The sequence below is a fragment of the Corythoichthys intestinalis genome, chromosome 16, assembly GCF_030265065.1.
Source record: "Corythoichthys intestinalis isolate RoL2023-P3 chromosome 16, ASM3026506v1, whole genome shotgun sequence".
NCBI classification, from domain to species: Eukaryota; Metazoa; Chordata; class Actinopteri; order Syngnathiformes; family Syngnathidae; genus Corythoichthys; species Corythoichthys intestinalis.
The window spans coordinates 6,651,920-6,796,098 of NC_080410.1; the positions used below are offsets into that span (position 1 = coordinate 6,651,920).

The window sequence follows — 144,179 nt, forward strand, 5'->3', positions numbered from 1 at the left end:
TTGTTAAAAAAGTTTAAATTATCCAATAAATTTTGTTCCACTTCACGATTGTGTCCCACTTGTTGTTGATTCTTGACAAAAAATTAAAATTTTATATCTCTATGTTTGAAGCCTGAAATGTGGCGAAAGATTGCAAGGTTCAAGGGGGCCGAATACTTTTGCAAGGCACTGTATCTATCTATCTATCTATCTATCTATCTATCTATCTATCTATCTATCTATCTATCTATCTATCTATCTATCTATCTATCTATCTATCTATCTATCTATCTATCTATCTATCTATCTATCTATCTATCTATCTATCTATCTATCTATCTATCTATCTATCTATCTATCTATCTATCTATCTATCTATCTATCTATCTATCTAAAATATTAAGTTTGGGAAAGTTAACTCTGTTAACTCACAAATTTTTTAATGCAGTTAATTATTTTAATTATCCATTAACATCTTCTGTAGGCAGCACTCAATAGTGTGTTACTTATAAATACTACTACTGGCTCTGATACTATATACAGTATGCTGACTAGCTATAAGTAGCGTTACAAGCTCATTACTACCCAATTTACTGAGTGGATACCAGGTAGGGACCGGATACACCTAATAATTGATAGAACAAGAAAAGGGTCAAGGCAGATTTGGGTATGACTTTTGTTGCTATAATACACAGTGGTACCTTTTCTTATTAACTTCTCTATATACAGAATTTTCCTGAATGTAACATACTTATAGCTGCTCTGTCATTGGCTATAGACCCTACTCACATGATGTCACGACCACGCCTCCGCGCCATATTGTCCGTCAGCTCGTCGTGTTGACGCATTACTGCTACGTAAATTCCTCCTATTATGGCGTGTTTTTCTGCTCGTTAACATTAATAATCAAAATGGTGAAGGCGTGTGTGGCGGTTGGTTGCAATAACCGAGAAGATAGACGGAGAGACTTGAAGTTCTACCGTATTCCGAGAGACCCGGAGAGGAGAGCGAGATGGACTGCTGCAATTCGACGAGAAAACTGGGCTCCAAACGATTACCACAGATTATGTAGTAGTCATTTTATATCTGGTAAGATGCATTTAATATATATTCAGAGGGTTTTGGGCTGACAACCACAATTAAGATCATTGCGAGGCTAATCGCCGACAACATACAGTTTCAAATTCAAGATGCTTATTTCTTCCACCATCATTACATTTTGAATAATATTTAGCTGGTACCAAGTGAAAGAAGCTGGCCTCGTCTACGGATCATCAGTTAAACAGGTGTGTCCAAACCTTTTGCAAAGGGGGCCAATATTTGGTGTGGTAAAAATGCGGGGGGCTACCTTGGCTGATTTACATAAAACAATATGTTTAAACAAATTTTAGCAAGCCCTTCTGTGTGTCACATTTTCTTTATTATTTTTTTTTTTCATTTGTAATTTCAACAATCTTGCCTTTGTGGCGTTCTCTTTCAACACTCAGGCTCTTGCGAAATACTGCTGCTGTGAAATTAAACTAGCTTCAAGTTGCTATAATTTCTTGCTGCGTATCTTCCCTGTAATGTTGTCGTACATGTCAGCGTGTCTTGTTCGGTAATATCATTATCGCGTCACATCGAACTCTTTGAAAACAGCGACTGTCTCTTTGCAAATGAGGCAGACACAGTTGTTGCGTGTTTTATTGAAGAAATAGTCCAATATCCACCTATCTTTGAAGCGTCGTCCATTGCAGTCAACTTTTTTTTTTTTTATTGATTGTCGCCATTTTAGAAAATTGGAAGTAAAGGGTCACAAGGGGTAATGTTGCTTAGAGTGCTGCTCTTAAAGTTTTTCAAACTTTCGTGAGAATAGGCTGATTTTGTGTGGACAAGATAGTTGTAGATATCAGGGTAGCAGATGTCAGGCAGAGAGGGCGAAGACAGCGGGTCGAAAAATATTGATTTAGGCATCAAATATGGATCTGGCGAATGGATAGACTGAAGCTTTTCCACATAACGCCTTTTATGCAACACATCCAATGAGTTTACAGCGTCTGAAAGCACCGGGGCTTCCATGAATTGCACTATAATTTGCACGACAAATTGAAACCATCGAGAATACGGATAAACAATGACGGACAATATGGCGGCCGGATACAACGACTCCACGACGATTCCAACGACGGAATCCAATTGGCTAAGAGAGACCTCTACTGTATGTGCATGTGAGTATCCCAGCGTCCTCTTCATTTGCCCCTTGTGTTCCGACAGCTCTACATAAGTGTATTAACATTTATTCTTCACTCTCTTCTTGTTTTTTTCCCCCCATTATTCACAACTCTGAGTTTATGTTTATTGTGCAATAATGTAATTGTAACACATCAAGGACTGCGGGAATTTTGATGTTTTCTTCAGACAGTCATCTTTGTAAATCTCACCAGAAGAGCACCAAACCAAAGTTCCAGCATCCTCCCCTCGTCAAGAGTCAAGAATCTGCATTGGAAAAGGTGTCAAGAGTCAAAAATATGCATTGGACAAGGTGATGATGCTGGAACTTTGGTTTGGTGCTGTTCCAGTGATATTTACAAAGATGACTGCCTGAAGAAAACATCAAAATTGCCTCAGTCCTTGATGATATGGGGCAGCATGTCAGGCAAAGACACTGGGGAGATGGCTGTGGTTAAATCTTCAATAAATGCACAAGTTTACATTGAAATTTTAGACAGCTTTCGTATCCCTTGAACTGAAAATATGTTTGTCATTTTTCAAGATGACAATGCATCATGCCACAGAGCTAAAACTGTTAAAGCATTCCTTGGAGAAAGGCCCATCCAGTCAATGTCATGGCCTGCAAATAGCCCAGATGTTAACCCTATTGAAAACCTGTAGTGGAAATTGAAAAAAAAAAGGTCCACAGCAAGGCTCTGACCTGCAATGATGATCTGGCAACTGCAATCAAAGAGAGTTGGCACCAAATTGATGAAGAATACTCATCAAGTCCATGCCTCAGTGACTGCAAGCTGTCATAAAAGCCAGAGGTGGTGCTATTAAATACTAGAGATGTGTTTTGATAGTTATTTCCTTGTTTGTTTCTCATGATTCCATATTTTTTTGCTCAGAATGGAGTGATTCCATATATATTTCCCTGCACTTGCGCTATAAAAGTAACATTTACTGACCACCACAATGTTTTTAATCATTTCGTTTAGTGTTTCTCAATGCTAAAGAGTTGCACTTTTGAACTACCGGTAATTCATTATTTTTTCAAGCTTTTTATCTGAGTTTGTTCTACAATGATAAAATGTCTGAGTGAGTGCTCGTCCGAGACTGGTGATTCCATACTTTTTGCTAGGGGTTGTATGAAACGGTGGCAGACTCAGGGACGAGTTTTGAAACTGTGTTGCTGTCCGTGGTGCTGAATGCTGATACTCTGAATGGGGCGACATGCAAACGCTGTTGACATATTTAAGGCAGATAAAACAAAATTTAAAAAAATACTAAAAAAACAAAAAAAAAACAAACAAAAAAAAAACTACACACTCAAAGTATTAGTGTCTTGAATTCTGTGTAAAATTTATATTTCATGTTCTGTACATTTTTGAATGTATTTTTACTTGAATCAGTCCAGTGTTGAGTGTTGAATAAAATTGTCATAATTTTCAATGCATTTTCCCTCATACAGTTTTTAGCGTTTGATGTGCACACGTGAGCGGGTTGGCACGTCATGCAAAAACCCCTCAAGTAGGCTGGACGCGTATCACGTGAGCTAATAGGATGCGTCCCAGAATGCAACCTTCCGGTTTTTTTCAGCCAATCAGCGATGAGTGCGCTGCGCTTTATAAAGCCGTCTGCTGTCAAGCCTGGCTGCTCACGTCCCCCTGTCCTATGAACCTTCTCCGACTACCACCGCATCACTGATCACCTCAAACCGTGAAGATGGCGGCCCGGGTAAGAAAAACTCACATTATATTGCTATACGTGTGCCGAATTTAGCCGAGCGTCCGCTTCCTTGATTCAGTCTGGGAAATTAAAAGGGGGAGCAAAATGTCGGACTATAGCTAGCTCGCTACGTCTATACTGGATGCATCCAAGCGAATGTCATTGCGAATGTTACCTGATTTTATGTGTTTCGTTTGACTCAATGCTGCAGCCTCACTCGCGTGGTTACAATGTGCGACACATATTCGCCAGTCAAAACGAGCCCCTTCAAAATAGGTTGTATGGCTGCTTAATCCTGAGAGCTGCTTGCCCTTGAACCGACGCTGCTGCGTAAAAAGCGCTCACTGATAATAAGCACCTTCCACTGGCGGGCCATCGAACATAACGGTGTGCATTATTATACTACGTGTAACACGACAACGTCATGCATTGTGTTGTGAGCCCAGCCCATTAAGGAGTGATCATATATGCTGAGTTTTGCTCACACAATTGCCTATTCATTCTGCAGGCTTTTTTTTTTTTTTAAGGTACACGGGAAACGTGTTCGAGCGGTGGCACACATGCACAAACAATACACAATAGTTTTGCATAGACCTGCGTCAGTGTCTGTAATAACTTTATGTCATGGCTAAAATGTTGGGAGATCTTCGGTCAAATTGGGGGGGAAAAGAGACATTTGTTGTGTTTTTTTCCCCGCCTCCTTAATACATTTCTGAAGTATCAGACCTGGTCTCGGTATTGGCAGATCCTCAAAATCAGGTGACTCAGACAAAATTATGTCTTCAGGAAATCCCTAGCAGGACCCAGGGACAAGAGACCATAGGGAACCCCCACCGCACCCCATCACGACAACATACGTAGTACTTTTAACGCTTTGCAAGCAATGACAGTGTAAATTTTGAAATTATTTAATTTGAGATGGACAGTTAAATTTAACAGACCGTAATGTAATGTGACACAATATGAACAAACAATTTCCATCTGTTGTCCCATGTAGGCTACAGTATAATACAACCGAGAGTGCTATGTCTGCCTGCTAAGCAACAAAACAGTATTACTAAACATTCTGTGCATGCCCCTCCACATCCCTGGGGTTATCAAGCCCTCATACAGTGATGCGCCTAGATTTTTTTGACAGCAAAGTTATTTATAACATCAGTAAAATCCAGTTTTTGAGCAAGCTCATGCTCAATGGAGAGCATGGCTAGGTTGTTAACCTAAGATAAATCCAGCCGCGGGACCCGAGTCTGTTCACCCTCGCGCACCTTCTCCCCATAGACTAACATATATCCCTGATTCGCCCATCACCTTCACTCTCCTCGGCTCAACGCGAGCAGCATCTCTTGTCATACCATAGCTCAATAGGCTACAAGCGGCCGGTGACAGACTTGAATCGGGCTTTGGTCACGGTGATCGCGAATGTAAACGTTTAGTGTTAGCGGCCATTGTTCACTTACCAACATCACCGTCCACAGCCAGCTTTAGCCCTAATTCTCGGGCTTCTTGTACCCCTTTTAAAAACTTCATCATTTTTTCTCGTTCACCTCTATTATCTTCATCTCTTTTTTGTTTTTCTTTTCTTTTCTGTGCACCCGATTCATGGCGACTCGCCATGTTTAGAGTTTATAACAATGACAGATTTTAATTTCCCGCTTCAGGGCACGTACGTAGTGTAGCCTTGAGTGCGCCAGAGCGAGGTCAAACCATTCTCTGCAAAGACAGAGGGGGGGGCTTTGTGTGAAAAAAAGGAAAAAATATATATTTGAAATATTTAATGTTTAAAGAGCATACGACACCAGAAAAAAAGTCTTAAATGGCATTATTATGTGAATTAGAATCATATTTTGAGACGATTCGACCATATACAACAATTTAGCAAAGCGCAGATGACGAGAAATTAGTCTTTTAATCTGCCGGTTAGCCACGCCTACAATTATAGGGCTTTAGCGTCCCCAACAGGTGGATGACGTCAGCGGTAGACTAGGCTCATCGGTTTTACTATTCAGCCCATTGAGGGGGAATTTTTCAGAACGAGGAAAATGAGACGAAGAGAGCTGCAAAATGTCATTGTTTCAGTCTCTCTACTCCCAATATTTTTACAGGATATTCTTTTTATCCAAGTATTTTCCCCAATAGCTATATAAATGGCTTGAGAAGGACCAGTCAGCCCGTCGAGGGGGAACTATTCACAATGAGGAAAACGCGACGAAGAGAGCGGCAAAATGTCATTGTTTCTGTCTCTTTACTTCAATATTTTTACAGGATATTCTTTTTATCCAAGTATTTTTCCCCAATAGCTATATAAATGGCTTGAGAAGGACCAGTCAGCCCGTCGAGGGGGAACTATTCACAATGAGGAAAACGCAACGAAGAGAGCGGCAAAATGTCATTGTTTCTGTCTCTTTACTTCAATATTTTTACAGGATATTCTTTTTACCCAAGTACTTTCCCCAATTGCTAAATAAATGGCATGGTCATGACAAATAACTTGTGCTAAATGGAATATAAAATAATAAAAATCCATTTATTCAAGACGACATGGCAAAATTACTCCATAATGGTCAAAACAGTCGACTTTACCTTTACTGTCACACCTGCCGAACGATATTTTATGACACCTAAATCGGACATATGTCATTTCCCTTCCCCGGCTTCGGAGAATGTAAACAGACCAGAAGGAGTGACAGCTAGCCGACATGCTAACCCGAACCGAGGGATGTTTCAAAGTCTTCGAAGTGGAAAATCACACATAACTAGCCTGGATTATTTGACATGACGACCCGGTTGTCGAGTTTCTTTGCGGATCGGCAAACCGCCCGGCGGAGAGCAATTTACAGTTCGTTCCCTGGAGGAGGGTGGCTGGAATTGTTGTGTAGCTAACGCGCTAACAGCTAACTGCTAATGAGCGTGAGGATAGCTTTTTACATGCCTATCAATGATCAAACGTAAGTAGTCCTTTATTTAAAGGAATTTTATAGTGTTTACTTTGTAATCACTGTATTCGTATTTGACATAATACAAAACAAGATGTTTACTCACTTCCTTGTAAGTCCAATGGTCCCACAGTAAATATCCACGGTGAATGGGAACCTTTTGAAACTCCAAAAAGGCGCATACGCCTCTCCCGCATACAGAATGATTTTTCTGCAGCCGTTTGGCTGGCGTGATGCAAAAAATAAAAGTATTAATCCGCAAAATCAGCTGAATCCTTCGTCCTCATACACAACAGTACACTGTAGCGTGAAGAGGACGTCTTCTACCGTACACGTCACAGCGCCCTCCTCCTCAATGCGAGACCGAAGCCGGAAGTCACTCATTTTCCTGGCGCGGGATTCAAAAAACTAAATAAATATAGCGATCGCTTCCACACACATCCAAGCGGTCCATATCATTCAGGAGCATAAAATACCACGTGTATTATGAAATAAACATGCTTTTTCGTGTCACAAGCACTTTAAATTAAAAAGTATAATGTTAAACATTATATATCGAGTAGAACACAATATTTAATCAGACAGTGATTTAAATAAAAAAGAAATATGTGGATGTGAAGTAAAATAAATTAAGGGTCATTTAGGAGCCCTTATGGCCCTGAGGCTCAGGACAACATATCCGGTTGCCCGGTATAATGGATGCCCAACTTCTTTCATAGTACTGTAATCCATCATTTCATGATTTCCCACTAGTGGCAAAAGGCATAAAACGTGACATTTTTCACAGATATTCTTTTAAAGTGCCTGAGACACCATAAAAAAAAAAAAAATCTTGAATAGCATTATTATTGGAAGGAAAATCATATTCTGAGACGATTCGACTATATAAAACAATTTGGCAAAACCAGATATGGAGAAATGAGTCTTTTAACCCATTTCAACCCGCCGGTCACAATAGTGACCAGAAAACAATAATATTTTTTTAAATTATTTTTTTCTTTATTATTGATTACTGAAAGGGGCAACCCAGTTTGGTAGTTTGCATGTCTGGGGAAAATTCGGGATAAAATGGGTTAATCTACCGTTTAGCCCCGCCTGTCATTATTAACCCTGTGCCTCCATCTGGGCGATGACGTCGGCGTAGTCGCGATTTCAGAATTCAGTCCAATGGAGGAGGAAGCGTTTTTCAGCGATTCTGGTTCAAGTGTGGAGCTTTCAGGTGATATTGTCGATCCAGAAGAAGCCTGTGGCATACAGCCATATACTGTATGTTTGAGTCGTATTTGGAGGGGAAGGAAGATTCAGAACGACGACAAACAAGAGGCTGATGACTAGACCATCCTGTAAAATGTCATCATTGTTTTTTCTCTCTACTCCATTATTTTTACAGGATATTCTTTGTATCTAAGTATTTTATTCCGATTGCTGAATAAATTGTATGGTCATGACAAATAACAGTCTTGTGCTAAATGGAATATGAAATATTAAAAATGCATTTATTCAGTGCGACAGGGCTAAATTACTGCATAATGGTCAAAACTGCTGACTTCTTATCGGCCAGCGACCACAAGGTGCGACAAGCCGCCGGTCGTCAGCCAAGGGAGACGGCCACTCCCGCCTTTTCGGTGGACAGGGAGCATTGTCACCCACAAAATGACTTATTAAAATGTGTGCCATGATCCTAGTATTTCACATAATATAAAACACGTACCTTACCCACTTCCTCGTCCGTCCAATGGTCTCACAGCTGTCAGACTTGTTTTGCCCCTTCTTGGTGGTGAACAGGATCTTTTTGAAACCCAACAAGGCTCACACGCCTCTCCCTGGTGCAGCAACAAAAGCCTGCAGCACATTGGGCTGGCGTGATGCGAAAAATAAAAATTAATAAAAATAATAAAAAAATAATAAAATTAATCTGCAAAATCAGATGATTAGTCCGCTGATGTCACATTCGCCTTCTTCCTCAATCCAGACTCGGGCCGGAACTCTCGGAATTTTCATGGCGTGGGATTAAAAATTTTGAATAAATATATCGATCGCTTCCACACACATCTAAGCGGTCCATTTCATTCAGGAGCATAAAATGCAGCGTGAAATATGAAATAAACACGCTTTTTGCTGTCATAGGCACCTTAAGGTCCCATCTGAGACTGCACACCTACAATACAGTTGTACCTCCACTTACGAACATCTCTCGTTGGGGTGGCGTGGCTCAGTGGTGGAGTAGTTGTCCCCCAACCCAGAGGTTGTGGGTTCAATTCTCCACCCTGATGAACTCGTCCAAGTGTCCTTGAGCAAGACACTGAACCCCACATTGCTCCTGGTGCTGCGTCACCAGTAGGTGGATGGCGAGATAGTGTAAAGCGCTTTGAGCGCCGTGAAAGGTGGAAAAGCGCTGTATAAGTATAACACCATTTACCATCTACGTATAGAATTTTCAGGTTAAGACAAGCCTCGACGGAAAAATATTGTTTTTTCTTACGAAAGAAATTTCAGGAATCAAAAGGCAAAAATACAGTATGGCTGGTACTTCACGTGACATACTTATAGCTGCTCTGCCATTGGCTATTGCTTAGCATTCCTGGCATCCAACTGGCTAAGAGGGACCACTACTGCATGTTTATGTGTGTGTAACCCAGTGTACTCTTCATTCGCCCCTCGTGTTCAGACAGCTTTACATGATTTTTGTTTTTTTGCATTATGCACAACTCTGATTTTATGTTTATTGTGCAATAATCTAATTGTAACATTTTTTTGATACATGTTTTGGTGCATTTTTATGCATTATGAAGTTTTAATAAATTTATGTCTGAATTTTGGGGGGCTTGGAACAGATTAGGGAATTTACATGGAACACGCGTCTCTACTTACAGAATCTTCAAGTTACGAAACTACTTCCAGAACCAATAATTTTGTAAGTAGAGGTACCACTGTATAGTTTAAGTGAATTTTTATTGGATAGTTTTCCGCAAAAACTTTTATTATGGTAAGTTGCTTTGCTATGATACTTGAACTTTAACTTGACAAAACCTTCAGCAGTTGTGATCTTAACACAGGTTTATTTTTAGTGGCTACAGTCAAGTCACTAGCCATGTTGTTGTAGTTGTTTTTGGTGTGAACACTGTCATTTTTTAATCTATTCCTCTGGTTTTTTGGGACAAATCACAATGAAATCTTGTAGGTACAGTGGGGAGAACAAGTATTTGATACACAGTCAATGGGAAAACCCATTGGCAGTGTATCAAATACTTGTTCTCCCCACTGTATATTCTAGGCATGCATATGCATCGATCTTTTGAGCCTGATTTTTCTCTTTTTTTCTTCGGGCTGATTAATTCATTGCGGATTTGTTGTTGCTGGTAGGTCCTTGTTGCCTGTAGGGAGTTGGCCAGTAAAGGGTATGCGCGTTCTTCAGGTATGATTACATGCAAATTGGTTACTGCCTTCAGCCTGCAGTAGCAGTAGTATCAGTAGTTATCTTCAAATGTTGACTTTTTTTCCAATAACATTTGAAGACAACTTCTTAACATATACTTATTACACATTTGTGGAACTGGACGTCGGCTTACATTTTTCAGTATGGAAAATATGTTTGTGGAAAGAGATGATGGTCATCCAGTGTGAGTCAAAACGGCTTCCAGCCAATGCTGACACGCTGAAGCATGCGCACAAGCACACGCTTGCATCCTTCACTCTTACTTGCCCTTGTGCTGTTGCTGGGCATACTGTGGCTGGTCAGTCTTTTGCATAAAATATATCACAGTCAGGGTGTGACAATATGTCAATAAAGTGATAAATTGCAATACTTTGGATCCCAGTAGGTTATTGATATGCTCCAGCCAAGAATCAATATATCTTTCTATAAAGCTGTCGAAAGGTTGCGACCAAAACTTTACACTCGACCAAAATTTGACATGAGAATAGTGTCAAATCAGATTTCTTTGCCCAGATGTGACACATATCTTATATTTCCATTCAGTATGAAAACTCCTATCCCAATTCAGATTTCTTTGCCCAGATGTGACACATATCTTATATTTCCATTCAGTATGAAAACTCCTATTCCTATCGTTTCACATCTGATGTATCCATTGTCTCTGGACTAGGACTGTTCATAAACATTAATGCATTCATTTTTCAGAGGGACAAGGTACATTAATACACAAAGTAAATTAATAACTGATTTAGCAAAAAGGCTACAGTGACACAGTCCCTGACAAAAGTCTGGTCGCTTATCCATTTTGTGGAAACAATTGCTAATAACCTGACTTTTAATTATTCAGTTGGTTTCAGAAAGGGCTCATATGAAAGCTAAGACCCTCCCAAATGATGTTAAATGTACAAAAACATATTTGTTTCACTGAAAAAAAGATTTATCATTTAATGAAGACATAAAGGTAAAATTTTGGCAAGACAAAAGTTTTGTCGCCTGCAGAAAGTAGTGTGAAAATTGAACAAAAAATGTACTTCAAATACAAAAATATGTTACATAACATAAGCAAATTAAGTAGTGGTGCTGTGAGATCCAAATTTAATATTTTGTATGATTTCCATGGGCTTGAAGGACTGCATCCATGCAGTTCAGCAAGGATTCATACAATTTATTGATGAAGTCATCAGGAACATCAAAGAAAGCAGTCTTGCATGCCTCCCAGAGTTCATCAACATTCTTGGGTTTTGTCTTCCATGCTTCCTCTTTCATCCTACCCCAGACATGCTCAATGATGTTCATGTCTGGTGACTGGGCTGGCCAGTCCTGGAGGCATGCAAGACTGCTTTCTTTGATGTTCCTGATGACTTGACCACCGCTGTGGGTCCTGGTTTTTGTTCATACCGATCAAACACAGACCTTTTAACCAATGTGGTTTCAACTAAAACAAGTAGCACCTGACTGCAATCAACTGATTACACTTATAAAACATCAGATTGGTGAAAAGGTGTGGTCTTGTTTTGTTGGAGTTAAATCCTGCACCCACTGCGGCCCTATGTGGAATAGTTTGGAGACCACTGATCTAAGTAGAACAAAAGAACAATTGGCTAACTTACATTGCAAACGTCTGCTAGTTTAAATGCTATAAAATGATAAGTTTTTTTTCCGCAATGCTCTTAACAAATCGTTCAAACACATATTCCCACAAAAAACTGCTAAATATACCTATACATTAAATTACGAATGCTAAAAAAACAACAACATAATTGCCTCAAACAAAAACTTACCTAATGTTGGTCTTAACAGGGAGAAGCTGGATTCAGCCATGTTAAATGCAAACACTTTCAAACAAACCATTATAATGCTACTTTAATCAAACGAATCCTTGAAGCAGAAACAATTGATCAGAAGCTTTTTTTCTAATCAAATTACTCGAGTTAATCAATCGTTGCAGCACTATTCAAAAAATTATTTGAAAGCAATTTTTTCTTGATTTAGGTAAAAAATGACTTTTAGAGATGGTTTTAATGAGAGCAAAAAGTAATATTTATGTAAAGTAAGTGGAATAATCTGACGACTTTAACACTCAAAACAAGATGAAAATTATTGACATTTAAGAAAAATGTGGTTAACACGTTATAAATTTGCAGTGTGAACATAGCATTTGTTGGTCACAAGTAGATGTGCAATCCATTTGAATATAAGGGTCTGCAGCTCATTCATTAGCTGACTGGCAGCTGCCAACCCCCCCCAGTTCAAATGGATTGCATTCGGTGAGTTAAACACAAGTCAATACTTAATTTTTCCATTCCCGGGATATACTCTACGTGTCTGCAGATCTCACATGGATGAAGTAATGCAGGTGTTTCTGGGTGGTTGTCCAGTTATAAAGACACTGTGGTGCAAAATATTTTGTCATTACACTGATTTTGGGGTTGACCGATAAGCTAGAATGAATGAAAAAAACCCTGCAGGTTCAATATGTGGACCCTCAGCCAGCAGTGAAGGCTTTGTTAAGTAGATCACGAGTGCTTGTCTGCTGTTGCTTGCACAGCTTGTTGCCCAGAGACTGGATGTAGGCTAGTGTTGGGAAGTGATAACAGTAAAAATTAATTCAGCCTAACCAGCCTCCTGTCAACCGATCCCAGTTTGGGCTATATTTATAGGGAATTTTGATCTGGTGGTATCAAGGACAAACTACATTAAATGTAATAAATGAAATAATTATGTCCAAATTTTGTGTTGCGGCAAATACAGTATGTGGGATATAATTCTCAATTGTCTTCCTTGGCTCTGGTGTTGACTTGCCACCCACTCAGTCTATTTTATGGCCAGGAGAGAAATGGTGGAGGCTAGGGACTTTGAAGATGCTCCTGTTGCTGATGTGTACAGTAACAAGTAGAGCTGGGAATCTTTGGGCACCTAACGATTCGATTACGATTACGATTCAGAGGCTCCGATTCGATTATAAAACGATTATTGATGCACCTCCCTCCTTTTTTTTTTCTCTTTTTTTTTTTTTTTTAAATGTTTTGTACATGAGTTCCAAAATTGTTCAAAAATACTCTCAGGCTAAACCACACTACTATTTCAGTATCAAGTTAACATATAGCAGTAAACAAATATACAAAAATAACATTAAATAAAAAAACACCCAGTCCCCATTCTGTATCAGCAGCTTTAAACTACATTCAATTAATTTAATGTTGTGAATCAACCGTTAAATTTGTTAAAATTGCTCCCGTTATTCCATAATTTCCCTCTTGTCTACTTTCGACATGTGAAAGTTTTAAAACTATTTTAAAGATAGATTCAAGTCAATATTTTACCGATTTAGGAGTATTTTAGATAAAAAGTTAATTAGGTTTGCTTGGAAGGTTCGCTACAACAGCCTTGCAGGGAAGTGTACTGCTTTAAGATGGCGGCCATTTATAACGCTCGCATCTAGCTTTTTGTAGATGTGCTGCTAACACTACCAAATCTAAATTGCATCTAGTCCTATATAAATGATATCCACTGTAACGTTGTAATGGATGTACTTTGTACAGCTTTTCGGCAGCTTTTCGGCAGCATTCAGGTATGTTGTTGTGTTTTTTGTCTCGTTGCATGAGTTGAGCTAGAGCCGTGAGTTGAGCATTGGCATTACCCGAGGGGCCGGGTAATGGGAAGCATGATGTTTAGCTACTCTCGCTCCGTTCCGTCCCGAAGACAGCGCGGCGCGCTGAGTGTTGTGTACTTCCGCTTTACGTCGCATATTTCAATAATCGGAATTTGGATGTTTGTGAATCGTTCTCGAATCTTCCATGGCCGAATCGCGAATAATCTAAGAATCGGAAATTTTGCACACCTCTAGTAACAAGCACATTTTCAACCTCAGGCAACTGAGACACTTTTAAAATGCTGCACTCGTTACATCCTTGCACTAACAGACATCTACTTCAACACATTGGCTACCATTGACAGACCGGAGGTAGACGTCCGATCCATTTGTATCATAAGGGTTGCAGCGAATGAACTTCATTTTCTGCCACCTTCCAAGTTCAAATGGATAGGAATTCTACTAGTGATAAATTCGTTTAGAGTTTTAATTTATTTTTGAAAGCCACATGATTGAACAAGAAGGCCTGGCCGTCTCATCAGACTATAGGACATGGTTCCAGTAATCCATGTGCTTTGTTGACATGTCTTCAGCAAACTGTTTGTGGGCTTTCTTGTGTACCGTCTTCAGAAGAGGCTTCCTCCCGGAGTGACAGCCATGCACACCAATTTGATGTAGAGTGCGGCATATGGTCTGAGCACTAACAGGCTGACCCCCCCACCTCTTCAATCTCTACACTAATGCTGACAGCACTCATGTAACGAGTCACATGACGTTTTGAAGGGAAAATGACAAGCAGTACTCAATTTGGACATTTAGGGATGTACGTAGTTTCTAAGGGGTGTACTCAATTTTGTTGCCAGGGATTTAGACATTAATGGCTATATTTTGAGTTATTTTGAGGGAAAATAAATTAACTCTATTATATAAGCTCCACACAGACTACTTTTCATTGTGTCAAAGTGTTATTTTGTCAGTGTTGTCCCATGAAAAGATATACTTAAAATTCTGCAGAAATGCGAGGGGTGTACTCACTTTTGTGATACACTGTAGAAAGTCAAGTCACGTCTTCTTCATCATGAATTCATTTTAAGTAGATTATCTTAAATTAAATTTAAACTGACCCGTTTTCAAGTTTGGGTATGCAAAAATCAATGGTACTTTTTACATACCTTGAAAATGGGTCAATCCTGACCTCAAAACAATTTACTGCAAAGGTTCAGTATTTTCGGGCTGAGTTAAATCGCATATCAAATTTGAGCCGGTAGCAAAAATGTGTGCAGATTTCAACACGATACAAGGGTTTTCTAAAAATCAATCAGGAAGCTGCAACTAATCCAGAATTCAATACAAATACAATGCAAAGATAACCAGAGCCTTTCGTTTTTACTAGTTTTTAATTCTCCTAAATGGAGAGATGACAACACACAATTCATAACAAATTTAAAGAAGAATTACGAACAAAACGTGGAACAAAGTTCCGTATTTTAGGCACTATAAGGCGCCCCTTCAATGAATGGCCTATTTTAAAACCGTTTTCATGTATAGGGCACACTGCATTTTAAGATGCAGTAGTAGTAATAGTAGTAGGATTTGGCATTTATATATCTACTAGATCAGTGGTTTCCAACCCGGTCCTCAAAGGCCCGCTGTGAGTGCAGGATTTCATTCCAACCAGAAAAATGACAACACCTTTTCACCAATCTGGTGTTTTACAAGTGCAATCATTTGATTGCAGTTAGGTGCTGCTCGTTTTAGCAGAAACCTAATCGGTTCAACTATCTGTGCTGGATCGGCAGGAACAAAAACCACGACCCACAGCGGGTCTTTGAGGACCGGGTTGGAGACCACTGAACTAGATGCTGCTGCGCTATAGGGAATGTCATGCCATGATTAACCAATATTGGTCCATATATAAGGTGCATCGGATTTGAAGGTGCACTGTCTGCTTTTAAGAAAATTGAAGGCTTTTCGGTGCGCCTTTTCGTGTGGAAAATACAGTAATCATTTTAGAAAGTCCTATTGTAAACTTCGCCCCCGTCAGTGATGGAATAAGAGAAAAAGGCTTCTCTGGGGGACGGCCTCAAACGCCAAGCGGAGCAGAGTTTCTATTTCCTCTGCAAATGAGCAGGCTGAAACATGGAATTATACCTCTGTAAAGTTGGCCCCCTATCAAACTCAGATTTATAGGAAATTTAAATCATTCATTTGTGCTAGGTTAGTGCTGAAAATTTTTTCGTTTGTGCTGCTATCGTTTTTGGGATATTAACAATTCTTTTATAGGTCAATCTAAGGTCAACCAGGCCCCCATTTGATCAAAAATGGCTAAAAATGGTGTCAATCGGTTTGTGCTACATTTGTTCTGTAAAAATTTTCGTTTGTGCTGCTATCATTTTTGAGATATTGACATATTAAATTCAAATGATGAATGTCACGCAGCGCCCCATTTGTTGCAAAATGGACCCGAAATGTTGCCATTCATTTATGCTACGTTTGTGCTGTTATTGTTTTATAGATATTGAGATATTATTTCGAGTGATTGCGTCACTCACAACTTTTCCTTCTCCTAACCTCTAGCGGCTGATGGAGCGTACCAACTTAATAGCATTTTTGTCACAACAACTAGCTTGAACGTAGCACAAACGAATGGCACCCCTTCGAGTCCATTTTGCAGTAAATGGCGGGCTTGGGGTATTAATTTAGCTCGTTTGTGAAAAATTTCGTCAGTCACGACTTTACGTCTCATAACTCTTGCGGCTGACAGAGCGTACCAAATCAACAACAGGGGTGTTACAACAACTAGCTTATAAATAGCACAAATGAATGTCACACCTTTGGGTCCATTTTGCAGTAAATGGGAGGGGGGGGGGGTTGAGATATTAATTTCGCTCGTTTGTGCTGTAAAAATTTTCATTTTAGCTGCTATCTTTTTTTAGATATTGAGATATTAATTTCGAGTGATTACGTCACTTGCAGCCCTTCTGTTTCCTAACTCCAGCGGCTGATTGAGCGTACCCAACTCTCCCAATAACAGAGCACAAACGTAGCATAAACGAATGGCACCATTTTAGGTCCATTTTGCAATAAATTGGGTGCTGCGTGACGTCATCACTCAAAATTAATATCTCAATATCTCAAAAATGATAGCAGCACAAACGAAAATTTTTACAGCACGTGCGAGCACAAACGTAGCACAAACGACTGATTCCATTTATAAACATTTTTATTCCAAATGGGGGACTGGTTGACCTCAGATTGACATATAAAAGAGTTGTTAATATCTCAAAAATGATAGCACAAACGAAATTTTTTTAGCACAAACGAATTACATAATTTTTCTATAAATTTGCATCTGGAGACCCAACTTCAAGGAGGTTGGAATCATACTCGGTTGAAAAATGCAAAGGTGTAAACAATGCATTCCTATGTCCCCCTTCTTTGAGGAGGAGAGTTCAAATCTTCACAGAAAGGAGAATAGGCACTTTGTGAACAAGCCTGGATACAGTAAGAGAACAGCAATTAATTAATATATATATTTATACATGATTATATATCCTATCTTTGGAAAACAGACCATATTACACAGGTCATGCAATTATGACAGTATCCTATTCAGGAAACATGAAGAAAAATTCTTTCAAGCAAGAAAAAAAAATGCTTAGCACTATAATTAGATAAATTTGCTATCAAGTTTTCAAGTTGTTATCATGTTTTCCCTCACTAACAATAACACATCAAAAAATAGACACATGGAAATAACAGAATGGAGACCGATACAAACAACCACAGGTACGCAGTTGTGTTTCTGCATGTTTGGGTAAAAGCTGTGGCTGTTTTTGTCTCAAAAATACAATCTAAACCAGAAGAAATACATAAAGCTTTCAGGTCTGTACTGTAAAGGAATGATATTTTTGAAGTAGTTGCGGATTATTTCGGCAAATTTAGCAGAGAACGATGAATGGGGAGTGGGAATAAATATCGATAATTTAATATATTGCATTGCTATCTGTCACGGTACAGTATTGATACGTCAGCATTCAATATTGATTTGTTGCTGTCTAATGTCCAAATTTATGCCATTTTGCACTTAACAACTTCATGATGCATGACGATACACTAACTTCAAGAGGTGGTAATAGTTATCATTCACCCCTTGATGCCTGGATTTACATTTAACAAATATACTTAAAAAAAGCATCAGGGGAATACATAAATGAGTTAAAATAATAATAATAATTAATAAAACGAATATATATATATAGTAGGGCTGGGCGATATGGCCTTAAGCACGTATCACGATAAATTGAGCAGATTTACCTCGATAACGATAAATGACGATAAATTCACCCAAGCAGACTGTTATATAATTTGAAAATCTGAATCAATGCATGAAATACAGATTAACCGTTTCTTGTAAATTTATTTACCAGCTTTCAATTTAATATATTTAACAATTGTACATGCAGTCTAAACATTGAGTATACAAAGATTTATTGTAAACAATAAGAATTCAAGTATGAGCATGTAAAACAGCTTGTATGGCTTGAACAATGTACATTGTCAAAATCAATATGCCTGTGCAAACATGTCATTGTAACACAAATTACTTACAGTTTGAACAGTACACTTCAAAAAGACAACTTATTGTTAATGGCTGCTGTGACATAATTACTCAACACAAGTGTTTACTGCAAGGTTTCAGGTTTTTTTTTCCCAGTGCATTTTTTAATACATATACAGTACACACACACATTAAAGCTGCATTGATCTAATGACACAGAACTAAACACATACAGAAAAATAGCTGGGGCCATTGAACAGTTATATTATAATTTTCACTGTTAGATTGTACTTTATGCTGAATGCTTTACCATCACAAAAGCTATCAGAGAAATCACACACAGACAAGAGATAAACAATAACGTGATAAACTAATGCTGCATTCCAGAGAAGTGGGAAGTCGAATTTATCCCACTCGGACGGTACCAGTTCCGACCTCAAAGCGTTCCAAGCAAATGTAAACAACAAAGATGGCTGATCGCGATTAGGTGTTTTTTATTTTGGCCATCCAAAGACATTTTGACCTCCAGCGAACCTGCCTTCCTATAAGCGACCAAATAGTAGAGGAAAAACGACGGCTGCGTTATAGCCCACACTGTAAAATGCCTTTTTTTAGTTACATCCTTTGCTGATCGTCAATATAAAAACATAGCACAACAAAGATAATTCACTGTATGAGAAAAAAAATACATGGCGTCTCAAATAAACTTGATTTACTTCATTATTGTGTTATCATTCAATACGTTTTCATGAGCGCCATTTTGTCCAGTGACGTCAGATTGAAACAACTTGGAAGTCGGGGTAGTTATTTTTTCTCCGACTTCGCGACTTGGACCTCCCAGTCCGAGTGGCATTCCACAGTGACGGGATCTGTCGTTCACTTGAGTAAACGAATCCATTCCGGTTCGTTCAGTAAAAAGATTCGTTCAAACAAATCGTTCAACGAATCGTTCGCCCCCCTCACCTCCCTCCCCGCCCAAATGAATCGTTCGGTTAGTGAACGGGAAGTGACGTTGCCGAACGAATCACCAAAGACCGCTTCGCAGTATAACTGAACGGGAAGTGACATTGCTTGGTCCCTCCCTCTCTTGCACACAGGCTCCTCATTGACCACTCGTCGTAGTTTCAGAAATGAGTGACAGGCGATATCATTCTGCTTTCATAGACAGCCTCGTCTCCCTCCCGCTGCTGCAAAAGCGAGGGAGAACTTCCGCGTCGTCTGTCCTAGTTCAGTGGGATCAAAGTCATGGCTCGTGCGTGCATTTCGATTTAGGACACGGTTAAACATTTTCCTTTTGTGGGGGGAGTGGGGGTTTGGGGTCGGAGGTGCACAGACTTTCTTTAGCGTGATCTTGACCACATATACAGTACAATGCTGCTTCTACCAGCCAACGCGGCATGCTTCCTGTCACGAAAATAAAAATAAATCGAAAGTTTAATTTCTAAATATGGAACGACCAACACACCATATTTACCTCTCGCTCTGTTGTATTTTAGTTTTTATGCTCATCACTATTATTTTAGGTCACTATTGTTAAAACTAAAGTGTAAATAGCTAGTTGTCAAATGTGCTGCTCTGAAATAAAAACAATACTACATTTTGATATTCGACAGTTTAATTGCAAATCAGTATTAAGATGATCGTATTGAATTTTTGCACTGGTATTAACAAATAAAATAATCCGGTCAGCTCCCCTGTCGTCCCCTCATCTCAGATCGTCAAATGCTGACGAGAAATAATTGTTTGCTCTTTACGATGTTGCCTTTCTACTCTCATTAGTCTGTTAAGAAAAATGTAGACATATTGCGACATCTCCCGTGTCCGCGTGTGTTGTTTTTGGGCGCTTGAGTAGCACATGATGGACGGATGGACATAATTTGTCAAACCAACCAACACCCGACACGCTCTGACACGAAAAAAATAAATAAAACAGTCGGGAAAAAATTGACATGTATATACAGTTTCATTGCAAATCAGTATTTTGGTGATCATACTAAGTATTCTTTTTTTCTGTGCACATATGAGGTAAATATCGCATCCATGAAGCCTCCATATAGTGACAGTTCTCTGCCCCCTTCACTGCCGTCACGCGACCGCAGCTCACTTTTGCTTGCCTCGTAGCTACCCGTGTTTTTTTTTTTTTTTTAGCTACCCATGTTTTAAACTACTGTAAATTTGATAGTATGTTGTCAGTCATAGGTAGTCCCGAGTCTGTTGAGAAAAGTAGTACACTAAACCATGCTCGCTAGATTTGTGTGGTGTTTTTGTCTGTTTGAGCAGCATTTGATAGGCTCCACATTAACAAATATGTGACAGTCATTTCCTTCCATTTTTTGACTCGTTCACCGCATTACTGGAAAGTCAAGTTAGCAGCAAGCTAGGTCAGGAACCGGAGGACCGAGTCACTGAACGGGAAGTGACATAACTCAGTCTTGCCCCCTTGCGTGCACGCTGGCTGCTTATTGGCTACACGTGGAAGTGAGTGACAGACGCCCTGATTCTGTTTCCGCTCCCTCCCCTGCCCGCGATGAGGCTGGCGTCTGATTGGTCGTGTGCGATGTCAGAAGACGCTGCCGCTTGCTCAACGCCCTCCCATGCAGCGAACAAGCCCTAACTTCATAGAACGAATCAGTGCAGATGGTGATTAGTTCGGTCTCGTTCACCCAAACAATTCGTTCAAAAAGAACGAATCGTTCGCGACCGATACAACACTAGCGTTCCAATGATATTTTCCTACTTCGGAAAAATCAGACATCCCACTTTTCTGGAACGCAGCTTAATTGCTAGATGCAGTCCGAGACCAATCCACCCATTAAGTTCAGCTGTTTCGACAAGTTTAGAGCCACTAACCGACTCCATCACTTTCATTTGTAGCGTTAACCGCTAGCGTTAGCCACTAGCGTTAGCCTGTGGCTTGGCTACCAGTAGAAAGCATTGAAAGCATCCTCTTTGGAAATCGTGAGAACAAGGGAGGACAGCGGGTGAAGGCCCGTCTGGGTGCTGCCAAGAGTCTATTTAATGTCGGGTGAAAGTCTGGCGAACCTCCCTTAAGCAACACTCCATCACGTTTGCTTGTAGCGTTAGCCGCTAGCGTTAGCTTACCGGGCTCGTTTTTTGGCTTCCTGATAACCACGTGACTCCATACGTAAGCACACTGTCTGCTTTCTTAAAGGGGAATAAACATAGCCGAACAACACAGAGTCAAAGCGGGATGAAAAGACTATACTTTCTTGTTTTATTAAATTACCGACTTTACCGTCATGGTCAAAATGACGTCGGTCATCGTAAAGAATTTCGGTACCGGTAAATTTTCGGTTTACCGCCCTGCTCTAATATGTAGGGAAAACTAAATTTGACCAATACAACTGAAAAATAGTAAATCCTAAATTTAAAAAAAATCAAAACCAAAAAAACATTTATTTAAAATAAAAATATATTCAAAAAACCAAAGGAAAAATTTTTTTTGAACATATGAAAAAATAAATAATTCATTTTACCTGTATTTTTCCAATTTCATTTTCAATTTATTTATCTATTTATTTTAATTAATTATTTATTTATTATTTTTATATATGTATTCCTTAAATGTTTGATGTATATCTGTTAAATATAAATTCAGGCATCAAGGGGTTAATGTCTATAACACTATAGCCCCTTTCACAAACATATCCCGGTAAATTCCTGTGTAAGGTGACGCAGTATTTACTCATTGCTTTCATGCATTTAGATATATCCCGGGAATGACGCGGGTTGGACACTTTCACAGACTGTGTTGTCCACTGGCGCTCTCTGTGCGGGGAGAGCTGCTGGCACGATTGTATAATCCGGGCATTACGTCATTTGTGGTCGAGATCGGCTGTCACAGTGTTGGTCAAATGGTGTTTTTTACAGAGCCGTTTGTGGGAGCGTTACCGACAACGTAACTGCAGGCAATTCAAGCTCAGCGGGACTGTATTTAAGCCCAGGCAATCCAAAAGAAAGGGTGCCGAGATATGAACTTGCTGGGCGCCACTCGACACCTCTGTCGCCCTTGTTTTGAAACCCCTATGTTGTGCTGGTATTTGAAAGTACAACCTTTTTTCTGCAGTTTTGGACCATAACATTGGCAACAAAATATACCACACATTTCCAAAGATGGACGATAGACTCTTCCTCAGCTCTACGATCCAGTAGCAATTTAATTTTGTTATATTTTCAGTTTAATTTAGCTATTTCCAACTTGCTATGTTGATAATTTCAATGTTTGTTTACCGCCTTTCGTTTTACTGCGAAGAAAGAGGAAGTGACAATCGGCCCACCATGATATTTACGTCATCAGCCATCATGCTGTGACCCGGGAATTTAACGCTTCCTTTCACATACGCCTCGTCCCGGGACTTTCCTGGACATTATACAAAGACGCGACCCGTGAAATGTCCGCGTAATCTCTGTGTCAGTCGACCCGGGAAATTGCTTTCACATACAAGGGCTGCCCGTTTAAATCCCGGGATTTTAACGGTGTTTTGGCCAATGTGAAAGGGGCTTATGCAAGCCTTTGCTGTAAATTTCAAATTTGAACAGTAATACAGTGGTATGGAAAAGTATCTGAAACTTTTGGAATTTCTCACATTTCTGCATAAAATCACCATCAAATGTGATCTGATCTTTGTCAAAAACAAAGATGAAAAAATAGTGTCTGCTTTAAGTAAAACCACCCAAACATTTATAATTTTTCATATTTTAATGAGGATAGTATGCAAACAATGACAGAAGGGGGAGCATCCATCCTCTTTTTAGCTTCAACTGTCTGACGGACGACCTCAGGTTTACCTGCAAAACATCCTAATAAACTTTTGAGTTCAGTCTTCCATTAATGATTGCAAGTTGTCCAGGCCCTGAGGCAGCAAAACAGCCCCAAATCATGATGCTCCCTCCACCATGCTTCACCGTGGGGACGAGGTGTTGATGTTGGTGAGCTTTTTCATTTTCCCCCCACAAATGAGATTGTGTGTTACTCCCTAACAATTCAAATTTGGTTTCATCAGTCCACAAAATATTTTGCCAACATTTCTGTGGAGTGTTTATTAAACGAGCAACAATGTTTTTTTTAGACAGCAGTGGCTTCCTCCGTGGAGTCCTCCCATGAACACCATTCTTAGCGATAGTTTTACATATAGTTGATGTGTGCACAGAGATATTGGACTGTGCCAGTGATTTCTGTAAGTCTTTAGCAGACACTTTAGGGTTCTTTTTTTTCTTTACCTCCCTGAGTATTCTGCGCGAAACTCTTGGTGTCATCTTTAGTGGACGGCCACTCTTTGGGAGAGAAGCAACGGAGCCAAACTCTCTCCATTTGTAGACAACTTCTCTAACTGTCTATTGATGAACATCCAGACTCTTGGAGATGGTTTTGTAACCTTTCCCAGTTTTATTCAAATCAAGAATCCTCGATCGCAGACAGCTCTTTTGACCGAGCCATGATGCACATCAGACAATACTTCTCATCAAGACATTTCTTACCAGGTTTATGTTTTATAGTGGGCAGGGCAGCTTTAAACTACTTGTCAGTGATTGGGCACACAACCATACCTGTCAACCCGAGGCCATTGGCAATTTTACAAATAGTGACGTATGCCCTTACAAATTGGTGACTCATCTTACGTTTTATATTGCGTGCAATATGAAACAAAAATAACTCAATTTTCAAAATAATATGAATTTATTGGTAATATTTTCACATGTAACCTGGTGCAATCAAAGAACAATCAATATCTTCAGCTACATTATGATTACTAAAATTTAACAGTGACTTTTGTTATAATTGTATGTAGCACTTTTGGCAATTTCTATCATGTCTTTTAATGGCTGCCCTTCATGGCACTTCATCTCGCATTTCAGTTTGGCTTGAAGGTAGTTCGTTAGTGTGTCCGATTATAAATTAAAAAGGTCAATTGATAAAATGAACTTACCGATGCAATCTTTGAGTCAGGGTACTTTTTTTTTTTTGCTAATTCTGAGACGTGATCAGCAATAGGCAAATTGTGTTCGGCAACAAATTGGCTAAATAAAATCTCTGCTTTCGTCACTTTTCATTCTGCAGACTGCATCTTTATGACCAGTGTTAGTTACAGTTACAAATTACTTCTCCCAAAAAGTAATTGAGTTAGTAATTCAGTTACCTGAATGAAAGAGTAATTAGTTACTTGACAAAGCAACTGGTGTTACCTTTCATTTTTTTTTTTTTTTCCCATTCCCCCCCAAAAAAACATAGCAACTTTTGCTATGTTTGGAAGTCATTTAATGTTGTGAATCAACCGTTAAAGTTGTTAAAATTGCTCCCGTTTTTGCATTAGTTCCCTTCTGTCTACTTTCGACATGTGAAAGTTTTAAAACTGTTTCATCATTTAAAGATAGATTCAAGTCAAGATTTTGCTGATTTAGGAGTATTTTAGATAAAAAGTTTTTTAGGTTCGCTGGGAAGGTTCACTACAACAGAGCCTTTCTTAGAAGTCTACTGCTTTAAGATGGCGGCTGTTTACTAACGCTGCCGAGTCTGTCATTTCAAATCTAGTTCTATATGCATGCGATATCTAGCATAGCATCAAGTGGGCGTACATTGTAGGCTGTCGGCTACTGTCAGGAGATATTGGAGCCACCTAGCCTAGCATCGCGTTTGCAAGAGCGTCACAACACTCTTCCCTCCTTTCCACTCCTGCCCTTGTCTCTTCGTGTCTCTGACTTTTCTCGCGTCATTCAACCAACGTAGTACATACCTGTCAAGTTGTATGGTTTCGGTGACTTAAATTGTTTGGTAAAAATAGGTTTCAATTGCTTGTTATGCCTCCTTAGGCAGAGGGTTCACTAACTTATTTTTCCCCTTTCTGTCATTGTTCGCATGCTATCCTCATTAAAACATGAAAACCTATAAATGTTTGGGTGGTTTTAGTTAAAGCAGACGCTGTTCTTTCATCCGTGTGATTTTGACAAAGATCAGATCACATTTGATGTTGATTTTATGCAGAAATGTGAGAAATTTCAATAGGTTGAGATTAGAGATGTCGTCCGATCACGTCATTTTCAAAGTATCGGAATCGGCAAAAAAATATCGGCCATGCCTTTTTTTTAATGTATATATATATATATATATATATATTTTTTTTTTAAATTAAATCGTTTTCTAATTGTATTTCACGTTACAAACATAATATGTTACACTCATCCAGAGTCTTTAGTTTAGGCTTAAGGTAGGGTTATTAAATTCATCCCTATAACGGTAATTAATTTTTAAAAAAATGTATCACGTTAAAATATTTGACGCAATTAATGCATGCGCTGCACGACCCACTCACGCATTGTTGCGCTCAATCTTCAATGGCGCCGTTTTACTTATATAGAGAGATATAAGGCAGTGTATAATGAGTAGATTGAATTTTGGGAGCCTTTGGAGCCTTTTTTCATGGCTAAAGCCTTACAATCCCTCTCCCTACGATTAGCAATATCATGGGAAGCAATGTGGGGAAGCAAGGTAGCAATTGATCTTTTTTCTAACACCTTGTTATTTCCCAATGCAGAGAAGATATATCAATTGGTAGCACTACGCACAGTCATGGTTCCACTTCCCATTAGAGCAGGGCGGTAAACCGAAAATTTACCGTCACCGAAATTCTTAACGATGACCGACGTAATTTTGACCATGTCGGTAAATTCGGTAAATTAATTAAACAAGAAAATAGTCTTTTCATCCCGCTTTGATTCTGTGTTGTTCGTCTATGTTCATTCCCCTTTAAGAAAGCAGTGAATGTGCTTACGTAGTGAGTCACGTGATCATCAGGAAGCCAATCAAACAAAAGCCCGGTAAGCTAACGCTAGCAGCTAACGCTACAAGCAAAACGTGATGGAGTGTGGCTTAAGGGAGGTTCACCAAACTTTCAACCGACATTTAGTAGACTCTTGGTGGCATCCAGACGGGCTTTCACCCGCTGTCCTCTTTTGTTCTCACGATTTCCGGAGATGGTGCTTTCAGTGCTTTCTACTGGTAGCCAGGCTAACGCTAGCTAGCGGCTAACGCTACAAATGAACGTTATGGAGTCTGATAGAGGCTCTAACCTTGTCGAAACGGATGAACTTAATGAGTGGATTGGGCACGGACTGCATCTAGCAATTACTATGTGGCGTTATTTTGTATCTGTCTGTGTGTGTGATTCCTCTGATAGCTTTTGTGATGGTAAAGAATTCTGCATAAAGTACAATCCAACGGCGAAACTTATAATGACCGAGAAATGGCCCCAGCTATTTTTATTGTGCGTGCATTTATGAAAAAATGCGCTGGGGGGGAAAAAACCCTTAAACCATAAAGTAAACACTTGTATTTAATAATTATATCACAGCAGCCATTAACAATAAGTTGTCTTTTTGAAGTGTACTGTTCAAGCTGCAAGTCATTTGTGTTACAATTACATGTTTGCACAGGAATATTGATTTTGACAATGTACATTGTTCAAGTCATACACGCTGTTATAAATGTTCATACTTGAATTCTTATTGCTTACAATACATTTTTATTAGGGCTGTCAAACGATTAAAATTTTTAATCGAGTTAATTACAGCTTAAAAATTAATTAATCGTAATTAATCGCAATTCAAACCATCTATATAATATGCCATATTTTTCTCTAAATTATTGTTGGAATGGAAAGATAAGACGCAAGATGGATATATATTTTCAACATGCGGTACATAAGGACTGTATTTGTTTATTATAACAATAAATCAGTTCTAAATCAGTTATAGAAATTTTATATTAAAACCCCTCTTAATGTTTTCGTTTTAATAAAATTTGTTAAATTTTCAATCAAAAAATAAACTAGTAGCCCGCCATTGTTGATGGCAATAATTACTTACACTATAAAATCAGTCGCACCCAAACGCCAGCAGAGGGCAGCAAAACTCCGCAAAACACAATTAACAGGTGGGCCTTTCACTCTAGTGACATTTAAATATGTCTGAGCTGGGCAAGTGCGTTAATTGCGTCAAATATTTTAACGTGATTAATTAAAAAAAATAACGCCAGTTAACGCGATAATTTTGAAAGCCCTAATTTTTATAAATTTAATGTTTAGACTGCATGTACAATTGTTAAATACAGTATATCAAATTGAATGCTGGTAAATAAATCAAGAAATAGTTAATCTGTATTTCATGCATTGATTCAGATTTTCAAATTATATAACAGTCCGCTTGGGCGAATTTATCGTCATTTATCGTTATCGAGATAAATCTGCTCAATTTATCGTGATACATGTTTAAGGCCATATCGCCCAGCCCTACTTCCCATCATGCATTTGGGCATGGCTACAGTATCATTTACTGAAAGCTCAACAAATACACTAGATGGCAATATTTAGTCACAATATACAAAGTCACAAGTCTTTCTATCCGTGGATCCCTCTCACAGAAAGAATGTTAATAATGTAAATGCCATCTTGAGGATTTATTGTCATAATAAACAAATACAGTACTTATGTACTGTATGTTGAATGTATATATTCGTCCGAGTTTTATTCATTTTTTTCTTAATGCATTGCCAAAATGTATATGATCGGGAAAAACTATCGGGAATGATTGGAATTGAATCGGGGGCAAAAAAAAGCAATCGGATCGGGAAATATAGGGATCGGCAGATACTCAAACTAAAACGATCGGATCGGGAGAAAAAAAACATGATCGGAACAACCGTAGTTGAGATACTTTTTCATACCACTGTATACTGTAATTCAAATGAACAGTGTAAAATACTGTCATATAAATACAGCAAAATGTTTCAAAAAATAGTCATCTGCTGTATCACTGCTGCCAGTATAATACTTTAATTACAGATAAGAAAGTATGGCACTTTAAAAAAAAAAATGCAGTAAATAGCTAGATCACTGCTGCTAGTGTAATACTGTATTTTATACAGTGAAAGGTTTTACAGTGCATTTCATGAGTAATGTGCAGCAAGAAGCCTTTTCATGATATAATGATTTGTGATATTATGGTGCACACAGATTATTTGAATAACAGAGCTTTCCAATATACATAAATAATACATAAGACATGATCCGGTATATAACCCAGGTAATATTCGCTCAGATACTAATGCAATTAATTTGCATGTGGTTTGGCTCCTTAATCATACTGTACATTTGAGCAGTCCCTGAATCTTATTTGTCGGGCTCAAACTTGAATAATACAACAATTCCCATCCAATGCACCACGGAATATTGAGCTATTAAAAGCCACTGTGCTCCACCCAGATCCTGCAGCATTGATTGCTGGTGCAGACATGGAGCTGGACGCTCCTGCCCTGCCCTCCCCCAGGAACAGCATTATGAATAATTCAGTCGGATGCTTGGCATCTTTGGAACCAGTTTACAGGTCATTATGTACTGTATGTGTAATATGACTATGAGGGGTGTAACGGTACACAAAAATCTCGGTTCGGTACGTACCTCGGTTTTGAGGTCACGGTTCGGTTCATTTTCAGTACAGTAAGAAAACAAAATGCAAAATATAAATGTGCTAGTTGTTTATTACACACCTTTGTGCTTTCAACAATAGGAACATTAGCCTATACAAAGCTAGAATTCTGCTCAAAAAGTAGTGGGTATTTAAAGATAATCCAGCAACAATTTGCCTTTCAGACCCCGCGTATTGGTCAGCTTTCTTTCTGAAAGAAAGAAGAAAAAAGAAGTCCTGTGCTGAAGGGAAAAGCAATCCCAAAGACAAAGATTTTAACATGTAGTTTACAAATGAAATGCCTCAATGAATCATTTTTTTTCCTTATGAACGGTTTTCAAAAGCTTTATTGGTGGATTTTCTCAAGTAAAAGCGCCACACAGAAATTAATAAATTTAATTGTGTAAGCAGGATGTGTGTATTATTCTTATTATTAAATTACAGGTGTTTTAGCTCATTTCAATTTTATTTAAATGGGCTATTATTTATTTTGTTATGTGTTTATATTTTACAAATGTGATGTAGTATTCATTTATATTGTATATTTTATGTTGTATAACTTTAGTTCCTATGTGAATATTAGTTCCTACTTGTTTTGTTGTGGTAAGAGGGTTTTGTATTGAACGTGGGGCCGTGTTGGTTATTATTATAGCAGAGAAAACAGCAGTAAATCAACAAAGACAAGTCAACTGTGCCCTGATCTACCACTCAAGAGATCTGATGGACTCAAAAAGTGGATTACGATTGGATATTGGTTTGAAAATCGACCAGATCCACTGTATTTTTACACGAGTGACTTCCAGTCTGCCCGATTCTAGCTACCGGTAGTAGTATTGACGCAGGAGGGTCGCGTCTCGCGTCAAATAATAAACTCTGCCGTTCTTTTCGCGTGCGTCGTGTTGAGCCGCTTCTCGGACGCGTCTAACACGCGGCCGCACTGCGACTGGTGTGCATGGCTGATTGACTTTAACGCCCGCTTTTCACTGCGTTCTCTCGGCGGCCACGTTGTCGCGCCGTTGACGTTTCTGGGTTATACTGTCGTACCGTGTTGGTCCTCATTATAGTAGAGAAGACGGAGTAAATATAATCTACACAAAGAAACTGTAACCCGATCGACTCACAGCCTTGAAAAGTAAGGGTTACATTACGTCAGAAACTCGTTCGGTACGCCTCAGTTTCGAACCGAGCACCACGTACCGAAACGGTTCAATACAAATACATGTACTGTTAAGACCCTTAATGACTATACAATCCAGTGATAGATGTCAAATCATGTGGCATCCAATCATCCTTCGGCTGTGATATTCAGAGTTTATCTATCACCGTCAATGGCAGCCAGTGCCAGCCACTGGGTTAAAGGTGTACTTGACTCCTTTTTTTGACATGATTTTTCATAGTATGGATTAAGCCTGTCGCAATATGCAATAATTCCATTTATCACACGATAAATAAAAATGAAGGTGGTCATTTTTCCGCTGCGATTTATCGCCTCGCGTGCACGTGCGCGCGTGCGGCAGACATGCTGTTAAAAGTTTGGATTCCTTGTTAGCAACTGCGCAAAATGCATCTTCGTTCCAGGTCCGGCAAAAAATAGCGCCGGAGCCAATCATTCCCATTATATCCTATTGTTCAACGTATACCGGCCGCGTCAGTGCTCCAGATTGACTGCGGACCATCTCTGGCGTGCCGGTGTTGTTGATGTGTGGGCTCTCCCGTCAGGGGGGACATTAAGGTGGAAAAGCGCTATATAACACCATTTACATTCACGCGGGGCGGCTATTTTTCGGCACAACACCGGATATTTGAGTGGCAAATTAAGAGCGCTGTGCATCAAACTCGTCCTGTTTATGAAAGTCGATTGTCATATGCTGGTGTTGTGCAGTAATGAGCAGATGTGACTTCTGTGTCGTTTGCTAACTTTTTTAATGCGCGCACACACTAGATATCATGAAATAGCAAACTAGATGTGCTACGGCCCATGCCATTGGCTACGTGAGCCCAGAGTGATTATGGGACACGTAGTCCATATACTACATCGATGAATTATAAACCGCCATGACTGAATGGAAGTTAAGAAGGCCAAATCAATCCATACCAGTTACTATAAATAATGCTGCAAATATTATTAATTCAGTACATGACACAGATGGATTCGGACCACAAATAGGATGTCTTGCTCATGTAGTAAACCTAGCTGCTAAGAGAGCTGTAGCAATCAACAGTGTGCCACGCCTCACTTTACAAACAGTAAAGATTGTTCTCAGCACTTTTATACTAAATTTCTTCAGATCAGTAAGAAGTAAGCACATAGATATTATGCACTAAAATGCATGTTTATATGATGGCAATTTAATTTTTGCTCGTTTGCAAAAAAAGAAGAAAAAAGAAAAAAATACAGTTGTTATTTTTTTTTTCAGAGCATTAAATGTATTGCATCGGATCGAAACTCGTGTCCCCCGTATCGAAAATCGTACCGAACCGTGACTTAACTGTATCGTTGCATAGCAAGCTTTGAGGGGAAAAGTTTTCATTTGCCTAAATGCTTAAGTTATTAACTGCAATTGTATTTTTTTTTTCTTGAAAAACACATTTTATTTATTCTGTGTTTCTGTGCGGTATTAATATTGTTGTCGTTTACTTAAGAGTAGGGGTGTGACAATATATCGAAATGGTGATGTATCGTGATACTTTGTATCCCAAAAGGTTATCGATATGCTCCTGCCAAGAATCGAAATATCGTTTTAAAAAGGTGTCGATGTAAAAAAAAATAAATAAAATGAACCAACAATTTGCTACCAAAATCTCTAAGCTAAACTCTAAGGCTGCATTGACGGTGCTTAACGCCCAATCCATTTAGACTGGGAACGTTCGTTCATTCAAAACCAGAGCGTTCAGTCATTCTGTCCGATTTTCAGGGCATTTACAGGTCATTTCCTGATGAGTTTGAGTCACTGCCTATTCATTTGGGCGATTCCCAGGTAACTTCCTGTTCTGTAACTCAAAATAAACAGGAAGTGACCCATAAAATACCCCAAAATCAACAGGAAGTGACTGAAAATCAACAGGTAAATGAACTTAAATGGCCCAAAATGACCTCATTGCCTGGCATTGGCTGCCACTGACGGCCATAGATGTTCAATCCGTTTGAAGTGGGAGGGATAGCAGCGAATGAACGAACGTTCATTCTCTGCCACCCTCCCAATTCAAATGGATTGGACGTCTACTAGTAATAAACTTATTCCAATTCACAGCAGAAGCTTGTTTTTCTGTTTATTAGTTGTTTGTAGAATATCCTAGAATGATTTACTGACCAATGTATCGATAATCGTTGTATCGCCATATCGTCAGATCATCGTTATCGTGAGCTTTGTATCGCCTATGGCAATAATTTATTAGATAAATTGTTATCGCGACAGGCCTAGTATGGATACCATTTTACCAGGTTTGCACGACAACATGCATTGAAGGTTCCATCATTTTCTAAGCAATTTTGGTTGGTCTTTTTCTGGCTCCTCTTTGCTCTGGCCGCCGGTGAAGTAGGTGTGTCGGTCGGAAGCTCATTGGCTTTGACAATGCGTGTGGTGACTTTCACAGCATAGAGATGCGAAATAGAATTTTCTAAATAATGACACCAAGCCCGACTGTTTGAAAATTGTAACAAAATTTTCAATTGAAGTTACAAATTCCTTTCTACTCAGATTAAACATTCTTTTTTTTGATGCCAACACACTTACACGGTGCATGGAATTCACAATCGTCTTGCAAGTGTCGGGTGATAACGCACTGGAGATAGGGAGCCGATCAGACGAGGAAGCCGACTTTTGGCAGCGAATAAGCCGGCGGAAGTGCCTCTTGGCTGGCGAGATGTTGAAGAGTGTTGCGGAGAAAAACCGTCGCGAGAATCTTAAGAGGAGACCGACTTTTAGCTGCAAACAAGCTGGCAGTGGTTCCTCTCCTCTGGTAAATGGCGGAGACTGTAGCAAAATGGAAGGGCGGTTAAAGTCGATTGCGGACAAGATGAGGAGGATGACCTTTGGTGGCGAACAAGCCGGCAATGGTGTCTTGCACGTTGTTTGTTGGAGGTCGTGAGCGGGGGAAAGTGACAAAGACAGAAACTAGTCGTGCGACGAGAGTAATACACTAAACCACAGCAATTGCCCGTGTATAGATTTAAATAATGTATTATTTGTATACAGTATCCAGGAAGTGTCAGCTTCCAAATGGCTCAGCCCTCCTGATATTAGTGGGTGAGAAAGATGAACGAAGAGGGAGGGTATTTGCAGATATTTCTGAAATGTGAGAAAGGACTTCAGACAATTTTAAATGCTCCTGCAGATGCAAGGATTTAACTTCCAAATGTGATTGCAATCTTGCAATAAACACTCACACACACTTTAACTAAGGGCACACTTCCATTTCGACCTACAGTGGGGAGAGCAAGTATTTGATACACTGCCGATTTTGCTGGTTTTCCCACTTGCAAGCCATGTAGAGGTCTGTAATTTGTATCTTAAGTTCTCTTCAACTGTGAAGGACGGAATCAAATACAAAAATCCAGAAAATCACATTGTACAATTTTTAAATAATAAATTTCTATTTAACTGCATGAAATAAGTATTTGATACATTACCAACTAGTACATATTTCGGCTCTTAGTTCTTTTTTAAGAACCCCTCCTGTTCTCCACTCATTACCGGAAGTACCTGAACCTGTTTGAACTTGTTACCTGTATAAAAGACACCTGTTCACATGCTCAAACAAACAAACTCCAACCTCTCCACAATGGCCAAGACCAAAGAGCTGTGTAAGGACATCAGGTATAAAATAATAGACCTGCACAAGGCTGGGATGGGCTACAGGAAAATAAGCAAGCAGCTTGGTGAGAAGGTAACAACTGTTGAAGCGATTATTAGAAAATGGAAGAAGTTCAAGTTGACGGTCAATCTGCCTCTTTCTGGGGCTCCATGCAAGATCTCACCTCGTGGGGCATCACTGATCATGAGGAAGGTGAGGGCTCAGCCCAGAACTACACCGCAGGACCTGGTCAATGACCTGAAGAGAGCTGGAACCACAGTCTCGAAGAAAACCATCGGAAACACATTACGTCGTCATGGATTAAAATCATACAGCGCACGCAAGGTTCCGCTGCTGAAGCCAGTGCAAGTCCCGACACGTCTGAAGTTGCCACTGACCATCTGGATGATCCAGAGGAGCAATGGGAAAAGGTCATGTGGTCGGATGAGACCAAAATGGAACTTTTTGGTCTAAACTCGGCTCGTCGTGTTTGGAGGAAAAAGAAGGATGAGTACAACCTCAGGAACACCATCCCAACCGTGAAACATGGAAGAGGAAACATCAATTTTTTGGGCTGCTTCTCTGCCAAGGGTACAGGACGACTGCACCGTATTGAGGGGAGGATGGATGGGGCTATGTATCGCCAGATCTTGGCTGACAACCTCCTTCCTTCAGTGAGAGCCCTGAAGGTGAGTCGTGGCTGGGTCTTCCAGCATGACAACGACCCAAAGCACACAGCCAAAGCAACTAAAGAGTGGCTCCGTAAGAAGCATCTTAAGGTCCTGGAGTGGCCTAGCCAGTCACCAGATCTGAACCTGATAGAAAATCTATGGAGGGAGCTGAAAGTCCGCGTTGCCCGGCAGCAGCCCCGAAACCTGAAGGCTCTGGAGAAGATCTGCATGGAGGAGTGGGCCAAAATCCCTGCTGCAGTGTGTGCAAACCTTGTCAAGGACTACAGGAAACATTTGGTATCTGTAATAGCAAACAAAGGTTTCTGTACCAAATATTAAGTTCGACTTTTGTGATGTATCAAATACTTATTTCATGCAGTTAAATGCAAATTTATTATTTAAAAATCATACAACGTGATTTTCTGTTTTTTTTTGTAGTAGATTCCGTCACTCACAGTTGAAGAGAACTTATGATACAAATTACAGACCTCTACATGCTTTGCAAGTGGGAAAACCAGCAAAATCGACAGTGTATCAAATACTTGTTTTCCCCACTGTATGTTCAAAATATTGGAAACTAAGTATAGAGTGCCTCTTTAACAATTACTGGCCTACTGCTTGTGAAAAAGTAAGAAGAGGCAAAATATGAGTATGCATGATTAAAGGTTATAATGGTGCTCCAGAAAAATGCATGATGCTAACAAACGAGGTAATCTGAAAAATGGCTATGGTGAGAACTGTGAAACATCAAGTGATTGCTGCTACACAAAGTTGATCGTCGGGCTTTAAAAAAAAACATATAAAGTCAGAGCATCAATCCTACAGATTACGGATTCCAGAGTTCCTCTTTGTACAAAAAGTATTGATATTTCAAAATTTAGCTATTTAAGACAACTCTGGTATCCAATAACAGTGAGCAATAAATAATTTCTCATGATCTGTCACAAGTAAGATCATACTAACACCTGCATGGTGCTTTGCATATGGATCTTCTCTTACCGTACCAAATTTGGGGTAAACCGGTCATCATATTTTAATTTGGCAGTTAAAAAAACTCCATCGATGAATCCATTCTAAGATTGAAGTACCCTCATCTCTGGTTTTCATGCAAATGAATACCCTTGTTCCATGTCCAGTATGTATGCATGTATGTAATTAAATTGGCATGCATGTGAGTGAATCCACGCTTGTGACTGTTATCTGACCTTTGTCACCATGGCTTTACAAGTCCACTTTAAGTCCCACTCAGTCTCAAAAACTGTCTTCTGTCCTTCCTCTCTGCTTGCCAATGCTGGCGCCACAAGGTGGTAATATTTTTCAAGGTATGTATTGAAACACAACTGTTAAATCGATCAAAACGGGGTGATATCGTCTTTCTCCGATCTCTTTTGGAGAGTATTTGGTCTTCCCGTCTGGGGAATATGTCATTTTTCTGGGAGAGCTGCTTGCGGAGAAGAAGTGCGCCACCGCGGTATTCTTGGATCCCTGAGATTGGGCGAAGACAACAACCTTCTGTAATGTTTTGGTCCCATTGCAGCACAGCCTTTCAGTGTTTTGAGCAAACTGGAAATGGAAATCCTCTGTCATTAGCATTCGTTAATTTATACCCCTGGGTGTTCTTCACTATGTGCATCATTATTTGTCCCTAAGGAAATTGGATTTACTGCTTTATGTGATTGCTATTTTAATTAAAGTGACAATCCGAGCATATTGCTTGAAATGAAATGAGAAATTGGCGTTATTTTGAACTTTCCTCTCCTGACCTGAAGGAGATGGCTGCAAAACCTTCCGTCTATGCAGGCCACATACTGTGCATCAAGGGTATCGATTTGTTCGGCCTGTGAAAGTAAATCACGTGCATTGACTTCATGTTTTTGGGGTAAAATTTATGTAAAAGTTTCATAGTCCAAGAATCTGAGGATGTTTATAGTCCCCCCACCCCTTTATTTTTTATGAAATCAATAAAAATGGAAAAACAATGAAGAAAATATGTTATATATATTAGGGGTGTGACAAAATATCGAAATGGTGATATATCTTGATGCTTTGTATCCCAAAAGGTTATCGATATGCTCCTGCCAAGAATCGAGATGTCGTTTTAAAAAGGTATCAATGACTAAAAAAAATGAAATAAAAAGTTCATCAATATGCTCCTGCCAAGAATCGAGATGTCGTTTTAAAAAGGTATCAATAACTAAAAAAAATAAAATAAAAAGTTCATCGATATGCTCCTGCCAAGAATCGAGAAGTCGTTTTAAAAAGGTATCAATGTCTAAAAAAAAATAAAATAAAAAGGAACCAACAAGTTGCTACCAAAATCTTCTACTGTAATACCCAGATAGCAGACCGACATTGAATAAATGTTGATTTTCCATCAAAATCATCAGTATGGTTGACATCAAAATTTTCGACGTCAAGTGACGTTGAAACAACGTTGTTCTAGATTATGTCAGGCGATGGTTGGGTTAACATTGTTTTATATTCTTGATGAACTAATGTTGGCAAATAGTTGATTTATGATTGACCGGGAAATATGATTGAAAAGTCATTGAATTATGGATGAGCGGGCGTTTTGGTCAAAAACATAACAACAGCTAATTGATTAGTCAATTGATTGTGGCAGCCTGGGACAGCGCAAGACATCCAATTCATTTTGACAGGGAGTGGCGGATGAATTTGTTTATTCGCCCCTCCCGATCAAAAGCCCTCCCAATTCAATACATTGGATGCAGAAGTGGGTTGTAACTAAGGATTCAATTCAATTCAGTTCAATTTTATTTGTATAGCCCTAGATCACAAAAATGTTGTCTCAAAGGGCTTTGCAGAGGCAATATGATACACAATCAGAAACAGCAAACGAAGCAACAAAGATGACTAAATAAATTCAAGTCCTGGGTATCCCCCATCCGATGCAACAATTCTCGGTTTTATATTGAACCGTCCAATACGCCCTCTTCGATTCAATACGCCAAAATATTCGATGCAAATGAAAAGCTCCCAAAATGTATTTTCCGAATATTTTCTTGCGTGCGCTTGCTAATATGCCCAGGGTGCATCGAAAACTGAGGGCTGTGCCTTGAAAAACTCTGAGCTCCTCCCCGTGAGCAGCACTCCTCCTCTCCTCCCCCAAACTGCGTGGAGGGCGGAGTGAAGCACACTGCATTTGTTTGTGGCTGAGGTAACAATAATGGCTAGCGAGGAAAGACAGAAGTTTGAGGAGGCGGCTTTAGCATCATACAGATCAGCTGTGTAGCAGCATTTTGGGTTTGCTGATACGCTATCCCCTCACGTACATATTTCACAAAGACTGTCTTCCTGGATATTTACAACGAAGTCCGGCAAAATATTGTTTCCGACCTGATAGGGTTGCCACCTTTCAGAAATTAGAAATATGGGCAGTGGCGCCTCCAGAAATGTTTTATAGGGGTGGCCAGATGGGGCCACTTAAAATCTTGGGGTGGCCAAAACTAAAAGCCATAATTTCAGGTTTTCATCATATTATTGCAATAAAAAGGTCAGGGGAAAACTATCGGAAAGACTTACGGACACGGCTACTGATATACTTTGGTGTATTGTGAAATATTTGATGTTACTAATGATTTAATAATAACTGTCCAGTCAACATTTTGAGTTCCACAACAATTCTGTTTTATTGTGTTATGTACAGTGCCTTGCAAAAGTATTCGGCCCCCTTGAATCTTGCAACCTTTTGCCACATTTCAGGCTTCAAACATAAAGATATGAAATTTAATTTTTTTGTCAAGAATCAACAACAAGTGGGACACAATCGTGAAGTGGAACAACATTTATTTATTTTTTAACAAATAAAAAACAAAAGTGGGGCGTGCAATATTATTCGGCCCCTTTACTTTCAGTGCAGCAAACTCACTCCAGAAGTTCAGTGAGGATCTCTGAATGATCCAATGTTGTCCTAAATGACCGATGATGATAAATAAAATCCAAATGTGTGTAATCAAGTCTCCGTATAAATGCACCTGCTTTGTGATAGTCTCGGGGTTCTGTTTAAAGTGCAGAGAGCATTATGAAAACCAAGGAACACACCAGGCAGGTCCGAGATAATGTTGTGGAGAAGTTTAAAGCCGGATTTGGATACAAAAAGATTTCCCAAGCTTTAAACATCTCAAGGAGCACTGTGCAAGCCATCATATTGAAATGGAAGGAGCATCAGACCACTGCAAATCTACCAAGACCCGGCCGTCCTTCCAAACTTTCTTCTCAAACAAGGAGAAAACTGATCAGAGATGCAGCCAAGAGGCCCATGATCACTCTGGATGAACTGCAGAGATCTACAGCTGAGGTGGGAGAGTCTGTCCATAGGACAACAATCAGTCGTACACTGCACAAATCTGGCCTTTATGGAAGAGTGGCAAGAAGAAAGCCATTTCTCAAAGATATCCATAAACAGTCTCGTTTAAAGTTTGCCACAAGCCACCTGGGAGACACACCAAACATGTGGAAGAAGGTGCTCTGGTCAGATGAAACCAAAATTGAACTTTTTGGCCACAATGCAAAACGATATGTTTGGCGTAAAAGCAACACAGCTCATCACCCTGAACACACCATCCCCACTGTCAAACATGGTGGTGGCAGCATCATGGTTTGGGCCTGCTTTTCTTCAGCAGGGACAGGGAAGATGGTTAAAATTGACGGGAAGATGGATGCAGCCAAATACAGGAACATTCTGGAAGAAAACCTGCTGGTATCTGCACAAGACCTGAGACTGGGACGGAGATTTATCTTCCAACAGGACAATGATCCAAAACATAAAGCCAAATCTACAATGGAATGGTTCAAAAATAAACGTATCCAGGTGTTAGAATGGCCAAGTCAAAGTGCAGACCTGAATCCAATCGAGAATCTGTGGAAAGAGCTGAAGACTGCTGTTCACAAACACTCTCCATCCAACCTCACTGAGCTCGAGCTGTTTTGCAAGGAAGGGAAGATTGGGCAAGAATGTCAGTCTCTCGATGTGCAAAACTGATAGAAACATACCCCAAGCGACTTGCAGCTGTAATTGGAGCAAAAGGTGGCGATACAAAGTATTAACGCAAGGGGGCCGAATAATATTGCACGCCCCACTTTTCAGTTTTTTATTTGTTAAAAAAGTTTAAATTATCCAATAAATTTTGTTCCACTTCACGATTGTGTCCCACTTGTTGTTGATTTTTGACAAAAAATTAAAATTTTATATCTTTACGTTTGAAGCCTGAAATGTGGCGAAAGGTTGCAAGGTCCAAGGGGTCCGAATACTTTTGCAAGGCACTGTATATATTAGGCATAAGGTGTACATTTAACTAGGGCTGTCAAACGATTAAAATTTTTAATCGAGTTAATAACGGCTTAAAATTTAATTAATTGTAATTAATCGCAATTCAAACCATCTTTTTTTCTGTAAATTATTGTTGGAATGGAAAGATGAGACAAGACGGATACATACATTCAACATACTGTACATAAGTACTGTATTTGTTTATTATAACAATAAATCCACAAGATGGCATTAACTTTATTAACATTCTTTCTGTGAAAGGGATCCACGGACAGAAAGACTTGTAATTCTTAAAGGATAAATGTGAGTTTGTATATTGTGACTAAATATTGCCATCTAGTGTATTTGTTGAGCTTTCAGTAAATGATACTGTAGCGACTTAACTGTTCTGCCCAAATGCATGATGGGAAGTGGTGCAACCATGACTGTGTGTGGTTGCTGCAAATGCTATATCTTCTCTGCGTTGGGTACACTACAGGGTCATAAGAAAAAGATCAACTCCTGTCATTCTTCCCCACGTCGCTTCCCGCAATATTTATAGTGGCTGTGGGAGAGATGACAAAGCTTTTGCCAATTAAAAGCACGGCCCCAATGAATGCTTGTATCTAATCCACTCGGCCTCTTATCTCTGTATACAAGTAAAACGGCGCCATTGTAGGCTGTTTGCGGCAATGGGTGAATGAGTCGTACCGCGAATGCGTTAATTGCGATAAATATTTTCACGTGATTAATTTTTAAAAAAAATAATTACCACCCGTTTATGTGATAAATTTGACAGCCCTACATTTAACAAAACAAAATAAATGCATTCATTTGGGAAGAAATGCATAACTGATGATACAACAATCTTAACGATATACTGGCAAGCGGGGTGGCCAGTGGGGTGGCCAACCAATGGCCACCCTCTGTTGGCGCCACTGAATATGGGACGCCCCCCTCGCGCCCAAAGCTGTACAGGCAGAGAAAAAAAGAGACATCCCCAAAACTCCTAAAATGCATAGAAATGTATCTATTCATTTATATTCCGTATTAGTTCAATACGGAACGCAGCATTTAATTCCCAATTTCGGATCGTTTCTTATTTTAAGGGACAGGTGGCAACCCTACCGACTTGGCTGCTACGAACAACCTGACTTTGACAACAGACAGTTGGATGGACATGATGAACAATGAGTGGCAAATTAAGAGCGCTGTGCTTCAAACTCGTCCTGTTTATGAAAGTCGATTGTCATATGCTGGTGTTGTCCAGTAATGAGCAGACGTGACTTCTGTGGTGTTTGTTAACTTTTTTAATGCTCGCTTGGACAACACTCGCGCGCACACACTAGTGATGTGTCGTTCGCGAACGAACCGGCTCTTAGAGTGAACGACGGGAGCCGGCTCCTAATTGGGAGCTGCTCCTAATAGGAGCCGACTTTTTTTTTCTCCTGCTTTTTCCCCCCCCTTCGGTTAAAGCTGCATGTGATTTGTCAAGATCCGTGGTAGAAGAGGGAGGGGAGGGTTACACACACTCGCTGCAGTGAGTAGAAGGGCGAGGGGTTATAGACACACACAGCAGCACACTGTGAGCAGCACACGAACAGGAGAGACAGGGAGACGAGAGAGAGCTCGATAGCGCTGCAGAGAAAAAAACAACACGGTGGAAAGTGGAAAGGTGAGAAAATGGAAATGAAACGTAGTGAAATTTGGACTCATTTCAACTTAATTGATAGTTCAAAGGCAGAGTGTAGACTGTGCATTGTTTTACAAATTTTAATTTATAATTTGTTGCGTGGTAATCAAAGTTTACATATTTTGTTTTACTGTAAAAAGTTAAAAGCTTATAAATATACACTATCAGAGATTGGAACTTTTTGTTGACCTTGTTTTGAGATGGGTCAGTAAAAAGTAAGCACATAAATATTATGCACTAAAATGCATGTTTATATGATGGCAATGTTATTTTTGCTTGTTCGCAAAATAAAAAAAACATCGAATTAAAAAAATACAAGTGTTATTTTTCTTTTCAGAGCATTAAATGTATTGAATCGAATCGAAAATCGTGTCCCCAGTATCGAGAAATCGTACCGAACTGTGACTCCTCCCTAGTAGTAACGCTGTACTCCGTTACATTTACTTGAGTAACTTTTTGTGAAATATGTACTTTAAAGAGTAGTTTTACTAAACTATCCTTTCTTACTTTTACTTGAGTAGATTTGTGAAGAAAAAAATGCTACTCTTATTCCGCTACTTTGGCCTACACAAGAGTCGTTACATTTTTCCTCTTTATTCTACATATTTGATTTATCATTTTTTGGCCAGCGATGGCAAGAGGAGAGACGTACCTGGTGTACTCCAGTGTACCAATCAGACGCAAACATGCCGTTCTATCTTCACGCCAGCCTGTTTAATCATGTGGTGTCTTGAAAGCACCTCTTTCCCAGTTTTTATTTGGCTTCGATTGACCTCGGAAAACCGGAGATATGATCCTTTTAATTTCAAAATGGTAATTATGAAGGAACTCTTCACTATTCAAACTCGGGACTATTTTCTACACCAGAGGGCAGTCATGCTCTTTGGACGAATAATGCTTCATTTATGTAATACTTTTTTCTCTCGTCAGAATTCAACAATTTTTTTTTTTTTTTTTTGTATTTCTTTGGCTCAATGTGGTTATGTAATTGGTTATTGTACAGTATAGTTATAACAATAGTCCATATAGATGACTTTGTGCACAGAAAAAAATGACCATTGTTTAAAAAAAAAAAAAACGACAAAAATATAAGCAGTTACTCACAATGTTACTCATTACTTGAGTATTCTTTTCACCAAATACTTTTTTTTTTACTTGTACTTGAGTACATTTTTTGGATGACTAATTTTACTTTTACTTGAGTAATATTATTTAGAAGTAACGCTACTCTTACTTGAGTACATTTTTTGGCTACTCCACCCACCTCTGATTGGATGTCTTGCGCCGTCTAACTCTTCTCTTTGTACTCTCCTTGAGACCTGCTGCTTTCAGTGTAACTTCATAGTGCGTTCGGCCCAATGAGAATAAATGAATTCTGATTTTTATTCTGTTATGATGCCTGCAAAGTGATTCTATTTTCCGTTGGTCAGTTCATAATCAATCTCCACAAACTATCCTACTTTGGACTACACCATTATACTATTCCAAAGAGTTTTCCTGCCACTGGGCCTCCTAATCTATCCAGATGGTCTACTACAGAGATACACCATTGGGACTATTGTGATGAATTAGTGTAAACAATCTTTCTTTGTTTCTGCCGTTAGGACTTCAATCATGTAACGACAGGAAAGTGATTCTATTTTTCTGCTGTTCTGGTCCACACCTGAAAGAAAAGTCAACTTTCATGAGTCAAAGCAGACAGGAGCGACAATATGAGGCAATGTTTGTTCAATTCCCTGCCAGTCCGATAGTGAAATATCATAACAAGAGTTCCCACGAATGGGAATGTTTGCGATGAATGTTTGTGAATCACCTGAAACAATATTAGATAAGGCATGTTAGACAATAGCCACGTTTACATGCTGACTTTTATTCATACGGATTCAAATCATTCCAAATGGAAATTTCACATCAGCTGTTTACATGTCACTTCATCTATTCCGATCCAGCGTTTACATGTGTCTGCCTTTATTCCGAAAGGACGTTTGACAACTGCCGTCTGACATGCGCAGATTAATCAAAACAAAGCGTCACATTGCAAAACATGGAGATCGATCGTCAGATCAGCTGCTGTTTTAACTTTTCGAGTGGAAACAAAACTTCAGAATGACACGCCGTTCATTTAAAAAGTTGTGTGGGTCCGCTGTGCTTGTGCTTGGAAGCCATGTTGCAAGTGACGTTACTTACGTCACCAAGTGACGTCCCCACGTCAGTAAGGAGCATGTGCAGAAAGAACGCAACCAGACACCATTCCGCTTCCCTGTTTACATGATATAATTTTACTTCTAATCGGTTTGGGAAAAGGAATATTCCACCCCTGTGAATCGGAATGAAATTCCATTCGGTTTGGGCCTGTTCATTCCGAATGAGGTGTTTATATGGAACACATTTATTCGGTTTGTACAAATATTCCGATTGTAATTGGAATATTTGGCTCCATGTAAACGTGGCAAATGATAAGTTTGTTGCGTGTACATGGATTGGATTTGCTGCATATGTATGGATTTTTTAACAAACCTAAAAGTCTTCAGCAGGGTTGTCAAAAGAAAATTATGGAAGTATCCAAATCAATGTACCCTCTAACTACGCTTGTGCGCAATCATACACTGCTTGAAGATGCTCTGGGCACAAGAATATCTATGTAGCGCACAATACAGTGGGGCAAATAAGTATTTAGTCAACCACTAGTTGTGCAAGTTCTCCCACTTGAAAATATTAGAGAGGCCTGTACTTGTCAACATGGGTAAACCTCACCCATGAGAGACAGAATGTGGGGAAAAAAACTGAAAATCACATTGTTTGATTTTTAAAGAATTTATTTGAAAATCATGGTGGAAAAGAAGTATTTGGTCAATACCAAAACTTCATCTCAATATTTTGTTATGTACCCTTTGTTGGCAATAACGGAGGCCAAACGTTTTCTGTAACTCTTCACAAGCGTTTCACACACTGTTGCTGGTATTTTGGCCCATTCCTCCATGCAGATCTCCTCTAGAGCAGTGATGTTTTGGGGCTGCCGTTGGGCAACACAGACTTTCAACTCCCTCCACAGATTTTCTATGGGGTTGAGATCTGGAGACTGGCTATGCCACTCCAGGACCTTGAAATGCTTCTTACGAAGCCACTCCTTTGTTGCCCTGGCTGTGTGTTTGGGATCATTGTCATGCTGAAAGACCCAGCCACGTCTCATCTTCAATGGCCTTGATGATGGAAGGAGATTTTCACTCAAAATCTCTCGATACATGGCCTCATTCATTCTTTCCTTTACACAGATCAGTCGTCCTGGTCCCTTTGCAGAAAAACAGCCCCGAAGCATGATGTTTCCACCCCAGTGCTTCACAGTGGGTATGGTGTTCTTCGAATGCAATTCAGTATTCTTTCTCCTCCAAACACGAGAACCTGTGTTTTTACCAAAAAGTTCTATTTTGGTTTCATCTGACCATAACACATTGTCCCAGTCCTCTTCTGGATCATCCAAATGTTCTCTAGTGAACCGCAGACGGGCCTGGACGTATACTTTCTTCAGCAGGGGGACACGTCTGGCAGTGCAACATTTGAGTCCCTGGCGGCGCATTGTGTTACTGTGGTCCCAGCTCTCTGTAGGTCATTCACTAGGTCCCCCCGTGTGGTTCTGGGATTTTTGCTCACCGTTCTTGTTATCATTTTGACGCCTCGGGGTGAGATCTTGCATGGAGCCCCAGATCGAGTGAGATTATCAGTGGTCTTGTATGTCTTCCATTTTCTAAAAATTGCCCCCAATGTTGATTTCTTTACACCAAGCGTTTTACCGATGGCAGATTCAGTCTTCCCAGCCTAGTGCAGGTCTACAATTTCGTCTCTGGTGTCCTTCAACAGCTCTTTGGTCTTGGTCATAGTGGAGTTTGGAGTGTGACTGACTGAGGTTGTGGACATGTGTCTTTTATACCGATGAGTTAAAACAGGTGCCATTAATACAGGTAACAACTGGAGCCTCGTTAGACCTTGTTAGAAGCGGTTAGACCTCTTTGACAGCCAGAAATCTTGCTTTTTTTGTTGGTGGCCAAATACTTATTTTCCACTCTAATTTGGAAATAAATTCTTTAAAAATCAAACAATGTGATATTCTGTTTTTTTCCACATCCTGTCTCTCATGGTTGAGGTTTACCCATGTTGACAATTACGGGCCTCTCTAATCTTTTCAAGTAGGAGAACTTGCAAAATTGGTGGTTGACTAAATACTTATTTGCCCCACTGTATATTAAAAGTAAACTAATGAAAATTGCTGCTGTGGTTTCATTCTTATAATAAGCCATGTAACTTGCTATGATCCAGGGTTTTGAAAAGGCATGATACTGATGTGTGGTCCAAGGGTACACATCTCATGTTGCTCACAGTGGTCCGCAGTATGCTCAGGAAGCTTGTGTGTCTGCTCAGACACATGAAAAATTAGAGGGAACATTGATCCAAATACATCTGAAATGGGAGGGCTTGCAGCCTCTTCTCATTGAAATTGATTGCACGTCTATTTCCGTCAATGGCAGCCATTAACCTAATACAGTATAGATTATTTCATGAATATGGTAGTACAGTGGTACCTCGACATACGACTGGCCATTTGTTTCTACATCCGACGACATGCTCGAAATATGACGATTTATGTCAGCGCCGCAGTTTCTTTGTTCTTCCGGAAGACGGACGCACTTTCTTGTGAGAGAAATCAACATTGGCTCCAAGAAGGTTAGTGCAGGTGGGGAAAAAAAGAAAAGGTGACGCTTTCCATTTAAATTAAGACATAAATGAAATATATGAGCATGGTGTGTGAACTGGGTCGACAATACGGCCGTAGAATGTCGATCTCCTCCGACGACCTCCGTTCGCCAGTCTTTATAAGGTGACAGTTCTTATTGTGGTAACATCGCCAAAGAAATCGCCAGCTTCGTCAGGTTTCTAATCATTTATTCCATCAACTTGTGCAACACAACACACCTAGTGTCCGCTGCAGTTGACGCCAGCATCAAAACTTTAAAAGAGGAAGTTAAATAGAAACGCTCTCAATCTCACTGTCTCGTCAGCTCCGCGGTGTGGTTAGGTGCAACAAAAAACATTCGCTACATTAGAACCCGATTCGTTACATTATTACAGGTATTATTATTACTACTATTATATCATTATTCCGATTTTATTCATAATTTATTTGTTTTGCTCTTTGTAATTGCTACTTGTATTTATTAAGGTTTTAGTGTAGGTTTTTGAGCTGTGGAACAAATTAATGGAATTATAATGTATTCTTATTGGAAAATCCTGCTCGACATACGACCATTTCGACTTACAAACAAGGTCCTGAAAACGAATTAACTTCGTATGTAGCAATACCACTGTACATTTAAAATAAGTGTGATAATTCCTACTTTATAATTCATTATTATACAGAATGTGATTAATCACAATTAAAATTAGTGACCATTGCCCAGCCCTAAACACATACAGACATATAGTATCATTGTGGCTCAAAATTTTATCCACATATATATATGACAGAACTACACAGCTACGATGTTGGAAGCATTTGTACTGAACCAGAACATATTGTAGATCAAATAGGATAAAAAAAACACTGATGTGGAACCAGTCGGATGAACTTTTTTAATGGTTCACTGAAACAAGTGGCAACAAGCATTTGCTGCATCTGATGGATCTGCCAGAACTACACCTGATTTATTGTCTACGGCACTGGTGATTTGCTTAATGCAGTTGCCGTGGTTACCAAGTCTTGTGCTCAGACTGCAGCAATGTGGATATGAAATTCTCAAGCTGCTCAAGCTTGCTACGGAGTCGTTTGTGCTGCAAAAGTCTTTTCAAGGTTGAAAACCTACAACAGAAAATGATGTAATCTCACTGATTAAAATATTACTTATCCTATTCAAAGTTAACATCTGATGGCACAGAATCATGACAAAATACACTGTAGCTGTAAAACCATCTGTCAGTGACTGTCCTGAAAGTGTCAGACTGCATTTGGTGTTATCTCTTTGGTGATGCTCAAATGTTGTCAGTTATGCCTTCCCCGATTTGGGGTTTGATGTAGTATCTTTTTTTTTTTTTTTTTTGCCATGTACAGGTCCTTCTAAAAAATGTGCATATTGTGATAAAGTTCATTATTTTCTGTAATGTACTGATAAACATTAGACTTTCATATATTTTATATTCATTACACACAATTGAATTAGGTCAAGCCTTTTATTGTTTTAATATTGATGTTTTTGGCAAAAAAGTCAAGAAATACCAAAAATCCCTATCTCAAAAATTAGCATATTTCATCCGACCAATACAAAAAAGTGGTTTTTAATACAAAAAAAAAGTCAACCTTCAATGAATTACAGTATATATGCTATGCACTCAGTACTTGGTCGGGAATCCTTTTGCAGAAATGACTGCTTCAATGCGGCATGGCATGGAGGCAATCAGCCTTTGGCACTGCAGAGGTGTTATGGAGGCCCAGGATTCTTCGATAGCGGCCTTAAGCTAATCCACAGTGTTGGGTCTGCTGTCCCTCAACTTCCTCTTCACAATATCCTACAGATTCTCTATGGGGTTCAAGTCAGGAGAGTTGGCAGGCCAATTGAGCACAATAATGCCACGGTCAGTAAACCATTTACCAGTGGTTTTGGCACTGTGGGCAGGTGCCAGGTCGTGCTGAAAAATGAAATCTTCATCTCCATAAAGCTTTTCAGCAGATGGAAGCATGAAGTGCTCCAAAATCTCCTGATAGCTGGCTGCATTGACCCTGCCCTTGATAAAACACAGTAGACCAACAACAGCAGCTGTCATGGCACCCCAGACCATCACTGACTGTGGGTACTTGACACTGGAATTCAGGCATTTTGGCATTTCCTTCTCCCCAATCTTCCTCCAAACTCTGGCACCTTGATTTCCGAATGGCATGCAAAATTTGCTTTCATCTGAAAAAAGTACTTTGGACCTCTGAGCAACAGTCCAGTGCTGCTTCTCTGTAGCCCAGGTCAGGTGCTTCTGCCGCTGTTTCAGGTTCAAAAGTGGCTTGACCTGGGGAATGTGGCATCTGTAGCCCATTTCCAGCACACGCCTGTGCACGGTGGCTCTGGATGTTTCTACTCCAGAGGCAGTCCACTGTTTCTGCAGGTCCCCCAAGGTCTGGAATCGGCCGTTCTCCACAATCTGTCTCAGGGTGCGGTCACCTCTTCTGCTTGTGCAGCGTTTCCCGCCGCACTTTTTCCTTCCCACAGGCTTCTCACTGAGGTGCTTTGATACAGCACTCTTGGAACAGCCTATTCCCTCAGAAATTTCTTTCTGGGTCTTAGCCTCTTGCTTGAGGGTGTCAATGATGGCCTTCTGGACAGCAGTCAAGTTGGCTTTCCCATGATTGCGGTTTTGTGTAATGAACCAGGCTGGGAGTTTTTAAAAGCCTCAGGAATTTGCGTTAATTCGTTAATTAAGATGATTATGTTAGTAGCTTCTTTAGAGTACCTTTTCATGATATGCTTATTTTTTGAGATAGGGATTTTTGGTTTTTCTTGACTTTTTTTTTTGCCAAAATCATCAATATTAAAACAATAAAAGGCTTGATCTACTTCAGTTGTGTGTAATGAATCTAAAATATATGAAAGTCTAATGTTTATCAGTACATTACAGAAAATAATGAACTTTATCACAATATGCAATTTTTTGAGAAGGATCTGTATGGTATTGTCTGTGCGAAAACAGCATTGAATTAGCATGTTTTAGTGCCATTGACCACGATAGATGGGAGGGCTGGAAGCAATTTTAGGATCACTTCGAGGCCCTCCCAGTCCAAATGGATTGAATATCTATTGCCGTCATGGGCAGGTAATTTATTACAACGTTGAAGCCAATTGTAGTAGGAAGGTGTTGATGTGTTTTCTTAGTTTCAGGTTTGTAAGTGGTAACATGCTAACGTTATGGCATGGTCTATGTAAAACAGCAGATTTTTAAAGCAGCTCTGGTTCAATGGCAGCCAAAGATTTCAGTCTAGTCATTACAATCCTGCAGTATGCCAAATACAGTTCTTTCCCTCCCCTCATCCTTCTATGCATCTCTCTTTGCAGACGATGCAAGCAGCACGGTGCCCGACAGATGAGTTGTCGCTGACAAATTGCGCCGTGGTCAGCGAGAAAGATCTGCAGTCCGGACAGTGAGTTGTCATCATTATCAGCGCCCACATGTCTCTTTTTCTGTGCCAATAAACACAGCCTGGTGTGCTGTTTGTGCTGCAATCTGATTAGATGTTCTTGGGGAAACCATGTCTGTACCGCTATTTGAGGTCATGACGAAATAATTTCGACGAAAGAAATGGTTCAATCTTTCATTTCCCATGGAAATATCGAGTCAATAAATTTTACCGTAGGTTGACTGGTGGTCCAGTACAAATTACTTATGTGGCTCAATCCCTGGATCAATTGATTTTGAGACCCCTGGTTTACTGTCATTAATTATTGTCAAGTTTAATAAGATAATTATCTCTCCACAGACATGTTACGGTGAAGACCACACCCAACCATAAATTTGTGTTTACAGTCAAGACTCATCACACTGTGGCACCTGGTTCAATCGCCTTTAGCCTTCCACAGGTAAATCATATATACACCTACATTTAAATGATTGAGTTTTATACATCAGCATTATATGTGGTTTGTATGGGTTATGGGTTGTTGTATTGAGTTATAAGGTGACCCTAAAATTCTCTACCTTTACCAAATATTTACAGTGCACTTTATAATCCATAGAATAAGTGCTTTTAGCCTTATTTTGGATTCTGGTTGATCTTAAGTCATTGAACATTCGGAGTCAGTCCTCCCATTTCAAAATTTGACGTCCATCGTTGTCAGTAGCAGGCAGTGAGTTAGTAAAGTCCAACCTGCATAACTGGAACATAAATGCATTGTTATGCTCAAGACGTTCATCATTCGGCAAACACGATAAATAAATTAAATACAAAAATAATTTCTACATATAAAAGGGAAAGAACAAATCATAAATACAGTAATTGCACCTTATAATCAGGTGTGTTTTATGTATAAAAATAAACTGACTCATTGATGGTGCGAATTAAACAGGTCATCCACAGGTTACAATGTACCCGATTTACATGATTTAGACTTTATGACGCCAGAGTCTTATCTACCATTATGTCTCCAGTCGTTTTTTTGTTTTGTTTTTTTTGGGGGGGGGTCGCGTAAACAGTACCATATTGTACCTTAGTTTCTTATTTTTTACTTTACTTTATTAATACGACTGTTGTGACTTTTTGCAAAATGTGTATTTGATTATAATGTTGACTTTTGTTTTGTGATGCATGCTTTTATTATGGCGCAAGAAGCGTAGAGCAGGTAGTACGCACGCGAGTAAGAGTGCATGTACACATGAAGAAGAATGTATTTGCGCACACGAAAAAGAGCGCACGCGCACATACACATACTGTAAGACCGCGTTTGCTCCCACGGAGAAGTTGTGCAGCCGAGAGGGAGAGAGGGGAAAGATTACAGCTTAGCTCACTGTCTAGCTAGGATTTAGCTCCAAAGTCTTGGCAAGGACAATATAATTATATATAATACAGCATATGATTTTGGATAGTTATTTTGAAATTTATTGGGTATTTAGGGGTACTTAAAGGGTTAATTCCGATTTACGCGGAAATTTGGGTTACGTCACCAGCGTAGGAACGGAACTCATTCGTAACCCGGGGACTACCTGTAATCAGGTGCACCTTAATGTCTGAAAATTTAGGACGAATTACTATTTTTTACACTGATAGACGCTACAATGTGGCTCTTTAAACCTAAATAAAAACTCTTTAAATGAGTTTATCACAAGTAGATGTCAGACTGGGAGGTGTGGCAGTGAATAGCCAACCATCCCCGTCAATGGCAGCAAAAGGGTTAACAAGGAAAATGCTAAAATATTCTCCCACTTGTATATCAAGTGGATTGGCCATCTATAGAGGGTTAATTGCAGCCAGTGAGTAAAATGAGGGCCCTATTAAGGGTTTTTCATAACCTTGGCAAAGTCTTTTGTTTGTATAGATCAGGGGTCCCCAACCTATTCCACTAAGGCACACTGTGGGTGCAGGATTTCATTCTTACCAAACAAGATGACAACACTTTTTCCCCAATCTGGTGTTTTACAAGTGCAATCAGTTGATTGCAGTCAGGTGTGGCTTGTTTTAGCAGAAGCCTCATTGGTTCAACTGTCTCTGCTGGATCGGCTGGAACAAAAACCAGGACCCACAGTGTGCCTTGAGGACTGGGTTGAAAACCCCTGGTATAGATGAATGGGTTTCTACTTTCTGACAATAGACATTGTTTCTTTTTTGTGACAATGGAAATCACGACCTTGACGTTTTCTGGCATTGCCGTCATTTCTGTTTCTTTGCATCCATGAAATTTTCCATTAAGCATTCTGATGTCATCTCTTTTTCCTTATAGCGAAAATGGGCCGGCCTCTCCATTGGCCAGGAGGTGGAAGGTATAACCCTTTCTCAATTTCAAATCAGATACAATGGTACCTCGACATACGGTCGCATCCACATACGATCGTTTCGACATCCGACATAAAATTTGACTCGTCATTTACCATTTGTCTCGACGTATGACGACATGCTCGAAATCAGACGAGTTACGACAGCGTCGCAATTTCATTGTTTTCCCGTAAGACGGGCGCACAGCAATCAACATGGATCCCAAGAAGGTTAGTGAAAAAAGGATCAGGGTCTCTGCAGATTCTACAAGCCAAATTTAAGACTAGGACTTTTTTAAGACCATAATGAATAAAATTTAAGACCCATTTCACATCAGTGCCGGCAAAAAATGTACCAAAGATTTAAAGGAAAATTGGAGGCACAAAATTAGGAGGAATTACTTGAAAAATGTATTAACTTATTTCCAGCTTTTTCACACTGTGATACAAAATGCTTAACCTAACTAAAAACACTAGAACGTTCTCGTTTGTGAACCACAAATGGCATTTAGTGCTGGCATTTTATGACCACCTTTTGGGATTGCAATGCCTTGACACTCAATGTTCCCAGTTTTAAAATTTTCTTGCACAAAGTGCTTCATATGAGTTTCCCTCCAACCCTTCAACCATGCGCTGAACTGTACGTTCTCAGGCCACAAATCATTACATTTGCACTTACCCATGTATGTAACTACTGTAAATCGGTTCTGCTAAGTTTTCTCCGCTATGACTATGACAAGTAAGCTGTTAACACGCAACTGCGTGTGCACAGCAGAACCTGCTTTGTTCGATAAATTCTGACCGTAACACGCAACTGCGTGTGCACAGCAGAACCTGCTTTGTTCGATAAATTCTGACCGGGCAGCACCGGTAGTTCTGCTTTGTAGGTACGTTATATCGTCCTCAAAAATCGAAACATTTTAAAGCGAGAATGAACTGGCATGTTCTAAATAAAATTTACTTCAATAGATTTATAAGACCTTTCAAAATTGTATTTAAGACCTTTTATGAGATTTTGAGATAATTTTAGACATTTTAAAGCAACACTAGATAACTTTTCAACCTCTATTAAATATTTTCATAACATTTGTGATCATATGTCCACTAGCAACTAGTTGAATGACGCTTCTTTTATGTATATGTTGAGTTTGTCTGTATCGCTTTCACTGGCGCTAATTAACTTTGAGGAGGGTGGTAGGAACCCTGCCACAAAAATAAAACTACAAATGTGCTGACTGCTTTACAGCATACGTACCGTAATTTCCGGAATATAAGGCGCACCCGTGTATAATGCGCACCCCAAATTTACTTGTAAAATCTAGGGGAAATTATTGTACCCGTTTATAACGCGCACCCTAATTTTAGCACCAATAAATAGAAGAATACAAGAAAACAGAGCTTGTGTACAGATACAGAGATGTCATTTTACTGACTGGTGAAACACAGCTCAAGCATAGCACATTGGTAGTTCAAAACATTAACGTGAACTGACAATATTTATGGTAATAATATGATTTGACAACTTCTCCAACTTACCAGAATCTAGGAGAAAACAAAACAGATGTGACTTTTCTTATAAAGGCTGCTGTATAACTTGCTCGTTTCCTCATGATGAATAAATGTTTCTTCCATGGATCGATACGGTAAAATGAAAGTGAGAACGTAAGTCGGAAATCCGTGAGAGCTCATAGCTGTCAGCACGACAGTAACAAAAGGAACTATTGTTATTTGGGTTTGAGTTTCCCGAGGGACCGATATAGTTGACGGACACAGGAAGTGTGTGTCCTTACATTTGTTATGGTCCGAATTGCGGAGCTGCAATAAACGTCAACTCAAATGACTTCAAGAAACTAAATTCTGTGCTTTATGAAGAGTGAAAAAAGCAGAATTTAACACAGACGAAATCATTCGGCCGATTAGAGTGAAGTATTACCAAAACAAAACGGTGACGTCACGTACCGTAATGGTCGGCAACGGGTGGCCGCATACGTTTCTTCAACACAACGTGGCCGTGTCAATGAAAAAAAAATCGGTTTATATATAGATATGTAATACATATATATTTCTGTCTCCATCCATGTACCCGTTTATAATGCGCACCATGAGTTTACCAGTTGATTTTGGGGGAAAAAAGTGCACGTTATATTCGGGAAATTACGGTAATATTCCTCTTTCCCCATTTGTTATAAAGATGGAAGTCGATGTGAACGCTTTCGTGCAAATTCTGCAAAGCTGGCTAAGCAACCAAAGAGACAACATGTTTTGTCCGAGGAGGGGAAAAAAAAGGGAGGCTACCAGGATACTCAAGAATAAACACTGGTCCGGCTTTCACTGGCATGTCGCCCCCCCCCTTCTCAACCGAACTCGTCAGAGCTGACAAGTCGGGTGGGATGAGGGGGTTAGCGCACAAAGCCACATGGTTGCTAACCGCCATATGCTATTGCTTAGCCACAACTGGATTCATTACCTTATTAGTATGCATTCTTCATACAGCTGCTGGAAACAGAAATGTCGTTTAATCCATCTGCAGGAAACCGTGAGATCATGATTTCACTACACTGTGCGGGTGTGCTCTGGTCCTCATGAGAAACGCAGTCTTCCATAAGGCAAAACACTACCACTTTTGTCCACCGGCGTCGCTAAAATCAACCACAACTGAAAAGTTACCTAGTGTTGCTTTAAAGTGCCTGTGACACGATAAAAAAAGTCTTAAATAGCATTATTATGTGAATTAAAATAATATTTTGAGACAATTTGACTATATTCATCAATTTGGCAAGGCGCAGATCATGAGAGCTTAGTCTTTTAATCTGCTGTTTAGCCCCTCCTGTCCTTATAGTGCTCTAGCGCCTCCAGCTGGGTGATGACGTCGGCAGAGTAACGATTTCAGCCAATTTAGAATTCAGCCCATTGAGGGGGAAGATTCAGAACGAATAAATGCGTCAGAGAGCAGCAAAATATCATTGTTTTAATCTCTCTACTCCTTATTTTTACAGGATATTCTTTTTATCTAAGTATTGCCGATCGATCGGGTCCGATCACGTCATTTTCAAAGTATCGGAATCGGCAAAAAAATATCAGACATGCCTTTTTTTGATATATATATATTTTTAAATAAATCGTTTTCTAATTGTATTTAACGTTACAGACATAATATGTTACACTCATCCAGAGTCTTTAGTTTTGGCTTAAGGTAGGGTTATCAAATTTATCCCGATAATGGCGGTAATTAATTTTTTTAAAAATTGTATCACGTTAAAATATTTAACGCAATTAATGCATGCGCTGCACGACCCACTCACGCATTGCCGCGCTCAATCTGTAATGGCGCCGTTTTACCTACTGTATATAGAGAGCTAAAAGGCAGCATAAAATGAGTATAGTGAATTTTGGAAGCCTTTGGAGCCTTTTTTTAATTGGCTAAAGCCTTACAATCCCTCTCCCTACGATTAGAGCTATCGTGGGAAGCAATGAGGGGAAGCAAGGTAGTAATTGATCTTTTACTTAACACCCTATGTTATTTCCCAACGCAGAGAAGATATATCAATTGGTAGCACTACGCACAGTCATGGTTCCACTTCCCGTCATGCATTTGGGCATGGCTACAGTATCATTTACTGAAAGCTCAACAAATACACTAGATGGCAACATTTAGTCACAATATACAAAGTCACATTTGTCCTTTAAGAATTACAAGTCTTTCTATCTGTGGATCCCTCTCACAGTAAGAATGTTAATAATGTAAATGCCATCTTGAGGATGTATTGTCATAAAAAACAAATACAGTACTCATGTACTGTATGTTGAATGCACAGTACTATATATTTTTGTTATATTATGTATATACAGGATATACTGTATGTATATATTTTCCCCAAGTGGAAGCTTCCATGATCCTAATAAATTTAACAATTAAAAAAAAAAAATACAGTACTTTGCAAAAGTTATAGGCAGGTGTCCTGCCTAAAACTTTTGCACAGTACTGTATATATTCGATGAGTTTTATTCATTTTTTTCTTAATGCATTGCCAAAATGTATATGATCGGGAAAAATGATCGGGAATGATCGGAATTGAATCGGGAGCAAAAAAAACAATCGGATCGGGAAATATCGGGATCGGCAGATACTCAAACTAAAACGATCGGGATCAGATCGGGAGCAAAAAAACATGATCGGAACAATCCTAATTATATCCCCAATTGCTAAATAAATTGTATGATCATGACAAATAAGTCTTGTACTAAATGGAATACGAAATATTAAAAATGCATTTATTCAGTACGACAGGGCTAAATTGCTGCATAATGATCAAAACTGCCGTCTTTTTAAACCTTCAGAACGGTATTTTATGCCACCTGAGTTAGTCCAGCTTTTATCATTTCCTGGAGGAAAGAGCCTAAACAGAACAGAAAGGGTCAGAGCGACATGCTAAACCGAACCGAGTGGCTTTTGCAAGTCTTTTCCTCGCCTTTCGAAAATGAAAAATCACACTAACTCCCCCAACTCGTGTCACACGGGTTGATTGTCTTCACCGATTGGCCAACCCCTGCGGCAGCGAGCAAGTTTCGGCTCGTTGTTCTGCTGCGGCCTCAGCAGGCAGTGCTCGTCGCCAGTGTTCTGCCAAATTTTGCACTCTTATAATATTTTCCTCCCAAAGATTTTGTGGTTGTTAATAAGCCCTCTTTTACATTTAGTTGGACTCTCAATGTTATCCAGGGTGCTAAATAAACAAGTTACATCATAAACATGTGCAACACGAAAATGGACACAATCGAGAACTGGAGACGAGAGCGGGGGGCTCCCCGAGCCCAAGCCGATGCATGCCTTTATCGGGCGGCGACCATGGTGTGCGGCAAGCTGCCGGTTGTCGGGCGAGTGGCCATCTTGGTGGACAGGGAGCATTGTCACCCACAAAATGCAAGCCGCCTCCTTATTAAAACATCTGCCATGATCCCTGTATTTGACATAGTATACAACACATAGCTTGCTTACCTAGTCATCCGTCCAGTGGTTGCTCCATTGTCATACTTGTTTTGCCCATTATTCGTGGTGAATAGGATCTTTTAGAAATCCAAAAAGACTCACACCACTCTGCCTGGTTAAGCAACAAAAGCCTGCAGCACATTGGGCTGGCGTGACGCAAAAAATAAACGAATGGCTGTATTGTGAAGATGGTTAGTCCGCTGACGTCACATTCGCCTTCTTCCACAATCTGAGACCTTGGCCGGAAGGCTCTCATTTTCGTAGTGCGGATTAAAAAAATTGAATAAATATATCGACCGCTTCCATACACATCCAAGCATGAAATAAACATGCTTTTTGTGTCACAAGCACTTTAAGGCCCTAAATTCCAGCTATTGGATGTAACACTTTTTTAGACTTTTTAACACTCCGCTGATACCCTGAGGAAAAAGGTGACATTTACCATCAAAATTAAGAAGGAAATGATAGAAAAATATGAGCATGGTGTGTACGTGAACTAAGCCTGAACGATATATCGTTTAAACATCGCCATCGCGATGTGCGTGTGCGCGATAGTCCCATCGCAAGCACGTGCGATAGTTTTTCTTTTTTTTTATCCACATACGCCTCACTTTCTGGTCTGCGCACAGCCTCCTACCCTCCCTCTCTCAGCCTTTTGATCCTCTCAGTCACTGCGGCACAACGATGGCTTTGATCTGGCCAAAGAAGCAGACTTCACACGGGCATCTGTCAATCATCGTTTAACTTGTTAAACAGTTGCAAGGAAGCCGCGCTGGAATGAATGTGTGTACTGTGGGGACGTTGGAGACATTTAAATGCCAGAAGTGATCATGAGGAGTTTGAAATTTCTACATGTCACTTCAACGGTCACAGCTAAAGTAGATAAACAGAAGCATTTAATAAAGCCAAGCATTTATCTGCTACAGTACTTTATTCTTGTTCAAAAATGATTTGGTTGGACAGTTATGTTTAAAACTTATCATAATTATGACATTTGAAGTGCTTAAAAACATTTATTTATATACATTTTTTAAATCACTTTGGGGGGAAAAGTGAGAAAAAAAACATGTCTTAGATGTATCTCTTTCCAATGCTAAATCTGAATAAATACATTGGGCACAAAAAACACACACACACACACACACACACACACAAAAAAAAAGGGGGGGGTGCGCTACTTCGCGGTTTTTCACTTATCGCAGTGGGTTCTGGTCCCCATTAACCCCGAAAAACAAGGGATGACTGTACACTGTGGTGATGGTGAGTCATCTAAAGTCTTTCCAAACAGCTATTTAAGTCATCTAGTGAAAATGTCTTGAAAAAAATATATATACTTTTTTTTTAATATCGCAATATAATATCGCAATATATCGCAAACCCCAAAAAAATCGCAGCAATAGTTTTTTCCAATATCGTGCAGGCCTAACGTGAACTGTGATCTGGCTCGACAACATGGCTCACCGATCCTCCCCCCCACCCACGCAAACGACAACAGAACATAAAGGAGAAAATAAAAAATTCCCACTCTTCCGCAACTCTCTCACTCTCTCATCAGTCATACGGTGTGTTCAGGAACAGCATGCAAAACACAACTGCCACATTAGAACCCGATGAGTTACAGTAATTTTATTATTATTATTACCTGTGCTATACTATAATTTATTTGTATTGATATGTGTAATCGCTATTAATCATTGTACCTGCAGCATTTACGAAGGATTTAGCAATGGTTTTTGGGCTGAGGAACGAATTCATCAAATTATAATGTATTCTAATTGGAAAATCCCGCTCAATTTATGACCATTTCGACTTACAAATTAGGTCCTGGAACGAATTAAATTCATATGTAAAGGTACCACTGTCCATGTAAAGAACACAAATGACATATGCAAAACTACATGACAAAGAAAATTGCACAGATATTGATAATAAATGTGTGCGCCTTTAGTCTCCAACTACAACTTTGACAAGTCCAAGCAGTGCATTGGAGCCATGACGATCGAAATTGACTTCCTGCAAAAGAAAAGTACAGACTCCTCACCTTATGACTCGGACAAGATGGCTGCCGAGTTCATCCAGAAGTTCAACAGCCAGGGCTTCTCTGTCACACAGCAGGTTAGTATTTTGCGAGGCGTTAAAATTCTGGAGGTATCAATCGGAACATGCAGTGACTCTCCCAATTATCTCCAGCTGGTTTTCAGTTTCTGTGACAAACTCTTTGGACTGGTCGTCAAAGACATTGAGGCAATGGATGCCAGCATCCTCAAAGGTGAAGCCGCCTCTGGAAAGAAACCACAGAAGGTATGTGTCCATTGTGCATATGGGTACTTTAATACATTGGTTTTGCACTACTGGTGTGATGTGGGCCTTTTTTTTACAGACTGCTACAATGTGTAGCAGAAAAATAGAGCAAATATAAAATAACACGATGGGGCTAAAACCACATGTTAATGACAGGGAAAATGTAAGTCACTATACGCTCAAGCAGTGGGAGGCCTGAGCCTCTTTCGATGAGTTGAGATGAGATGGTCCCATCTAGGTGTGATGGGAGAGAGACGGGATAGACGAATAGACGGACGGATGGATGGATGGATGGATGGATGGCTGGCTGGCTGGATGGATGGGTGGGTGGATGGATGGATGGATGGATGGATGGATGGATGGATGGATGGATGGATGGATGGATGGATGGATGGATGGATGGATGGATGGATGGATGGATGGATGGATGGATGGATGCTAATTGGAGCAATCCAACCCTGTGGCTTTGCGAGTGTGAATGGGAATGACTAATGAGGACCTCAATGCTCACAGAAGATATGCTGATTAGGGTCAGAAGACCCTTCTTAGGGTACAAAAGGGATTTGTATCAACTGATCCACCCTTGGTAGTTCTAGCACCAACTACTTCTGGAGCCTACAGAGTAGGCCTGGAAAATATGGGACAAATGGTAAATATACAGTATTTTGCAAGTAATCTTATTTACATTTTTTTTTGTCTTTCTCTTTTCTTTGACAGATTGATGTTGGGCTGTTGGTGGGGAACAGCCAAGTGATTTTTGAGAAGGCGGAGAGTTCATCCTTGACACTTGTTGGTATGTTTCTTATTTGAAATAAAGGGGGGGGGGGGGGGGGCATTAAAGCTATATCAGGGGTCGACAATACAAATGGCCCGGTGGCCCGGCCGTACTTTTAAAACGATCAGGGCCACCAGAATGCTCCAACCACTGGCCTGGAGGGGCCAGTAAAAGTAATGCATCAATTAAAAAAAAATAAAAAAATCTTATAACACATTCATACGCAGTGGCTCCATGTTTTGATGACGTTACGCTATCACGATCAAAGACAACCTTACAGTCTGTGCAGCCAGGCATTGCGCTCCGTGGGGTGTAAACACACCTCGTTCATGAACGCGCGCATCTTGATTACTGTTGCTCAGAGCCATGTGGAAAGAGCCGTGACACTCTCTGCTCTTGCCGCGGGTGGTCACGTGGTTCATGGAGGCGTGAATAATTCCAAGCACAAGCAGTGCGTTAATGCTTTTACTGTATATTGATCTGACAGTGGTGATTGTGACATTTACGGTAAAAATTCACAAAATCACGCATCTAAGTACTTGTTTGATTATGTCATTGCACTATAATACTAGTCCTTCTCAAAAAAAATTGCATATTGTGATAAAGTTCATTATTTTCTGCAATGTACTGATAAACATTAGACTTTCATATATTTTAGATTCACTACACAAAACTGAAGTAGTTCAAGCCTTTTATTGTTTTAATATTGATGATTTTGGCAAATAAGTCAAGAAAAAACAAAAATCCCTACCTCAAAAAATTACCATATTTCATCCGACCAATACAAAAAACTGTTTTTTTAATACAAAAAAAGTCAACCTTCAATTAATTATTATCAGCTATGCACTTGATACTTGGTCGGGAATCCTTTTGCAGAAATGACTGCTTTAATGCGGCGTGGCATGGAGGCAATCAGCCTGTGGCACTGCAGAGGTGTTATGGAGGCCCAGGATGCTTCGATAGCGGCCTTAAGCTCATCCAAAGTGTTGGGTCTTTCGTCTCTCAACTTCCTCTTCACGATACCCCACAGATTCTCCATGGGGTTCTGGTCAGGAGAGTTGGCAGGCCAATTGAGCGCAGTAATGCTTTAATGTTTTGAGTAATGAACCAGGCTGGAAGTTTTTAAAAGCCTCAGGAATCTTTCGCAGGGGTTTTGAGTTAATTCATTGATTCAGATGATTAGGTTAATAGCTTCTTTAGAGTACCATTTCATTATATGCTCATTTTTTGAGATAGGGATTTTTGTTTTTTCTTGACTTTTTTGCCAAAATCATCAATATTAAAACGATAAAAGGCTTGAACTACTTCAGTTGTGTGTAATGAATCTAAAATATATGAAAGTCTTATGTTTATCAGTACATTACAGAAAATAATTAACTTTATCACAATATGCTAATTTTTTGAGAAGGAGCAGTGTATTTGTAAACGCTAGTTTTACAATTGGAATGGTAAGGTGACAACTGAAAACCATGTAAATTGTTACGCAGAAGTGAACTTTCCCATGTTGTAGGGAAAAGTTTCAAGTTTGTGTTAGCATTTACCATTGAAATGCAAAATGATTTGAGTTTTTTTTTTCCACAACTGTTTTTCTAGAGAACATCAATTTCCTTGAATCAATTACCTGTGGTAATACATTAAACAATAATAACTCATTACCCTTTATTAAAAAAAATACATTAAACAATAATAACTCATTACCCTTTATTAAAAAAAAAAAAATTTTTTTATTGAACAATTCCTGAAATTGGCGTCATGGTTCACTGTATACAACTAACATTTTTTATATCAGTGGGCTATGATGATTGGTTGTGCAACAATCGGTCCAAATAGTGCTATCGTATGTATAGTTTCTCCAACGAAGAATTTAATAAAGACAAGCATTTTTCAATGTCATTTTTGTTTAAAAATAATTCACATTATGAAGGCAGCACGGTTGGACAGTAACACGTTCAAAACGTTTTTTGTTTTTTTTTTAACAACTTTTTTTTCGGTATCGACAGATTCTCAAAATTAGGCGTCTCGGACTTGGATACAAAAATATGCGATTGGGGCATCCCTATTATTTTTATTATATATTATTATATTATGATGATACATTTTTTAAATGGATAATTAACTATAGTCAGAAGGCTGTTTTGAGATGATGGCAGTCAGGGACCAGAAGCAGACGCCCTGGAATTATTATCTGGGCAAAAATCAGCCAACTGAGGAGGAAATTTAGGAAGAACTGACTATAATGGAGTGATTATGGAATGATTATGCATATGATTATGGAATAGAATAGGATTACTTGCACTAGATTCTTAGGGTGTAACGGTACATGTATTCGTATTGAACCTTTTCGGTATTTGGTGCTCGGTTCAGAACGGAGGCGTACCGAACGAGTTTCTGACGTAATGTAACCCTTACTTTTCGAGGCTGTGAGTCGATCGGGTTACAGTTTCTTTGTGTAGATTATATCTACTCCGTCTTCTCTACTATAATGAGGACCAACACGGTAGGACAGTAAGAAACGTCAATGGCGCGACAATGTGGCCGCAGCTAGGACGCAATGAAACGTGGGCGTTAAAGTCAATCAGCCAATGCACACCAGTCGCCGTGCGGCCGCGTATTAGACACATCGCAGAAGCGGCTCAACGCGATGCACGCGAAAAGAACGGCAGAGTTTTTTATTTGACGCGAGACGCGGCCCTCCTGCGCCAATACTACTAGCTAGCAGACCGGGCAGACCGGAAGTCACTCGTGTAAAAATACGGTGGATCCGGTCAATTTTCAAACTAATATGCAATCACAACCCACTTTTTGAGTCCATCAGATCTCTTGAGTGGTAGATCGGGGCACAGTTGACTTGTCTTTGTTGATTTACAGTTGTCTTCTCTGCTATAATAATAACCAACACGGCCCGTGTTCAATACAAAACGCTCCTACCACAACAAAACCAGTAGGAACTACCGTAATTTCCCGAATATAAGGCGCACCCGTGTATAATGCGCACCCCAAATTTACTTGTAAAATCTAGGGAAAATTATTGTACCCGTTTATAACGCGCACCCTAATTTTAGCACCAATAAATAGAAGAATACAAGAAAACAGAGCTTGTGTACAGATACAGAGATGTCATTTTACTGACTGGTGAAACACAGCTCAAGCATAGCACATTGGTAGTTCAAAACATTAACGTGAACTGACAATATTTACGGTAATAATATGATTTGACAACTTCTCCAACTTACCAGAATCTAGGAGAAAACAAAACAGATGTGACTTTTCTTATAAAGGCTGCTGTATAACTTGCTCGTTTCCTCATGATGAATAAATGTTTCTTCCATGGATTGATACGGTAAAATGAAAGTGAGAACGTAAGTCGGAAATCCGTGAGAGCTCAAAGCTGTCAGCACGACAGTAACAAAAAGAACTATTGTTATTTGGGTTTGAGTTTCCCGAGGGACCGATATAGTTGACGGACACAGGAAGTGTGTGTCCTTACATTTGTTATGGTCCGAATTGCGGAGCTGCAATAAACGTCGACTCAAATGAGTTCAAGAAACAAAATTCTGTGCTTTATGAAGAGTGAAAAAAGCAGAATTTAACACAGACGAAATCATTCGGCCGATTAGAGTGAAGTATTACCGAAACAAAACGGTGACGTCACATACCGTAATGGTCGGCAACGGGTGGCCGCATACGTTTCTTCAACACAACGTGGCCGTGTCAATGAAAAAAAAATCGGTTTATATATATATGTAATACATATATATTTCTGTCTCCATCCATGTACCCGTTTATAATGCGCACCATGAGTTTACCAGTTGATTTTGGGGGGAAAAAGTGTGCGTTATATTCGGGAAATTACAGTAATAGTCACATAGGAACTAAAGTTATACAACATAAAATATACAATATAAATGAATACTACATCACATTTGTAAAATACAAACATAATAAAATAAATAATAGCCCATTTAAATAAAATAAATTTAAATGAGCTAAAACACCTGTAATATAAAAGGAACAATAGACAGATCCTGCTTACACAATTAAATTTATTAATTTCTGTGTGGTGCTTTAACTTGAGAAAATCCACCAATAAAGCTTTTGAAAACCGTTCATAAGAAAAAAAAAATAATTGAGGCATTTCATTTGTAGAATACATGTTAAAATCTTTGTCATTGGGATTGCTTTTCCCTTTAGCACAGGACTTCCTTTTTCTTCTTTCATTCAGAAAGCGAGCTGACAAATACGTGGGGTCTGAAAGGCAAATTGTTGTTGGATTATTATCTTTAAATACCCGCTACTTTTTGAGCTGAATTCTAGCTTTGGCTAAGCTACTGTTCCTATTGTTGAAAGCACAAAAGTGTGTAATAAACAACTTGCACATTTATATTTTGCATTTTGTTCGAAAATGAACCGAACCGTGACCTCAAAACCGAGGTATGTACCGAACCGAGATTTTTGTGTACCGTTACACCCCTACTAGATTCATGTTTTTGCACTGTTTTGCTGCACTTTTCTTTAAAACTACCTTAAAAATGTTATTCATGTTATACAAGCAAATTGTTCTTTTTCATGATTATTGGCATCAATAACTACGTGCTGACCTGAGCCAGTGGTTTTGATAGTGGCGCCAGTGAACTTCAAAAGTAAAAAAATAGTAGATTAACTCAAAAGCTGCCATTGATGGCGATAGACGTCTAATTCATTTGGCTTGATTGTCTACTCATGACAAACTATTTTAAATTCACAGCAGAAGATGAAGAGGCACATGCCTGGACATCTATCATCGTCAGTGGCACAGAAAGAGTTAATATAGTAGTAGAAAACATTTAGTTTATAATGAAGTACAGGCAGTATTAGTTCCAAGCTAGGTACCAAATCAATTGTCTCCAGGAGATGGCAGTAGTTTACCAATATATGATGTTAAAACTTCATTTCAGTGAATGTGTCGTCTGAAAGTTAACATAAAAATTAGGGTTGAGGTGCATTAATTATGATTATTTAATGACAAAAGATTTAACAACTTAAAAAAAAAAAAAAAAAAAAAAAAAAAAACACATTTCCGATTAAATTATCACATTTCATATATATGCATATTGTTTTATTGTTGTTTTTTTTTCTACTGTTTTGTATTGAAATGCAAATAATTGCATCCTAAAACCTGTTCAAAATTTTTTTTTTAAATGTAGCTTTTTAGGGATATATATCACAACACAATTACAATGTGATTAATCAAGACATTAATTAATTACAAAGCCTCAAATTTATTTAATTAATTTCATCATGCTCTATGACATGTACAAATAGCATTCTATATTCAGACAATACAGCTGACTTTGACTTTAACTTGAACGTTGTCCATTTTTTAAAATTGAGTCCCACCACTAATAAAAATATATCCCATTTTTTTAAAGACAGTTTAATTCCCTCACTGTTTATTGGTTCATTATGTGTTTTTATGTATTTTTGTACAATTACTCACGCTTAGTTATTTTATAGGGAAGGCAAAGACCAAGGAAGCCCGTCAGACAATCATCAACCCGGACTGGAACTTTGAGAAAATGGGCATTGGAGGTTTGGATAAGGAATTCTCTGACATTTTCCGAAGAGCTTTTGCCTCGCGAGTCTTCCCTCCTGACATTGTGGAGCAGATGGGTGAGATATTAACTTTATTTTTTAATCGTATTGTAATGTTTATTCCGTTTTGGCATATTAATCTGTTATGTGCTCTTAACCTGGCATCTGTGTATGGCCACAATATTAACATTTGCTTTATAAGTACAAATCGACAGGAAGTGACTCATGGGTGCTTGACAACCAGCACAGCAAAGAATCCCCACACAGTTTCTCCATTAATTGCATTATGTAGTTTTTATTGTTTAATTACTCATTATTTTCATTTTTTAAAATAAATATAATCATAAATTAATCAAATGTTGATGAAAATATATATAAAAATGCACTCTGGTAATGACCCTCCAATAATACTATACACTATGCAGTTTTTAAAGAGTAAACAAAATTGCATTAAAAACAAATAACTTTTTTTGTTTTAAGTAACCCTTTAAAACACCTGAGCTCATTTTGTCCGAATTTGCATGCCTTTGAATATGCCTTTATATTTCAAAGAAAAAAATGTTCACAATGGCCTGGTTGGATCCCTTTTTTTTAGGACACCATAACTATGGTCGGAACAGGTTATATACCGTACACCTACAGTGCAAAATAGATTGCTTTTTTTTGCTCCCGATTCAATTCCAATTATTCCCGATAATTTTTCCCGATCATATACATTTTGGCAATGCATTAAGAAAAAAAATGAATAAAACTCGGACGAATATATACATTCAACATACAGTACATAAGTACTGTATTTGTTTATTATGAAAATAAATCCTCAAGATGGCATTTGCATTATTAACATTCTTTCTGTGAGAGGGATCCACAGATAGAAAGACTTGTAATTCTTAAAGGATAAATGTGACTTTGTATTGTACTTTGATTGTGACTAAATATTGCCATCTAGTATATTTGTTGAGCTCTCAGTAAATGGTATTGTAGCCATTTAACTGTTCTACCCAAATGCATGATGGGAAGTGCAACCATGACTGTGCGTAGTGGCACCAATTGATATATCTTCTCTGTGTTGGGAAATAACATAGGGTGTAAAGAAAAAGATCAACTACTACCTTTCTTTCCCACATAGTTTTCCCACGATATTTCTAATTGTTGAGAGAGGGATTTTAAGGCTTTAACCAATTAAAAAAAGGCTCTAAAGACTGCCAAAATTCACCCTACTCATTTTATGCTGCCTTTTAGCTCTATATATAGGTAAATCGGCACCATTATAGTTTGAACGCAGCAATGCGTGAGTGGGTTGTGCAGCGCATGCGTTAATTGCGTTAAATATTTTAACGTGATTAATTTTTTAAAAAACTAATTACCGCCGTTAACGCGATAAATTTGATAGCCCTACTTTAAGCCGAAACTAAAGACTCTGGATGAGTGTAAGACATTTTGTCTGTAACGTTAAATACAATTAGAAAACAATTTAATTAAAAAAAAAAATATATATATATATATATATATATATATATTAAAAAAAGGTATGTCCGATATTTTTTTGCCGATTCCGATACTTTGAAAACGACGTGATTGGATCCCGATCGATCGGGACATCTTTAATAAAAATGAATCATCAATAAAAGGCAAAATAAAAACGAATATAAATACAAAAATAAGAAATGAGAAATATGATACAAAAATTAAATATAAAATTAAATATAAATACAAAAATAAATATGGAAATCAATAGCTAATTAAATAAAAGTAGAAATAAAATGAATATATATACAAAAATAAGAAATTACATTAAAAATGTAAGAATAAATACAAAAATAACTGGAAATAAATACAAAAAAAATTGGTTGAAATAAATGTCAATCAATAAATAAAAGCACTTTGCCTTATATTTACTTATTTCATTGTCAGTGCCAACGTTCAAGTGGAAATGTTATTCAAATGAGGGGGCTGTCCTACATGTGTTGAACTATTCACCCATTGGTCGATCGACACGCTAGTGCAGCGATCCTCTCAATCGACTTTGCCTGCCGGTGAAGTTTTTTTTTTTTTTTCCTTTTTTTTTTTAAATTAATAAGAGAACATTTACTATTGTATTAACTCACTGCCTCCAACTGCGAAAAATAGACGTCCAATTTATTCCAACTGGGATGACTGATTGTGAATGCTAATGTTTGAGTTTCATTGACGGTGCTAGACATCCAATCCCTGGGTAGGAGAAATTATTTCAAAAGATTTGAAGTCTAGCACCGTCAATGGCAATCAATGAGTTAATGATAGCCTATAAAGGGTTAACCAGGATACACAAATGATCCTTCATGAGGCACAATCATATTTGTCTATGATTCTATAGCTATTTTTTTCTATATTTCTCAGAAATGAGTAACATTTGTTTTCCTTTATTCAGGCTGTAAGCACGTGAAGGGTATCTTGCTGTTTGGACCTCCAGGCTGTGGTAAAACCCTAATGGCAAGACAGATTGGCAAAATGCTTAATGCCCGTGAGCCAAAGATTGTCAACGGCCCCGAAATCCTCAACAAATATGTGGGCGAGTCCGAGGCCAACATTCGCAAGTTGTTCGCTGACGCAGAAGATGAGCAAAAGCGGGTGCGCGACTGGACATTTGTTATTTTTTCCATTTTACAAATTAGTTGTGCATATATTGTTAAAGTTGTGATTTAACATGACTGAAATTTTCTTCTCCGCCTTCGCTAGCTGGGAGCCAACAGCGGCCTTCATATCATCATTTTTGATGAGTTGGATGCCATTTGTAAGCAGAGGGGCACAGGGGCTAGCAGCACAGGTGTGCACGACACTGTGGTCAACCAGCTTCTATCCAAAATTGACGGCGTGGAGCAACTCAACAATATTCTGGTCATCGGTAAATGATGTAGTACTTTTTATGTATTGTAGCTATCAATTATTTAGGTAATGGATTACTCTATTGATTGGTTAGTTGGAAGAATTGAGTAATTGGGTTACAAACATTTAATGCATTGCAGAATACATTTTAGGAAATGTTAAACAAAGGAAAACATTTTACGCTTGCAATAACATTTATTTTGACTTGCCAAGATTCCACTTTCAAAAGCGCATTAAATACTAATACAAAATAAAATATGTGAGTGTTTCTTTAAATGATTTAGAGCAGCACTTTTTTCACAAGAGCAATAAATGCATTTAAAAATAAATAAAAATACTTGAGTTTAGCCTCAAACAGTATAAAAAACAATTACTACAGTGGTATTAAAAAGTATCTGAACCTTTTGGAAATTCAATTCAATTTGATAAAGTTTATTTATCCCTTGGCATCCAAACAATGACAGAAAGGGGAAAAATAAGTAAGTGAACCCTCCGCCTAAGGAGACTTAAAAAGCAATTGAAACCCATTTTTACCAAAAAATTTATGTCAGGTGTGTGCCCAATCACTGTGGTTTAAAGCTGTCCTGCCCACTATAAAACACACACCTGGTAAGAATTGTCTTGATGAGAAGCATTGTCTGATGTGCATCACGGCTCGGTCAAAACACATGTCTAAAGACATGTGATCAAGGATTGTTGATTTGTGTTAAAGCTAGGAAAGGATACAAAACCTCTAAAAGTCTGGAAGTTCATCATTCGACAGTCAGAGAAACTGTCAACAAATGGAGAAAGTTTGGCACTGTTGCTTCTCTCCCAAGGAGTGGCAGAGTACACAAGATGACGCCAAGAGTTCAGCGCAGCATACGCAGAGAGGTAAAAAAGTACCCTACAGTGTCTGCTAAAGACTTACAGAAATCAATTGCACAGTCCAATATTTATGTGCACACATCAACTATATGTAAAATTATGGCCAAGAATGATGTTCATCGGAGGACTCCACGGAGGAAGCCACTGCTGTCTTAAAAAAACATTGTTGCTCATTTAATTTTTTGCAAAAAGGCACTTGGACACTCCACAGACGTTTTGGCAAAATATTTTGTGGACTGATGAAACCAAAGTTGAATTGTTTGGGAGTAACACACAATTTCATATGTGGAGGAAAAATGGAACAGCTCACCAACATCAACACTTCATCCCCACTGTGAAACATGGTGGAGGAAGCATCATGATTTGGGGCTTTTTGGCTACCTCAGGGCCTGGACAACTTGCAATCATTAATGGAATAATTAATTCAAAAGCTTATCAGGATGTTTTGCATGTAAACCTGAGGCCGTCTGTCAGACAGTTGAAGCTAAAAAGAGGATGGATGATGCAACAGGACAATGATCCAAAACACAGACGTAAATCAACTTCAGATTGGTTTCAGAACAACAAAATACAGGTTCTGGAGTGGCCATGTCAAAGTCCAGACTTGAACCCCATTGAGATGCTGTGGCATGACCTAAAGACAGCGATTCATGCCAGACATCCCAGGAATCTGACTGAACTAGAGCAGTTTTGTAGAGAAGAATGAGCCAAGATTAGTCCTGATCGATGTGCCAGACTGATCTGCAGCTACAGGAAACGTCTGGTTGAAGTTATTGCTGCCTAAGGGGGGGGGGGGGGGGGCACAAAATATTAAATGTGATGGTTCGCTTACTTATTTTCCCCCTTCTGTCATTGTTTGCATACCATCCTCATTAAAATATGAAACCCTCTAAATGTTTGGGTGGTTTAGTTAAAACAGACACTGTTTTTTCATCTGTCTGATTTTGACAAAGACAGATCACATTTGATGGTGATTTTATGCAGAAATGTGAGAAATTCCAAAAGGTTCAGATACTTTTTCATACCACTGTAGCTATAGATTTTCGATAGATTTTTAAACTGCTTCGTTCGTCATAAACGTCAGTAATTTTACTGTATACTTAAGAATATTTACTGTGTACTATTATATCAAAATGTAGCCAGAATCATAGCCACCTTAACAGGTTGCGGTAGAGACCACCAGAGAAGTTCTTTGACTAACTACTTTGTGACAGTGGCGAGAGTACCGTAAATGTAATTTGTTACTTTCCTCGCCTGGCTTTGATTGCCAAATTCTTAATTTGATTAAAAGGTCAAAAGATTTTTATCATCGTCCACATTGTGATGTCCACCTTTTGCCCAAAGTCTATTGTTCAAACTTACCCGTAAACCAAATTTAAGATGAACAATAGATGAACAATTCTTCCTCATTCCATGATGATTCCTTTCCTCCACTCCATCGTGACTATTTCTGTTTCCACCAGGAATGACCAACAGGCCTGACCTGATCGATGATGCCCTCATGAGGCCTGGCAGGTTTGAAGTCAAAATGGAAATTGGTAAGTTTCGTACCTATGTGTTCTCTTTCTCGCCTGATCCTTCATTGCCAACATATTCTGGTGAACAGTGGGTGTGATGTACAGTTGAACATTTTGAACAAGAAAAAAAAATACACTGTCATTAAGAAGTAACATGGAAAACGTGTCAAACAAACCAAAGTGGTTTATCTGTGTAATCCAACCGTTTTTTTTTTTTTTTTTTTGCTGTGTTATCATTATCAACTCATTGGCTGCCGTTGACAGCGATGGACGTCCAATCCTTTTGATGCGGAGGGGCTACAATGTTCATTCGCTGCTAGCCCTCCCACTTCAAATGCATTGGACATCTACAAGCAATGAACTACATTAATGAGTTACAATTTAGATTAAAGCCCAAAAAAATGATATTGGTGCAAAAATAGTTTATTCTTAATATTTCTTATTGCCATTATCTTGTATAATCTTACCTGTCGTCTATGTGATTGTCTTCCAGGTCTTCCTGATGAGAAAGGCCGCGTTCAGATTCTCACTATTCACACAAACAAGATGCGAAACTTCAACTTATTGGCTCAAGATGTCAACATACCAGAACTAGCAGCCGAGACCAAGAACTACAGCGGCGCAGAGCTGGAGGGATTGGTCAGGGCCGCCCAGTCCACTGCAATGAACCGACACATCAAGGTTAGTCTGCCATTGTTTGTAACAAATGTTGCTTATTTGCTTGTTGAAATAATTTTTACTGTATTGTTTTACTGCATATACTAGTACAATATAATGTTTTAAAAATTGGCACCAGTGGTTTTAAATACTATATGATATAATATAATACAAATATTGTCCAATCAAAATTGGGAATTTTGGCTTTTCTCTCTTAGTTTTTTACCTTTTCAAGTAGGGATTATGATGATTTTAACTCTTACAAGGCAGTCATTTAACTCATTGGTTGTCATTGACGGTGCTAAACATCCAATCCATGTTGACGAGGAGGGTTGAACGCACATTCGTCATTCTCCCCTCCCAGTCAACATGGATTGGATGTCTAGCGTCGTTAACAACAGTAATGACATAATTCAATATTAAATATGTTTAAATATTTTAAAAACTACAATAATAATTACCGTATTTTCCGCACTATAAGGCGCACCTAAAAGCCTTCAATTTTCTCAAAAGAAAAGTGCGCCTTATAATCCGATGCGCTTTATACATGGATCAATATTAGCTAATCATGTCAAGACATTCACTTTAACGCAGTCTCATCTAGTGCAGTGTTTTTCAACCGGCGTGCCGCGGCACACTTGTGTGCCTTGAGAGATCGTCAGGTGTGCCGCGAGAAATTATCCAATATCGCATTTTTATTATATTTTTATACGTCGTCGGGCGTAGTTGCAGTCGGAAGGAAGGAGGAGGTAGAAAGTCACGGTCGTGTGCAGATGAGCGACGTTGCTCTTGTTGCGTTCAATAACTGCTCGAATTTCTAGCCATCAGCTACCTTGCTGTCTGTAATAATGTGGACCCTAGCACGTCTACTGTACATCATTTGATTAGACTCGTTGTTATGTCCCACTGACGGCTCGCTAAGGGCGTAACAAAAAACGAGCCACACAGGTTCACAACTGGCACAAATTTTTTTACACAGTCGAACTCGCAATGAACAATATATGCAAAATGTGGAAGAAGCACGGCTTCAGGGTAAGCCCAGGCTAAAACAACAAACAAAAGGAATCTACACTACAACCCCACCCGCTAACTAAACCCTGATCGTAAAAAGGAAAGAACAAAAAGACAGCCACTACCCTAGCTTCTTACACTAAACAAAACAGGAGGAAACGGGTTGAACAGACATGGCAGCTTACCCCTACTGCTTCAGTGCTCTTATTTACAGCGGTGAACAAAAACGATCCAATAATGGCAAAACACAAAAGACCTCACCGAAAAAACGGGAGTGTATCAAACTAGCGATCAAAGCACACGATAGTGAATGGCGAGCAAACAGCCGGCGAGGTGGACCGCAGCACGAATGCTGTCAAATGCGACCTCCCAGAGCATTGACACCGGCAGGTTTATGAAGCTTGGCGCCTTTTCGTCGTAGCCAATCAGCGGCGGCGACGTCGTCTGTACGTCCGGCGTCGATCAGCTTACATCACAGTGGGAGGGGAGGTCGCCAGCTGGCGGAGGTGGCGATCAGCTGACAAAAAACAATAATTAAACGGCCAGGGCCGTCACACTCATCAAGAGTCAATATTCACGAAAGTGTCCTTTCCATTTTATCCATATGTGACGACAGTCAATCCGCCCCGGGTGTTTTATTCAAACACATTGTCAAGGGCAGCAAGGTGGCTGACAGCTAGAAATTTGAGTAGTTCTTGAACACGACACGAGCAGCTATCCTAAACGTCATCCCCAAACAAAACACCCGTTGCTTCAAAACAAGTCGATTGACTATTTTGTTCGCCTTTGTTGTGAAAACACAGAGAAACGAGGAACTTTTTGGAGAAAAGCTACAAAAGTAAATGAGAAAGCCCCCAAAGCTAGTTACCTTGTTGCTGAACTTGTTGCTAAATCCAAAGTCCCACACTGTGGCAGAGACCTTAATACAGACATGTCCAAAATGCGGCCTGGGGGCCAAATGCGGCCCATGGTCAAATTTCATCCGGCCCCCAGCCTCTGTCATAAAATCAATAACGTCTGGCCCGCACACAGACTTAATAAATTGGTCAGCAGTACTGCTACCAGCATATGAAGTAGCTTACACACTAAATGCTGCTCCTCATTTACCCACTAAAAGGTAGCAGCACTCTAAGCAACATTATTCCATGTGACCCTTTACTCCCACTTTTCTAAAATGGTGACAACCAACAAAAAAAAGAAAGTTGAGCCGTTGAGGATGGCCGACGCTTCAAGGATAGGTGGAAATTGGACTATTTCTTCACTAAAATTCTTCACAACTGTGTCTGCCTCATTTGCAAAGAGACAGTCACTGTTTTTAAAGAGTTCAATGTGAGGCGATATTACCAAACAAGACACGCTGATATGTACGACAAGATTACAGGGACGATACGTAGCGAGAAATTTAAGCAACTTGAAGCTAGTTCAATTTTACAGCAGCAGTATTTCGCAAGAGCCCGAGAGCCTAAAGAGAACGCCACAAAGGGTAGTTGCGAGATTGTTGAAATTATTAATTAAAAAATAATAATAAAGCAAATTTGACACACAGAATGGCTTGCTAAAATTTGCTTAAATTTCTTGTTCTACGTAAAGGACGTCAGCCAAAGGTCGGCCCCCCACATTTTTACCACACCAAATCTGGCCCCCTTTGCAAAAAGTTGGGACACCCCTGTCTTAATACTACCTGCCTGCAAAGCTATTGTCAGCGAGCTGCTCGGCCCTGATGCGGTTAAAGACATTGCTAAAGTCCCCTCTTATAATTCTGAGCTTTTCAAGCCTAACTGCTATAAGAAATAAAAACAGAGACTGAGAGCTGTTGATGAAGATTCCTGCCAGGATATCAGCTTTGGGTTCATCTAAACAGGCTCAAGTTTCACACTGAGTTAGTATAAATATTGAGAAACTATTTTGTAAATAAATATACTGTACAGAAAGTCATTTTGGAACATTTTTGGTTTGTGGTGTGCCGCATGATTTTTTCCAATGGAAAAACATGCCGTGACTCAGAAAACGTTGAAAAACACTGATCTAGTGGATGCACAATGCAACCCCAACAACTACCACTACTGTGCCTTATAATGTGGTGTGCCCTATATATGAAAACAGTCTTAAAATAGGCCATTCATTGAAGGTGCGCCTTATACTCCAATGCACCTTATAGCGCAGAAAATACGTTAATCATTATTTATTTTTTTTTATTGACCAAAAATAGTTACTTCAAAGTAATAATAATATTAATACTATAGTAATAATAATTATAGTAAAGGGTTAATGGTCTTTAGTGTCAACTTTTCAATATTGACCACTTTGACCCATGGTGAGTGTACAATACTTTGAGCTTTAGTTTGTGGCGGCATAGAATTGCAGTTCATTTTCCTGGTACGTCTTTGTAATAACATAGCATCTGTATTTACTGTAGGTCCTTGCTTTAATTGTATTTCAATGTTTTTAGGCTACGTCTACAGTTGAGGTTGACATGGAGAGGGCCGAGAAGCTGCAGGTCACCAGATCTGACTTCATGGGATCCCTCAACAATGACATTAAACCTGTAATTATCAGCTTATTTTTTCAAGCATTGAGTCTGGATGCAGATTACAGATTTCATCATTGCCAAATAATTCCTCTTCTTTTTCCAGGCATTTGGCACCAACCAGGAGGATTACTCCAGCTTCATCATGAATGGCATCATCAAATGGGGTGACCCAGTTTCACATATCCTCGATGATGGAGAGCTACTGGTACAGCAGACCAAGAACAGTGATCGCACACCACTGGTGGCTGTGCTGCTGGAGGGTAAGTATTTTCTGTTGAAGAAAATACTGTCAAGCTATTGACAAAGCAAACAAACACAAAAACTGTCATTTACAGGAATCGAAGCATATAAATAAGAATTTTAGAATAATTCATGACACTGAAATAGAGCAAATGAGCCCACTGGTACCTTATGAAGTAAAATATGCATGGCTACAAACATCATTGCACTTGTCTTCAGGTCCACCACACAGTGGCAAAACAGCTCTGGCTGCCAAGATAGCAGAGGACTCTCAGTTCCCCTTCATTAAGATCTGTTCTCCGGACAAGATGATTGGACACTCAGAGATCTCTAAGTGTCAGGCTATTAAAAAGGTTAGTGCTGCACTCTTTATTTTTGGTCATTTAAAAAAAAAAAAAAATCGTCATAAAGACCTAGTGTCTACACATGTCACATTTTGGTTCAAGTAGGCCACATTAACATTGAGTATGCAAGTGTTGGCGCCAGGTACCATGATTTAAAAAAAAAAAAAAAAAAAAAAAAAAGATTTTTATAGATATTTTTATTAAAAAATCAAATGATCAATTAATAAAATGCCAATAAAGACAAAATTAACAACATTGAAATGAGTAAAAACTGTACTTAACGCAGCTTAATATGATGGCTTTTTATGACCCAAAATGTGATTTCCACATATGTGGACGGCAGCTCTCAATTGTAGTTATATAAAAAATATTGATTCATGATTTTAAAAAACATAAGTTTTTTATGACAAAATAAAATATAAATAAATTGAGGCAAAATGCATAAAAATTAAAATGAATAAAAACTTTACTTAATATTGTGGCCTACATAACCCAACATGTTATGCCAGATCTCAATGTTAGGTTTTTTTGTTTGTTTGTTTTTGTTTTTTTTAACTATGAATCATGATTTTAACATGCATTGTCATGAATAAGCAAAAATGTTAATAAAAACAAAACCATGTCAATTCCAAACCACTAAAAAATTGACAGCAAATTAAAATTCAATCAATATGGAGCCTTTAAAGTGCGTACAACAGGATAAAAAAAAAGTCTTAAATAGCATTATTATGAATTTGGCAAAGCGCAGATGACGAGAAATTCGTTTTTTAATCTGCCGATTAGCCACGCCTACCATTTATGGGGTTCTATAGGGCCCCGCCCGCCCTCCCCGGGCTGGCTGGGTGGGGGCCGTGACCCTGGGTTGGCATCCTCGTGGCGTCTCCACTCATCTTATGTGGCTGTCGCGTGCTTGGTGGGGATCGCGTACGGCTGAATGTGATGGGGCGCGCTCGGGTGGGGGGTCCCGGGCCGGGACTGGCGATGGGGCGGCGTAGGGTCGGTCACCAACGGGCTCACACTCACAAGGGATTCACACGATTACTGGGTTCTAGATCACAGAGCTAATTTATGTACACTCTTTCCCTGGTCAATAGGCCCCCCACATGGTGTCAACCGGAAATACATCTAGCTGACAATAACACCAACACATTAGTAATTAATGTAGACGTTCAATGTATTTCTTGTTGTTTGTGTTTCTTTTCTTTCTTCTGTTGTGTTCTTCTGTTCCCCCATAACCCTTTCCTGTTCGCTGCTTTGTCATAAAAAACGAGGTATGTTGAATGATCACAATGGGAGTATGTCATACTCTCAATGTGAAACATTAACACTGTTCAGACCAACCGGGCACTTAAGACTTCTATTCTCCGAATATGGCAAAATAATGCTTTACTACACGGCGAAGACGTAAACAGCGAGAGAGTCATAGGAAAGCGGCTGCAGTTGTTGTGCAGCTAACATAGCAGAATGTGTCAGGAGAGCTTTTCTACATGCCCATCCATGATCAAACGTAAGCAAATAGTCCTTTATTTAAAGAAAGTTTGTAGTGTTTACTTTGTAATTGCTGTATTCGCGGCCATTTTAACACAGGTTGCAATTTATGATCAGGTGGAAAATTTGACAGAGCACCGGGCACACGAAGAGGGCAATTAGCAGAGTACAGTGCTCTCTCGACGGAGGGATGTGCGACAAGCCGTCGGTCGTCGGCCGAGTAGACAAGGAGAATGTCAGCCACAAAATGCAAGCCACCTCGGTATTAAAACGTGTACCCTGATCCAAGTATTTAACATAATACAAAACATGATGTTTACTCACTTCCTCGTAAGTCCAATGGTCCCACAGCTGTCGCACACTTGTTTTGGCCCATCTCGGGGTGAACGGGAACTTTCTGTAACCCAAAAAGGCTCAAACGCCTCTCCCTGGTGCAGCCACAAAAGCCTACAGCCGTTTGGCTGGCGTGATGCGAAAAAAAAACGAATTAATCCGCAAAATCAGCTGAATCCCCAGTCCATCTGCATGCTATAAAGCAATGCTGTATTGTGAGATGCTGACCCGGGTGACGTCACATTCGCATTCGTCCCGAGACTGTAGCTGGAAGTAACTCATTTTCATGGCACGGGATTCAGAAATTGAATATATAAAATAGCGCTGTCAAACGATTAAAATTTTTAATCGAGTTAATTTCAGCTTAAAAATTAATTAATCGTAATTAATCGCAATTCAAACCATCTATAAAATATGCCATTTTTTTCTGTAAATTATTGTTGGAATGGAAAGATAAGACACAAGACGGATATATACATTTACCATACGGTACATAAGTACTGTATTTGTTTATTATAACAATAAATCAACAAGATGGCATCAACATTACTAACATTCTGTTAAAGCGATCCATGGATAGAAAGACTTGTAGTTCTTAAAAGTTAAATGGTGTTATAATTATATAGCACCACCTTTCAAGGCGCTCTACACTATCTCGCCATCTACCTACTGGTGACGCAGCACCAGGAGGAACGTGGGGTTCAGTATCTTGCTCAAGGAGACTTACACGAGTTCATCAGGGCGGAGAATCGAACCCACAACCTCTGGTTTGGGGGACAACTACTCTACCACTGAGCCACGCCACCCCATGTTAATACAAGTTATAGAAATTTTATATTAAAACCCCACTTAATGTTTTCGTTTTATTAAAATTTGTAAAATTTTCAATCAAAAAATAAACTAGAAACTCGCCATTGTTGATGTCAACAATTACACCATGCTCACTCATGGTACTAACCCATAAAATCAGTTGGACCCAAGCGCCAGCAGAGGGCGCCAAACACCAATAAACAAGTGACAAACGGACATTATACTGTACTGTCATTTTAATCTGTTTGAGCTGGGCATGTGCGTTAATTGCGTCAAATTTTTTAACGTGATTAATTTTTAAAAATTAATTACCACCCGTTACCGCGATATTTTTGACAGCCCTAATATAAAATGATCGCTCCTACACACATCCAAGCGCTCCATTTCATTCAGGACCATAAAACACCGCGTGAAATATGAAATAAACATGCTTTTTGGTGTCATACGCACTTTAATGGTCCAAACAAAAAATTTCAAACATAATGTTTCATAAATTTGCATCATATTATGGACATCAGGTTTTTCAGGGGAAAAAAATATCACATTGCTCAAAATCTATGTATCAAATATGATTCGTATGGCCACATATTAATAAAAACAGTACTTGCGGTAATTTATTGTAACCTACATGACCCAAATTGTTATGTTTATATGTGGAATGTGTCAAATTTAGTTACATAAGTGTATTTATTATGAATCATTATTTTTATATAGATTTTATTAATAAATAAAAATATAAATTAATAAAATTAAAATAAATAATGTATTTGGGTATTACTGTTTTTAACAAAATGAAATATACATAATTTTGTGTGTGTGTTTGTATATTTATGTATGTATACTATATGTATATTTATATACTCAATCAATAAATAAAATAAAAAAAATAATAACTACTGTTTGATGAGAAAATCAAGTGTGAAAATCGAGAGTGTTAATTATATATATGGTTAGGCATCGCTTGAATTTGAACGGTTCTGATTCCGATTCCACGTCTCGATTTCGGTTCCAAACGATTCTGGATTCCAATTCTTTTAATAGGCAGGGTCAAAAAAAAATTCCTAGTTTATCTTAATTTCTTAACTTCTCGATAACTATGAATTTTTCACAGGGCTATTTTTAACTTGTATATAAATATCAGTCTTTGAACTTGAATATGATGAAGTTTCTTTCCACATGAGTGCACTTTCAGAAAGAAGTTTACTTTTCAAAAGCTCATGGAGAAAACATACATACAGTCTTTTGCCTATGTTCTAGAGCAGGGGTAGGCAAACTATTCCACAAAGGGCCGCAGTGGGTGCGGGTTTTTGTTGCAACCCATTAAGAGGATACATTTTCACCAATTTGCTGTTTTACAAGTGCAATCAGTCGATTGCAGTCAGGTGCTTCTCATTTCTGCTGAAACCTCATTGGTTATACTGTCTGTGCTGGGTGAGTTGGAACAAAGACCAGGACCCACTACGGCCCTCGAGGACCGGTTTGCCTACCCCTGTTCTAGAGTGTCTTATGCTGCAGGCATTTTTACATGTTATTGAGTTAATGGGTTAATGGGCTAACCTGGTGCAGAATATCAAACAAACAAAAAAAAACAACTTGTAAAACCCAGTCCAGATTCGCAGCGGTTACAGTATAAAATCCGAAAGGAAAATGATCATATCTGCCTTCTCAGGCAGTAAGAGTGAGCGTTCTGCCCAGATAGTGTCTCCTGCAGTGGAGAACACATGTTTACAGGGTGTTGATGAAGCTTGAATGCATAAATATGAGAAAGTGAGAAAAAGTCCCAAATATTACGTAGGTGTAAGGTAGCTGAGAGCCGTTACGCACTTTACATACAAGTACCTTAGCTTGGAGCTATGACAAAGCATTAGTTTCTTCTATTGATTATAATTCAATGTAGATGAGGCAAAATAATAAGGATTGCCTTATTTGTAAAACCGATTCTAAAACAAAAGAGGCGGCAACGCACTACGTAAAATACGTACAGTAGCTGCTTATATAGCTACAGTGTGGAGAACAAGTATTTGATACACTGCCAATCATTGGCAGTGTATCAAATACTTGTTCTCCCCACTGTAAATTAGCCCGATGTAATAATACAACTTAGTCTAGTACTATACTATTCCATCCATCCATCCATCCATCCATCCATCATCTACCAGCTTAAACCGGGCTCGGGTCGCGGGGGCAGCAGAAGACAGACGTAATGGATTGTTTTACTTACCTGGTTCTGACTGGTTAGAGGACCGGCGCGGTGTGTCAAATACGCGGAACTCAACTTTGCACTACTCAATACTTGTATTCCATGAAGCCGGATGTGTTAAATCATATCGGTCGTGCAGCCATGAAATATGATATAGCATGATATAGCTGTGTTGCAAATGTTGTACTGAGCTGACTTTTTTCTTTGTGTAGTTGAGCCAAACTTTTGAGCGCCGCCGCACCCTGTCCATGGTTGAAATCAAGTTGCAATGCACAAACACACGCTTCATGTGGCTTCTTCTTCGTGGTGTTCGGCAAATATTTTTTTTCTGATCGGCGGTCAGAGCACCGAAACATTGAATCGAACTTTAAAAATTCGAATGGTTCCGGGAGCATCGAAGTGTTAGTCCCAGATCCCATCGATACGCGATGCCCAACCATATATACATATTTAGTCATAGACTTCATAATGTATTGACGGGACATGGGGCACGGGGCCGATAAATAGGGAGCCTGCATTGTTCGCGAGGCCGTCAAAGCTGACCGAGTGGAATCACAAATAACTTTTTTCGTTGAAAATTCTTGTGAATAAATGCTTAAATCCCTGAATTCTTTATAGATATGGACGTAAAACAGTCTCGATTCTTGGTTAAAAGCAAAAAAACTGCAGTTAGCATTCTTTTTACGTAAATATGTCGAAGTACAATGCTAGTCTGTTAGTGAATGTAGCTAGCGGCCGCCTTACGTAAACAGGGCTTTTCTGGTGAAAATTCTTGTGAATAAATGCTTAAATCACAAATTCTTTATAGATATGGATGTAAAACAGTCTCGATTCTTGTTTAAAAGCCAAAGAAAACGTGCAGTTAGCATTTATTTTACGTAAATACATTATGTTGAAGTACAATGCTAGTCTGTTAGTGAATGTAGCTAGTGGCCGCCTTATGTAAACAGAGCTTTTCTGCTGAAAATTCTTGTAAATAAATGCTTAATTCCCCAAATTCTTTCTAGATATGGACATAAAACAGTCTCGATTCATGGTTAAAAGCAAAAAAAAAAAAAAAAACGTGCAATTAGCATTTATTTTATGTAAATATTGCGAACTATGATGCCAATGCAGTAGCGGCTAATATCTCCCATTGATTTTTTTGTCGCAACGATTCAAAATGCATGCATGGTACGAAAAATATAATAATTACTTTGAATCCTCGAGCAAATCACTCCTGAGACAATCTTACCTGTTTGCATGCGCTACAGCTTTCGTACTTTTACAACAGAAATCCGGTGTTAGATCGCTGCGTGCATGTGTTTGTGAATAGCTCCTCTTGATGTGGGCGGTCCCCAACTTGAATGCGAGGCGCAGTGCATGACCGATCTGACCCGTCAATACCATTATCAAGTCTATGATTGTATATACTGTATATTTATATATACCGTAGATATTAAACTGTTTTCCCTGTCTTTTAGGTCTTCGATGACGCTTACAAATCCCAGCTCAGCTGTGTGGTGGTTGATGACATTGAACGTCTGCTTGACTATGTCCCAATCGGACCGCGTTTCTCCAATCTGGTTCTTCAAGCCTTGCTGGTGCTCCTGAAGAAAGCACCACCCAAGGTCAGAGTTCATAAATTAGTGCCATTGACATTAACAGAGGTCAAATTATGTGGCTATGAAAAACGAAATTAAAACTCTTAAATTATTTATCACGGGTAGACATCCAATCTATTTGAACTGGGTTGGTGGCAGTAATTGAACGAACTTTCATTCACTGATAACTCTCCCACTTCAAAAAAAATTGGACATCTATTTCTGTCAATGGCAGCCAATGAGTTAAAATGTATTATGACACTGATAATCTGATGGATAGACAAATGAATGGCCTACAAGATGAATCTTCACCCACATCAGTAGGACTCCCAGGGCATATACGTACTCCATGTTCATCTATGTTCCTTTAGGGTCGAAAGCTGCTCATCGTTGGCACCACCAGCAGGAAGGATGTCCTACAGGAGATGGAGATGTTGGACGCCTTCAGCACCACCATCCACATTCCAAACATCTCTACCGGAGAGCAGCTTGTTGATGCTTTAGAGGTAAAAACAAAGTCACACGGATCATAGATCTAGTCAACAAAGCACCAATTTGCTTCAATTCCTATCACATTCAAAGCATTCAACTTTGAAGATTCTTGCAGGTATCGCTGACAATGTGGGATTTTTTAATTTTTACAGCTTCTGGGGAGCTTCACAGACAAAGAGAGGGCCAGCATTGCTCAGCAGCTTAAAGGAAAGCGAGTCTGGATCGGCATCAAGAAACTCCTTGTGCTTATCGAGATGTCGCTGCAGGTCATGCGACACGCCAACAAACATTATCATCACTAGTAATTTAACTCATTGGCTGCCATGAACGGTGAAAGATGAATCCGAGTGGGAGCGTGGCAGCGAACGAATGAACGTTCACCCTCCCACTTCAAATGGATCCAAGGTCTGGCGCCGTCAATGGTAGCCAATGAGTTAGCACGTGACACATCAATGTTTGGACTATTTCTTGTTCTAACTGTGGACTTTTACCTAAGGTTATCTCACTTTTTTTGTCTCTAGATGGACCAAGATTACAGAGTGACCAAGTTCCTGACTCTGCTTCGAGATGAGGGAGCGTGAGTATACATTTAAAAAAAAAAAAGACCCACATAGAGCTTTAGCAACATCCTTTTACTCAAACTTTGTTCACATTCGGTCTTTTGCATGTTTAATTTCCATTGCCTTGTCCATCTTGTATGACCGTGTTTATCACTAGAACTTCAGCATATCACATCAACGATAATTTTATTTTGCATCAGGTTGAATGAGGGTAACCAAATCCGAATTTAAACTGCCAGTCAGTACCTCCGATTGTGCACTGGTAAGGTAACAACAAATTAGACTACACATTTAGAACCTTTAGATTAGATTAATGTACAGTCCCTGACAAAAGTCTTGTCGCTTATCCATTTTGTAGAAACAATTGCTAATAACCTGACTTTTAATTTTTTAATTGGTTTCAGAAATGACTCATATGAAAGCTAAGACCCAAATGATGTTGAATGTACAAAAATACATTTTTTTCACTGAAAAAAGATTTATCATTTCATGAAGACATAAAGGTCAAATTTTGGCAAGACAAAAGTTTTGTCGCCTACAGAAAGTAGTGTGAAAATTGGACAAAAAATGTACTTCAAATACAAAATATGTTACATAACATAAGCGAATTAAGAAGTGATGCTGTGAGATCCAAATTTAATATTTTGCATGACTTCCATGGAGGACTTCCTTGAAGGACTGCATCCATGAGGTTAGGCAAGGATTCATACAATTTATTGATGAAGTCATCAGGAACATCAAAGAAAGCAGTCTTGCATGCCTCACAGAGTTCATCAACATTCTTGGATATCGTCTGCCATGCTTCCTCTTTCATCCTGTTCAGGTCTGGTGACTTGAAGAACTTTGAGGTAGAGATCGAAGTATGCGATGGAGCACCATCCTGCTGCAGAATTTGTCCCTTTTTATGGTTAGGAATGTAAGAGGCAGCTAAGATTTGTTGATATTTCAGACTATTTATTTTGCCTTCCACCCTGCAGATCTCTCCCACACCCCTATTCTGGATGTAACCCCAGACCATGATTTTGGCACCACCAAACTTCACTGTTTTCTGAGTGAATCTCGGATCCATGTGGGCTCCAGTAGGTCTCCTACAATATTTGCGGCGACTGTGGTGTCATTGAATGGAAGATTCATCTGAAAAATCCACCTTTTACCACTTTTCCAGCATCCGTCCTTGTGACAGGCTGTGGGCCTTGGCAAATGCCACACGGTTTTTTAATTTTCCTTTGTTTAATGCTGGTTTCTGGGCACTGATTCGACCATGGAGGCCATTTCTAGACAGAATTCGACAGACTGTTCTGGTTGACACAGGGACTTCAGTTGACCAGGTCTCGGGGAGCTCTGCTGCAGTAGAAAATGATCAAGATCCTCCAGGACTGGCCAGCCCAGTCACCAGACATGAACATCATTGAGCATGTCTGGGGTAGGATGAAAGAGGAAGCATGGAAGACGAAACCCAAGAATGTGCAGATCTCTCGCACACCCCCATACTGGGTGTAACCCCAGACCATGATTTTGCCACCACCAATCTTCACTGTTTTGTGGCAAAAGGTGGATTTTTCAGATGAATCTTCCATTGAAGTACACCACAGTCGCCGCAAATATTGCAGGAGACCTACTGGAGCCCGCATGAATCCGAGATTCACTCGTAAAACAGTGAAGTTAGGTGGTGGCAAAATAATGGTCTGGGGTTACATCCAGTATGGTGGTGTGCGAGAGATCTGCAGAGTGGAAGGCAACATAAATAGTCTGAAATATGAACAAATCTTAGCTGCCTCTTACATTCCTAACCATAAAAAGGGACAAATTCTGCAGCGGAATGGTGCTCCATCGCATACTTCAATCTGTACCTCAAAGTTCCTCAAGGCAAAGAAGATCAAGATCTTCCAGGACTGGCCAACCCAGTCACCAGACATGAACAGGATGAAAGAGGAAGGATGGAAGACGAAATCCAAGAATGTTGATGAACTCTGGGAGGCATGCAAGACTGCTTTCTTTGATGTTCCTGATGACTTCATCAATAACTTGTATGAATCCTTGCCGAAGCGCATGGATGCAGTCCTTCAAGCCCATGGGAGTCATGCAAAATATTGAATTTGGATCTCACAGCACCACTACTGAATTCACTTATGTTGTGTAACATATTTTTGTATTTGACGTACATTTTTTGTCCAATTTTCACACTACTTTCTGTAGGCGACAAAACTTTGTCTTGCCAAAATTTGACCTTTATGTCTTCATTAAATGATCAATCTTTTTTCAGTGAAACAAATATATTTTTGTACAGTCAACATCATTTGGGAGGGTCTTAGCTTTCATATGAGCCACTTCTGAAACCAGTTGAATAATTAAAAGTCAGGTTATCAGCAATTGTTTCTACAAAATGGATAAGCGGCAAGACTTTTGTCAGGGACTGTAATTCAACCATTAGCGTAGCACTATACTGTATCCATTGTACTGTACACTAGAACCTCCTTGTTTATTTTCTTAATTCATGTAGTCATTTGTTCCAATTGTCATATTCTAAAGAAAGACTATGTAATTGAGCAACTGTTAGCATAAAGGAAGCTGACTACCCCCTAACCCTAACTGCAGAAAATAACCATTAAAGGAGCAATATGTAAGATTTGCACTTCAATTATTCCTTAAATGGCTCTAATATTTTAAAAGATTTTCAGGAAACATATTTTTTGGAACATGGTTCTCAATGGTTAAACCCAGATTTTCCCAATTAAAAAAAGTTATTGTGTGATATATATTCCCCTTCGTCCACCAATGAGCCAATTACAACATAAATTCTTTGTCTTGGTCCAGGTTGCCAGAGGTCTGTAGGCTTCGCGGAGATAAGCTGCAAAAATAAGACAAAAATGCATATACGTCCTGCACTTGTAGTAAAAGTACTTTTACTTATACTAAAAGAGTGTGTACCTAATTCTACTCAACTGTGGTTACTTGTACTACAAGTATGTGTTTTTTCGTGTACAAATAGGTGTACTTGTTTGGACTTGTACTACAAGTATGTTTAGTTGTACTACAAACATGTGGACTTGCCTATACTACAAGCACATGTACTTGCATGGACTTGTGCTAGAAACATGTGTACTTGTACTATAGTTGCGTGTACTTGCGTGTACGTGTTCTACGTACTATGCTCGACAGCAATTCTGTGTACATACAAGTTAGGAGTGGGAACCTCCTGGTACCTCACGATACGATACGAGTTGCGATACAAAGCTCACGATGATGATGATCTGACGATATGGCAATACAATGATTATCGAAACATTGGTCAGAAAATCATTCTAGGATATTCTGCAAATAACTAATAAACAGAAAAATAAGGTTCTGCTGTGAATTGGAATGAGTTTATCACTAGTAGACGTCCAATCCAATTGAAGTGGGAGGGTGGCAGCGAATGAACGAATGTTCATTCACTGCCATCCCTCCCACTTCAAACGGATTGAACATCTATGGCCGTCAGTGGCAGCCAATGTCAGGCAATGAGGTCATTTAAGGTCATTTACCAGTTGATTTTCAGTTACTTCCTGTCAATTTTGGTATATTTTATGTGTCACTTCCTGTTTATTTGAGTTACAGAACAGTAAGTCACCTGGGAATCACTCATATGAATAGGCAATGACTCAAACTAAACTGGAAATGACCTGTAAATGTCCCAAAAATGAACAGCAAGTGACCTGTAAATGCCCTGAAAATCGGGCAGAATGACTGTAAATGCTCTGGTTTCGAATGAACGAACGTTTCCTGTCTAAATGGATTGTGCGTCGAGCACTGTTAACTCATTTGCTCCCAGAACCGTATAAATACGTTCTATTTTTAAATGCTCAACTGTCCCACAAACGTATTTATACGTCTTTTGCGTTTTTTTTATTTTTTTTATAAGAAGCATATATAGCTTCCGCTGTATCTGAGAAACAAAGAAAAACGCTCCAAACCAATTTTAAAGCAATAAAACTGGCCACTGGAGGGCAGTAGCACATTTTGGAAGACCAGACAAGCCGATTCAACAGCAGTGAACGGCCGGCCAGCATTGTCAGAGCGCTGGCGGATTGAGCCCAGGCGGCGCTCCGACCGGACAAAACAACGAGAGGACGCCTGGGACGCCAGGCGCTGGACGATCGTGAAACCCCCCGTGGAGCGGCTCGCCAAGCAGACCCCACAGAAATGCAAAAATAATCCATCTTTGTGAGACAGACAACGATAAGGGAAAAGTTTACACAGCTGACGTGGCGACAACGGCGTCATCTCGGCGACAAACCGTCATCTCTCAGTCGTTGTGTGTGAATAAATTGTTACTATTCTATCTAAAGCTCTATTTGTCTGGTTGTTCATGGTATTTTGTAAAAGGAAAACATTATTCAGATGTTTGGGATGTAATTAATGCAAAAAATAGCTTTGTTAAAATCAAAGTTATGTTTGAAATGTATGCGTTTACAAAAAGCTCATTTTCTCCGTTTTTTCATCAGAAATTGGAAAATTGCTCAAACTAAGCTATTTTCTAAAGCTGATTTCTAAAGAATGGAAAAAGATACGAACTTACTTTTTTTCTGCTGAAAGAAGAGAGTCTAATCTTTCTTATGGTGGGTTCAAAGTTTAGCAATAGAACAGAATTTTCTGTGGGCCTTGCAAAATCAGTCAAAATCCAGAAAAAACGGCCGGGAGCGAAGGGCCTTGCTCTGGTGAAAATGGCTGGGAGTGAAAGAGTTAATGAAGCCTTAGAGTTAACAGACACTACCCGGATAGCAGACCGACATTGAAAAGATTTTGGATCAACGTTCTGCTGTCGATCTCATATCGTTGAATCAACGTCACTTTTGCACCCTCAATTAATGTTGTTTCAACGTTAAAATCCTTACAAAACCTAAACATCATTTCGATTATTAATAATATTGGAACGACGCTGAATCAATGTCATGTTTTCGACCAAAACGCCCGCTCATCCATTATTTAATGACTTTTCAATCATATTTCCCGGTCGATCAAAAAAAAAAAAAAAAATTGTCAACATTAGTTCATCAACTATAAAACAATGTTAACCCAACCATCGCCTGACATACTATAGAACAACGTTGTTTCAACGTCACTTGACGTCAAACCATACTAATGATTTTGATGGAAAATCAACATTTGTTCAATGTCGGTCTGCTATCTGGGTATTATGGTAGAAGATTTTGGTAGCAACTTGTTGGTTCCTTTTTATTTATTTTTTTTAGACATTCACACTTTTTAAAACGACATCTCGATTCTTGGCAGGAGCATATCGATAACCTTTTGGGATACAAAGTATCACGATATATCACCATTTCGATATTTTGTCACACCCCTAATACAAGTATATCAACCAATCCAGCAAATCTAGTTATCTAGTTTCTGATTTAAACTGGTATAATACAGCTTGATTCTTCATTGCGAACCACATATCTGGCAGCCCAAAGGGGAAGGGGGGTTGTTGTGCGTGTCAATATTTTTATCATGATTTCAGTACCATTTTTTTGCCACCAATCTTACAAATTGCTCCTTTGGTGAGACGACTGCATATACTATAATATTTGCACAATCGTGACTTTGTTTGCTAATGTTAGCTGACAGTTTCTATACATGGTTTGATTAATTGCATTAACTCCTTCAGTGCAACAGACACTGATAGACTTCCAAGTGGTTCTTAAAAACTTGAAGATGTCAATGGCAGTCAAACAAATGCTAACTTTTGGTCTTGTTTCAAAAAAATTGTTTTTCCTCTTCATGTTTTTTTTGTGTCCATATTTCATACGTGAATGCCATACCAAGCACTTTATATCAGTGGTGTCAAACTAGTGGCCTTGGGGGCCAGATCTGACCAGCCACATCATTTTGCGTGTCCCACAAAAATAAATCACCTGCATCGAGGTCATGTTTTTTAAACATTAAAATTCAAATTCATGTAAAAAGTCAAAAAATCAGAGAATTTCCACATTTCTTTCCTTTAAATAAATAAATAAATAAATATCTACTGTTTTTCGTATGTTTTAATTAAATCCAAAAATGGGAAAAAAAAGAAAATGTTAACCGACCCCCCTGGTTTTCTATGTTAAAAACTGTGAATAAATAAAAGATAAAAATGAAGAACAATATATTCATTTAATAAATATCAATAAACCTATAAAAGAACATTTGTACAAAAAATGGTAAATACATAATAGATATTATAGATGTATACAGTATTTGTTTTTATTCACATAAATATATATCTTGTTTTTTCACATCGTCACACATAATCATTTATTATCCTATAGCACTGTTTTGTCTATTTTGTGACCTGTTTTCCTTACAAAGAGTTGACAGATATGGGCAGTGAGCTACTGCTCTCAGCCCCGTTCTTGATTTGCCTGTTTTTATCCACTGTTTGTGTAATGACAAATATAAGCCATAACATCTCAAGGGTTCGAGGAAGATCGACTTCGGAGCACCTCGTGGTGTTGTCCTAGCCGCACAGCTTTTAATTACTCTTTCCTTAATAACTGAATATATCTTAGGTCTTATTGTTCCTAGGTTGTGTGTGGTCATCTCCTGTTCGTTAAAAGAATAAAAGAACCTGTAAAAAGAGAAACTCGATTTTTTTCTTCTTCAATATATGAAAATAGAGCATTTTTCCTTTTCAATAATTCAGAAAAAAAAAACTAAGAAAAAAATAATTTAGAAATAAATTATATTTCATATTTTTATTACCATATTTTCCGCATTGCAAAGCGCATCAGCGTATATGGCGCACCTTCAATGAATGGCCTGTTTTAATACTAGGGCACACTGGAGTATTAAGCGCAGGTGTAGTAATAGTTGTAATTCTGATTGGGGTTGCGTTATGCATCCACTAGATGGCCCTGCGGTAAACATGATTGCCCAATAGCGATCCAAATATAAGGCGCATTTGATTACAGGTAGTCCCCGGGTTACGAACGTGTTCTGTTTCTGCGCTGGTGATGTAACCCTAATTTCTGCACAGGTCAGATTTAACCCTTTAAGTTCCCCTAAATATCCAAATATCCAAAAACATGTATTACATGCGACTGGCTGGCAACCAGTTCAGGGTGTACCCTGCCTTCTACCCGTAGTTAGCTGGGATAGACTCCAGCACCTCCGCGACCCTTTTGAGGAAAAGCGGCATGGAAAATGAATGGATGAATGTATTACATGTCATATTAATAAAATGAAGTAAAAATTTAGATAGATAGATAGATAGATAGATAGATAGATAGATAGATAGATAGATAGATAGATATTACATCCCTCTGGTCACATCAATCACACCATAATTCGTTTTACAACTGACATTTATAAATTTGTCACATCAAACTGAACACACTATTAGAAAATCAAATACAAAAATGACAGAGTGTACAATAATGCTATAAAGTGAATCAATAGACATATTTGCTTTCAAAACATATCTCAATAAATAAAGTCCAAATCTTGGGCAATTCAAGAAGGAAAACAGCTATTAGTGCACCTGGGGGGGGCGGGGGGGCGTCTTAGGGGCATTGCTTGCCATCAATGTTGAGAGGGGGCTGTTACGCGACTTAAACCAAACAAACAAACAAACAAAAAAAAAACTGGAGAAAAAAAACAGCGGACGAGATGCGCGTCATAAAGTCGAAACCATGTAAGTCGGGTACGTCGTAACCCGGGGACTGCCTGTATAAGGCTCACTGTAGGTTTTTTCAGAAAATTGAAGGCTTGTAGGTGCGATTTATAGTGCGAAGAATATGGTATTATCATTTTAAAAAAAACAACAACAACAACAAAGAGTATTGTTACCTTCATCCAGAATTGCTCATGCTAACTTTTTCTATTTCGTAGTGATCGGAGTTTTTACGAGTAAAACAGCTTCAGAAATGCAGCAACTCTTCCATCATCAACAAGCCCAAAACAAGATGCAATGAAGAAGCGGAGAGCGAAAAGAGGTTGTCGTTTCCGAGTCATTCCACCATCCGACTGACTGAAAACACATCTGGTAAAAGACTATATACAACTCCCAATTTATCTCAGCATGTTTCTGTAAGTAACATCATTGTATCACTGCCCTTCCTCAAAGTATATATGTCAACATATCACTGCAATCTACGAGAAGTCGTACTGTTATTAAATTGTTATCTGTAAAGATATTGCAATAGATGATTGTAAAAAAAATAAATAAATAATAAGCTGTTTTGTGCATCTTGCTAAAAAAATGGCTGTATGTTTTTAGCTTCCTGTGTAGTACGTATTGTATTTGTTATTGTCATGCTAAATTATAGTCAGTATGATATGTACTTGCGCAAACAAAACAGTAGAAAGAATGCATCTAAAATGAGACTTAAATGCAGTGCAGAGTATTTGCTTTGTGGACTATCAAAGGATTGTTTGTGATCATGTAGTAGAAAAAAAGTACTTTGTTCCATGTTGTAAATGTTAAGCCTTTAAAATTTCTTAACTTGTCCATGGTTATAAGCCAACGTATGGTTGACTTAAGCCCAAAGTGTAGAGTGTATGTAAAAACTGGCAGTATACTGAGGGGAAAAATGTTCCAAGTTCTTTCCAGATTATGTAGAAACATGATATATCGGTATGATTTGTTAATATTTGTTGTCCTGGATATCATGACTTTATCTGGTTAGTTATAGTGGAAGTGAATGTTGGGTTGTTTGATTGACTGTCTGTTGTGTGCAGTTCAGTACATTTTAGTAAAGATAGTGTAGCGTTGGTCAGTGTTCAATGATAATAAAAACAACAGCACTTTTTAGATGGATATGTGAATATGGAAACAACTGAAACTGAACATAAAAACATTTGAACAAATAACAGTATGTAATGATTCTTTATGGACGCTTGAGCTTATGTGTGCATGTGTCGGAACCTAAACGCTGCATGTGTATGCATTGGAATGCGAGGCTAAATTGTACCTGGAATATAAATGCTCTTAATATTTAATTGTGCAAACATTTGAGGCAACTTTGTGACACGAGGTAAAAAATTTTGCTCTAGAGCCAATAGATTGAAGACAACCTGTCCTCATCGTTGGGTTTTATTTCGAAAACAGACCTGTACTTGTGAAAAAGGTTTTGTTCTGGGTTTGCTTGGGTATCTGTACAGTGTACAAAGATATCTTTCTTTGACATTCAAGGCATTTTGGAACCAAATTTGCTGCTCAGGGTGAGTTGGTGTCAGTGATTGCCTCATTTGGTTGTGCAACAAAATAACAGTTGAACCACTTGATGCCTGAATTTACATTGATCACATACATACACATTGGTGGAATACATAAGTATATGAAAATGGTATTCATAAAAAATACTAAATCAAGAAAATTAATAGAAAAATGCAACTAAAAATAGGAAATCTGAAAATAACAAAAAATAAAAATCCTAAAAAGAATTAAAAGTACCGTGTTTTCCATACCATAAGGCGCACCTTCAATGAATGGCCTATTTTAAAACTTTTCATATACAGTATAGGGCTTACAACGTTATAAGACGCAGTAATAGTAGTAGTGGTTGGGTTTGTGTTATACATCAACTAGATGGTGCTGTGCTAAAGGGACTGTCAAGCCATGATTAACCAATATTGATCCATATATAAGGCGCACTGTCAGCTTTTGAGCAAATTGAAGGCTTTTAGGTGCGCTTTGTAGTGTGGAAAATAAGGTAAATATAGGAAAATTAATTGAATATAATAGAGCATAAATTTAGACAATTTTAAAACAGAAATGACCAAATTTACATATATACATAATAAACAGGTGGAATTTATTAATAAAGTCCTTTTTAATTTCTAATTTTAGAAAAATGATCTGCTCCATTTTTTTTAAAGATAATTTTCTACATTCTGTTCTAATTCTTTTATTTATTTATTTATTTTAAAGATTTTTTTAAATGTAGGATTCTTTTGTTTTCATTTCTTTTTTTCTTGTCCGGCTCAAATGGAATGAAAAATAGGAATGTTAATAAATGAGGATCTTTTTTCCTCTCATTTTTAGTTGTATGTTCCAATTTAATTTTCTGTGTATATACAGTATTTTCTACTATTATTAATTTTCATGTTCCCCCATAGAGATATGTACCCTTTTAATGTAATTGTTTGTTAAATATAAATTCAGGCATCAAGGCTGAACGTTCTGGGGTTTTTTTGTTTTTGTTTTTTTTTGTCTCGGATAAATTTATGAGTTCGTCTATTTTAATGCTTATGTTGGGGCTGATTATGATTTAGGTTTATATAGCACATAGTACTTTTGTACAGTATTTAAGTGACCAATTTGGAGTTTTCTTTCTCCAATGGAAGAAAACCAACCATTAAGCCCAGGCGTGTTGTTGTGTATCCGTGACTATCTACTTAGCACTCAAATTATTTCGTAATTACTTCTTTGTTTTCTCCTTCATTTACTCGTTGGCTTCTATTGACGGCGCTAGATGTCAAAACCATTTTGACTGGGGGGGATTAGCTGCATCAATGGCAGCCAATGAGTTAATTGTGTTTATTACTGTGCAAAATGTTTTGTTTTGTTCTAACCGCTGGTAAAATGTGTGTTGGTGTGTGTCTGTAGGTGTCTTGTATGCGTGTGTAAATGTCTATATATATATTTAATTTCCAGATGTATCATTGCAATAAAATAGCACAGATGCACCAAAAACATTACAATGTGTCAGTGTTGATTTTGGCAGCCTTATTAATTTTTGTCTTGAGGCCATGTCTACAGGTAGCAGGGTAACTTTTTCCAGTGGTTTGGCCTATCATTCACACGCACATTTTGGGCATTGAAAACGAGGGTTCTTTAAAACTATGTCCAAAGTGAAGAATTATGAATTTTGCGTTTGTAGCGCCATCATGTGGACACTGATAACCAAAGATTTAACTGTGGAAACGTCAGTTACCGCGACAAACTTTGTTCCTACGTCACACATGAGACCAAACCCAGATAGCAGACCGACAATAAAGAAGCGTTGATTTTCCATCAAAATCATCAGTATGGTTGACATAAAAATTTTCGACGTCAGGTGACGTTGAAACAACGTTGTTTTATAGTATGTCAGGCTGGACATTGGTTGAACATTGTTTTATAGTTGATGAACTAATGTAGACAAGTAATTGATTTATGATTAACCGGGAAATATGATTGAAAAGACATTGCATTATGGATAAGCGGGCGTTTTGGTCGAAAACATAACATTGATTCAGCGTTGTTCAAATATTATTAATAATCGAAATGACGTTTAGGTTTTGTAATGATTTTAACATTGAAACAACATTAATTGAGGGTGCAAAAATGACGGTGATTCAACAATATAAGATCAACAGCGGAATGTTGATCCAACATCTTTTCAACGACGGTCTAATATCTGGGAAGTTTACATACATATTTTGTGATGGATTTTTTTCTTTTTTTAAAGGACGAGTTATGCTTCTGCGTCAGACCTGCGACGTAAGGGAAGACCCGATTTACGACCCTGCGCCGTGCTTTTATGGTAAAGTTAACATCAAGGCTTCCAACACAGTTTGGGAAGTTCTATAGCCGGCAGAAATCTGCTATGGCTTCCCACTGGCTGGTTGTAGGACACGGCAAAAAATCGGGCCGGAGGGCTTTGCAGACCTCGGACAAAACCCTGGACGCTAGAGATGTGCATCGGTACTGCCCTCACGATTCGATTCGATTACGATTCGGAGGGCCACGATTCAATTCGATTCGATTCAGAGGGTCACGATTCGATTCGGTTCGATTCGGCAATGCATCGCGATGCCTTAAAGCCTGGGATGCATTAAAATTCTAAAGCAAAGCATATTTTTCGTGAATCATGAGGCAACACAAGCGGTCAGACATTAAACAACTTTTAATTGGCTCTTGTGTTACTCCTGGTTGAAGTCAAATGAAAATACTTTCAGATGTATATATTAAAAAAAAACAAAAAACAAACACAGCATTTAAATTGGTGCTTTGAATGAGACCAGAGCTTTCTCTTTTTTTACACACAGTAGCAGCCTTTCACACAGTGCAACATCTGAACTCCTGTGCAAAATCAGTAATAACAGTCACTTTATTTTAGTCATAACAACCCATCGATAAAAATATTCAAGTAAATGTTAAAGAAAGCGACAAAGAAAATATTGTAGTGCAGCAGCATCTTTATTGCAATATCAATCCAGGGATCAGTTCAGTTGCAAACAAAACATCCAACTAAATTGCAATGTAGAACAAAAGTAAAATGTAGGCCTAGCCCACTATATATGTGCAATCAACTTAGAAATGCAATCAGTAACTACCACATAACAATAAAAAATAATGAATTAAAATGAAGTGCAGCAGCATTTTAGCAGCCATAACAATCTGTTTCAACATTAGGAAATATCATTTTTTTGCAATTGAGAGAGCAGAGAGATAGTAGAGGTTAGATGGGGCCTAAAAAATCCAGCCCGACCCGACACGGCCCGCTGGTATTGAAGCCTGACCCGGAGTGACGCGAAAAAAAAAAAAACGCATCAGCAGCAATTTATTTTCATTTCTTCGAGATGGCAGAAAAAAACGCATGTTTCTTAATGTTTAAATAGTCTACATATTTTTGTGATCATTATAGAAGCATTTACACAACGAAATAACGCTGGGAAAGTTTAATATTAAAAAAAAAAAACATGCGATTTTGCAGACACACAGAGGAGAAGATTCAAAAGAATCACATTTGTGTTGCCTTTGTGTGCATAAAAAAGTGTCTTTCGTAACGAATTCTCAGTTGTCAGAAAAAAAACGCAAGTTTTCATAATGTTTAAATAGTCTACATATTTTTGTGATCATTATAAAATCATTTACACAACAAAATAACGCTGGGAAAGTTTAATATATATATACCGTATATATATATATATATATATATATAAAAAAAAGAAATGAGTTTGCAGACACACAGAGGAGAGGATTCAAAAGGATCTCATTTGTGTTGCCTTTGTGTGGATAAATAAAAGTGTCTTTCGTAACGAATCGCAAGCGCCACAGCGGAGGAGAAGAAGAAAAAGCGGGCGGTGCCACTGCTTCATGTGAGTGTGACAAGCAAATGCACGATACAGAGAGCCTGCTCTCGGTTTTATCCCTTTTTTTTTTTTTTTTTTTTTTTTAATTTTTTTTTTTTTTTAATTATAATTCATCAGTCCGGCGCGGGGTGGCCCGACCCGACCCGAACGTGAATGCTTAACATTTTGGGCCCAACCCGTTCGGGTTCGGGCACAAGATCTAACCTCTAAGAGATAGGACATAACATAACAATGGCTGAAGCGGAGAAAGGGAGCAAGGAAGATTCTTGATGCACCTAAGACATTGAAAGCTGACATCTGGAGACATTTTGGCTTCTATGAGGTTGGTGGGAAACTTGACCAGAGTTATGCAGTGTGTAAAAAATGAAACATGACAATAATAATACAAATGGGGAAACCAAATCCATTGCATCACCGGAATTGCGCAGGGAAGATTTTTGAATGTACTTATATATTTTGAAATGCGCTGAATCGATTCGGCTTGTTGCCCGCATCAAATTGAATCGTCCATGCCCCGCATCGGGATGCATCGCCGCATCGATTATTGTTGAGACCACTACTGGACGCAGTGCTCGACGCCAGTTTGAAGCTACCCGCCACGGCTTGCTGGTTTCCACCAGAGGCTGGAACTCTATGCGGCATCAAAAGTCGGACAGACCCCCTCGAAACAGTCTTCTGGGTTGCCTGCGCCTCAACATTCGTATGATCAACATTTATTCAATGTTGATGAGCTGAAGATCCTCATTCAAGCGTTCCATCTTGCCCTGTTTATTTGTTTTTTTCCCTGTTTAACTAGACAAGAGGAAGTCAACAAGCATGTCCCAAAACCGTACAAACATAACACCACACCCCTCTAGTAGCTTGGCGGTGAATTACAAAGCAACGGGTTCCCTCACTGCAGAACTATCTAATGCTCATTTACGCCGTAGTCACTTCGCCTTCACCGCAAGGCAGGAGCATAACTCAGGCTCAAGAGTGTAACGGTATTTGTATTTGTCTTGACGCCGGCTCTACGCAGGGGTAAAAGGGGGAGTGCTCCCTCAAATAAATGTCTTGTCCCCTCAAATCAAAATTTTAGAAGTTGAGAAAGCACATTTTTAATATACTTACAAAATTAATACATTACAAATTGACAGACTGTAGTAGTGGGAAAAAAATCCGCCGATAAGGGGACACGAAGATGATATAGTGTACAGTGTATCACAAAAGTGAGTACACCCCTAGCATTTCTGCATATATTTAAGTATATCTTTTCATGGGACAACACTGACAAAATGACACTTTGACACAATGAAAAGTAGTCTGTGTGCAGCTTATATAATAGAGTTAATTTATTTTCCCCTCAAAATAACTCAAACTATAGCCATTAATATCTAAACCCCTGGCAACAAAAGTAATTACACCCCTTAGAAACTACGTACATCCCTAAATGTCAAAATTGAGTACTGCTTGTCATTTTTCCTCCAAAATGTCATGTAACTCATTACAGGAGTGCTGTCAGCATTGCTGCAGAGGTTGAAGAGGTGGGGGGTCAGCCTGTTAGTGCTCAGACCATTCTCTACATCTAATTGATGTGCATGGCGGTCACCCCAGGAGGAAGCCTCTTCTGAAGACGGTACACAAGAAAGCCTGCAAACAGTTTGCTGAAGACATGTCAACAAAGCACATGGATTACTTGAACTATGTCCTATGGTCTGATGAGATGGGCGGGCTTTCTTGTGTACCGTCTTCAGAAGAGGCTTTGTGGACATAGAAAACAAATTAAATACTTCTTGCAAATAGTATGTGACAAGACAACCAAACACAAGGTCATCATTTACCATCAGTGGAACGTGTATTCATTCGAAAAATCCTGATAAGCAGATGTGTGAATGTGCGTGGTGTATAAAATAGTGCATCGTAGATCCATGTTTCTATTCCACACCAAAGCTTCAGAGATAATCCATGAGAGACCTCATCCCTCCTCTCTGACATCCACAGATCACCAGTGATCACATTTTACCCTCACTCTCCATAAAGACAGCATACATTCATACCTCTATCCATACATACATGCGATAGTACATTTTATAAATACTTAATAACAAAAGTGGATAGCATGAGTCTGAAACAAGCCTGCATCTTTCTAAAAGGAGGGAAACGGAGGCAAGTAAGTGATGCGCTTATTCACTTTGTACTCTCGTTCTCAAACTATGAAGGAGGAGTCAGTAGCATGAACTAAAATGTATTTGTGAAATGAGCATTATTTTCTTTGGCCAGATGGGGAACTTTTGTTCAATATTGGTTATATACATTTATTTGTAGAGGTAGCTTTGTAGTAAGTGTAAATGAAAAGGAGGGCGGGGGGGGGGGGGGGCGTCAAACCATATTCCATTATTAGTGTTGTCAAAAGTATCAAAAAGTATCAAAGTATCGATACTGAAATGTTCCAGATACGATGTTTGAATGCAAAAGTATTTGTTTTTGGACTAGCACAGGTATTAGAGTAAATTTGATTTTGTACTACTCTTGATAGTAATGGAGGATATTTTTGCTTTTAACTTGTTAACTCATTGGCTATCATTGATGGTGTTAAGCGTCCAATCTACTCAGACTGGGAGGGCTCTCAGCGATCCTTCTATTCATTGTAGATTAGATGCAGCCAGGGGTGAAAGTGGCTAGAATTTCTTGCTGGAACTCCATGACATAAAGGTCGCCACGGAGCCAGAGTTTATTTATTTATTCATATTTGGAGGTCTAACCTCTTCAAACCACAGAAATGCAAAGAAAACTGCTTTTGGCAGTTGTACCTATAACACACAACAAAACACAACAGTTTTTACACATGCATTACAAAGCGTACCTAACTGATTTTCATTCATAATTGTATTTTTTTCAATGATATGCAAAATAACAGTTAACAAAAACACCATACAGTAGCACCAACCTCCACCTCCTCATTTTTCTATTCCCTCATTTCCTCACATTTGTATGCAAAACCTCAATTTCAACTAAGAATATAGGATGTTCCGTGCATTAAAATGGAAGATAATGTAAGCATCGACATATACAGTATATGTCATTTAAAAAAAAAAAAAAAAAAAAAACATAATTAACAAAATAAGTACAAATGGCTTACATTATGCACAGTGAAATGGAATAAATTTTCAAGATAAGACAAACATTCACTTTCCTATATTATAAGGAAATAAATAGCATAACACAGGTAAATGAACAAAAATAAGTCCAAAATGCACACTAACTATATTGCCAAACGTATTACATTTGAGACAAGCATTTCTGGACCTCATTGCAGTCGGAAAAAAAAAAAAAAATTTCAAACCTTATTGTGTTCAATCTTACTTTAGTTATTTGTTTTACCACATGAACTGCATGTAATGCTTAATGTATCCTTTATGATGCAAATTAGAAAACATACTGTATATACAAATTAATGTACAAAAATAGTTTAAAAAAAAAAAAAAATTATGTTTAAGGACCATACAAAGCTTTCAAAAATCTAAATTTTCTGTTCATTATTTCTGGGGTCAGGCATTATAACATGGAAGGTGTTCTGAACATCCCCAACAAATATAAAATAAAATAAAATAAGCTGCTCAACTCTTTCTTTTCTCTTAAAGATCTGATCAATTTTCCATTTCGTTGCACGTTTTTATTGCATTAATTCAACAAGCTTGTTTTTTGTTGTTGTTATTGTTGTTGTCCCAGAAAACATATTCATTGAACCAATCAGAGCTAACTATCCATACTGATCACATGTCAGCCAATTGAACAGACACTGCAGTCGTACTGTACATCAATGCGAGTCGACTGTTTCGTCGGACTCAGATACACATGCTGGAAGAACTCCATGGAATAAATAAAAAATAAATATCGGTGGTGTTGTTAACACTTGTGTATGTAAATCTGACGTTAGTAGAGATGCATGTGTGGCAGCCTAACAGTTTTGTTTTAACATTGAGGTTTGACAGTTGCCGTCATTTTTTGGGGATCAAATCACCGTTCCGCCCCCGAATTTTATACCTGGGCGGCGTTCCAGACCTTTCCGGCCCACTATCGCCCGTGGCTGCAGCTTCCTGGTTGATTTTTTTTAAAAAGATGTGTAAATATGATATTACAGTGGTCCAATTTTTTATAAATGAATGCATGGATGAAGAAGACTTCTTAACCCCTTCAGACCCGCATTTTTTCTGCTGGGCAAAAAAAAAAAAAAATCAGCAATTTTTTGGTCTGGTATGTTTCATGCATTCATTGGTGATTTTTAATGTTAATGTGTTTTTAATGACAAATGAGCACTTAATGTTATCCTTTTTTAAGTAGCATTTGGTCAGCCCAGGGCCCAAAATAGCAAAGAGGGTGTGCCAAACCTCATGATGTTATTTAAAAGGGTAAAGTTTCATCCAATCATCTCCCAGAATTGGCAATAGCAACTAAATTCAGTGTATTTATTGGTTTAGAGACGCAAACCCGTCATGTCCTTCAGCTGCATGCCTAGGTCTGAAGGGGTTAAATCATTGGCTGCTATTGACGGCGGTAGACATCATCCAATCCATTTTAAGTGGGAGGGTTGCCCTCCCGGTTCAAATGGATTGGATGTCTATCAGTGATAAACTTATTTAGTTTTTAAGAGCCACATGATTGGATGCCTATCATTGTCAATGTGTTTTTGTTTTTTAATCATGTAGTATCGAAAATGATATTCTGTATTTGAGTATTGATATCGACTTTAATACTGACAATTGTTATTAATATATATATATATTTTTTGCTTTTTTTACATCCATTTTGTACATTCAAAAAAATATAAGGTTTTGTGTATGTTGTGAAGTTCAATAATTGCCCTGCACTACCCTCCCCACACAATCCTATCATGGTGCTGGGTAATGGCTGCCAGTCGGGGACCTGGCAGCCACAGTAATAGGGTGGTAGGTGGGTCCCAGACTTTTTCTCCATGGCTAGACTTCCGGGGCGTGGCCTTCCCTCTGCCTGGGCTGCCGGCCGCGTGAGTGGGGGGAGGTTGGGGCTGTGGTCTCGCGTTGCCCCGCTGCAGCTCCTTGCGTTCTCCTGCTTCAGCCTTCCCCTCTCTTCTCTGCCCGGGTATCCACCCTGTGCTCCGGTGCGGGTCGCTGGCTGGATGCCGGTGTGTGGGCTAGATGTCGCCTGCTTCGGTGGGGGCCCTGCCCTGCCCTAGGCTTGGTGGGTTGCTGGGGGTCCCGCGATGTGCCGGGCCAGTTGGGAGACTGCGGCTGTGGCTCGTGGGCCGGGTGGGCGGACGGGGAAGGGCATGGGGGTTGGTGTCCCCTTTTCCAATCCCTGAAGGCTGGTTGATGGGGGCACGGGTGGCCCAAGGGCCACGCTGGATCCCACTGGGGGGTGACGATGACTCCTTTGCTGGGCTGCGGGAGGAGGGCTGCGCTGGCTCACCCCCCCAAACGCCCCCCGGGTTGTCTGGGGGGGATGTGGCCCTGGGGCGGCGTAGGGTGGGTTGCCAACGGGCTCACACTCACAAGGGATTCACACGATTACTGTGTTCTAGCCCACAGGGCTGATTTGTGTACACTCCAACCCTCCCAATCACTTATCTACTAGACCCCCCCCCCCTCTCTCTTTCTCTGGTTAAAAGGCCCCCCACATGGTGTCAACTGGAAATACATCTAGCTGACGATAACACCAACATATTCATAGTTAGTGTAGGTGTTTAGTGTGTTTCTTCTGTTTCTCGCTCCTTCTTTTCTTCTGTTCCCCCATAACCCCTTCCTGTTCGCTACATTGTCTTAATAAATGAGATATGTTGAATGATCACAATGGGAGTAGGTCATACTCCAATGTGAAACATTAAAACTGTTCAGACCATCGACACTCATACTTCCATAATCCGTGTCAAACAGCTGAACAGGACAGGTTTAAAAAAATATTAATAATAAATTTACTAATTGCATATTGATCCAATGTATTGTAGTGTATTGAAATACACAGAATATAGTAAAACAATATTAATGAAAATAAAAAATGTATTTTTCGTCAGAGTACTAGCTATTCACAATTGGTCTCCTTGAAATGAAGATTTACTTAAGATGCAGTTAATTTGTGAATTTTTCATCTAAATTAAGAAGCACCTATACTGTATACAGTGGTGCCGCTACTTACGAACGTCTTTACATACATCATTTTCAGGTTAAGACATGCCTCAATGGCAATATATTGCCTCTTGTTATGAAAGAAATTTCAGGGTACGATGGGCAAAAATACAGTATGGCTGGTACTCGCAGCTCGCAGCGTTTACTGAACGTAACATACTTTTAGCTGCTCTGCCATTGTTGTTGAAATTACGTAGCATTCCTGGCATCCAGTTGGCTAAGAGGAACCTCCACTGTATGTGTATGTTTTGATGCATTTTAATGTATTATAAAAGATTTATGTCTGAATTATGGGAATCTTGGAATGGTTTAGGGCATTTACATGGAAAACGCGTCCCTACTTACAGAAGTTTCAAGTTACGAAACTACTTCCAGAACCAATTAATTTCGTAATTAGAGGTACCACTGTACTTGCATATATACGTCAAAATGTTTGGAAACAAAAACACCCGTTGTAAACACAGGATCAAGACAACAACAACTTTTCCGGCTGACAAACAACTTTTAGAATAGGCAAATCTCGGATTAACCGATGAGAACCGCTTTCGAACTATTTCCAAAAAACATGTTATATTATTCTATTAAATATTAGGAGCATTTCATGAATAATTAAAGTGCAAATCTTACATATTGCTCCTGTAATATGCTGTACAAATCATAACATGTATGTAAAACATTGCTTCTTGTATCCATCTCCACTGTTTTGCAGAGAGCTCTTACTCACGATGAGGTCGAAGGTAATTCTTTAATTTTACCGACTTGCGTAAATGTTTTGATTACCGGGCAAGTTTTAACCACTCTCTCTAATGCCCTCCAGAGTTGCGTGTGGCTTTTGTGGAGTTTGACAAAGACAAAGATGGCTTCATCTCTTGTAAAGATTTGGGCAACCTGATGAGGACAATGGGTTACATGCCAACTGAAATGGAGCTGATAGAACTTAGCCAAAACATCAACATGAACTGTAAGTCATTGATGGGAATTCCCATATTGTGTCTACTGTAATGGCTGTGAATGCTCATATTTCAGTGTCAATGACGGCGCTAGAGGTCCAATCTGTTTTGACTGGGAGGCTGAATGAATGTACGTTGGCTTCAATGGCAGCCAATGAGTTAACGAGGAAGTGACCTGAAATTAGCCCATTATGAATAGGAAGTAACTGAAAATCTCCAGAAAGCAAAAATTGCATCTTCTAGTACAGTGTTTTTCAACCAGGCACCTACCTTAGCCATATATGAGTCTCAATGAGCAGTGGCATCAAAAAAATTCAAAGTCGTTCCCTTATAAAATCCCGATTAATTATTTTCTATATAACACAACCTAAAATGGCTATAAATTTCTCAGATTTTACACTAGATGCACAAAAATCACCAAATGCAGAGATAATCACCTATATTTTCAGGATCAATAGCAATATTTAACATATATAAATTTTTGACCAAAATAGCAACTTCATTTTTTTGATTGTTTACTGCAAATTTTCAACAGAAAATAAATCACTCAATTTAACCCTTTAACATCAAACGTGTCGGCAGCGACGCGTTTACACATATCGTCTTTGAAGCTTCGTCACGCTGTAATTACGTCACCCACGTGCCGCTGGTTGGTCTCGTTTGAAAGTGCGGAAGTTAATGTCCACACCAGATTTTATTCGAAGTCAATCGGCCAAGAAAAATGGGAGATAATGTCATTTGAGTTTTATAGCACTCATAAATATGCATTAAAACACTGCATGTACCATGTATCCATCTCCATGTTTCCATCATTTCTTGTCCTTTTTCAAAACCGAAAGCAGCACAAAAGACTACATATCCCAAGAGCCGTTGTGATGTCAAGAAGACGAACCGAATGTGATCATTTTTAATAAATTTCCGAGCGAGGCGCCAACTATTGAAAGGGAGGCATGCGAAGCAAGCAACGGCCGGTTGGTTTGAGCGAGCGACGTTGAAACGTGCAGAATGAATCTAAAACTACATTTAGCGCAAGTTAATGCATTATTTCATTAACTCAAGGAAGAAGGTGAGCCGTATTTGTCGTTGTTTTCTTGGGATGAGATGGCGTCCAGGTGAGTAGAAGTGACAGCAGCGCGCAAAGCCACAAACGGCGAAAGAGTAGGCTTTGTGACGTTGTGTGTGACGCAGCTCCGTGACCTGTTCAAGAAGCTTTATTGAGTGCGCAAAAAAAAAAAAAACTTTATTGTGTCGCATGCCTGAAAAATTTGAATTGAACTGAACTACTTGTCAATATTTCTTAAAATACTTTTTTCCAAAATTATATTTTTTTCTTCACTATAATCTTTTCAATTTTTATGTAGATGTGTGTTCGAGAAGCTTAATTGCATGTACGTATATACTTTTGATAAGGTGATGGGTACAACACCTAACTTCACAAAGAGATATCCTCCAAACCTTTTTTTGTGTTAGATGATACATATAATTTTTTCTCTCTCGCTATTTTGCACAGTATATAACCTGTTTTGACCATAGTATGTGGAAAGGCCAAAAACGCCTATGACCATACCTGCTGTTTGTGTTGAATTGTCAAACATAAAACTATTCAATCTTGTTTTTTTCTATTGAATGTTTGTCCTAACAAGTTGAATAAATATTATCAAGCTTCAAAACGGTTGGTCGAGCATGTTTGGTTGCCAATGGCACATGAACATTACAAATTTTGAAAAAAGATTTCGGGAATTTTTTGTCTTTTTGGGTCCAAAATGTGGATTATAATTGGTCAGTGAAGAAAACAACAGTTTAGACATGAAGTTCAAGGTGTCCTGAAAAAAGGGACCCAACTTGGCCATTGTAAACAATTTTTTCTTTGAAATATAAAGGCAACATCAAATGCATGCAAATTCGGCCAAAATAGATACTTGAGGAAAATCATAAATCAATCGTAAATAACATGTAAATAGATCATTAATAAATCCTATATACAATCACAACTTATTATAGAATAAACTAGTGATGATGTCTATGCTATTGATTAGTTCGAGTAATCGGATTGCAAACATTTTATGCGTTGCAGAATACATTTTAGGAGATTTAAGAGTTTATGCTTGCAACAACATTTAATTTATTATTATTATTATTATTTTTACAAAGCTTATAACAAATCTTTCAAACACACATTCCCACAAAAAAAAAAATGCTAAATATAATTCAAAACTAAATATCAAATGCATAAACAAACATACTAGCTCAAACATAAACTTACCTTATGTTGGTTTTAACAGGGGGCAACTGGATTCAGTCATATTAAATGTATTGTCATGTTCACCACTGCCACTAGAGAGCAGTATATCCACACAAATCTTTAAAACTAAATGCAAACACTTAAAAAACAAACCATTACAACGCCACTCTAATTAAATGAATCCTCGAAGCAGTGAAATTTGATTCAAAGCTTTTTTTTCCAAATCGAATTACTCGCGTTAAACGATTAATCATTGCACCACGAGACCATTTACGCTCAGAGAGCCTCTGGAGTAAGGCAATAAGCAAAGCTATCTTTCATTGGGATTCACGCTACGATGTAAAAAAGAACTGAATATAGCCTGATTAACTTTCAAAGTGGATGCAGTCATACCAGAGGTGGGTAGTAATGCGTTTGAGAAAAATTTACTTGTAAGGGTAGTTTTACTTGGCCATACTTTTTACTTGAGTAGATTTGTGAAGAAAAAACGCTACTCTTACTCCGCTACTTTGGGCTATGCAGGAGTCGTTACATTTTTCCTCTTTATTCTACATATTAGATTTTTTTTTTTTAATTCCACCAATGAGAACGTCGCAACAGTCACATGACTCCATTATACCAATCAGACGCAAGCTTGCCTATCTATGATCACGCCAGCCTGTTCAATCATGTAGTGTCTTTCAAGCATGGTAAAAAATGAAGTACTGTATTTGACAAAGAGCGCTGCGCTCAACGTGATTCGAAAGCGTAGATTTTAACCTCTCTCCTAGTCTTTATATGGCACCGATTGACCGCAGAAAACCCGAGATATTATCCTTTTAACTTCGTTATAGTAACCATGAAGGAACTACAGTATTCACTATTCAAACTAGGAACTATATCTCCACTAGAGGGCACTCATGCTCTTTGGATGAATAATGCTTAATTTCTGTCATTTTTTTTTTGTCTCGCCGGAATTCAGTGACTTTTGGTTATTGTACAGAATTATTGTAACAACAGTTCATATAGATAACTGTGCTGAGAAAAAAAAATACCATTGTTTAAAAAGAAAAAAAAAAATCAAACAAATTTGTAACCAGTTACTCACAATGTTACTCATTACTTGAGTATTCTTCTTATACTTACTCCGGTAAATATGGATCCAACACAGACGGGGGCTTGTAGAGTTTATTACAAAAAAGCTAAACTAAGGGAGCACGCCATAACACATGAGACAAAAATACAAAGAAAAACGAGGCACGAACCGGGTCGGCAAGATAACTAAGGGCGAGGTGACTAAGGCCAGAAAAGACAAAAAAACAAAAACAAAAAAAAACAAAGCAGCAAAGTCCAAATAAAACTAGGCCTGCAAGCAGGACTGAACGGGCCCTCGCAATCTAGCGCAACTCGGACGTCACGCTACTCGGACAGTGTGCAGGTCAGGGTGGTGGCAGATCGTCCTCTCTAATCATCTCATTAGAACCTCACATGCTCGAAAGTCGCCTCTTTACATTCACACACCTAAGAGATAAAAACCCCTATTGGAGAGAGTTCTACAAAAAAGGAGCAAATAAAGGGTCGTCACGGCAACAGACAGAGACATGTGGACATGGGCCGTAAAATAAGTATTTCAAAAGGTCTTGAAACTACAATGATCAACCTGAAAAGACCTGGGCATACATTAGAAAAATGAGTGACTTTCTATTGCCACTAATTGGCGCTGCAGGGTTGATGCAAATGACCCCTACAGGACCCTTCAGAGTATGACTCAACAAGCACGAGATGTTTGGCGCAGATATGTTGTAGAAGTTATGACTGTTCAAAACTTGTGGTGAGACGAAATGGCTTCAGTCATTTTCACTTCTCCTGTTGGACTCTTCTGCTTCAACCAAACCTCAGTATTTTTCATCAGGCACCTGAACACATGTCTTATGGCTCCCCTGATGCAGGTTTCAGGTGAATATATTTTTTTCCTTGGAGGAGGAGCCTGTTTAGTAAAAAAAGGCATTTCCTGTTCCCACTAGGGGGCGCTAGGCCTAATGGGTAATGTTTCAATGCACTCATGTTAAGGGTGGGATCCAGCACATACATGCCAGATATGAAAAAGATTGAACGTTGTGTCAAGGAGCTATTAGTCTTTTACTGAATTTGTCATTTTGCCGAAAAAATGGCCGACTTTGGCACCTTGCCCAGGTCAGACCCATGAATGAAAACGCACCATTTTGAAAATTGTAGATCTCCTATGTCTCCTGAATAGTCTCACCAATTTTGAAAATGATCCAACTAACTCCCTCTGTGACAAGGTCTCAAATGTGCACCCTGTTAATTGATAAAAAATTCACATTCGATCCAAAATACCCAATTTTCTGTTGGGTTTGGAATATGGGTTCAAGAGACTTTTTGGAGCAGTTTTGCAAAAGGTATCGACTCCCCAAATTTCATTGCTCTACGTTTAAAAAAACCTAATAGGAAACGCCGTTTTGAAAAATTAAAGGGGGCGCCACTGAGCCATTTTGTTACATTTTTTTGTAACGTCGCAAGATTACCAAAATCCACTCAAAGCCGCATGTATGTGCAAAATTTGGTGAGTTTTCGTGCATGTTCAGGCCTCCAAATGTAAACTATACTATAAATGGATAAAAATTTCACATTCGATCCAAAATACCCAATTTTCTGTTGGATTTGGAAAATGGGTGCAAGAGACTTTTTGGAACAGTTTTGCATAAGGTATGGACTCCCCAAATTTCATTGCTCTACGTTGAAAAAACTCAATAGGAAAGGCCTGTTTTAAAACTCCTTTCTGTCGCCACTAGTTGGCACTGTAGAGTTGATGCAAATGACCCTTACAAGACCCTTCAGGGTATGACTCTCAACAAGCACGGGAAGTTTGGCGCAGATATGTTGTATATCTGCTGAGTTATGATTGTTCAAAGTTTTTTGCGAGACAAATTGTTGACGGTCATTTTCACTTTCCTGTTTGGACCCCTCCGCTTCAACGAAACCTCAATATTTTTCATCAGGCACCTGATCACAGGTCTTAAGGCTCCCCTGATGCAGGTTTGAGGTCAACAGATTTTTTTCCCTTGGAGGAGGAACCTGTCTCGTTAAAAAAGGCATTTCCTGTTCTCACTAGGGGACGCTAGGTCTAATGGGTAATCTTTCAATGCACTCGTGTGAAGGGTGGCATACCGCACATACATGGTTGTGTCAAGGAATTATTAGTCATTTACTGAATTCGGTGTTTTGCCGAAAAAATGGCCGACTTTGGCACCACGCCCAGGTCAGACCCGTGAATGAAAACGCACTATTTTAGAAACTTAAGATCTCATATGTCTCCTGAACAGTCTCACCAATTTTGAAGATGATCCAACTAACTCCCTCGGCGAAAAGGTCTCAAATGTGCACCCTGTAAATCGATAAAAATTTCATATTCGATCCAAAATAACCGATTTCCTGTTGGGTTTGGAATATGGGTGCCAATGCTTTTTTGGAGCGGTTTTGGACAAGGTATAGACTCCCCGAATTTCATTGCTCTACGCTGACAGACCCTAATGTTATAGGCCAATTTTAAAATTTCAAGGGGGCGCCACTGAGCCATTTTGTTACATTTTTTGGCAATGTTGCAAAATTATCGAAATTTACAATTTTCCGCACGTATGTGCAAATTTTGGTGACTTTTCGTGCATGTTCAGGCCTCCAAATTGACCGTTTTTATTTGCCCTGAAAAAAAAAAAAAAAATCCTTTGCAAAACAATAGGGCCTTCGCACACTTAGTGCTCGGGCCCTAACTACTTTCAGGAAACAAAGCGTACTACGAAAAACACGTACTAGGCAGGAGACTTGAGAAGTCACACACAGCAGTAGGCAAACAACAATGCAATTGTCCGACACTCGAATAAGGTGGCTGGAGTCTTTAAATAATGAGCGCTCCTGATGCGGCACAGGTGTGTTGCACAGCTCCGCCCATCCAGCTGACTCGTGCTGGAATGAAAAGAAAAGAACTGAGAATGCACACAAACATGGCAACTCCAATACAAAAGCCACAGTGAGTGAGTAAAAATACAATTATATAATGTGTTTTTCTTTGTGTTTGTTTGATTCCTATTCAAAACCTGACTTTAAATTGTTAATGGTCTTCAGAAACATTTTTTTTTTTTTTTTTTGCCTTTTTTACTGAAAAAAAAGTTGTCGAGGCTCAAAAAAGGTTGAAAAACACTGTTCTAGTATATGGCAGAAAACACTAAGGTGACTTGATGTCCTGCTCAGAGACCCCTATTTGGCCAGATTTCAAAATTGTCTGATATGCATGCGTGATACATCATTGGAAAGCTTAAAAGCTCAATTTTCTGGGGGAAGAAAATTTTTGAACAGGAGGGCATTTAAAAAAAAAAAAAAAAATTTAGAAGCAAAACCCTGACTGGAGGTGAAAGCATGAGAGCAGAATTAAAGACGCCATGATTTTAACGAGATATTTTCGCGTACTTACCTCGATGTATCACCGAGTGACAAGACACAAACGTGAATGGCTACAGCTGGATTTTTGGGGGATTTCATGGGTGAAACATGGTAATATAACAAGGGTCGCGATGCAGAAATCGCAGATATCAAGGAGTGGTCGAGATGTTCTTTTTCATATATTTACCCTTTTAAATGTTTTTTTTTTCTTTTTTCCTTTGTTTATATTGATTATTTGTCATCTAACATATCGGGGAAAATGCAACACGAACAAAAAATACAATTAAGCGATAGTTATGAGGTAGATATCTGTGACATATTTACAGACACCATTTTTTTTTCATTGTGATGTAATTTGTTTAAGAGTTTAAATGAATGAATGAACAAGGGAATACATTTTTAAAGTCGTTTTTTTTTTTTTTTAATGAAATATTAAACATCAATTAATGATTCTAAGCTAAAATGACAGACATTTTGAATAATACATATAATGACTTACCTTCGTTTTATGGCTGGGTTGAAACAAAAGTGGTTGCACGACGTCTGTAAACGAAGGTTTCCAGGGTAAAACAGACAAATTGAAAATAGTTTGGGGGCTTAATGCACCATGAATCTGCTATAGCAGAGAATAGACATATTGCTCTATCAAACACAACAGTTCTTTTGGCTTAAAATACAGCAGTTTAATTTAAAGAGGGGTGCAAAAGCAGTAACTGCTTTTTCAGTCTTGTCTGTGTTTTCCGCCATATATATGAATTAAGCTTGAGAATGATAAACCGATACGACCGGATATCCGGTTTTACAGGTGAAAGATACAGCTGTATCAATAGTAAAGTTACCATTCAACAGTAATTAGCCATTAAATATTCAATGAACCGATAGTAGAGATAGAATTTGGCTATCGCGAGCACAAGGATCGGCTTCTAATGCCTACTTCAGTGCATTGCTTAATATGATAATAATTTAGCTTTTACCTCACATGCTGCAGTTGAGTCATTCACCACACAGCGCACTTAGATTGTGACCGCCGTCGTGGTTGCCTCAACTTCCCATTCATTTCGGCAGAACCGCCAGTAGTTGCCGTCACTACCCGATCGTCATGGGCGTGTCATAACAACGCGAGAGTTAACAAAAACACTGTAACGCACGCTCCGTAGCATTTTCTTCACAGCCCAAAACAAAACTCGTAGTGGCAAAGAAGCAACATGCTAAAACAATGGGCAGTTTGCGCACCACGCCAGCGACGTGCAGCTATTGATTTTCAACACACCCAGGAAAACAAAAGTCGGACTTTGACGTGACGAAGGCAGTCAGATCTGTTCGCATGGGACAGAGGTAGTGTGAAGTGTGAAGCGGTACAGAGATGGTGAGTTTTTAACCCTTAAAAATAACCCACTACAATGGTGGAAAGCGCGGCATATTGTTTCCACGAAACGCAGTCTACTTAAACATGAACATGTGGATCTGTTGATCTTCCTCAAAAAAAATCTGCCCATCAAAAAAGATATAGACAGTGATGAGGAATAAAAAAAAATGTGGAAGCACAGGCATAAGTGTATGACTTTTCTGTGTATAAGGTTAAAGTAACGATTATAGACCTGTGTGTCTAAAATGCCATGTTTTTATTCCCCCAGTTATACCAGTGGTAAAGCATAATTTATTATTTTTTTATGATAACACTAGCAGGTTTAATTCTTTTTTTCTAGAGCTGCAGCATATAATTAATATTTTTTGCTTGTAAGATGTTTACGTTGAAAGTTTGCACTTAAATTACTTACCTATTGTGTTCAAAACACCAGGAAATACATTAATTAAATTACTGCACTTTATTGTTGTCTGTCACTGAGTTTCATTTTATTATCAATCCCATCCAACGTAATGACGGTCATATAGTAAGCTTTATTATTTTTTTCATAAAAATTGAAATTTTGTTGTTTGATTTCATTTTTAATCTTTTTTATATGTTTAAAATACTGTATGAACACACACAAAAAATGTTTACTATCGTATCGTTTTCACTCTGTATCGAACCGTGTCGTTCTTAAACTGTATCGAATCGTATCGAATCGCTCGGCCTTAAGAATGTATCGTTTTTTAATCGAATCATAGGCTGTGTGTCTTGATACATATCGAAACGGCTTCAATTCCAGAGATTCCCAACCCTAATATGAATGTTTCTTTTCCTTTCATGTAATATCTTTCTGTCTGAACAGTGGGAGGACGTGTGGATTTTGAGGACTTTGTGCAATTGATGACTCCTAAGCTCCTGGCTGAAACTGCAGGCATGATTGGGCTAAAAGAACTTAAAGAAGCTTTCAGAGAGGTGAGTTCAGCCTTCGGTTTCTTTGGCACGTCTTGTCGGAGAATTTTGAATGTACTGTTTTTATCATGAAGCAATCGCTTGAGATTTTAATCATCTCTCCCAGTTTGATATCGACGGTGATGGTTCTATCACATCCGATGAGATGAAGCACGCCATCGTCAAATTATTAGGAGGACAAGCCAGTAAAAAAGAAATTGAAGCACTTTTACTGGAAGCTGACAAAAATGGAGATGGGACTGTTGATTTTGAGGGTAAGAACAAGACCACACGAAGAGTACAATGTAGAATCAGCAACAATATGTCTCTCATCAAAATTTCTTCTTCATAGAATTTGTGAAAATGATGTCCAAGAAGTAAAGACAACAGAGGATGATGCATTTGGAGTCTCTTTATGCGGAAGACAGCCTGTGTTACCTCATGAGTTATGAAAATTTTATTGGTAACAATTTAACTTTGAAAACAAAATGTACAGCACGTACTTGTAAATGGCCTAATATTGTGTACAGATTTTTGTTTGGTGTCACCCAGCCTTTCCTGAATTGTATTTTATTGTATTTTAATATCTTTAGAGATGTGCCGATCCGATCATGTGAACGGAAATCTGATCTGATCTTTTTTTAGAGGATCGGAATCTGATGAAAAAGATCGGGTTTTTAAACAAAAAAAAATACATTTTTGTTTTTCTGCTTCATGCTCGTACAGCCTCTCCCCCTCCCTCCTTTTCCTTCCACAATCAGTCGATAAGACACTGGGCTAGAGGCCAATCCGTAGAGGGCCTATTTTCAAAAACTTAAAATTCAAATATTTTCAAAGCCGCTAGCGACCTAAAACCAAAACAGCCACCTCCCTTACATACATGCATACATGAGTCTCCATGAGCAGCGACATAAAAACATTCAAAGTCGTTCCCTAATAAAATCCTGATTTTTTTTTTATTACAAGTATAACAAAACTTAAAATGGTTATAGAGTTCTCAAATTTTACGCTAGATGCACAAAAATCACCAAATGCACAGATAATCACCCATATTTTCAGGATCACTGGCAATGTTTGACATATCAGTAGTTAGTATCAGTTAGTTTTCAACAGCTAATAATTTTCACATCAGAAACTTAATACTTGAGGAAAGCATGCAGAATCCTTAGTTTTACTCAGCAAAAGCAAAATATGCATTTTTCGATATACAGTGCCTTGCAAAAGTATTCAGCCCCCTTGAACCTTGCAACCTTTCGCCACATATCAGGCTTCAAACATAAAGATATAAAATTTTAATTTTTTGTCAAGAATCAACAACAAGTGGGACACAATCGTGAAGTGGAACAAAATTTATTGGATAATTTAAACTTTTTTAACAAATAAAAAACTGAAAAGTGGGGCGTGCAATATTATTCGGCCCCCTTGCGTTAATACTTTGTAGCGCCACCTTTTGCTCCAATTACAGCTGCAAGTCGCTTGGGGTATGTTTCTATCAGTTTTGCACATCGAGAGACTGACATTCTTGCCCATTCTTCCTTGCAAAACAGCTCGAGCTCAGTGAGGTTGGATGGAGAGTGTTTGTGAACAGCAGTCTTCAGCTCTTTCCACAGATTCTCGATTGGATTCAGGTCTGGACTTTGACTTTGCCATTCTAACACCTGGATACGTTTATTTTTGAACCATTCCATTGTAGATTTGGCTTTATGTTTTGGATCATTGTCCTGTTGGAAGATAAATCTCCGTCCCAGTCTCAGGTCTTGTGCAGATACCAACAGGTTTTCTTCCAGAATGTTCCTGTATTTGGCTGCATCCATCTTCCCGTCAATTTTAACCATCTTCCCTGTCCCTGCTGAAGAAAAGCAGGCCCAAACCATGATGCTGCCACCACCATGTTTGACAGTGGGGATGGTGTGTTCAGGGTGATGAGCTGTGTTGCTTTTACGCCAAACATATCGTTTTGCATTGTGGCCAAAAAGTTCAATTTTGTTTTCATCTGACCAGAGCACCTTCTTCCACATGTTTGGTGTGTCTCCCAGGTGGCTTGTGGCAAACTTTAAACGAGACTTTTTATGGATATCTTTGAGAAATGGCTTTCTTCTTGCCACTCTTCCATAAAGTTCAGATTTGTGCAGTGTACGACTGATTGTTGTCCTATGCACAGTCTCTCCCACCTCAGCTGTAGATCTCTGCAGTTCATTCAGAGTGATCATGGGCCTCTTGGCTGCATCTCTGATCAGTTTTCTCCTCGTTTGAGAAGAAAGTTTGGAAGGACGGCCGGGTCTTGGTAGATTTGCAGTGGTCTGATGCTCCTTCCATTTCAATATGATGGCTTGCACAATGCTCCTTGAGATGTTTAAAGCTTGGGAAATCTTTTTGTATCCAAATCCGGCTTTAAACTTCTCCACAACAGTATCTCGGACCTGCCTGGTGTGTTCCTTGGTTTTCATAATGCTCTCTGCACTTTAAACAGAACCCTGAGACTATCACAGAGCAGGTGCATTTATACGGAGACTTGATTACACACAGGTGGATTCTATTTATCATCATCGGTCATTTAGGACAACATTGGATCATTCAGAGATCCTCACTGAACTTCTGGAGTGAGTTTGCTGCACTGAAAGTAAAGGGGCCGAATAATATTGCACGCCCCACTTTTCAGTTTTTTATTTGTTAAAAAAGTTTAAATTATCCAATAAATGTTGTTCCACTTCACGATTGTGTCCCACTTGTTGTTGATTCTTGACAAAAAAATTAAATTTCATATCTTTATGTTTGAAGCCTGAAATGTGGCGAAAGGTTGCAAGATTCAAGGGGGCCGAATACTTTTGCAAGGCACTGTACAATCTATATACAAAGTTATTTAGGCTGAATTCCGCTATTTTGTAAAGGTACAAAATCCAACACGGCGGCCGTCTCAAAACAAAGAGCTTTTTAAGTTGAAAATTCTTGTAAATAAATGCTTAAATTGCAGAATTTCTATAGATATGAACGTAAAACAGTCTAGATTATTGGTTAAATGCAAAAAAAAAAACAAAAAAAACAAAAAACGGGCAGTTATCGTTCATTTTACGTACTGTAAATCTTTCGGGCAAAAGTATTGTGTAATCCAACATGACGGCCATCACAAACCAAAGGGCTTTTAAAGTTGAAAATTCTTCTAAATAAATGCTGAAATAGCGGCGTGTCAATAGATATTAACATAAAATATTCTAGATTCTTGGTTAAAAGCAAAAAAAAAAAAAAAAAAACTAGGCAGTTATCGTTCATTTTACGTAAATATTTCAAGCAAAAGTAAAAGTATTGTGTAATCCAACATTGCGGTCGTCACGAAACAAAGAGCTTTTTAAATGGAAAATTCTGGTAAATAAATGTTTAAATCGCAGGATTAGTAAGTATGACATTAAAGGTGATGCAATGAAAAATGTGGGTACGCCTACATTTTGTGCTGGTGCACCTTGAGAAAAAAAGTGAGGCACATCACTGCAACCAATGCAAAAAGTAAGTGTGGAGCCTTGGCAATATACAGTATATCGCAATGTTGATTTTATCCAATATTGTTCAGGCCTATCCCAAACAGAGTTATTTAAGTTATCTGGTCAACATAATTGTAGTTTTAATATTATCATATAATAACGCAATGCAAAAATCGCCTTGATAGTTTTTTCCGATATCGTTCAGTCCCTAATTTCTATATAAAGTGCTGGCCAAAATTATTGGCACCCCTGCAATTCTGTCAGATACTGCTCATTTTTTCCCAGAAAATAATTGCAATTGCATATGCTATGGTAGTAATATCTTCATTTATTTTGATTGCAATGAAAAAACACAAAAGACAATGAAAAGAAAAATTAAATCACTATTATTTTACACAAAACTCCAAAAATGGGCGGGACAAAAGTATTGGCACCCTCAGCCTAATACTTGGTAGCACAACATTTAGACAAATTAACTGCGAACAACCGCTCCCAGTATCCTTCAATGCAATAATTCTTTCAATGCTCTGCTGAAATTTTAGACCATTCTTCTTTGGCCAAGTGCTCCAGGTCTAAGAGATTTGAAGGGTGCCTTCTCCAAACTGTCATTTTCAGATCTCTCCACAGGTGTTCTATGGGATTCAGGTCTGGATTCATTGCTGGCCACTTTAGAAGGCTCCAGTGCTTTCTCTCAAACTATTTTGTAGTGCTTTTTGAAGTGTGTTTAGAGTCATTGTCCTGCTGGAAGACCCATGACCTCTGAGGGGTACCAATCTTTCTTACACTGGGCCCACATTATGCTGCAAAAATTGTTGATACCATAATGTCCCGAATATAAGGCATATAAGGCGTGTATAATGCGCACCCCAAATTTACTTGTAAAATCTAGGGGAAATTATTGTACCTGTTTATAACGCACACCCTAATTTTAGCACCAATAAATAGAAGAATACAAGAAAACAGAGCTTGTGTACTGATACAGAAATGTCATTTTACTGACTGGTGAAACACAGCACAAGCATAGCACATTGGTAGTTCAAAACATTACCATAAACTGATATATGATTTGACAACTTCTCCAACTTACCAGAATCTAGGAGAAAACAAAACAGATGTGACTTTTCTTTTAAAGGCTGCTGTATAACTTACTCGTTTCATCATGATGAATAAATGTTTCTTCCATGGATTGATAGGGTAAAATGAAAGTGAGAACGTAAGTCGGAAATCCGTGAGAGCTCATTGCTGTCAACACGACAGTAACAATAGGAACTATTGTTATTTGGGTTTGAGTTTCCCGAGGGACAGATATAGTTGACGGACACATGAAGTCTGTGTGCTTATGTTTGTTATGGTCTGAGTTGCAGAGCTGCAATAAACGTTGACTCAAATGAGTTCAAGAAACTAAATTCTGTGCTTAATGAAGAGTGAAAAAAGCAGAATTTAACACAGACGAAATCATTCGGCTGATTAGAGTGAAGTATTACCGAAACAAAATGGTGACATCACGTACCATAATGGTCGGCAACGGGTCGCCGCATACGTTTCTTCAACACAACGTGGCCGTGTCAATTAAAAAAAATAGGTTTATATACATATATATATATATATATATATATATATATATTTCTGTCTCCATCCATGTACCCGTTTATAATGCGCACCATGATTTTACAAGTTGATTTTGGGGAAAAAAAGTGCGCGTTATATTCAGGAAATTACGGTAGTTTTCAGACTTCATAATGCCATGCACACGGTCAAGCAGTCCAGTGCCAGAGGCAGCAAAGCAACCCCAAAACATCAGGGAACCTCCGCCATGTTTGACTGTGGGGACCGTGTTCTTTTCTTTGAAGGCCTCGTTTTTTCCCCTGTAAACTCTATGTTGATGCCTTTTCCTAAAAAGCTCGACTTTTGTCTCATCTGACCAGAGAACATTCTTCCAAAACGTTATTGGCTTTCTCAGGTAAGTTTTGGCAAACTCCAGACTGTCTTTTTTTATGTCTCAGGGTCAGAAGTGGGGTCTTCCTCGGTATCCTACAATAGGGTCCTTTTCATTCAGATGCCGACAGATAGTACGGGTTGACACTGTGTTACCCTCGGACAGCAGGACAGCTTGAACTTATTTGGATGTTAGTCGAGGTTCTTTTTCCACCATCCGCACAATCTTTCGTTGAAATCTCTTATCCATTTTCCTTTTCCGCCCACATCTAGGGAGGTCAGCCACAGTCCCATGCGCTTTACACTTATTATTGACACTGCGCACTGTAGACACAGGAACATTTAGGTCTTTGGAGATAGACTTGTAGCCTTGAGATTGGCTATGCTTCCTTACAACTCTGCTTTTCAAGTCCTCAGACAGTTCTTTGGTCTTCTTTCTTTTCTCCATGCTCAATGTGGTACACAAGAGAGGTTGAGTCAACTTTAATCCATTGTGATTTCATTATTGCCACCACCTGTTATGCGCTCCAGGTAGTAACAGGTGCTGTTAATTACACAAATTAAAGAAGCATGACATGATTTTTCAAAGGGTCTTCAAAGGGTGTCAATACTTTTGTCTGGCCCATTTTGGAGTTTTGTGTATGATAAATGATAATGATTTAATTTTTTTCCATTCTCTATTATGTTTTTTAATTGCAAGCAAAATAAATGAAGATATTACTACCAAAGAATTTGTAATTGCAATCATTTTCTGGGAGAAATTGAGCATTATCTGACAGAATTGCAGGGGTGCCAATACTTTTGGCCTGCATTGTATACTGTATTTGTTTACTTTGTAAGGCCTACAAAGTGACAAAATAATCCACAAATACAATAGCACTGCACAAAAGATACAAAAATATAGGTAGTCTCCGGGTTACGACGTACCCAACATACGCGATTTCGACTTCATGACGGCGAAGTCTCGTCCGCCATTTTGTCTGCAGCAGTTTTTTTTTTGTTTTTAGTCGCGTAAACAGTACCTTATCGTACCTCACAGCATCTTATTTTTTACTGTAATTTATTAATATGATGTGTTGTCCTCACTTAATGTGAAGTTGCTCAGCTTGACAGACAGCGAATAAGTCAATTGTGGTTTTTGAAGCTTTTTACTTCCTTCCTTTTGACAATTTGTAAAGCTGTATCACACATATGTCCACTTATGTTCAAAACAACATACATTTTAACAATAAAACACTTGAGACAAAACAAGTGGTGTTCAAACGTCCATCTTGTCTGATCAATGTGTAAAATTAGTAGATTAAAATAGCCTAATTTTGCCTAACAAAAGTGCCCTAGTTTAAATGCTACAAATGCCAACGTATTTACAATTCTCATGAAATAGCAAATCGCTCACACATAACCCCACAAACTGTAGCGCTAAATTCAAATACAAATACATACAAAGATATATTAGCTGAAACAATTTACAGCCCTACGTGGGTCAAATCAGAGCGCAGCTGTCCTTATAGCCATGTCAGAAGAGTGTGCTCCTCAGACAATACGAAATGAGAGTCTAGCCAGACCCAATGCCGCCACCAGAGGGCAGTGTATCATCCATCACTGAACAAAATACAATTTAGTACCTTAAACAAACAGTTATTTTGAGATTTAGGGGGCATTTAGGGGGTACTTAATTCCGATTTACGCAAAAAATTTGGATTACGTCGCCAGCATAGGAACGGAACTCGTTCGTAACCCAGGGACTACCTTTAAATACGTTTTATACCCCGCAACATACCCCGGAAAAGCGGAAGAGGAAGTTGTGTAAAAAGTACAGTAATGTAACATGTTTGAAACTTTTGTTCAAATAGAAACATAAAAAAAACTTTTTTCAGTATCTGATCTGGACTCGGTATCAACTGATTCTCAAATTTAGGTGACTCGGACTTAAGAGTTGGGAGCAAAAACATGCGATCGGGACATCCCTAATTATTAATGTTAGTTAGTTACACCGATACCGTTACTAATATCAGTACTGGTAATAAGACGGGAAAGCCCTTCGACGGGAAGCAACCGGGTATATTGTCCCGGGCCTCAGGACCCGTAATTTATTTTACTTTACACTCACATTTTTCTTTTTCATTTAAATCATTATCTAATTAAATATTATGTTCTACTCGATGTATACTTGAAAACTTTGACATATTGAATATTTAAAATCTATATTTTTGCCTTTTTTTGCACAACGTCACCCCCCCCCACCACCACCACCACCACCACCACCCCCCCTGTCTTAGCAGAGAATGGTTTGACCCCGCTCTGGCCCCTGCAAGTCTGTTGACAGCCCCGAAGGTGGCACTAAAAGGACATTACCTATATTGGGGAGTACTAAGAAATATTGTGGCGATTCTTTGCTATGATATGAGGGTCATTCAATATATAAGCTGGAGTCTTTGGTATAAGGACTTCTAATACAAATAGACGCTTTTTTTTGTTTTTCTTTTTTTAAAATATTTTTCTGTTTTACTTGTTTTTACACATTGCATTAATTTCTTTCGCAGATCAAAAAAACAACTGAGAGTTTTGGCGATTAACAAACATATTAGCTGACCAAGAAGCATGCTCAAGGATTTAATAGCGGTCAGTTATCAAATTTTTGGATGCTGAAAGGTGCAGACCACTGTATATGGTGCCACATGTTTCAGCCGAAAAAACATCTGAAAAAAATGGCACGAAATCGAAAGTGATGATGAAGTCAAAAGTGTTGTGAGCGACTGGCCGAGACATCAGTCCAAAGATTTTTACGCTGAGGGAATATGCAGTCTTGTACACAGATGGGAAAAGTGTGTGACAGTATAATATTAAATGACCCTCGTAAAAGATCTACTTTCCAACCACTGGTCTCCTGATTCAAGATGTCTTCCAGTTACTCATGCCGCCAATAAAAAAAATAAATAAATAAAAAGAAGCACTTGCTGCCCTTCCAAAGATGATGATAGACGTCCAATCATGCTGCATCCAATCATCCTTCTGCTGTGAATTTAAATGTCTATCACAAGTAGAAGTCCAGTCCAATTGAAGTGGGAAGGTGTCAGTGAACAATGCCAGACCTCCTTTTTCAAATGGATTGTTAGTCTAGCGCTGTCAATGGCATCCAATGAGATAAAAAATATTAATAAAAATTTGCTATTCCCCTGGCCAAGATGCACCCTCCCACCAATGAGTCAATCATTAGTAGATGTCCAGTCCATTTGAAGTCGGAGGGATGAACATTCGTTCATTCACTGCCACCCTCTCATTTCAAATGGATTAGACGTCCTGAGCTGTCAATAGCAGATAATGAGTTAAGTAATGTCTGACCAAGCCATGATCACAATTACTTTACAGTCAGGTGGTATCGGTACAGCCAACACAACACAGCTAGGTGTTGACATCTTGAGTAAAAAAATAGTATCTTTGCAATACTAGTAATTGTATTGTTTTGGTATTGTATTGTATCATGTTCATAGTCGTGTCGTATTGTTTCGGATTACAACTGATCGGATTGGATTGGATGCGTGCACGTGCATTTTGCTTCAGTGGTCCGACATCGAACATGAGCAGCTAGAAAACACGTCAATAGAAAATCCCAAAACAAATTTGACACAAACACGCAGGCAATGACGCGTGTAAACCCAACTGTCAAAAGAAAAACTGACACATGATTACACATCTGTTGGAGTTATCCAATCTTTCGTTGATTTTGTGAAAACATTGAGAAGGCAGGGGATAAAGCCATATTAATCAGAAATTAGACAAAAAAAATTAACAACACATTGATCCATATTTTTCTCTTATATTCCAACATGTACTGTATTATACAATACGTGCCTGTTATTGACAGCTTGACAGTCATAACCTAATTATACTGCAATGTCCACTCAAAAAAATGCACATGCACTATTTCAACTTTTAAATAGGTGTTTTTCATTGTACGTATATACACATTAGGTTTGTGTTTTTACACATTACTGAATCCATTGTTGTAATTATCATGTAAGAGACTCAATTAAAACACTTATGAAAAAGCATTGCTTAATATACTGTATATGTAATGAGATTAAATCAAATTAAATTTCAAATACAGTAGGTGTCGGAGGTGTCCATCAATGAGTTTCTGACAATGCTCTGCTGGAATTTTAGACCATTCTTCTTTGGCCAAATGCTCCATGTCTCTGAGATTTGAAGGGTGCCTTCTCCAAACTGCCATTTTCAGATCTGTCCACAGGCGTTCTGTGGGATTCAGGTCTCGACTCATTACTGGCCACTCTAGGGTCTTTAGTGCTTTCTCGCAAACCATTTTCTTGTGCTTTTTGAAGTGTGTTTTGGGTCATTGTACTGCTGGAAGACCCATGACCTCTGAGGGAAACCCAGCTTTCTCACACTGGGCACTACATTACACTGCAAAATTTGTTGGTAGCCTTCAGACTTCACAATGCCATGCACACGGTCAAGCAGTCCAGTGCCAGAGGTAGCAAAGCAACCCCAAAACATCAGCGAACCTCCGCCATGTTTGACTGTAGGGACCGTGTTCTTGTCTTTCGTTTTTTACCCCTGTAAACTCTATGTTGATGCCTTTTCCCAAAAAGATCGACTTTTGTCTCATCTGACCAGAGACATTCTTCCAAAACGTTTTTGGCTTTCGCAGGTAAGTTTTGTCAAACTCCAGCCTAGCTTTTTTATGCCTCTGTGTCAGAAGTGGGGTCTTCCTGGGTATCATACCATAGAGTCCTTTTTTGTTCAGACGCTGACGGATAGTATGGGTTGACACTGTTGTAACCTCGGACTAGAGGACAGCTTGAACTTGTTTGGATGTTAGTCGAGGTTCTTTATCCACAATCTTTCATTGAAAGGCTTTTTCTTTTCCGTCCACATCTAGGGAGGTTAGCCACAGTGCCATGGGCTTTACACTTATCAATGACACTGCGCACGGTAGACACAGGAACATTCAGTTCTTTGGAGATGGACTTGGACTAGCCTTGAGATTGGCCATGCTTCCTCACAATTTTGCTTTTCTAGTCCTCAGACAGTTCTTTGGTCTTCTTTCTTTTCTCCATGCTCAATGCGGTACACACAAGGACACAGGACAGAGTTTGTGTCAACTTTAATCCATTTTAACTGGCTGCAAGTGTGATTTGGTGCCACCACCTGTAATGTACCACAGGTAAATAACAGGTGCTGTTAATTACAAAAATTAGAGAAGCATCACATGATTTCTCAAAGGGTGCCAATACTTTTGTCCGGCCCATTTTTGGAGTTTTGTGTAAAATGATAATGATTTATCCCCCCCCCCCCCCCCCCCCCATTCTCTTTTGTGTTTTTTTTTCATTGCAAGCAAAATAACTGAAGCTATATCTACCAAAGCATTTGTAATTGCAATCATTTTCTGGGAGAAATTGAGCATTATCTGACAGAATTGCAGGTGTGCCAATACTTTTGGCCAGCACTGTATGCCTCTCTCTCCTTATGCTCGCCCACCTCTAGTTCTCCGCCCAATTTGACAATGCCGGTCACATTGAAAATAACAGCGACCCCTTGGGGATGCTGGTAACAATATGTAATGTGATTGCACAAACTGTATGACTTTTGTCTGAGGCTGTCGTACACAGCAAAATCTGTGGAGGTAATTTTTGGGTGTAAATTACTTAGTTTATCAGCGTTGATTTGGGTGTTTGTTTTAACACTAGCAGATCGGTCTTGGTGCGGTGTCAACTAAGTGAGTTAAACACAGACACCCCTGGCAGAGTTACAGTGTATCACAAAAGTGAGTACACCCCTCGCATTTCTGCAGATATTTAAGTATATCTTTTCATGGGACAACACTGACAAAATGACACTTTGACACAATGAAAAGTGGTCTGTGTACAGCTTATACAATAGAGTTAATTTATTTTCCCCTCAAAATAACTAAAAATATAGCCATTAATATCTAAACCCCTTGTAACAAAAGTGAGTACACCCCTGTGACTCAGTGTTATCCCACTTTTGCTTCTTGTATTTATATGTTTGGATGTTGCTGTGAAAATCCACTCATGTTTTTTGTAAATAGTATTTTCTTCCTTTTTTGTGATTTTGACTTTTTGCTGTAAAAAGTTATATATTTTCTTTTTTGTATATATTCCAATGGTGCACTTTGTTTTTGCTGGGGTTCGAACCTATTAAAAACTCACAACACCTGTATTCTCCTGACTATGCCATCAGTTTTTTTTTTAGTAGCCGGAAGAACCCCGCGATACCCCCATAGAAACTACGTACATCCCTAAATGTCCAAATTGAGTACTGCTTGTCATTTTCCCTCCAAAATGTCATGTGAAGAGGTGGGGGGTCAGCCTTTTAGTGCTCAGACCATACGCCACACTCTACATCAAATTGGTGTGCATGGCTGTCACCCCAGGAGGGAGCCTCTTCTGAAGATGGTACACAAGAAAGCCCGGCGGGCGGGCTTAATGTAGAGTGCGGCGTATGGTCTGACCCCCCACCTCTTCAATCTCTGCAGCAATGCTGACAGCACTCCTGTAACGAGTCACATGACATTTTGGAGGGAAAATGACAAGCAGTACTTAATTTGGACATTTAGGGATATAGTTTCTAAGGGGTGTACTCACTTTTGTTGCCAGGGGTTTAGACATTAATGGCTATATTTTGAGTTATTTTGAGGGGAAAATAATTTAACTCTATTTTATAAGATGCACACAGACTACTTTTTATTGTGTCAAAGTGTCATTTTGTCATTGTTGTCCCATGAAAAAATATACTTAAATATCTGCAGAAATGCGAGGGGTGTACTCACTTTTGTGATACACTGTAAATGTACTAGCAGAGTTAAACAGCCACACCCAGTTTAAGTGCATGTGTCAGAAAACAAAGCAGAAGCAAAGACTCGTGGGTTAAGTGACACCACAACTGTAAGTGGTGTTTTCTGTAAATACCTAGCTGGAGTGTGTTCGGTTGAAAAAACACATTATAGTGAGCCTGACTTCTGTGTTTACTTAAACCACTTATGCAAAGTCACTCTGTTACCTCTCGCGAGTGCAATAGTGATGGGTTAAACAGTTCACTTAAGGTACGTTCGGTAAAAAGACCCGTTCAAACAAATCACTCAACAAATCGTTCTTACTCCCGCATTTCTGCTCGCCACTTTCGTTATACACTTTCTGTAACCAAAACAAAAGTGGAGCTGGTGTGGAATTACTCATCAAAATCCCTCAAAAACGACAATTTGGAAATGCCACATCCATCTGCCATCATCGCGACATGGGAGGACAACATGAAAAAATGGCCGAGAGCCGCTACAACCGAAATAGTTTTGAATTTCATTGATTTAAAGTCTGTGGATGGAAACGCAATCAGGGACCCAAAAACCTCCAAAGCATCCAGTTGAATGTGTCCTAATACATGAAAATGGGAAAATTGTGTTCATAAAGGCAGATGTGGAACCAAGACAGTGCCACTACAAAACAATAACAGGTACAAATATGTTCAATTTGACTACAATTCTGTGTTGCATCACAGCTGAGACATCATTAGCTTTGCATTTGTTTCAACGACAAAGAAATGGAAAACACTCATCTACTACAAGTCATACACGGGTATCGATGAATGCAAATTATCCCAGAAAAGATCCCAGCTGGCCCTAAATGGAGTAAACATAATTTACCGCATGACACTTAATGACATCTGTCATGAGCATTCAGTAATGGCCATGATAGTGTCTTGTCATAATTTTGATGGTCTTATGACAGCCTTATGACGCCGCTGTCAAATAAAGTGTTACCAAATACCATAACAAGCAATTAATGAAACAACTGGACCAGTAACTGAATAAATCCCGTATTGTCCCGAATATAAGATGGCCCTGATTATAAGACGACCCCCTCTTTTTCAAGACTCAAGTTTGAAAAAAGACTTTTTGAACACAAAATTAATTTTTATACAGAAAATAATTACAGTACATCTGAAACAAATGATTATAACAATATATTTGAGAGAAAAAGCATGTTATTTTGACTCATTCAAATCTTCATATCTGAACACTTAAATATGTAAACTAAAGTGCAATCACATTCGTAAACAAATGGCTTCTGGTTTTTGAAATGTAAATAAACCGATCGATTGTGATAAAACAACAAAATTGCAATAACTGCATTAACCATCAAAGTGAAGTCTAACTGTAACTGTAGTCTTCAAACAAATCTGCATAAGGAAAAACATTGCAATAAAATAATGCAAACTGGTTAAACTTGAGAGTAGCTGAGATCTGTCTTGACAGAACATTGCTTCAATGATATCTGGCGCCATTTAGTGTCGTGATTGGGTATAACGTCTAGACCGCGAATATAAGATGACCCCCTCTTTTTCAGTTTTATTTCAATGCAAAAAAACACCGTCTTAAATTCGGGCCAATACGGTAATTAGCACAGAAAAGGAATTTTGATTGTTTTTTATATCTGTAGCACTGCAATGCATGCTAGGAGGGATGTGTTGCCTATTAACCCAAATAAATCAACAAATAAGACACACTGGACTATAAGGCGCAGGATTCAAAATCCAAAATGAAGGAAAAAAGTAGCGGCTTATAGTCCAAAAGTTACGGTAAAAAGGAATTGCTTAACTTTTTTTTAAGTTCAGTTTTTTAAGTCTTACTTAAATCATTTAAGCATTTTTCATTTAACTACATAATAGTTACTTAAAGCAGTTGTAGGAAACCACTTGAAATAAGGTTCTTGCATACATACCAAGTTTCCATTTTTTGGAGTGTATATTTAGACCACTGTCCTCTTTTAATGCAAGGAAATTTTGATCCAGTTGTATAACAATGGCATAACGTACCAAACAAATTGTTGGTTTTGTTTTGTTTTTCTTTGAAAAGTGTAAATCTCGTCCAACTTCATGTTCTCTATTGTTATCATGTATTGAGCTTTAGGTTAAGTGTGTTGCTATTTCCCACCATAACCTCAAGAAATGTGTCATGCCAGACATGTAACCATACATCATTAAACAGTATACGAACAACATATAAGTATCTCAGGAATAATCCGTCACTCTGGGCTAGATTAGACCCATCTGTGTAATCCTCATACTGGGACCCTCACATGAACAGATGGCAGATAAAACAAAATAACCCCACTAATTCTCATCGACTGCTTGTAAAATGTAACCAAAATGTTCTATGGAAGATTCATGTTTTGCAAAACAGATATTTTTGTCATTTTTTTTATTCATGTTTGACAGGTATTTAAATTATTATCAGATTCAAGTGTGAGTGTGAATGGATGATTAGTTATTTGAATAAGAATTGATAAGTCACAGTATATGTAGACTTCAAGTTCCTTTTAAGTAAAACAAGGAATATTGACAATCTAAATATATTTGTAGTCTTCCCCAGTACTATTTAAAGTAGGAGTATACCTTTACATGATGATATTTCGCGATACTTTGTATCCCATTAGATACGTTCCTGCCAAGAGTCTTAATAGCAGTAGTGGATGAAGTACTCACTTTTGTTGTTGTTGTTACTTAAGTAGTAGTACAGATACAGGTGAAAATAATTACTTAAGTAAAAGTAAAGTATGTAAGAAAAAACTTACCTAAGTAAAGGTACAAAAGTGCTTGCTTTAAAGTTTACTTTACAAATAAAAAGTTTAAGTATTTTTTCCCCAATGCAAAACCCGATGAAGACTTAATATTTGTCTATATATATATTCGTTCTTTCATTTTCCAAGCAGTTTATCCTCACGAGGGTGCTGGAGCCAATTCCAGCTAACTATGGGCACTAGGCGGAATACACTCTGAATCGGTTGCCAGCCATATATACTGTACAGTATACGTATATGTATTTGGACAAATTTCAAAATTGTCCGATATGCACGTGTGATACATCATTGGAAAGCTTAAAATCTCAATTTACTGCAGGAAGAAACATTTTGAACATTTTGGCCATTTAAGAAAAAATAAATAAAAAATTTAAGCAGTGAAACCCGAACTGGAGGTGAGAGCATGAGAAAGCAGAATTAAAGACGCCATGATTTTAAGGAGATAATTATCGCGTACTTACCTTGTCTTGATCCAAAAACTCCATGTAGCATGTCTCACCGAGTGTCAAGACACAGATGCAAGACACATATGTGAATGGCCACAACTGGATTTTTGGGGATTTTATGGGTGAAATATGGTAATATAACAAGGTTTGTGATGCAGAAAATCGCAGACAGCAAGGAGTGGTCGAGATGTTCTTTTGCAAATATTTACCCTATTAAACATTTTTTTCCCAGTTTTTCTTTGTTTGCATCAATTAATTATCATCTAACATATCGGAGTAAATGCGACAGTAACAAAAAAATACAATTAAGCGATAGTCATGAGGTAGATATCCGTGACTTATTTACAGACACCATTTTTTTCATTGTGACGTAATTTGTTTAAAAATTTAAAATATGCGAGTACATAATTTTTTATAGTCTTTTTTTTTTTTTAAACGTAATATTAGACATCAATTAATCTTTCTAAGCTACAAATGATAGACATTTTGAATTAATTACAGTGGGGCAAATAAGTATTTAGTCAACCACCAATTGTGCAAGTTCTCCTACTTGAAAAGATTAGAGAGGCCTGTAATTGCCAACATGGGTAAACCTCAACCGTGAGAGACATAATGTGGGGGGGGGGATCACATTGTTTGATTTTCAAAGAATTTATTTCCAAATTAGAGTGGAAAATAAGTATTTGGTCACCTACAAACAAGCAAGATTTCTGGCTGTCAAAGAGGTCTAACTTCCTCTAACGAGGCTCCACTCGTTACCTGCATTAAGGGCACCTGTTTTAACTCATTATCGGTATAAAACACACCTGTCCACAATCTCAGTCAGTCACACTCCAAACTCCACTATGGCCAAGACCAAAGAGCTGTCGAAGGACACCAGAGACAAAATTGTAGACCTGCACCAGGCTGGGAAGACTGAATCTGCAATAGGTAAAACGCTTGGTGTAAAGAAATCAACTGTGGGAGCAATTATTAGAAAATGGAAGACATACAAGACCACTGATAATCTCCCTCGATCTGGGGCTCCATGCAAGATCTCTGGCGTCAAAATGATAACAAGAAAGGTGAGCAAAAAGCCCAGAACCACACGGGGGGAAGGAGTGGCTTCGTACAAAGCATTTCAAGGTCCTGGAGTGGCCTAGCCAGTCTCCAGATCTCAACCCCATAGAAAATCTGTGGAGGGAGTTGAAAGTCCGTGTTGCCAAACGACAGCGCTAAAACATCACTTCTCTAGAGGAGAAAGTTTGCCCCACTCCTCAACGCAGAATACTTTCAGCTGTTCAGATGTTTGAGGGGTTTCTTGCATATACAGCCCGTTTCAAGTCACCCCACATCATCTGAATGGGATTGAGATCTAGGCTTTGACTCGGCCATTCCAGGACTCTCCATTTCTTCCTTTTCAGCCAGTCCTTGGTGGATTTGGTATGTTTTGGGTCATTGTCATGTTGCAGGATCCAGTTTCGCTTCAGCTTTAATTTTTTCACAGATGATTTCACATGTTCCTCAAGCACCCTCTGGTATACAATAGAATTCGTGACACATTCTATGATGGTGAGCTGGTCAGGTCCTGCTGCAGCAAAGCATCCCCAAACCCTGACACTTCCACCTCCATGCTTCACAGTTGGTATGAGGTTCTTTTCCAGGAATGCTGTATTTGGATTACGCCAAACATGTCCTCTGTTCTGGTGTCCAAATATTTCAATTTTAGATTCATATTCCCAAAGAACTTTATTCCAGAAGTCCTGGTCCTTGTCTACATTCACTCTGGCAAACTTCAGTTTGGCATTCATGTTCTTTTTGGAGACCAAAGGTTTTCTCCTTGCACATATCCCATGAAGGTTGAATTTGTGAAGTCTTTTTCTGATTGTAGAGGCATGCACTTTCACATCAACAGTAGCAAGACCCTGCTGTAGGTCCCGTGATGATATTTTAGGGGGTTTTGGAGACTTCTTTTAGCATCTTGCAGTCTGCTCTTGGACGGCCAGCCCTGGGCATGTTGGCAGTTGTTTTGAATGTCCAGCACTTATAGACTACTTTCCAGACACTGGAATGGCTATTTAATATTCTTTTTAGAGCTTTTGAAATCCCTTACTCAACTCATAAGCATCTACAATCTTCAGTATTATGCGTTGAGGAGTGGGGCAAACTTTCTTCAGACTGAAGTCAAAGACTGGTAGATGGCTACAAAAAGCATCTCACTGAAGTAGGGTTTTCCTCAGTTAGAATATACATTTTTGTTGAATCATTTGGTTTAATGAGTAAAATGTTATTTTTTGTTGTTTACCTGCAATTAAATCACTTTGCTTTCCAGAGATGAGGAAAAACAAGATCAGACATTAATATGTGAACATTTCTTAATAAAGAACTAATTTTTTTTTTTTAAACAATATTTTTATTGATTATACACATTTTAGAGCAACATACAACACAGAACAAAAAATAAACAAAAACAAAACCGTCCACAAGTCAAGTAGTTTCACAACTTATTATACCACAGGTAGTTGTACACCCCATTTGTCAATAAAGTCCAATAAAGGTTTCCATATTTGCTCAAAATCATCTGCCTTCCCTCTCACTACATAGGTTAGTTTTTCCAGCATAACAGAGTTTGTCATTTCCTTAATCCAGTAATTTATTGGAGGTGTGTCCATTTTCTTACAAAATAACGCAACGAGCCTCCTGGCCTGTAGCAGTCCAAAATCAATCAAATTTTTTTTTGCAGATCACAGAGTCCCTTGGGTAAATGCCCAGTATAAACAATTTTGCATTATACGGTACGTCAATCCCAACAATATATGACATAATACGTGCCACTTCTGTCCAATATCTTTGCAATTTAGGGCAGTCCCAAACACAATGTAAAAGAGTTCCTCGTCCTTCTAAACATTTAATGCAGGTGTCTGGAATATCAGGGGACCAGCTGTTTAACTTTACAGGTGTAATGTATACTCTCATCAACCATTTATATTGCAATAACCTCATTCTTGTGTTAATAGTTTGTTTTTGGGCTTTTAAACATGCCCTGTTCCATTCTTCCTCTGTTATTGCCTCCCCAAGTTCAGATTTCCATGCTTCCAGTCTATCAGTTGCATTTTCATCATCACTCTTTACCAAAACCGAGTAGAATAGGGAAAGTAAGCCCTTCTCATGATGTGAGAGTGTCAGACTTTCTAAGATAGACAGTGGTGGTTCCGATTCAACCAGTTTGTATTTTGAAATAATAAAATGTTTTGCCTGCAAATATTTTAAAAAATGTTTTTTGGGATATGAAATCTGTTAGAAAGCTCTTCAAATGTGAGTAAAACATTGTTCGAGTATAGATCAGAAACTTTTCCAACTCCCTTCTCTGCCCATATTTTGAAACCACCATCATCCCTTCCTGGTACAAAATTGGAATTACCCCACAGAGGACTATAGCGCGAAATTTGAGGAACATCCTTAACGTGTTGATGTGTCTTATACCAAATATCAATACAATTTTTGACAAATGGGTTTCTTGTTTTCCTTTTTAAAACTTTGAGGTCGGCAGAGTACAAATAAAGTCTTAAGGGTAGGCATTGTACCGATGCCTGCTCTATAGCCAACCAAGATGGACGTGTCTCATCTGCAAAATAAAATGCCATTGAACGTAACTGAGCAGCCCAATAATACCATTTTAAATTTGGAAAACTTTGTCCCCCTCGTTCATATGGAAGGTATAAAAGTTTAAGACGCAACCTAGCTTTTTTTGCATTCCAAATAAAAGTGTTGAAGAGTCTATTTAGTGTACTAAAGAACACATCTGGCAGAGGTAGTGGAATTGACTGAAATAGATATAAGAATTTAGGTAATATATTCTTTTTTATCAAATTGATTCGTCCAATTATGGATACAGGAAGTACCATCCAACGGTCAAGCGTTTGTTTCACGTTATCAACTAAGAACTAAATATTTAATGGCGTGTCCTAATTTTTTGACATGACTGTATAAATGGCGGAAAACACTCAGGTGACTTGAAGTTCCGCTCTGAGAAACCCAATTTGGCCAAATTTCAAAAGAGTCCTGTATGCATGTGTGATACATGGTTGAAAAGCTTAAGATCGTTTTTTTCTGGGGGAAGATAACAGGAGGGCATTTTTTGACACCTTAAAAGTCAAGTTAAAAGGCAATGTCAGTTTTTTCCAATATCCTCATTTTGATTAGGAGGGGGCGAATGAGCGAATTAATTGGATGTCTAGCGCCATCAAACATGAGCATTAAAAAACAGTCCTCCACCAATTTCAAGTTCGAAACCCCGTCGCCCCAAACCTAGCTGTCATATCTGTATGCCTTCTCAGTTGTTTTTTCTTTCCAGCATCTGATTCAGCTGGATGGGCGGGGCTGTGGCCGCACACCTGTGGCGCATTAGGAGCGCTCACTATTTAAGGACTCCTGTCACCGTCTGCGAGTGTCGGACTATTGCATATGCTTGTTCCTGCCTTGCTTACCGCTGTGTGCTCATCGTCATCCTCGGTGCCTTCCGACGTTCTTCGGTCGTGTTCTGGTTTGATCTTATTTACTTTTGTGCTCTTCTGGATTTTGTAGTTAGGATTTTGTACTCTGTTATATTCACGCCATCTTGGGTGCTCTTTTAGTTATACTTGTTATATCCGCGTTTTCTAGCGTGCGTCCTAAGTTGTACTTGTTATATCCGCGTTTTCTAGCGTGCGTCCTAAATTGTACTTGTTATATCCGCGTTTTCTAGCGTGCGTCCTAAATTGTACTTGTTATATCCGCGTTTTCTAGCGTGCGTCCTAAGTTGTACTTGTTATATCCGCGTTTTCTAGCGTGCGTCCTAAGTTGTACTTGTTATATCCGCGCTTTCTAGCGTGCGCCCTTTGTTATACTAATTAAACACAAACATTTGCTCTATTGATCTCCTGGTCTGTGTTTTTGGATCCACAATAACGGCTTGCCGTCATAACAGAATAGTCCGACCATGGATCCCACAGACTCGGAGGGTATTCGCCACGCGCTTGCCGGTCATGGTCATATGATCAGCAAGCATGAACAATCGTTAAATGAACTAGTGAACGTGATCACCGCGCTAACCACTAGAATTGAAAATATGGCCCCACCTGCACAGTCCGGTGGCGTAGGTAACGCTGCCGCGGCGCCCGATCACTCCGCCCCGTCTCCGGTTGTTCCACCGGCTGCTTTCCGGGAGCCAGTGTTGCCACACCCCCATCGTTACGAGGGAGAACCCGGTGCTTGTCGACAATTTCTGCACCAGTGCTCCCTTGTATTTGACCAGCAGCCATATACGTTCGCGAGTGACAGGTCCCGTGTAGCGTATACCATGAGTCTCCTCGCCGGTAAAGCGGCCACTTGGGCAATGGCGGTAAGCAACGCTAATCCCGCAATCCGTCAGTCATTCGAGACTTTTAAAACAGAGTTTGTGAGAGTGTTTGATCACCCGGTTAGAGGCAAGGAGGCAGGCAGCCGCCTGCTGGATTTTTTTCAAGGCGAGCTTAGCGTGGCGGACTACTCCATCCAATTCCGCATTTTGGCCGCGGAGTGCGGTTACGACGAGGCGGCGCTGTGTGGAATTTTTCGGAGGGGGCTGTCGTCTGCGGTGAAGGACGAGTTGGCGGCCCGGGAGGATTCTTCGGGCCTGGAAGACCTTATCTCCTTGTCCGTGAAGTTGGACAATCGATTGAAGGAGCGCGAGAGGGAACGAGCCTTGGAGCAGCGGGGCCGTCGTGGGTCGTCATCGCGGTACGGTCCGGCAACGTTACGTGCAGACGGCTTCGTCGAATCACCACCAACCTCTACGCCGACGCGGAATCCGGTCCTGGCGGGGGAGGAGCCAATGCAACTCGGCAGCGGTCGTCTTTCTACGGAGGAGCGGCGGAGACGGATGAGGGCGGGCTTATGTCTTTACTGTGGCTTGCCGGGGCACCACGTTGCCGCCTGTGACGCGATCTCTTCACGTCGTCCTGGATCTTCGGCCCCTGGGGTTCCTCTCGCCAGAGGGGGGACCAGGTTCGTACATTATGGCAATCAGTCAAATGATTTGCCTCGCAACGAGTCGATTGAACTAAAACAAACTCGAGGTGAAATGAGACTGCAATTGCCGGGAGAGGTTTCGCATGGGGGGGTTAATTTTAGGTTCACTGCTTTAATAGATTCAGGGGCAGATGAATGTTTTATAGACCAAAGTGTTGTTGATGCTCTTAAATGCCCATTAATAAGACTCTCTACTCCTAAAAAGGTTCTAGATCTCGATGGGCGACCCCTGGCGGACGTAAGGTTTATAACGCCCCCGCTTAAAACAAAGCTGTCCGGGAACCATTTTGAGGTTCGTAGCTTCTTCGTTATGCCATGTAAATCGGCTTCGGTTGTGCTAGGGCTCCCCTGGCTAAAGATGCATAACCCTAATATTGACTGGACTAAAACACAAGTAGTGACTTGGAGTTCCTTCTGTTACGCGCACTGCTTACGCTCGGCGTGCCTACTTCCGGATCAAGCCCAAACAGTTGCCGAGCCTGTAAATTTAGTAAATGTTCCTGCCGAGTACCATGATCTCGAACAGGTTTTTAGTATAGACCAGGCTAAGACCCTGCCTCCGCACCGCCCTTACGACTGCGCCATTGACTTGCAGCCCAATGCCCCACTACCTAGCTCGAGGTTATATCAAATTTCTAAACCTGAGCAGGAGGCTATGAGAGATTATATAACCTCTTCCTTGGCAACTGGCCTAATTCGCCCTTCGTCCTCACCGTTGGGAGCGGGTTTTTTTTTCGTTGGCAAAAAAGATGGGGGTCTTCGGCCGTGCATTGACTACCGGGGCCTTAATGAGATTACTGTTAAAAACAAATATCCGCTGCCATTATTAGATTCGGCCTTCGCACCGTTAAAAACAGCCACCATATATACCAAGTTAGACTTGCGCAGCGCTTACCACTTGGTTAGGATTCGGGATGGAGATGAGTGGAAAACCGCTTTCAAAACCCCGCTCGGACATTTTGAATACCTAGTCATGCCTTTTGGTCTGACTAATGCACCCGCTGTTTTCCAGAGCCTCATAAATGATGTGCTTCGTGACATGCTAAATGTTTTCTGTTTTGTTTATTTAGATGACATCTTAATATTTTCTAGAAACTTGCAGGAACACCGCCAACATGTCCGCATGGTCCTCCAAAGGCTTCTGGAAAATAGGCTGTTTGTCAAGACCGAGAAGTGCGAGTTCCACCGCGGGTCAATGCAATTTCTTGGTTTCATCGTCGAAAAAGGGCAATTACGGCCTGACCCAGCCAAAATTCAGGCAGTTGCAGATTGGCCAACCCCCACTTCACGTAAGCAGTTACAAAGGTTCCTCGGGTTTGCCAATTTTTATAGGCGTTTTATCCGGAACTATAGTATGAGGGCCGAGCCCCTTACCAGGTTGACCTCTAATAAACGCCCGTTTGTGTGGTCCTCTGTGGCGGAAGCCGCTTTTGTAGGTCTTAAAAGGGCATTCACTAGCTCACCTGTCCTTGTTCACCCTGACTCAGATCTTCCTTTTGTGGTCGAGGTTGATGCGTCGAGTTCCGGAGTGGGGGCCATCCTATCCCAGAGGTCTGCAGTCGACCAGAGACTACACCCCTGCGCATTCTACTCCCGCCGCCTCACCCCCGCGGAGGCAAATTATGACGTCGGCAACAGGGAGCTGCTCGCTATAGTTCAGGCTTTACAGGAATGGAGGCACTGGTTGGAGGGGACGGAGGTGCCGTTCCAAATACTCACCGACCATAAGAATTTGGAGTACCTCCGGGCTGCCAAGCGCCTCAACACACGCCAGGCCCGTTGGGCGCTGTTCCTGACACGTTTCAACTATGTGATTACTTACCGTCCGGGATCACGCAACGGGAAGCCCGATGCCTTGTCAAGAATTCATGAACCGGTGGAGGAAATGTCTTCAGAGGAGCCTGTTGTTCCAGAGAACCTGATCATCGGCGCACTCCGATGGGAGGTTGAGCGGCTAGTGGAAGACTCTCTACGGGGTGTTAGGGTGCCCGGAGGCTGCCCTGCTGGCAAACTTTTTGTTCCGGACGCTCAGCGTGCAGGAGTGCTAAAGTGGGGGCACACCTCGAAGTTCGCCTGCCACCCGGGTGTGTCCCGCACGTTCTTCCTCATTTCCCAGAGGTTTTGGTGGCCGGGTATGCGAAAGGACGTCATGGACTACATTTCTGCGTGTTCCATCTGCGCTCGGGGCAAATCGGCCCATCAAGCTCCAGCAGGACTTCTGCGTCCGTTGCCTGTTCCATCTCGTCCTTGGTCCCATGTTGCACTCGATTTTATTACTGGCCTTCCACGCTCAAGGGGATATTCCGTCATCTTGACAGTGATTGACCGATTCTCCAAGATGGCGCACTTCGTCGCTCTCCCCAAGTTGCCTTCAGCTCTGGAGACCGCTGACCTGCTGGTAACACACGTTTTTCGAACCCATGGCATTCCGTCTGACCTAGTTTCTGACAGGGGACCCCAGTTTGTGTCTCGGGTTTGGAGAGCATTCTGCAAAGCTCTGGGGGCCACGTCAAGTATGTCTTCCGGCTACCACCCACAGTCCAACGGACAGACAGAACGGGTCAACCAGGAGCTGGAGGCTGCCCTCCGTTGCGTTTGCCAACTGCATCCGGCCTCCTGGGCCTCACACCTGCCTTGGGTGGAATATGCCCACAACACCCTCATTAGCTCAGCCACTGGGAGGTCGCCTTTTATGTCGGCATACGGGTTCCAACCACCACTGTTCCCTTCTCAGGAAGCCGAGGTCGTCGTGCCGTCCGTCCAAGTGCACCTGCGGAGGGCCCATAGAGTCTGGAGGGACGCTAGGGCTGCACTAGTCCGCACTGCAGCCCGCAACCGCCTGATTGCTGACCGCCACAGAAGACCCGCTCCGGTCTATCGTCCGGGCCAGATGGTCTGGTTATCAACGCGGGATTTGAACCTTGCTGGGACTTCCAAGAAGTTGGGCCCTAGGTTCGTGGGCCCTTTTGCTGTGGACTCTGTGGTGAACCCCGTCGCGGTCAGGCTACAGCTTCCCGGTTCAATGAAGATCCACCCAGTCTTCCACGTGTCTCTGCTCAAGCCGGTCTCCACTAGCCCCCTGAACCCTCCACCAGTGCCTCCTCCTGCCCCTCGCGTGGTTGACGGTGGGCCGGTATATACGGTGCGTACTATTCTCGATTCTAGGAGGCGGGGAAGGGGGGTGCAGTACCTGGTCGACTGGGAAGGTTATGGCCCTGAGGAGCGCCAATGGGTCCCCCGCTCCTGGATCCTCGATCCATCGCTTTTGCGGGATTTCCACTCCCTTCATCCCTCGAAACCAGGTGGTCCGCCAGGGGGCGTCCGTTGAGGGGGGGGTTCTGTCATATCTGTATGCCTTCTCAGTTGTTTTTTCTTTCCAGCATCTGATTCAGCTGGATGGGCGGGGCTGTGGCCGCACACCTGTGGCGCATTAGGAGCGCTCACTATTTAAGGACTCCTGTCACCGTCTGCGAGTGTCGGACTATTGCATATGCTTGTTCCTGCCTTGCTTACCGCTGTGTGCTCATCGTCATCCTCGGTGCCTTCCGACGTTCTTCGGTCGTGTTCTGGTTTGATCTTATTTACTTTTGTGCTCTTCTGGATTTTGTAGTTAGGATTTTGTACTCTGTTATATTCACGCCATCTTGGGTGCTCTTTTAGTTATACTTGTTATATCCGCGTTTTCTAGCGTGCGTCCTAAGTTGTACTTGTTATATCCGCGTTTTCTAGCGTGCGTCCTAAATTGTACTTGTTATATCCGCGTTTTCTAGCGTGCGTCCTAAATTGTACTTGTTATATCTGCGTTTTCTAGCGTGCGTCCTAAGTTGTACTTGTTATATCCGCGTTTTCTAGCGTGCGTCCTAAGTTGTACTTGTTATATCCGCGTTTTCTAGCGTGCGTCCTAAGTTGTACTTGTTATATCCGCGCTTTCTAGCGTGCGCCCTTTGTTATACTAATTAAACACAAACATTTGCTCTATTGATCTCCTGGTCTGTGTTTTTGGATCCACAATAACGGCTTGCCGTCATAACACTAGCAGAGTAGAACTGAGTCAGTAATGTGCTGTGGGAGTGCAAATTTGTTTCTCCATCAGTGGTCAGTCTGGAAATAATTCTTTTTTAATTTATAGTCTATGATTTATGTTCACACAAAAACTCTCCGCACCATCTTTATGTAAACATTCACTTTCCAGTGTAATCAAAATATAATGTACGAAATATTCACACATTTTCAAACAATAAGAGTTGAAATTTAGATGTTTTATTATTATTATTTTTTTTTTTTTTACAAGTTCCCGAGTTACCGATGTAAGTGACATATGCACCAACAATAAACATGCAGTGTCATGTACACATGCAAACTTTGTGAGAATATATTCCAACATGAGGATTAGACGGGACATTAAACAGGTATCCTTATATCACCAAGAAATGTATATTGTTTATAAAAGCCAATGTTCACCAGTAATAATATATTCTCTTGTCAGTCATAAATGCATTCGTGGTCAAAAGTGCATAAAGTGACCAATATGATTTTTAAGGCTAATGCACACAGTGACTCATACACAATGGTGGAATGTGCAAAACGTAAGGCTCCCCCTCACGTTGCATAACTAGCAGAGTTCAGGGGTGAGTGCGGATGAACTGCTCAGAGATCAGGACTAAACATGAAGTCCAGCGCTTGTCTCTCAGCTGCAGCCACATTGGGATGCCAGACGTCTACACAGAGAATCACTCGAGGGCCAGATTCTGGGGGGCCTTTAAAGAAAGTCAAAGAACATTGATTGCACATGTTTTAATTGAGTATGAACCCAAATTGTACCTCCTAATCCTCAATAAAAATGTTTTGTTTGTTAAAATATTACTCTGCAAAGTACATTTTGACTATGCAGTCAAACAGAAAAAAATGTTGAATTTATGGTGAAATACTGGCAGCTGTGACTGCCAGAATTATACAGATAAAAACACAGCGAAACCCTAAAATATTTATTGTCAAATTAACAACAAACTACCATAAAAAGAACTGTTATCTATTCTATTTTTTATATTTGAATAATACGCAACTGTTGTTTTACCTCAAATTACTGTCAGTGTTGCACAAATACCATTTTTTGCCCCCTCATTCAGAGTTTTAAAGTAAATAAATAAATAAAACATATACAGTAAAATATTACTTTTAATACTAAAGTTCTGCATATTCACTTGAATATAAAGTTATTCAAATCATGGCTTTGTCGAACATTGTTTTACTCATTGGTTGCCATTGACAGCACCAGACGACTGTTCATTTGCTGCCACCCTCCCACTTCAAATGTACTGGACATCTACTAGTGATGAACTCATTGAAATTCAGATAAGGATGATTGGCTGCCACACAATTGGAGGTCTATTACAACCCCTAGCAAAAAGTATAGAATCACCAGTCTCGGACGAGCACTCACTCAGACATTTTATCATGTAGAACTCACTCAGATAAAAAGCTTGAAAAAAAAAATTGAATTAGTCATGAATGAATCATCACCTTGTCAAGAGTCAAGAATCTGCATTGGACAAGGTGTCAAGAGTCAAGAATCTGAATTGGACTGTTAGGTTTTGTGGTTGTTTTCTCCTAGTGTGACTTGTCCCTTTGATTGCCCATTGATTTCACCTGATGTGCCTTCTCCTAGTCTATCCTCCTGTGCTCACCTGTTCCTTGTCTCGTTACCCCTTGTCTGCGTGTGTGTATATAAGCTCCTATTTTCTGTTCACTCCTTGTTGTGTCATTGTCTATGTCAATGTCTTTATGCCAGTGTCCATTCTTGCCCGTTCCTACGTCACAGCCCTCGTGTTTCTCTGCCTCAGTAAGTTTTTGATACCCAGCCTTTTGTTAGTAACCTGAGTTTTGTTTGCTACTGTGTTTTTTGGGATCACATCAGTTTTGGTTTGTACTTTGTTTTTCTGTTGGCATTAATTAAATTACTTTTGCACCGCCTTTTTGACTCGCTTCCTTTTCCCTGCACTTGGGTCCACACACCACCTGCCTGCCCCGCGTCCCTGTCATGGACAAGGTGATGATGCTGGAACTTTTGTTTGCTGCTGTTCCAGTGAGATTTACAAAGATGACTGCCTGAAGAAGACAAAATTCCCTCAGTCCTTGATGTTATGGGGCTGCATGTCAGGCAAAGGCACTGGGGAGATGGCTGTGGTTAAATCTTCAATAAATGCACAAGTTTACATAGAAATTTTAGACAGCTTTCTTATCCCTTCAATTGAAAATATGTTTGTCATTTTCCAAGATGACAATGGATCATGCCACAGAGCTAAAACTGTTAAACCATTCCTTGGAGAAAGACCCGTCCAGTCAATGTCATGGCCTGCAAATAGCCCAGATCTCAACCGTATTAATAACCTGTGGTGAAAATTTTAAAAAATGGTCCACAGCAAGGCTCCGACCTGCAAGGATGATCTGGCAACTGCAATCAAAGAGAGTTGGCACCAAATTGATGAAGAATACTCATCAAGTCCATGCCTCAGAGACTGCAAGCTGTCATAAAAGCCAAACATAGTGCTACTAAATACTAGAGTTTTGATTATTTCTTTGTTTTTCATGATTCCATATTTTTTTCTTCAGAATAGAGTGATTCCATATGTATTTCCCTGCACTTGCTCTATAAAATTAACATTTACTGACCACTATAATATTTTATATTCATTTCTTTTAGTGTTTCTGAATGCTAAAGAGTTTGTGAACTTTTGAACGGATTCTTTATTTTCTTCAAGGTGTTTATCTGAGTTTGTTCTACATGACAAAATGTCTGAGTGAGTGCTCGTTCGAGACTGGTGATTCCATACTTTTTACTAGGGGTTGCATTATCTTGGGAAGGGCAACATAAGGTCCTTTTTTTTTTTATTTTTTTTTTTAAACGGCGGTGTACATACAGTATCTGGCAGCCATCTTGGGTAGGGAGACCATTGGTTGGAAACTAGATTTCGAAAAATATATCCCATCAGGCCGGGGACCTGTACCGGTCGGCGGCGCATTTGCTACCGGGCCACAGTGAAATAATAAATAATTTATAAATGACTGCAATCTGGCCTGTGCCTCTTGACACATCAATATGCATGTCTACTCTACTGACTAATCCAAGAAGAGATTTGTGTACGTCGCCCTCTAGTGGTCAGCCGCCATTACTGGGGTGTTTGCACACCTATAGACCCCAATCACCAACTTCACACAATCACGTGATCGCTGTGTTGTGCCGCCATATTGTCCGTCATTGTGTGTCCGTATTCTCAATGGTCTCAATTTATCGTGCAATTTATCGTGCAATTCATGGAAGCCCCGGTGCTTTCAGACGCTGTAAACTCATTGGATGTGTTGCATAAAAGGCGTTATGTGGAAAAGCTTCGGTCGATCCATTCGCCAGAACCACATTTGATGACTGAATCGATATTTTTCGACCCGCTGTCTTCGCCGTCTCTGCCTGACATCTGGTACCCTGATATCTACAACTATCTTGTCCATAGAAAGTCAGCCTATTCTCATGAAACTTTGAAAAACTTTAAGAGCAGCACTCTAAGCAACATTACCCAGTGTGACCCTTTACTTCCAATTTTCTAATATGGCGACAATCAAAAAAAAAAAAAAAAAAGTTGACTGCGATGGCCGACGCTTCAAGGATAGGTGGATATTGGACTATTTCTTCAATAAAACACGCAACAACTGTGTCTGCCTCATTTGCAAAGAGACAGTCGCTGTTTTCAAAGAGTTTGATGTGATGCAATATTACCAAACAAGACACGCTGACATGTACGACAACATTCCAGGGAAGATACGCAGCGAGAAATTATAGCAACTTGAAGCTAGTTTAATTTCACAGCAGCAGTATTTCGCAAGAGCCCGAGTGTCGAAAGAGAGCGCCACAAAGGCGAGATTGTTGAAATTATGAATTAAAAAAATAATAAAAAAGCAAATGTGACACACAGAAGGGCTTGCTAAAATTTGTTTAAATATACTGTTCTACGTAAATCAGCCAAGGTAGCCCCCCACATTTTTACCACACCAAATCTGGCCCCCTTTGCAAAAAGTTTGGACACCCCTGTTTAACTGATGATCCGTAGACAAGGCCAGCTTCTTTCACATTGTACCAGCTAAATATTATTCAAAAAAATAATGATGGCGGAAGAATTAACATCTTGAATTTGAAACTGTATGTTGTCACCGATTAGCCTCGCAATGATCTAAATTATGGTTGTCAGCCCAAAACCCTCCAAATATATATTAAATGCATCTTACAGGTATAAAATGACTACTACATAGTCTGTGGTGATCGTTTGGTGTCCAGTTTTCTCGTCGAATTGCAGCAGTCCATCTCGCTCTCCTCTTCGGGTCTCTCGGAATACGGTAGAACTTCAAGTCCAACCGCCACACACGCCTTCACCATTTTGATTATTAATGTTAACGAGCAGAAAAACACGCCGCAATAGGAGGCATGTACGTAGCGGTAATGTGTAAACACGACGAGCTGACGGACAATATGGCGGCTCCAGTCAGGGGGGCGGAGTTGTGACATCATGTGATTGGGGTCTATAGCAGCCCAGCGTCAGTCAATGTAATGTGTAACGTGTAATGGTGGAACGTTAGCTGCTGTTGACTGTGTGCTGCGGGCGACACACCTCACTTCCGGTGGGTTTTCTTGGATTAGTCATGGATCCAGCATCTATTTTTTATATCTATTGTCTATTATCTATTGTTTGTCCTCGATAATGATGTAAGCGAATCAGGTTTGTACCCGGAAATACTATTCTCTATTGCTTGTCCTCGATAATGACGTAGGCGCATCAGATTTGTTCACGGAAATAATAAGCCCACACATTAGCGAAGATGACAGAAAAACAGACATCTTTTACAGCTTTTTTATGTGGAAAAAATCCTCTGCTGAGCCAGAAGAGGAGCCTACAACCCAGTCCATTCTGCATGTTATGTGTCTAAATGCTAGCAAACATAGCAACAAAAGTGAATGCACTGGGAGCATCATCCGCCATGGTGAAACGTATTGCTAAAGCCAAGAAACCTTTCACGACTGGAGAAGAACTCATTATGCCTACGACCAAGGATATTTGCTGTCAAGTTTGAAGAGAGGCCGCTGCTAAATAAGGTTGATTTATCTGATGGTGAGTTACATTTTCCCTGCAATCAATGTTTGTTTTTAGCCCTATCGTGCTATTTTTTTTACTGTAATTTTCTGCCACACATTGGCGGCCTGATAAAAAAGGCCCACTTCACACCGGTCTATGTTGCAAAAAAGGTTGCAGACCACAAATGTATCGGCATGGTTTCTTTAGTACTCCCTGATACCAATGATGTCATTTTAGTGCCGTATCGGTACTGATACTAGTATTGGTAATGGTGCAACACTAGTACTAACAAGTGTAACCAGCTGGTCTGCAGTAGCTCAGTAGTTAACACATTTGACTGCCAAAAAACAGTTTGGGTCTGAATCCTGACTGGACTAAAGGGATTTTGAGAAAAGGAGTGATGTCACCATCAAGACTGATTACAAATATCGAGCACAAAATTGACGGTTATCAAAGCACTATATCATTTTTACGTGCACTTTACGTTCTTTTAAATGGTAAAAGTCTGGCAACCACAGCCGGTATTTTACCATAAATTTGAGGGATTTTTTTTTTTTTTTTGCTGTGAAATTTGTGTGATTCACCAACCTTTATGTGCGACTGTGTGAAGGAACGAGTCATCAACTAGCAGGCAGTGTCCCTCAGACCAGCACTGAGGCTCCCCTCCGACAACTAGTTCACACAGAGGGGGAGTTTGCAGACCTGCAAGAGTTAAAAGCTCTGAATTCATTATCTTAATTTTAAGCAAGTCAATGCTCTCCATCCATGTCTGTGTTCAAGGGAAGAGGATTATAAACCAGCTGGGTGGCAGCAAAAAATAGGCTAAGTAGAAATGAACCAAAACACTCAGTTGCATCATTTAGGAGCAGTTCTGCTAATTCATTACATTTTTTGTAGTTGTGTTATATCCTGACAACAACATACTGTATGCAATCAAGTAAATGCACTTTGAAAAAGGAACCACATGTTTGTGTTTATTCCTCCAATGTAAGATAATTATTCTCATTATTTCATTGGCTGTCATTGACAGCATTCGACTTTTAGTCCAGTACAGTGGTGCAAAAAAGTATTTAGTCAGCCACCAATTGTGCAAGGTCTCCCACTTAACAAGATGACAGAGGCCTGTAATTTTCTTCATAGGTATACCTCAACTATGAGAGACAGAATGAGGGTAAAAAATCCAGAAAAATCACTTTGTCTGATTTTTAAAGAATTTATTTGCAAATTATGGTGGAAAATAAGTACTTGGTCAAAGACAAAAGTTTTCAATATCTCAATACATTGTTAGTGTACAGCAGGGGTCCTCAAATACAAATCTTGAAGGTCCACAGATATTTTTTTCATGCAAGCATTGGTCCATTTATTAATGTCTGTCAAGTACAACACAGGTCTTTTAACCCAATAAAAATACAACGTACATTATGATTAAATAAAAATAAATTAACAAAACGTTTTTTGACGTAAAAATACAAAAAAAAAAAAAAAAAAAAAAAAAAAAAAAAAACATGCAGGTACAATGTTTAC

General features: G+C 39.3%; 3 protein-coding genes across 10 annotated transcripts in view; 2 read left to right on the top strand and 1 right to left on the bottom strand.

The window, feature by feature from the left end:
• The first annotated feature begins 3,779 nt into the window (after window positions 1-3,779).
• LOC130931975 (vesicle-fusing ATPase) lies at window positions 3,780-93,612 on the top strand. Of its 2 annotated transcripts, XM_057861265.1 has the most exons (21): window positions 3,780-3,909; window positions 49,407-49,492; window positions 49,829-49,928; window positions 51,783-51,822; window positions 58,746-58,912; window positions 58,988-59,098; window positions 59,816-59,891; window positions 65,367-65,522; window positions 67,855-68,054; window positions 68,163-68,328; window positions 70,640-70,714; window positions 71,187-71,374; window positions 74,811-74,906; window positions 74,995-75,151; window positions 75,351-75,484; window positions 81,770-81,916; window positions 82,261-82,395; window positions 82,534-82,647; window positions 82,903-82,958; window positions 83,142-83,203; window positions 90,793-93,612. In XM_057861265.1, exons 1-20 carry the CDS (start codon window positions 3,898-3,900, stop codon window positions 83,170-83,172), a joined length of 2,247 nt encoding a protein of 748 aa, XP_057717248.1. In that variant the 5' UTR covers window positions 3,780-3,897; the 3' UTR covers window positions 83,173-83,203; window positions 90,793-93,612. The 2 variants fall into 2 exon arrangements, with proteins under 2 accessions (XP_057717248.1, XP_057717249.1); XM_057861266.1 differs by lacking the exon at window positions 83,142-83,203 and having other exon boundaries at window positions 90,793-93,608.
• Window positions 93,613-97,748: 4,136 nt separating this feature from the next.
• On the top strand, window positions 97,749-113,257 carry cabp5b (calcium binding protein 5b). Its single transcript, XM_057817988.1, has 6 exons — window positions 97,749-98,131; window positions 102,829-102,856; window positions 102,937-103,080; window positions 111,959-112,068; window positions 112,172-112,319; window positions 112,397-113,257. Exons 1-6 carry the CDS (start codon window positions 98,081-98,083, stop codon window positions 112,423-112,425), a joined length of 510 nt encoding a protein of 169 aa, XP_057673971.1. The 5' UTR covers window positions 97,749-98,080; the 3' UTR covers window positions 112,426-113,257.
• A 24,145-nt stretch (window positions 113,258-137,402) lies between these two features.
• The window catches only part of asphd1 (aspartate beta-hydroxylase domain containing 1), a 66,001-nt gene continuing 59,224 nt past the window's right edge, over window positions 137,403-144,179 (bottom strand). For 6 of the 7 annotated variants that reach the window (XM_057861122.1, XM_057861121.1, XM_057861119.1 and 3 more), the window contains 2 exons: window positions 143,244-143,357; window positions 137,403-138,296 (listed from right to left, as the gene is read on the bottom strand). In XM_057861122.1, the coding sequence (XP_057717105.1) occupies window positions 138,187-138,296; window positions 143,244-143,357 (224 nt within the window). In that variant the 3' untranslated portion in view covers window positions 137,403-138,186. The remainder of the gene's footprint in view (window positions 138,297-143,243; window positions 143,358-144,179) is intronic. The other variant, XM_057861123.1, reaches the window with a different exon arrangement.

Bases quoted from the DNA above. Each gene is read 5' to 3' on its own strand.
- cabp5b (XM_057817988.1), top strand. From the start codon at position 98,081: ATGAGTCTGAAACAAGCCTGCATCTTTCTAAAAGGAGGGAAACGGAGG. The intron at 98,132-102,828 runs GTAAGTGATGCG...ACTGTTTTGCAG, and splicing joins AAGGAGGGAAACGGAGGCAA to AGAGCTCTTACTCACGATGA. The intron at 103,081-111,958 runs GTAAGTCATTGA...CTGTCTGAACAG, and splicing joins CCAAAACATCAACATGAACT to TGGGAGGACGTGTGGATTTT.
- LOC130931975 (XM_057861265.1), top strand. The intron at 74,907-74,994 runs GTAATTATCAGC...TTCTTTTTCCAG, and splicing joins TCAACAATGACATTAAACCT to GCATTTGGCACCAACCAGGA. The intron at 82,959-83,141 runs GTGAGTATACAT...ATTTTGCATCAG, and splicing joins CTGCTTCGAGATGAGGGAGC to GTTGAATGAGGGTAACCAAA.